This window comes from Echeneis naucrates, chromosome 2, assembly GCF_900963305.1.
Source record: "Echeneis naucrates chromosome 2, fEcheNa1.1, whole genome shotgun sequence".
Taxonomy (NCBI): Eukaryota; Metazoa; Chordata; class Actinopteri; order Carangiformes; family Echeneidae; genus Echeneis; species Echeneis naucrates.
Genome location: NC_042512.1, coordinates 4,095,638 through 4,235,998, shown reverse-complemented (window position 1 = coordinate 4,235,998; position 140,361 = coordinate 4,095,638). Strand labels below are relative to the sequence as shown.

The 140,361-nt window shown below is 41.8% G+C and overlaps 2 protein-coding genes, 1 long non-coding RNA gene and 45 other non-coding genes across 48 annotated transcripts; 22 read left to right on the top strand and 26 right to left on the bottom strand.

Moving 5' to 3' along the window:
* Positions 1-1,817: 1,817 nt before the first annotated feature.
* Positions 1,818-8,664, top strand: LOC115053067 (NACHT, LRR and PYD domains-containing protein 1b allele 5-like). The gene is made up of 9 exons (XM_029517634.1): positions 1,818-1,873; positions 3,443-3,483; positions 4,239-4,315; positions 4,807-4,862; positions 5,003-5,217; positions 5,725-5,996; positions 6,249-6,365; positions 6,564-6,705; positions 6,903-8,664. The coding sequence occupies exons 3-9, from the start codon at positions 4,283-4,285 to the stop codon at positions 7,217-7,219; spliced, it is 1,152 nt and encodes a 383-aa protein (XP_029373494.1). The 5' UTR covers positions 1,818-1,873; positions 3,443-3,483; positions 4,239-4,282; the 3' UTR covers positions 7,220-8,664.
* A 795-nt stretch (positions 8,665-9,459) lies between these two features.
* Positions 9,460-9,531, top strand: trnap-ugg (transfer RNA proline (anticodon UGG)). Its single transcript has one exon. It is a non-coding gene; the product is annotated as a tRNA-Pro (tRNA).
* A 792-nt stretch (positions 9,532-10,323) lies between these two features.
* Positions 10,324-10,405, bottom strand: trnal-aag (transfer RNA leucine (anticodon AAG)). Its single transcript has one exon. It is a non-coding gene; the product is annotated as a tRNA-Leu (tRNA).
* Positions 10,406-12,532: 2,127 nt separating this feature from the next.
* trnay-gua (transfer RNA tyrosine (anticodon GUA)) lies at positions 12,533-12,620 on the bottom strand. The gene is given in 2 exon segments: positions 12,533-12,568; positions 12,584-12,620. It is a non-coding gene; the product is annotated as a tRNA-Tyr (tRNA).
* A 3,214-nt stretch (positions 12,621-15,834) lies between these two features.
* Positions 15,835-15,907, bottom strand: trnam-cau (transfer RNA methionine (anticodon CAU)). Its single transcript has one exon. It is a non-coding gene; the product is annotated as a tRNA-Met (tRNA).
* A 23,901-nt stretch (positions 15,908-39,808) lies between these two features.
* On the top strand, positions 39,809-39,879 carry trnag-gcc (transfer RNA glycine (anticodon GCC)). Its single transcript has one exon. It is a non-coding gene; the product is annotated as a tRNA-Gly (tRNA).
* Positions 39,880-47,779: 7,900 nt separating this feature from the next.
* LOC115053007 (NLR family CARD domain-containing protein 3-like) lies at positions 47,780-55,275 on the bottom strand. The gene is made up of 7 exons (XM_029517553.1): positions 55,224-55,275; positions 53,274-55,077; positions 53,010-53,183; positions 52,025-52,198; positions 48,843-49,016; positions 48,719-48,765; positions 47,780-48,349 (listed from the first exon to the last, which is right to left on the bottom strand). Exons 1-7 carry the CDS (start codon positions 55,255-55,257, stop codon positions 47,814-47,816), a joined length of 2,943 nt encoding a protein of 980 aa, XP_029373413.1. The 5' UTR covers positions 55,258-55,275; the 3' UTR covers positions 47,780-47,813.
* A 1,209-nt stretch (positions 55,276-56,484) lies between these two features.
* On the bottom strand, positions 56,485-57,699 carry LOC115053181 (uncharacterized). The gene is made up of 3 exons (XR_003841425.1): positions 57,638-57,699; positions 57,178-57,345; positions 56,485-56,529 (listed from the first exon to the last, which is right to left on the bottom strand). It is a non-coding gene; the product is annotated as an uncharacterized LOC115053181 (long non-coding RNA).
* A 3,613-nt stretch (positions 57,700-61,312) lies between these two features.
* Positions 61,313-61,503, top strand: LOC115057856 (U2 spliceosomal RNA). The gene has a single exon (XR_003841970.1). It is a non-coding gene; the product is annotated as a U2 spliceosomal RNA (small nuclear RNA).
* Positions 61,504-64,063: 2,560 nt separating this feature from the next.
* On the top strand, positions 64,064-64,145 carry trnal-uag (transfer RNA leucine (anticodon UAG)). The gene has a single exon. It is a non-coding gene; the product is annotated as a tRNA-Leu (tRNA).
* A 1,082-nt stretch (positions 64,146-65,227) lies between these two features.
* trnas-gcu (transfer RNA serine (anticodon GCU)) lies at positions 65,228-65,309 on the top strand. The gene has a single exon. It is a non-coding gene; the product is annotated as a tRNA-Ser (tRNA).
* A 195-nt stretch (positions 65,310-65,504) lies between these two features.
* On the bottom strand, positions 65,505-65,578 carry trnat-ugu (transfer RNA threonine (anticodon UGU)). The gene has a single exon. It is a non-coding gene; the product is annotated as a tRNA-Thr (tRNA).
* Positions 65,579-65,758: 180 nt separating this feature from the next.
* On the top strand, positions 65,759-65,830 carry trnae-cuc (transfer RNA glutamic acid (anticodon CUC)). Its single transcript has one exon. It is a non-coding gene; the product is annotated as a tRNA-Glu (tRNA).
* Positions 65,831-68,159: 2,329 nt separating this feature from the next.
* trnap-ugg (transfer RNA proline (anticodon UGG)) lies at positions 68,160-68,231 on the top strand. The gene has a single exon. It is a non-coding gene; the product is annotated as a tRNA-Pro (tRNA).
* A 792-nt stretch (positions 68,232-69,023) lies between these two features.
* On the top strand, positions 69,024-69,104 carry trnas-cga (transfer RNA serine (anticodon CGA)). Its single transcript has one exon. It is a non-coding gene; the product is annotated as a tRNA-Ser (tRNA).
* Positions 69,105-69,675: 571 nt separating this feature from the next.
* trnak-cuu (transfer RNA lysine (anticodon CUU)) lies at positions 69,676-69,748 on the bottom strand. The gene has a single exon. It is a non-coding gene; the product is annotated as a tRNA-Lys (tRNA).
* Positions 69,749-75,822: 6,074 nt separating this feature from the next.
* Positions 75,823-75,894, bottom strand: trnap-cgg (transfer RNA proline (anticodon CGG)). Its single transcript has one exon. It is a non-coding gene; the product is annotated as a tRNA-Pro (tRNA).
* A 728-nt stretch (positions 75,895-76,622) lies between these two features.
* Positions 76,623-76,695, top strand: trnaf-gaa (transfer RNA phenylalanine (anticodon GAA)). Its single transcript has one exon. It is a non-coding gene; the product is annotated as a tRNA-Phe (tRNA).
* A 296-nt stretch (positions 76,696-76,991) lies between these two features.
* trnae-uuc (transfer RNA glutamic acid (anticodon UUC)) lies at positions 76,992-77,063 on the top strand. Its single transcript has one exon. It is a non-coding gene; the product is annotated as a tRNA-Glu (tRNA).
* Positions 77,064-78,540: 1,477 nt separating this feature from the next.
* Positions 78,541-78,622, top strand: trnas-uga (transfer RNA serine (anticodon UGA)). The gene has a single exon. It is a non-coding gene; the product is annotated as a tRNA-Ser (tRNA).
* A 611-nt stretch (positions 78,623-79,233) lies between these two features.
* Positions 79,234-79,315, bottom strand: trnas-aga (transfer RNA serine (anticodon AGA)). Its single transcript has one exon. It is a non-coding gene; the product is annotated as a tRNA-Ser (tRNA).
* Positions 79,316-79,593: 278 nt separating this feature from the next.
* Positions 79,594-79,675, bottom strand: trnal-aag (transfer RNA leucine (anticodon AAG)). Its single transcript has one exon. It is a non-coding gene; the product is annotated as a tRNA-Leu (tRNA).
* Positions 79,676-81,671: 1,996 nt separating this feature from the next.
* On the bottom strand, positions 81,672-81,754 carry trnal-cag (transfer RNA leucine (anticodon CAG)). The gene has a single exon. It is a non-coding gene; the product is annotated as a tRNA-Leu (tRNA).
* Positions 81,755-81,993: 239 nt separating this feature from the next.
* trnaa-agc (transfer RNA alanine (anticodon AGC)) lies at positions 81,994-82,066 on the top strand. The gene has a single exon. It is a non-coding gene; the product is annotated as a tRNA-Ala (tRNA).
* An 832-nt stretch (positions 82,067-82,898) lies between these two features.
* trnaa-cgc (transfer RNA alanine (anticodon CGC)) lies at positions 82,899-82,970 on the bottom strand. The gene has a single exon. It is a non-coding gene; the product is annotated as a tRNA-Ala (tRNA).
* Positions 82,971-83,365: 395 nt separating this feature from the next.
* On the top strand, positions 83,366-83,437 carry trnaq-cug (transfer RNA glutamine (anticodon CUG)). The gene has a single exon. It is a non-coding gene; the product is annotated as a tRNA-Gln (tRNA).
* Positions 83,438-84,114: 677 nt separating this feature from the next.
* On the bottom strand, positions 84,115-84,225 carry trnal-caa (transfer RNA leucine (anticodon CAA)). The gene is made up of 2 exons: positions 84,188-84,225; positions 84,115-84,160 (listed from the first exon to the last, which is right to left on the bottom strand). It is a non-coding gene; the product is annotated as a tRNA-Leu (tRNA).
* Positions 84,226-84,534: 309 nt separating this feature from the next.
* Positions 84,535-84,606, top strand: trnaa-ugc (transfer RNA alanine (anticodon UGC)). Its single transcript has one exon. It is a non-coding gene; the product is annotated as a tRNA-Ala (tRNA).
* Positions 84,607-85,860: 1,254 nt separating this feature from the next.
* Positions 85,861-85,942, bottom strand: trnas-aga (transfer RNA serine (anticodon AGA)). Its single transcript has one exon. It is a non-coding gene; the product is annotated as a tRNA-Ser (tRNA).
* Positions 85,943-86,745: 803 nt separating this feature from the next.
* On the bottom strand, positions 86,746-86,828 carry trnal-cag (transfer RNA leucine (anticodon CAG)). The gene has a single exon. It is a non-coding gene; the product is annotated as a tRNA-Leu (tRNA).
* A 139-nt stretch (positions 86,829-86,967) lies between these two features.
* trnas-gcu (transfer RNA serine (anticodon GCU)) lies at positions 86,968-87,049 on the top strand. Its single transcript has one exon. It is a non-coding gene; the product is annotated as a tRNA-Ser (tRNA).
* A 202-nt stretch (positions 87,050-87,251) lies between these two features.
* On the top strand, positions 87,252-87,339 carry trnay-gua (transfer RNA tyrosine (anticodon GUA)). The gene is given in 2 exon segments: positions 87,252-87,288; positions 87,304-87,339. It is a non-coding gene; the product is annotated as a tRNA-Tyr (tRNA).
* A 2,033-nt stretch (positions 87,340-89,372) lies between these two features.
* trnam-cau (transfer RNA methionine (anticodon CAU)) lies at positions 89,373-89,444 on the bottom strand. The gene has a single exon. It is a non-coding gene; the product is annotated as a tRNA-Met (tRNA).
* Positions 89,445-90,997: 1,553 nt separating this feature from the next.
* Positions 90,998-91,069, top strand: trnaw-cca (transfer RNA tryptophan (anticodon CCA)). The gene has a single exon. It is a non-coding gene; the product is annotated as a tRNA-Trp (tRNA).
* Positions 91,070-92,078: 1,009 nt separating this feature from the next.
* trnae-cuc (transfer RNA glutamic acid (anticodon CUC)) lies at positions 92,079-92,150 on the bottom strand. The gene has a single exon. It is a non-coding gene; the product is annotated as a tRNA-Glu (tRNA).
* Positions 92,151-92,643: 493 nt separating this feature from the next.
* On the bottom strand, positions 92,644-92,725 carry trnas-aga (transfer RNA serine (anticodon AGA)). Its single transcript has one exon. It is a non-coding gene; the product is annotated as a tRNA-Ser (tRNA).
* A 1,170-nt stretch (positions 92,726-93,895) lies between these two features.
* Positions 93,896-93,967, bottom strand: trnac-gca (transfer RNA cysteine (anticodon GCA)). The gene has a single exon. It is a non-coding gene; the product is annotated as a tRNA-Cys (tRNA).
* Positions 93,968-94,582: 615 nt separating this feature from the next.
* On the bottom strand, positions 94,583-94,654 carry trnaq-cug (transfer RNA glutamine (anticodon CUG)). The gene has a single exon. It is a non-coding gene; the product is annotated as a tRNA-Gln (tRNA).
* A 4,253-nt stretch (positions 94,655-98,907) lies between these two features.
* Positions 98,908-98,979, top strand: trnag-ucc (transfer RNA glycine (anticodon UCC)). The gene has a single exon. It is a non-coding gene; the product is annotated as a tRNA-Gly (tRNA).
* Positions 98,980-99,919: 940 nt separating this feature from the next.
* On the bottom strand, positions 99,920-99,991 carry trnaa-ugc (transfer RNA alanine (anticodon UGC)). The gene has a single exon. It is a non-coding gene; the product is annotated as a tRNA-Ala (tRNA).
* Positions 99,992-101,249: 1,258 nt separating this feature from the next.
* trnag-ucc (transfer RNA glycine (anticodon UCC)) lies at positions 101,250-101,321 on the top strand. Its single transcript has one exon. It is a non-coding gene; the product is annotated as a tRNA-Gly (tRNA).
* Positions 101,322-102,457: 1,136 nt separating this feature from the next.
* On the bottom strand, positions 102,458-102,529 carry trnam-cau (transfer RNA methionine (anticodon CAU)). The gene has a single exon. It is a non-coding gene; the product is annotated as a tRNA-Met (tRNA).
* A 226-nt stretch (positions 102,530-102,755) lies between these two features.
* trnae-cuc (transfer RNA glutamic acid (anticodon CUC)) lies at positions 102,756-102,827 on the bottom strand. The gene has a single exon. It is a non-coding gene; the product is annotated as a tRNA-Glu (tRNA).
* A 125-nt stretch (positions 102,828-102,952) lies between these two features.
* trnae-cuc (transfer RNA glutamic acid (anticodon CUC)) lies at positions 102,953-103,024 on the top strand. Its single transcript has one exon. It is a non-coding gene; the product is annotated as a tRNA-Glu (tRNA).
* Positions 103,025-103,437: 413 nt separating this feature from the next.
* Positions 103,438-103,525, bottom strand: trnay-gua (transfer RNA tyrosine (anticodon GUA)). The gene is given in 2 exon segments: positions 103,438-103,473; positions 103,489-103,525. It is a non-coding gene; the product is annotated as a tRNA-Tyr (tRNA).
* A 1,178-nt stretch (positions 103,526-104,703) lies between these two features.
* trnam-cau (transfer RNA methionine (anticodon CAU)) lies at positions 104,704-104,775 on the bottom strand. Its single transcript has one exon. It is a non-coding gene; the product is annotated as a tRNA-Met (tRNA).
* Positions 104,776-104,781: 6 nt separating this feature from the next.
* trnar-ccu (transfer RNA arginine (anticodon CCU)) lies at positions 104,782-104,854 on the bottom strand. Its single transcript has one exon. It is a non-coding gene; the product is annotated as a tRNA-Arg (tRNA).
* Positions 104,855-108,467: 3,613 nt separating this feature from the next.
* Positions 108,468-108,541, top strand: trnat-agu (transfer RNA threonine (anticodon AGU)). Its single transcript has one exon. It is a non-coding gene; the product is annotated as a tRNA-Thr (tRNA).
* Positions 108,542-140,361: the final 31,820 nt, after the last annotated feature.

Genomic DNA, 140,361 nt, shown 5'->3' with positions numbered 1-140,361 from the left:
TGGTGATGTTGGTTGAACTGCAACGTCAGATCAGTCTCAAAATTCAACGCACAGATTTCATAACTGCACATTCAGCAATTTGTATGCTCCATAAATTTATCTTATAAGTGTGCCTCAAAATCACATTTGTGAAGTCTGAAATACGACTACGACACTGTAAAATATGAGTACGAAAGCCCCCACGAGAGTTCATTCATTATGAGATTGTTCTGACTCCATACAAAACAGTGCAAGGGAAATGCCCCCACCCAAAATTCCATCCCTGACCAGAAGACCATCTCTGCGTTATACAAGAGATCATACTCTTTGGTTCAGCTGTTTGAATTTCATTCTCTAAACTTCTGCTTTCTAAACCTTCAGCTCTGAACAGATGATGAAACATTGAACACTTTCAAGCAGGAAATTTGTCTCCTAAAGTCACATCTTTTATTTGTTATTCAGGTTGTGGGGCTGCAGTCTGTCAGAGATCAGCTGTTCTTCTCTGGTCTCAGCTCTGAAGTCCAACCCCTCCAATCTCAGAGAACTGGACCTGAGTCACAACGACCTGCAGGATTCAGGACTGAAGGATCTGTGTGGTTTTCTGAAGAGTCCTCACTGTAGACTGGAGACTCTGAGGTCAGACTCATGTTTTATTTCTGCTCTCAGATTAATATGATGTTACAGTTGTGGTGACTCTGACCTGCAGACAGGTTTATATTTTTGAGAGAAAATCCTCTTCAGGTTCAAGAACTTTGTCTTCTAAAGTCACATCTTTTATTCTTTATTCAGGTTGGAGAGCTGCAGGTTGTCAGAGATCAGCTGTTCTTCTCTGGTCTCAGCTCTGAAGTCCAACCCCTCCCATCTCAGAGAACTGGACCTGAGTCACAACAATGACCTGCAGGATTCAGGACTGAAGGATCTGTGTGGTTTTCTGAAGAGTCCTCACTGTAGACTGGAGACTCTGAGGTCAGACTCATGTTTTATTTCTGCTCTCAGATTAATATGATGTTACAGTTGTGGTGACTCTGACCTGCAGACATCAGGCTGATATTATACTGATCCTCACTGAGGATCTTCATGCTGACGTCTGTTTTCTTCTTCTCTGGTTTAGTCCAGTAACTGTGGTAGAGAAATGTTGAACTACAGATTTAAAACTTGGGAAAAATAAGAAAAATCCTTCAGTGTTTCGACAGGAAACATTGTCCCACACTGACATGAACAAATATATATTCAGTGTTTTCTTATTCCAAAACAAATATAAAGTCATGTGACTCAAGCAGACTGACTGACATTCAGACCAAACTGTTAAACGTGGTCACTGCTGAATGAAGTGAAAATGTTCATGTGTTGACTTTTCTCCCGAGTCAAGTCTGGCATGTTTGTTGTCTTTGAAAACTTGAGGATATTTAGAAGAATCTCAAATCAACATTATTTTGTACAGATGGAGCCACATGTGGAGCTGGTAGAGTTTAAGAGGTGAAGTCACTGCGTCTTGATGGACAGCAGCATGTTGTCATTATTATTAATTAGAGCTGTATGTCCCTGCCTGTATTTGAGTGTATTTGACTGTTGTGAAGCTGCTTCATGTTGGTTCAGCTGTTTCGATCATTTGCTGAAAATCTACTTTCTAAGTCTTCACCTTTGAACAAGAGATGAAACATTGAACGCTTTGAAGCAGGTACTTCGTCTCCTAAAGTCACATCTTTTATTCTTTACTCAGGTTGAAGAGCTGCAGGTTGTCAAAGATCAGCTGTTCTTCTCTGGTCTCAGCTCTGAAGTCCAACTCCTCCCATCTCAGAGAACTGGACCTGAGTCTGAACAACATGAAAGATTCAGACCTGAAGGATCTTTCTGATCTTGTGAAGAGTCCAGACTTCAGACTGGAGACTCTGAGGTCAGTACAGTTGGACACAGTTCATGTTCCTTTCAGTAATATTGTTTAAATCCAGTATCAGAGCAAAGGCTCAGTGTTTCCTGTGAACCTTCAAACTCCTGAGTGAAGCTGTTAGAGGAGAACAGAAACAGATTTCACAATTAGACAGAAAGACAGAGAGAAAACAGTCAGCCAATCAGATCAGTCAGAGGACTGTTGTGATCATGTGACCATCAAATGAAGCAGATTCCATCTGAAGAACTCAGAGATGTTCAGATTCTGGTCCTCGTCCATCAAACTGTCAGATCTGAGCTGAGACTGTTTGTTCTCTGATCAGGTTCATCTGTCACAGCTCTGAGATCAGTCTGACTGAAAGCTGCACATCACTGATCTTCTTTCATCACACTGTCACCATGTGGTCTTTCTGCAGACCAGAATCCTGTCTGTCTGTCTGTCTGTCTGTCTGCCTGTCTGTCTGTCCATCCGTCCGTCTGTCTGTCTGAGTCTCTCAGTTTAAATGGACCTTCAGTAAATCATCAGTAAAGTGATGAACCTTCATGACTCAGCTCTTTATCTCCACTGTGGATTCAGGGAGAGAGAGAGGATATTCAACAAAGGTGTAGGCAGGAACATATGATGCTGTATGAAGTTCATAGAAATATGGGAGCAGCAGGCGTTGCAGGAACGTGAGGTAGCGATGATTCACCACCTGCAGGATGAGGACAGGGTCCTCATCAAACTGATGAAGTATGTCGGCACATGCGAAGGGTATGGAGAGGGGGGTAGAGAGACAGAGAGAGAGAAAGTTGCTCAGTCCTTCCCCCAGTAGTCGAGGCCTATAGCAGCATAGCTAAACAGTAGATGGACTTTGTTTTTAACTATAAGCTCTGTCATACAGGAAAGTTTTAAGCCCGGTCTTGAAAATTGAAGAAGAGTCCATCCCCCGGACCACCATTCCACACTCCACATTTTGTTGTCCGGGCTGGGGAATGAAACAAGCCCCAACACACTGAGCCACTGCTGCCAAACAACAGGTGTTCCTGCCCCATTTCGAACCAAGGAAGTTTAGTGTGTGAGGCAAGAATGATAACCCCGACACTACAGAACCTTTAAACCCAGCCTGCTGCAGAGCTGCTTTCCATGATGATTCCTGCTCAGCATGGATTGGTTCTCAATTATTGGTTACCAGAATGTTAATAATAATTAGTAATATTAAAGTGAACCACAGGGCGCCTATCTATTCTAAGAAAAAAGACAACATTACTTAACCTCCTAAGACAATAACTCTTGCATGGAATGCATTTTTAATTTCTCTTTCGGGTGTGTTGTTGGTCGTATGACTCTAACGTATTATAAAATGTATTCTACTTTTCTGCCAGCACTAAGTGGAAGTATAATGGCCTCATATGTGGAAGCCAGGAGGTTAATAATATTCAGACTAATCAGATTAATTTATATAGGATTAGTTGATATTTATCTGCTGAGACTGATGTTGGATCATCACTGTGTGTTTTTAATAAACTAACTCTGACAGAACCTCAGTATGTTCCACTCACTGTCTCACTGTAGTGGTTGTTTTTGTCTCTGCAGGTTCAACGGAAGAGTGATTAAAGCTTCTACAGAGAAAACCTGTGAGTATAGAACCTCTGAGTCCTGTTCACCAAACTGACTGTGCTCTCTTCATCAAGATCTTTATTCATTACGTTTCAACAACAGACTTTTGGGGAACCTGGATCCTTAAAGTTTGAACATGTTTGGGCCACATGGCCACCTGGGCCTGATCACATGATCATATTTAAGTTAAATACTGTGAGCTTGTTTGTACTTCTTTCAATATTTTAATAATATTATACTACATGTTGCTTGATCATTTTATACATTAAAGTTTCAGGCTAATTTCAGGTAAAAGTTACAGAACCATATTCATCAGATTTATTTTAATGTGTGGAGGTTTTTAATTTCATGTAAGATATAACAGATGAACATGGTTCCTTTCAGTAAACATGGTGATTATTGTATGCAGGATATTTCTGGATCATTTAGTTCTATGGAGTTATCTTATCTGTTAAACCACACAGAGCTAATCCCAGATTGATTTTAATTTCACTTTCTACAGCACAGCAGCTTTTTGTCAGTCAGTCTATAAATACAACAGGTGACTTTCACTGAATAGACAGCTACAGACTGAGCCCACTCAGCAGATTTTTGGACCCGCCCCCTCAGATTGGTACACAGCCAATAGAAAACCAGGATCATCTGAGAGAAAAGGGATGACAGGAGGTTTTGAGCTGCTGCTGCAGGACTCTACAGTTTCCTCCGTCATCAGATCTGAGGATGTGAGCAAAAACTGATTTCTGCCATCTGCTGTGTCTTCTCCTCCCATCAGGTGACTCTGATGTCAAACAGAGTCCAATAACAGCTGAGACAAAGATGGATATGTCAGAGGACACAAAGCTGGACAAGGTGAGAGGTCAAACATTTTTTCCTGATGCTTCAGACTGATTTGGAGCTTCGGCACACGGCAGGAAATGGAGAACAAATATTAAACCAATATTTCCTTCAACTGGCAATGATTTAATCTCTTTGGGCAGAGAAAGAGAAAAGGACAAAAACTGAAACTATTGTTTAAATTTTTCATTTTGAGTGGTAGATGAGGAGTTTCTGAGTTAGATCAAAATAAGACTGAAGATGGAGACACGTAAAGTTTCAGTCCAGTTTGTTCCCTTAATCCGTCATCTGGAGCTCTTTAAAATCTGGACAAACACCTTTTTTTACGTCACGATCAATCAGCTGATTGATCAGCAGTCTGGCTTTCAGATGAACAGTTAGATTTCTGTCTGATCAGTTCTACCGTCTGATTTCCAACATGGCTGCTGCTTCTGTGCTTCAGTTCAGATTGACCTGTGTGTTGGTTATTTCCAGTCAAACTGATGACGTTTCTTTCTGGACCACAGTCTCCACAGATCTTCACACCTGAACTGAAAACTGAATCTACCAAAGTGTCATACAGGTAATTCAGCTGATGCCATCTCTGCAGTGTTGGTGGTCTCATGGATGGTTCCTCCTCTTCCCCTTCATGCTCAGTGTGCTCCTCTTAGACAGTTATATGGTGTTTGTGTGTCGGCTCATTCTACCTTCTGTGTCCTGCAGGTTCAGATGTCCTGGTCCAGGTATGTTCCAGTGTTCTTTAACTGGACTGGTGTTTGTTGTTGATCAGGAGGCGGAGCTCCTCTACAGCACTGTCCAGTGGGATGAAAGCCTCCTCCAATCAGCTGGCAAGATGGCTGCTGGGCCGCTGTTCAATATCCACTGTCCTGAGGACGCTGTCTGTGAGCTCCACCTCCCACACTGTGAGGCAGAAGATGGTGAGATAAAGATTAGTGCTTTTTAGAGTGATGATTAAAAGCCAACAGTCCTGTTATCTGTTCTAACAGCCCTGCTGTGATGACACACTTCCCATTCAGACTTTGTTTTATTAGTTAGTTAGTTTTATTTTGGACTTTAATCTCAGCCTCACAATGTTACAGTCACAGTCCACTGACAGTAACAGACCTTATTAAGGCAATCAGAAGAATTTAATAAATAATAAAGCAATGAAAGGTTTTTTTTTTTTTTTTTTAAATAAGATGCTGGAAAATAAACAGTTTTCTAACATGTAGATCAAAGGAGGAGATATTTCTATAGCAAGCTGATGTTTTCCGATTTGTGATATCAATCAGATGGTTCATCAAGACTAGTTTGGACGTTGGGTAACAAAGTCTGAACATCACAGAGACAAACACTGACAGCTGACTGAATTTCCTGACATTCCTGTCCTGGATATAGAATAAGACCATCACTATCATTTTACAGACTGTGTCTCTGTTTCCCAGCTCTGCCCTCTGAAGGTCTGCTGTCTGTCGTCCACATCACTGATGATGGAATGAGCTTCCTCAAACCTCTGGAGATCACACACAGTCATGTGATTGTCAAAGTCTCTCATCTCTCTGCCTTTGGCCTCGTCTGGTTGGGAGAGATGCTACAGAGGTTATTGAACAACAAGAAACCTATTTGTGGCCAACTTCTGCTGTTCCTCCGACCTCCGGCCAGAGACATTCAAATACTGGATGTGTTTCTCATGCCAAGCAACCTCCCTTTGTCTGAGGTAAAGCTTTGTGTCATTCACTTTAATAATCAAACTTCAAACATTCTAATGCTCAACATCTGAACTGTGAACCTTTAAATGTCTTCTGTTAACTTCTGCCTGCTAGTTCTGCAGCTGTCGTAAACAGCAGCTTAATGAGTCAAATTTGATCAAACTGTACAGAATGTAGCTTTAGATCAGGATCTTTGTGTGTGTTTTTCAAAATGAACTTTAGTCTTTCGGCACTAACATTACAATGTCCTGTTGCTGAAGGTTGCTGCGCAACAAGATGATGCTGTTTACATCAAGATCTCTTCTGATTGTAAACTGATAGTTGACCAAAGGTACAGTGTCCTCTCTGATCTGGAGGACTTTAAAATACAGCCTGAGGTGAGTCAAACCTCCATACGCTTAATAATAAATAATTCATGTTTTGCTCTCATTTTTATTAAGTATCTGTTGTGTTGATGTAAGCATGCTAACTAGTTAGCTTCATCTAGTCACTTGCTATGGAATCACTCCTGTAGAACAACTAGTGGATTTAGTAGATAAACATTTTGTTCCTCTGTTTTGTCTTCTCTTTTGCAGTTTGCTGAGTTTTACTTAAATTATGGGCCAAATTTCTTTCCAACATTTGAGGTCTTCCTGACTCCAAACACACAGACACTGACTTTGATGGTCAAACATGAAGAAGGAACAGAAGTGTGGAAACGCAGCATTCCTCTGCCAAGTAAAGGTTTCATCTTCCTCTATATAAAATATATGAAGAAGTGACCCAAATATTGCTGTTGCAAAGATCCCAACAATCCTGTCTGTGTTAAAATAAAAAATTACACTGAAATCATCTGAAATCTGACATATCAGTGCTTTAAAGTGCTGGTTGTTATTGGTGATTATTAAACAGTCTTTCATCTGGTTACCCGTTAGGTCCAAAAAGGGAAACTGGTCAAAGCAGCCTCCCAGCTGACGACAACCTCCAAGCAGAAGAGAGGCTGTGTGCTGTTCGGGCAGAATTCATTCAGAGAGTGTCTGACACTGTTCTCAACCAGCTTCTGGATAAACTGCTTCAGCGTGGTGTTATCGGTGATGCAGAAATGGAGTCAGCCAGAACAAAATCCAGAGCGGAAAAAGCCAAAGACGTGATCGACTCAGTGAGAAGAAAGGGAAGAGAAGCCAGCTCATTTCTGATTGATGCCCTCTGTCACCTGGATGAATGGCTTTCCAGAGAGCTCTCATTAAGATGAAGACCACAAAAATGCACCAATCTGTTCACTAAGACCTCAGAACTCTTTCAGATCCTTCTAAAATCAGGTGTGCTCCAGAGGCTCTTTGTCTGCAGTGACAGTTCCACACAGCTGCTGCTCATCAACCAATGAAACAGGCAGACAGTTTGTTCCTTTCTTTTGATTGGTGGGCTCAGACAGTTGGTTCCTTTCTTCTGATTGGTGGACTCAGACAGTTGGTTCCTTTCTTCTGATTGGTGGTATTTTAACAGCTGAAGTAGCTCACTTACACTGAAGATCTAGAGGCCCCTAGTTCAATCCTGGATTTTGGTAGCTGTGCAGGGTCTTTTTTTAATTATGGACATTTTCCGCTCAAGTTCACTGTTGTTATTGAGCAGAAGCAGGAGTCGTTTGTTTTGGAGTGGAGTAATAGTGGCTGATCAGCGAGGAGAACGATGGTATTCACCATCTGATCCTGAGGCTGCCAACAACCAGGACGCTGAAGAGACAGAGGCTAAGAACCAGGATGTGGATGAGAATGAGACGCAAGTGGAAGAAGTGAGGCCTGAAACAGCAGGTGGGCTCTGAGCTGCATCCAGCCATACAGACGAAGAAGAAGAATTCACAGTGGAGGAGGTTCATTGACTTTTTACATTCCACACCAAAAAAAGGAATATCTGGAGATTCATCAGCCAGCTGCAGGAAATGACTGAGCTAACACTACAATGTTTAATTTCACTGACTGTACACAGAAACCACAGAGCCAGTCACAGGCTCAGTATCTCGTTTCTAGGTTGCAGTCTTTCACAAGGCATGGGTAAGAATTATCGAAGAATTAAATACATTCAACACAATCTCACAGTGACACTTTGAGGTTTGTGCTGTAGGAAGGCTGCTTCCTGTTTTGAAGGGACTTCTATTGTGGAGGTGTGGTAGAAGGCTCCAGACCCAAGGTGAACTCCTTCCTCTGGGGACTGCATCACTCCAAAAAGACAACTGCTTTCTAATCCTACTCCTGGGATTTAGGCCAGATATAAAATGTGGCATATTATACATCCAAGAAAATATCACAAGACTTGAGATTCCTTCATATCAGTCTGCAGTTGATAGATATCCTGGAACTTTGAGTTAGCAATTGTTTCATGTTGACAAAGGTGTACAAAGTGTAAAAGTTGCAGAAGACAGCATGACTGGGCCTAAATAAATCTATCTTACTGAATACGTTGGCAGGTATGCCTTTGTTTTGGTGAATGCTACAGGACTGGCTGATCATGTTTGACCATTGGCTAGTGAGGCACGCAATCAATCAAGACTGTGTGTCAGGATGACTGAGTGGTTTTGGCTCCAGACTCAAGGTTAAATCCATCTCACATAAAAAATTCAAAGTCCTCTTTTGACAAGGTCTTGTATGAAATTTAGTTTCTCAGCGACACAGTCTTGCAACTTGCATTTGATAACTGAACTCTTCAGGGAAATAAACATAATAGTTTGTGACTTCTGGGCATTCCTGGTGTTTCTGTAAGTCCATCCAGCTCAATCAATAGAGCACGAAGCTCTTAATCACAGGGTTGTGGGTTTGAGCCCCACGTTGGGCGATACATTTTTTTTTTTTTTGACCCAAAGGTCTCCCAGCAGAACACTGCCTCTGCCCGCTGGCCTTCTTCCCACAGTGGATCCTGGTGCCATGTGTTCCAGGTCATGGATATTGCTTCCATGACCTGGAAGTGGAACTAAAGGTGTGTCCCTATCACCGGCCTTGATAATGATAACTGAGCACCAGTGAGTGCTCTCCTCCTCTTAGAGTCCCAATGGATTTCTAGTCCATCGCCTTAACCACTCGGCCACAACGAAAAAAAGGGAAAAAAAAGCATTTCTCAATATTCGCTGCAGTTGCCGGGAATCAAAACCAGGTCAACAGCTTGGAAGGCAGCTATGCTGACTGTAATACCACCATTACATGAAGTTTTGTGTAATTGAGTTGTGTAATGAGTTTTGTGTAATTTTTAACCACCACATCCACCTTCTCTCAAAGTGGATGTGCTGGTTAAAAATTACTGAGAATTCCACCAGCAGTCTGTCTAATAACCACCAGGGGCGGCTTCACTGGTTGGAAAATGAAGTCTGTATTGAAGTCTATGGGGTTTCATACAGACAGAGAGGAAGAAATCAAGTTTTGAGAGGTTGCATGTTTCCAGTATGGGGCTTGAACCCACGAACTTGCCGTTAACTGAATATAACTGGCCAGTTACGTTAGCCAGACAAGCTCGTTGGTCTAGGGGTATGATTCTCGCTTTGGGTGCGAGAGGTCCCGGGTTCAAATCCCGGATGAGCTCTTAGTGTTATGTTGCTAATTTCATTGCCTGACCATCATGACTCTTACCAAAGTTTGTCTTCTGTTAAAAAAGAGCAATCACCATCTGCTCAACACAGCAACCAACACTAAACTGCTGTTTCTCCAGTCCAGAGACTGCAAGCAAAAGCTGTAATACAGGAAGTGATGGCAGTACCAGGATTGCCTTTGGAGCTTCATTAATAGTGTGCACTCTATGGTGGAGTTCATGGAAACAGATACACTGTTTGGTTCTGAGCTGATCATTAATAATCAACCAATGAATGATCAATAATCTTCTCAGCTGTTCTGAAGTGTGGCAGACTTTGTGTTTACATCTGAATCACATGTGATTTTGGAAAATCTTCAAAGCAGCTTCAAAGGAAGAGTTTCATTCTGTGAGTACTGTGACATCATCAGGTGACATCATCAGGTGATGTATCAAAGGCAGCAGCTCTTCAGACTCACATCACAATAAGTTTTGTGTCTTATTTGGCTCCATTTGGTGGAAGCTGTGAATCGCAGGATTCAGGGGGAATACATCCATACATACATCTTCACTGAAATAATGACACCTGTGAGACTTGTTCTTATAATTAATGTTAAGACCCAGAAAGCAACATATTTGATTGGGGATGAGTCGGAACTCATCCACCTTCAGACTGGACATCTTCTGACTGTAGAACTGGAGCTTTTTATACATCTCACTGCAGCACAATAAAGTCCTCTGTGAGTATTGTGTGTCGATGAAAAATGCCCGAATTAGCTGATTAGTTTTTATTGACAAGAAACAAACTGGCAGTGGTGGGATTCGAACCCACGCCTCCGAAGAGACTGGAGCCTTAATCCAGCGCCTTGGACCGCTCGGCCACACTACCCTGTGAACAAAAGTTATAGAAGCCATTTTCCGTGACTGGAACTTTTCCTGTTGCAGCCTGCTATTCCTGCTAGAATTATCCTAAATATCTGCCTTTAAGGACATCGTGAATGATTTCTAAATATCTTTGAAACCTGTTGATGGTGAACTCAGAGGTCGTTAAAAGAGCCTTTTCACAAAGCTTAGCTTGCATGCCAGTACAGGGGAATCAGCCCAAATGGTAGAGTGCTCGCTTAGCATGTGAGAGACTTTACTTTGTTGGAGATACAGCAACAAGTGAACTGTGTTTTAGCTGTTGCAGGAGCTCAGAAGCTATCTGGTTAGCTAAAGCTGCTAAAGCTGCCACACCATGCAGGGAAAACTAACATTTTGTAGATCAGTATCATACCATGGTTGGCTGTGCAGCGTTTGGATGCTCCAATCAGTCCGAGAAGGGTTACAGCATGTATGGATTCCCCAAGAACCATGAGGGCTGGAAAAGGTGGTGTATGTGTTTGTGTGCGTGTGTGTATACAAATAGAAATGCAAATAAAGATAAGTATATGCACCATAAAGGGCCTCTGATATAATACAGAGATTGACAATTAAAACAAAGTCGTGATTTAATCATTTTACTCCTGGAGATACTTTCACAGCTACCAAAGTCGTGTAAACAAACTAGCAGCTGCCAAGATAAAAATATATATAATCACACTGTGCACGTGCAAATAAAGATCAGTATATGCATTATAATCACGGCTGGGGAATAATTTGATTAAAATAACCTCTGTCATCTCCAGGTCCAGCTGCAGGTGGTTCGGACCACACCAGACGACCGGTCTGTCCACCTCCTGTCTGTAGGCAGACTCATCACCGTGCTGGATGAGGCCGATGAAAAAAAACTGATCTCCTTCGAGCCGGATTTGAACCAGTGACCGTCTGTCACTGTAACTTTTGTTCACAGGGAGATGAAAAATGGCTGAATTAGCGGGTTGGCTTTCATCGACAAGAAACAAACTGGCAGATACAAAGGTATCTGGCAGGACCATGACTGTCTTTTGAGCTTCATTAACAGAGTGCACTCTACTGTGGAGGTCATGACAAAAAAGTGGGAGGAGTCACTTAACTGCACAGTCTTCTTGTCTCTCATTGGAACAGACTGAAGTTTTGTGGAGGTGAAACCAAACCAGATACCATCCACAAGACATTTTCAGTGCCCAGTTTTATTTTCACTGCAGTTACTCATGTTAACCACTCTGAGACAGTTTTAACAGCTGAAGAGTTTAAAATAAAAATTTTATTGTTCATTTAAGAGCAGTTAAAACAGACCAGGAACACTAAAGTAAGGGGCAACATCTGTGGCGCAGTCGGTCAGTGCAGTGAAAATTAGTTCCAGTTTTGTTGTTGCTTCTGTCTGCAGAACTCAAAGGTATCTGGCAGGACCACATTTGTCTTTGGAGCTTCATTGACAGTGTGCACTCTGTGGTGGAGAGATCAAAGACTCCTCCCATTTTTTCCCATGAACTCCACAGTAGAATGCACACTGTGAATGAAGCTCCAAAGACAAACGTGGTGTGCTCTGCTCGGGTTCAAATCCTGGACAAGCCCTTAGTGTTACTTTGCCAACATCAGTGCCTGGCCATTGTGACTCTTACCAAAGTTTGTCTCCTGTGAAAAGCGGTCAATCACCAAATTTCCATCTGCTCAACACAGCAAAAACCACTTTGTTGTGAGTGAGTCTGAAGAGCTGCTGCTTTTGATATATCGCCAGTCAGCAAATAGTATTTGGCAAGGATCATGTAGATCATCAAGATCACAGGTTGGTAACATCACCTGTGAGCAGAAAATCCAAAAAATCCCGACCCGAACACCAGAGGAAGGTTAGTTTTTTCTCCACATTATTCACAGAAATGGTCAAAAGCCTTTGATGCTCGTTGAACTTCAGTGGTAGAATTCCTGCGTGCTGCACATGTTTGATTCTCAGCTGATGGTAATGATCCTCTTAACAACATCCAAATGTTAGAAACTCAGTGCTGCCTGCAACATAAAACACAGCTGCTCTACATGAAAAGTGATGCAACTGTGGTCACCTCCTGTCTGTAGTCAGACTCATCACTGTGCTGGATGAGGCCGATGAAAAAAAACAGCCTCCTTCGAGCCGGATTTGAACCAGCGACCTAAGGATTCCAGCTGTAAGCCTCTACAGTCCTCCGCTCTACCAACTGAGCTGTCGAAGACTACGTTTGTGTTTTGAGCTTCATTAACAGTGTGCACTCTATGGTGGAGGTCATGACTAAAAAGTGGGAGGAGTCTTTGATCTCTTTGATGTCATTAGAACCTTTGTGACATCACAGAATCAGCATCTCCTTTGATGGTTACTGATGGAACAGGAAAAGGTCAGATCCTGATATAATCTTTAATCTTCTTTAATCTTCTTTTGTAATCTTTTATAATCTATAATCACAAGTATGCCTTTCTTTGTTTGTGTACCAACAGCCTGAGCTCTGGTTCTGACTTTGTTTTGATGAACCTCATTATTTACACACAGCACATTCAGGACATTAATGTGACAGTTTATTATATGCTAAAGAAACCTTGTTCAGACTCATGATGGTCAGCCACGTATGTTGGGGGTATTTTCAGATCCAAAATACATCCCTGTACATCAGAGTGGTGCTGTGGTTTAGTTGGTCAAAGCGCCTGTCTAGTAAACAGGAGATCCTGGGTTCAGTGTCTCATTGATAAAGTTTAAGGTTGTTGAGTTAAATTCATATAAGTTTCATTAAAAGGACACAGCACTCTCTCTGACCAGTCACTTAACTGCACTGTCTTCATGTCTCCCAGCAGCTCCTTGTTGTCAGATGTTGTAGAAAAAAAGTACTTCTGGGTTTTCATCAGCTGTAGGTTACAATGATCAATATTATAGATATGACAGAGTTCTCAATGTTTTCCTGTTAATCAGTGCTGATGAAAATCTCATGTAGTGTGTATAAATAGCAGAGGATGGTTTCGATCCATCCTCCTCTGAGTTATGGGCCCAGCACGCTTCCGCTGCACCACTCTGCTCAGTACGTTCAGTTTGCAGTGTCCTCTGGAGTTTTGTGTAATTTTTAACCACCACATCCACTTTCTCTCTCTTCCACCTGCAGTCTATCTAATAACCACCAGGGGGCGGCTCCACTGGTTGGAAAATGAAGTCAGAGTGTGTTGAAGTCTATGGGGTTTCATACAGACAGAGAGGAGAGAGAGAAGAAATCAAGTTTCGAGAGGTTGCATGTGGCCAGTATGGGGCTTGAACCCACAAACTTGGCGTAAACCGAATATAACTATAACATAACTATAATATAAATATAACAGTAACCAGGGTCATGGACAGGCCAACCACTGTCCATGACTTGTTCTTAGAATGTGTTAAACAATGTGTGTTAGTGTTGTTGTGGGTGTGTATCTACTGTAACAGACCGACTGTAGCTGAATAGATAGAACGGTTTCATCCTCCTCCTAGTCTGTAGACCAGTTCTATAAATGTTATCTCATAATTCTGGACCTTCCAGGACACACACTGTGTAACAGGAGCTCAGTGGACAGGTGAGTACGGATACATGCTGTCTTTAAACAAAGCCAACTGTAACACTGTCATATTTTAATGTTGTGCAGATTACAGAGATTATCCAACATCCTCTGTAGCTCCCCGACCGGGAAACTTGGTTTCATGTTATTTTTCATTTGATGTCTAAAATATTTCCTTCAGTCCTGAGTTGCTGGCAGGAAGCTAAATATGGAGAGGAAGGCCCCCAAGAAGTGGAGCAGAGCATTGGTGGAGGAAGAGCAGGGAGCAGTTTTTCAACTTCTGTTTAGTTTGATTGATAGTTTTTTTCACTGACTTATGTCAAGTTAAATGAAACACTCTTGTCCCTAGAGTTTAAAGAAGTATTAGTCCATTGGTTAAAAACTCCAGTGTGCCGTTTGTGAGTCAGGTATGTTCTGTTCATTTATGTTTAAGCTTCAGTCTCCTTATGCTTAGTTGACCTTTCTTAAATAGGGCCTATATTTGTCAGTTTTTTAGAGTTATATTTCCTAACGATGTAAATTGTTCTTTTTGTGACATTGTTTCTTTTAATTAAAAGAAAAAAAAATCTTCTTTCAGACCTCTGTCCTTTTCTGTTTGATCCCCAACAGTGCTCATGAGTTTAAAATATAGAAAACCTAAAGTTGGATTTGATGCCACAACAGCAGGACAAAGTGTGTCATTAATCTTCTGGATTCTACAGACTGAGTTCATGTTCTGATAGATTTATTTTACAGCTGTAGTAACAATAAATCTCCAGCAGGTGGAAGTATTGCTGCGCAGATGTCATGTCCACTGTGGGACACACAATACTCACAGAGGACTTTATTGTGCTGCAGTGAGATGTATAAAAAGCTCCAGTTCTACAGTCAGAAGATGTCCAGTCTGAAGGTGGATGAGTTCTGACTGCAGAAGAAAGTTTCAGAGCGTCTTCCAATGGCTGATTATTGATCTGTGATCAGGTTATGAGCTATAAACACTGATCATCTTCAGGTTGGTACAACAATCAATCAAATATGCTGCTTTCTGGGTCTTAACATTAATAATAAGAACAAGTGTTGACAAAAAATGCTGTCTGTGACATTCACATTAGAATTCCAAACAATATGTAAACTCCATGTCTGAATGGAGGTGGATGTGTGAACGTGTGTTAAAATCAGAGAGAATTTACACTCATTCAACTCAAATCCAGGAACATCCCAAACATGACTATTATTCCTGTCTGAGAGTTTCCTCCACTGACAGCAAACATACTGTATATCCATACTGATCACTGTGATCAGGTTTGAATCATCTCTGTCAGTCCTGCTGGATACACACACATCCCACTGAACACATTTTACCTCACTATCATATGAAGAAATATCACAAACCAGATGAACTTCTCAATGTGATGATCAGAGAGCCTTTAGATTTCATCATCATATGATAGAAACATCCAAACAGCTCCATCTGCTGGTTCTGCCCTGTTTTATGAATGTGTCCCAAACTGCACACACGGTCCGTGTATTTTAGGATGCTCTCTGACTTCCTCTGTGTGGACCACTACGCAAAGCAATTCCTATGTAAAAATCACTGTTTTGTGAAGTCTCAGTACAAAAGTAGAAAATAGTCTCCTGCTGATTCACGGTCACACAGCTGATAGGCGGACGAGCCGACTTCCGGTCCTCTGAGGTGGAGAGAAATGAACTGATCTGTAGATACTGAGGAGATAGAACTTCACAACTCTGACAGAGAAGCTGGTGTTGTGTCTTTAAACTGGAAAAGTGAGATAACACCTGCTATGTGATTCTTTATACTTGTCTATGTCATAGAAGTCATGTAAACCAGAGAGTGTTGAAGGAACTGAGGTTCTACTAACTCCTCATTATTAACTAAAGCTGTGCCCCGTGTGAGGCTCGAACTCACGACCTTCAGATTATGAGACTGACGCGCTGCCTACTGCGCCAACGAGGCCTGAACGACCAAACGAGCCCAGACCTGTCAGGAGCACCCCGCACAACACGGGCTGAACCAGCCACACACCGGGCAGGCCGGTACATGATGCACAGCACAGAAGTGCAAAGCTCTGGAATAAATCCTATTTTAGCCACTCTCCCTTTTTTCAGAGGCTGTTTGAATCAACACATGATGATTAACACACATCCATGTTAAAAATGACAATCTTTTCTCTTTTTGATTCCCCATTCTTCATTGACACATCTCTCTGTACAGCTACAATTACAGTTTCAATCAGACTGTATTAGCTGTTAATTGATTTGCTGGCTGTTTGCTGCACTGTTAAAAAGGAGACTTGACTATTTTTTTACAAAGTGAAAACATAACCCCCCCCCCGAAAACATTTTGTATTTTGAAGTATTCCTTTCTCGAAGGGTGACCTGACTTTGAGATTAATGCTTTAAAATGCAGACACTGGATGTTTAAAAGGAAACTTTTTTTTTTACAAATGAACAGCAAGCTTGTACTTGGGTGATTTGCGTTTGATAGATTAACATCTGACTGTATCCTCATCTAACTTCCTCTACAGAAGTTCCATTAAAAAGACACAACGATCTCTCTGACCAATCAGTTAACTGCACAGTCTCCATGTTTTGTGGAAGAGGTGAAACCAAACCAGATACTATCCAACAAAACCAGCTGAGTACAGTGCTGTGGGCTTGAGCCGGTAACAGACAGTGAAACGCTAAATGATTTCACAACCAATGCAGATAAAGGTCTGCAAATGCAAATCTCACACAGAGCAATGTAGAACACTGTTTATGATCTGAATCTTTGCTTTCTTCTGTTCACACAGTACCTTGGAATATGAAAGACCATATTTTATATATGAATATATATATTATATATTAATGTTTAACATTCGTTTTTACTGTGTGCTGCAAAAATTTATCAAATAATGGAAAAATAAAAAACCATTATCAATATAATTATCCTTAACAAGCAAGTGGAAAGTTCAGAATCATTATGATACAGTCTGACTGATAAAGCTCAATTAACTTCAATATGTTCATTTCACCGTTTTATACATTTTCATGATTTTTTTTTACAATGTGAAAACATAAAAAAAGTTTGTATTTTGAAGTATTCCTTTCTTCATTTCTTTATCAAGAATGATCTGACTTTGAGTTTAATGCTTTAGAATGGGGGCACTGAATGTTTAAAAGGCAATTTTTTTTTTTTACAAATGAGCTACGAGCTTGTACTTGCGTGATTTGTGTTTGATAAATTTGCGTCTGACTGGATCATCTAACTTCCTCTACTGAAGTCCCATTAAAAGGACACAGCAGTCTCTCTGCACAGTCTTCATGTCTCCCTTTGGAGCAGCCTGAAGTTTTGTGGAAGAGGTAAACCAACAAAAACAGCAGAGTACAGCTGTGGACTGAAACAGGCTGAATGATAAAGGTTGTGTATGTCAGCTGCTTCCTTGTTGCTAAAGTCACGTGTCCCCCGGCCCCTCCCCCCTGTGTTCTGTCCCAGTGGGCGTGTCCTCTCTCCTAATGAGGCACACCTGTCCTGCATTTCCCGCCAATCAGCCCACATAGATTCCCTCCTCGGACTTTTCTTCAGTGCCGAAGTATCCTGTCTGTTCTTGTTGTTCCTGCTGCTCTCGTTCACTGTTTTTGTTCATGTTTTATTTCTTATTATTATCGTGTCTTTTCTCTGCCTCCGTTCAGGTTCTCCGGTGTCTCTCAGTCAGCCTCTCTCTTGGTTCCCTGTTTGTTTAGTCTCGCCTTTTGTTATCTCTCTCTCTTGTTACTTTGTTAGTTTTTCAGAAAGTCGAGCTCAGTCTGTGTTTCCTCTTTTTGTTGGACTTTTGTATCCCTACCGGACTATTTCTGTCGGACTCGGTTTTACCGGATCTGTTTCTCCATCTCCACCTCGCTGACTAACAGCAGCAGTACAACAACAAACCAAAAACAGGTTGGAGCGGTTTTAATGTTTTATACTTTGGACTCTGAAGTTATGAGGGTGTAACTTTTCCTCAGCTCAAACAGACACCAGGACTGATGAGGGAGAACAAGCAGCTTCTTCTCTTCACATGAAGCTGGAAAGTGTCAGAAAGTCTCCCTGAAGTGAGTTCAGCAGGTGAGAATCTGTAAATGTGTGAACAGGATCACTGTGATCACATTGTGGTGTTTCACTGTTTGACTGGACAGGAGAACTTTTCTGGATGCTGATTGGCTGCTTTCAGATGTGTACAAATATTATTAATAGTTTGAACGATATTTTTAAGAACGGTTGTATTAATGGCATTAATAGAATCAACAGAGCGCTGATCCTCCAGTGTGAGTTGACAAAGGGTTTTTTTTTTTTTTTGGTCCGTATTTGTCCTCATAGTTTAACACCACAGGGTGTGTTACTTTTTGACAGTTTAGTGACAGAACTGGTCTGACAGCTCAGATAATAATTGAGGTGTTGTCTATGTCCTTAGATCAACATCATTCATGATCACTGATAATACCACGTCTTCCCTGAAGCTGTCTGAGAGATGAGAATCAGATCTGTCTGTACATATCTTTTGACCATGATTACTGATCATACTGTATTAAGTCTGAAAAGTTAAACCAATGTCAAACTGTGATGCTGGGGGGCAACAGTATATAATACAATTTATCTATCTTATTTGATAATTAATATTTTATTTTTGTAATGTATGTTTAACTACTTACCAATATCAGTCTTGTACAAGCAGGGGGAATATTTCACCTGATAGCCAAGCTGGGTCAAAGCTCAGTGGTGAGCAGACTTTTGCTGCTTGGACCCGGAGCAGGAGTTAAATAAATAAAATAGTCGAATTACTGTACTTGCATAGGAAATATTGTACTCTTCAGGAAGTAATGTGAAGATGACCCCTGATTATTATTTTTAATACCCTTATCTGTCTCTATTTTATCTGCACTGAGAGAACAGTTTCTTCACTTTTTTTCTTATTCTAATATAAAGTAAGTCACTGAGTAAAGTCAAGAATTCAAAGCACCAGATTTTTTATTTATTTATATATATATAAAAAAATATTTTTTTCTTTTTTTAGATTATTTATTATTATTATTTTATTAGATTAGATTTTTAAATGGTCATTCCAAATTAATCTAAAATGAAACAAAATTTTTATCAACTTAACTTTCATGGTGAAGGTTAACTTTATTTTCTTGTGGTCCAACTGGTGTGCTGGTGTTTCTGTTGCACAATGACGGAACAAACAAACAAAATGTCAGAACTGGTCTGATACCTTGGATGAGCCGAGCTGAGTGAACTGAACTCACTGTTAATGCTACACTGAGTATTTCCAGATACAGTGAAGCCATTGAAGGTTTAAAGCAGCACTCCTAGTTTTTAATGTTTGGAATCATTTGATGCAAAACAGAAACCTTTCAATTGTCAGAAGTTCTTTAATCAATCAAGTAACATGAATTAAATTGCCGCATCCCTCACCCCATCCCACAGACAGATACCACCATCTAGTGGACAGACAGAAGAAGCACCATCAGATCTGAGATACATTTCTCTGAAACTTGCAGATCACTGACAGATCAGACTGATTTGTGTATGAAGTTGTGGAGGCACAGTATTTAATTTGTCAAAGGAAACAAATGTTTAAGATGCATCCTGAACATCAGATGAGAGAACCACATCCTCTGGTCTGGGGTTTCCTGACAGGTCAGACTGCTTTATTTGTAACTGATGGTTTGTAATAATTTGGTCCTCAAATGTATTTCATGAAAATTTTTCGCCTTGAAATGTTACAAGACAAATATTTATCCGATTCAATTTAAAGTTTTACATATAATGCAAATATAAAGCATTGAATGTTGGGATGAGCATTAATCTTGAGTGTCCTTTCTCAATTTTCTGTCTGTGTTGTTTTCAGTCAGGTAAAGGCTGAATTGACATATTAGATGATGATGATGATTGTGTCCTGTGAGTTCAATCCTTTTGTAATTAAGCTTTTTGTTGTGTTTGTGTGAAGGTGGAGGCTCAGCTATGAATCAGTGTGAGGACAGAGAGGAGGGAGCCCCTCCCTCTAAAACCACTCTGTGTGGGGAACATGAGAGTCAGACCAAAGCTCAGAGGTGAGATGAGGATCTCTAACTGTCCATCTGTCAGAGCTCAGCACTCAGATCACTGCTCCATCATTATTCACTCTCACTGTCAATTACATTTTTTACTCCTGAACTTTTTCTGCTGCTTTTTTATTTGTCCTTGTTTTTAGAATTAGAATTAGAATTAGAATTAGAATTAGAATTAGAATTAGAATCCTTTATTGTCACTGTTCACATTGTCACCAACATTAACTGTGAAAATATGCTTAGCAGCTCCACATGGCAGCGAGAAAGAAAAACAAGAAAAACACAAAAGCGCGATATCTCAATAAAAACAATATAAAATATAAAATATAAAATATAAAATAAGTATTTCCAAGGTATGATAAATACGGGAATGGTTATGATAAATATGGGAATGGGTATGATAAATACGGGAAACAGTGTATACTGTAGTGCAAAAGAGTTTACATTATGGCAATGTCATTATTTACAGCAGGTAGGTGTCTTTGGGGGGGAAGGGATATTGCACTTGGTAGTGAGTGTGGCCATTGTCAGTCTTTGGGTGGGGGTGGGGGTGGGGTGATGGCTTTGACGGCCTGGGGGAAGAAGCTGTTAATGAGTCTTGTAGTTCTGGCTTTGAGAGAGCGGTATCTCTTTCCATGGGGGAGGGGGCAGAATAGGGGATAACCGGGGTGTAAGGGATCTGTGCTGATGTTTCTGGCCTTCTTTTTCAGTCGGCCAGCGTAAGTGTCTCTGAGGGGGGGAAGTGTGGTCCCAATAATTGTCTCCGCCGTCCTCGCCACCCGCTGCAGGTCCTTCCTGTCCTTGGCTGTGCAGCTGGTGGACCACACTGTACAGCAGTAGGTCAGGATGGACTCGATGGATGCCCTGTAAAAGTTAACCAGCAGGGGGCGGGGGAGGTGAGCCTGCTTTAGCTTCCTGAGGAAGTAAAGACGCTGGTGGGCTTTCCTCGCCTGGTACGAAGTGTGGACGGCCCAGGTGAGGTCGGCCGATATATGTACTCCAAGGAACTTGAAGCTCTCCACCCTCTCAACCTCCTCTCCTTTAATGGAGAGGGTGGGGGGCACCGTCTTTTTGGATTTCCTGAAATCCAAAATGATTTCCTTGGTTTTGGCTGTGTTGAGGACCAGGTTGTTATTGGAACACCAGTCCGTCAAGTGTTTGACCTCCTCCCTGTAGGCTGACTCATTGTTATTCTTAATCAGTCCTACAATGGTGGTGTCGTCCGCGAACTTAACAATGGTGTTTGTGGGGTGGATGGGGGAGCAGTCGTGGGTGAAGAGTGAGAATAGGAGAGGGCTGAGGACACACCCCTGTGGTGTTCCAGTGTTCAGGATGAGCGTGGAAGAGGTGCGATCTCCCATCCTGACACGTTGGGGTCTGTTTCTGAGGAAGTCCAATAACCATGCACACAGTGAACTGCCGATGTTTTTACAGGGAGCTCAACCAACATTTGAAGATATTGTGAGTAATAATGATAATCATACCTTTTTGGGTTTTTTTTTTTTTTCCCCCTCTCTCTCTTCTGGCTTTTCCCTGTTTGGGGTCACCACAGCATGTCAGCTCTGTCACTTGCGTGATGAATTTGACCACAATTTTTACACCTGATGTCTTTCCTGCCCCAACCCTCCCCATTTATCTGGGGTTTGAACATGGGGTCTCTGCATGAAAAGCATGCAGCTCTACAACTGAACTAGATCCCCAGGCTGATAATGATGATTAATAATAATTTGTCTTTCCCTTTTCAAATTGGGCCACAAAACGCTTCATGTGAGTTAATGAAAAGTTAATGATAAAGTTAATTTAAAATCACCCTACAATAAAATGTTCTGGATCATTTAGGCTATAAAAATGAAAATCAAATTCCTTCAAAACTGATCTTTTTCTGCTCAGTTTATTGGTTGTTGATTATTTTAATGCCAACTTGGTTTCCACTAGTAACCAGAAGTCAAGACCAGATTCTCCTGAACTGAGCTATGTGTCCATGAAGAGGGATTGGTCTATGGGTCATCCTACGAACTTTAAGGGAGGACAACAGTCTGCTGTATCCAGAAGTGTGTCCATGAAGAGTGATCAGTCTATGATTCAACCTATTGCATTTAAGGGAGGACAACAGTCTGCTGTATCCAGCTGTGTGTCCATGAAGAGTGATCAGTCTATGATTCAACCTATTGCATTTAAGGGAGGACAACAGTCTGCTGTATCCAGAAGTGTGTCCATGAAGAGTGATCAGTCTATGATTCAACCTATTGCATTTAAGGGAGGACAACAGTCTGCTGTATCCAGAAGTGTGTCCATGAAGAGTGATCAGTCTATGATTCAACCTATTGCATTTAAGGGAGGACAACAGTCTGCTGTATCCAGAAGTGTGTCCATGAAGAGTGATCAGTCTATGATTCAACCTATTGCATTTAAGGGAGGACAACAGTCTGCTGTATCCAGCTGTGTGTCCATGAAGAGTGATCAGTCTATGATTCAACCTATTGCATTTAAGGGAGGACAACAGTCTGCTGTATCAAGCTGTGTGTCCATGAAGAGTGATCGGTCTATGATTCAACCTATTGCATTTAAGGGAGGACAACAGTCTGCTGTATCCAGAAGTGTGTCCATGAAGAGTGATCGGTCTATGACTCAACCTATTGCATTTAAGGGAGGACAACAGTCTGCTGTATCAAGCTGTGTGTCCATGAAGAGTGATCAGTCTATGATTCAACCTATTGCATTTAAGGGAGGACAACAGTCTGCTGTATCCAGAAGTGTGTCCATGAAGAGTGATCAGTCTATGATTCAACCTATTGCATTTAAGGGAAGACAACAGTCTGCTGTATCCAGAAGTGTGTCCATGAAGAGTGATCAGTCTGTGGATGACTTTATCAAAGAAAAAAGGTAAAAGCTGATCATTTGTTGTTGTTTGACTCATTAAAGGTATCAAAGCTTGTCTATCAGTTTCTCTGGTGTTCATAGAAAACTCCTGGAACAAACTGTGTGTTTGTGTCTTTTCTCCTCAGAGTTCAGTCTGACAAACATCATCACACAGACCTGGACTCCATATTTATGGTGTGTAAATGTTCATCCAGTGACTACAACAGACACCAACAAAGACTTGAGTTTGAAGCTGCACAGTAGAGCTTTACTCTGTGACAGACAGGAGTTGAATTGGGATTGAACAGGTTTGGGGTGGGAGAGAGTGGGAGAGGACTGGGAGTTGTAGTTCACCACAGAGCAATAATCCATCAGCCTCAACAGATATGTTCTGTATGAATATGGTCTGTTGGAGACTTTTACAAAACATTTTTACTCCTTCTTCATCTACAGTGAATCTTAAAGAAAAGTTTATTTAGTTGTTTTCCAGATAATTTGAGCTGTGACTTAATAACAAAGACCAAAGTTAATCAGATTCAGTCCTGGACCTCCATGGACTCTGTCTCTACAGGGTTTAAAGATGGAATAATTCATCAGTGAACTAGTTCAGGTGGTCTGATCCATCTTCAGCCACAGTCACAGTTAATACCCTGAATTTTCACTTCCTAAGTTGATGTGTTGAAGGGCTGTATCAGTTTGGTCTTCATGTGATGATCAGGATCTCTGTGTTGTCAGAATCTAAAGTCAAACTTAGTAAGTTACACCAGTGAAGTTAGTTTAGTGAAGTCAGCAGGTCTGAATCTTTCTGTGTAGCTCTGGAAAGAGACGTGGCAGCAGATGATACAGCAGCAGCTAAAGTTGAACTCTGCTGACTGATGATCTGATGCTTTGATCCATCAGTTTATACTGAGAGTGAACTTTACACAGGATGTTATTGTGTTCCAGCTGCTGGAGGAGAACATCGTCTGTTTTGTGAAGAACGAGCTGAAGAAAATCAAAAGGAGTCTAAGTCCAGATTACCCACAATTCATGAAGAATGAGGATGATGAGGTGGATGAAGAGCAGAGGAGGAGCAGAAAGGTATTTCTGAAGATCACAGTGAACTTCCTGAGGAGGATGAAGCAGGAGGAGCTGGCTGACTGTCTGCAGAGCAGTAAGAGGATTTAATATGATGGATCAATTACATATTTACTAAAGTCTGAGGAGACGGAGAAAAATATGATCATATTCTCATTACTTAAAAAAATTAAACATCAATCTTGTAATTTATTCTTTGTATTTTTTTATTTTGCCCCTTCAGAGTTTATTGCGCCAATTTGTCGACATAAACCCAAATATGCTCTGAAAAAGAAGCACCAGTGTGTGTTTGAGGGGATCTCTAAAGCAGGAAACCCAACCCTTCTGAATCAGATCTACACAGAGCTCTACATCACAGAGGGAGGAACTGGAGAGGTCAATGAGGAACATGAGGTCAGACAGATTGAAACAGCATCCAGGAAACAGGACAGAGCAGAAACAAGCATCAGACAAGAAGACATCTTTAAACCTCCACCTGGAAGAGACCAACCAATCAGAACAGTGATGACAAAGGGAGTGGCTGGCATTGGGAAAACCGTCTTAACACAGAAGTTCACTCTGGACTGGGCTGAAGACAAAGCCAACCAGGACATAGAGTTCACATTCCCCTTCACCTTCAGAGAGCTGAATGTGCTGAAAGAGAAGAAGTTCAGCTTGGTGGAACTTGTTCATCTCTTCTTCACTGAAACCAAAGAAGCAGGAATGTGCAGCTTTGATCACTTCCAGGTCGTGTTCATCTTTGACGGTCTGGATGAGTGTCGACTTCCTCTGGACTTCCACAACACTGAGGTCCTGACTGATCCTACAGAGTCCAGCTCAGTGGGTGTGCTGCTGACAAACCTCATCAGGGGGAAACTGCTTCCCTCTGCTCGCCTCTGGATAACCACACGACCTGCAGCAGCCAATCAGATCCCTCCTCAGTGTGTTGACATGGTGACAGAGGTCAGAGGGTTCAACGACCCCCAGAAGGAGGAGTACTTCAGGAAGAGGTTCAGACATGAGGAGCAGGCCAGCAGGATCATCTCCCACATCAAGACCTCACGAAGCCTCCACATCATGTGCCACATCCCAGTCTTCTGCTGGATCACTGCTACAGTTCTGGAGGAGGTGTTGAAGACCAGAGAGGGAGGAGAGCTGCCCAAGACCCTGACTGAGATGTACATCCACTTCCTGGTGGTTCAGTCCAAACTGAAGAAGGTCAAGTACGATGGAGGAGCTGAGTCAGATCCACTCTGGAGTCCAGAGACCAGGAAGATGATTAAGTCTCTGGGAAAAGTGGCTTTTGAGCAGCTGCAGAAAGGAAACCTGATCTTCTATGAATCAGACCTGACAGAGTGTGGCATCGATATCAGAGCAGCATCAGTTTACTCAGGAGTGTTGACACAGATCTTCAAAGAGGAGACAGGGCTGTACCAGGACAAGGTCTTCTGCTTCGTCCATCTGAGTGTTCAGGAGTTTCTGGCTGCTCTTCATGTCCATCTGACCTTCATCAACTCTGGAGTCAATCTGATGTCAGGAGAACAAAAAGCCTCCTTGTGGTCAAAACTGTTAAAAACGACCCCTGAACCTTTAATTCTCTACCAGAGTGCTGTGGTTAAGGCCTTACAGAGTCCACATGGACACCTGGACTTGTTCCTCCGGTTCCTTCTGGGTCTTTCACTGCAGACCAACCAAACTCTCCTACGAGGCCTGGTGACACAGACAGGAAGTAGCTCAGAGACCAATCAGGAAACAGTCCAGTACATCAAGACAAAGATCAGTGCGAATCTGTCTCCAGAGAAAAGTATCAACCTGTTTCACTGTCTGAATGAACTGAATGATGGTTCTCTGGTGGAGGAGATCCAACAGTCCCTGAGATCAGGACGTCTCTCCACAGATAAACTGTCTCCTGCTCAATGGTCAGCTCTGGTCTTCATCTTACTGTCATCAGAAAAAGATCTGGACGTGTTTGACCTGAAGAAATACTCTGCTTCAGAGGAGGCTCTTCTGAGGCTGCTGCCAGTGGTCAAAGCCTCCAACAAAGTTCTGTATGTGCAAATAAATCCATCCAGATCACCAAAATCTTTTTATTTGCTCAAACCAAGAACACATTTTTGAAATCATTTTCTCTTGTTTTTCTGATTCTTCTTCAGACTGAGCGGCTGTAACCTCTCAGATAGAAGCTGTGAAGCTCTGTCCTCAGTCCTCAGCTCCCAGTCCTCTAGTCTGAGAGATCTGGACCTGAGTAACAACAACCTGCAGGATTCAGGAGTGAAGCTGCTCTCTGCTGGACTGAAGAGTCCACACTGTCAGCTGAAAGGACTCAGGTTAGTTTATAACTGTATTAATATTTAACGTGATATTCCTGTAATACCGAGTGCACTTTTTTTTTTTTTTTTTTTTTTTTCATTTTATGTTAATTCCTCCTCAGATTGAGCAGCTGTAACCTCTCAGACAGAAGCTGTGAAGCTCTGTCCTCAGTCCTCAGCTCCCAGTCCTCTAGTCTGAGAGATCTGGACCTGAGTAACAACAACCTGCAGGATTCAGGAGTGAAGCTGCTGTCGGAACTGGAGAGTCCACACTTTGAGCTGGAAACTCTCAGGTCAAAAATTACTACTACTTATATATTTTTACGATTTTTGTTTAAATCAGGTAAAATTAACTGAACATGTCTGCAGCTTCATGCTGCATAATGAATCACTGATTTGATTGACCACCTGGAGAACACAAAAAGTGAAACAAATCAAACACACAAACATGTTGCTCAGTCATGCTGGGTCATCCTGGTGACTTCTATGTTCACTGAGGATCATTTACTTTTAGGGCAGAGGACACAACTTTTCTGCTGCTTTCGACATCTGTCACAGTTGTGATGATGGAGTTCTCATTCAGGAAAATATTTAAGGGGCTCAAAGACACCAGAGGTTGAGTGGAAAGCTGATATGATGCTCTGTGGATGAATGAACCTGGTTGAACATTGAAGCGTTTGTGTGACTGTGTCTTTATTTTAATCGGTGCTTTTGTGGTTAGGCTGTTGTGTTGCTCTAGTGTTTGTTTGTTTTTTTACCTCTGTGTTTTAATCATAATCAAGTATGGTTTGAAATAAGACCTGGCCACAAAAAAAAAACTAAGTGTTGCAGCTAAAACAGCTAAACAAAGAAAACAAAACAGTACTGATGAAAAAAAACACCAACAGTTCTTTAACACAAAGGAAAACACAGCACAGCCCAGCATGATCTAAAGTTGGGAGCAGGAAGTACGAGATCACAAAATTCTTTTGAATCACCCCAGTACAGGAAAACTTCCCTTTTAAAGAGGAGAACCAGCCAACAAGGGCAAACAACAATATAAAAGACCAAAGGTCATAACAGTGTTCTTATTAAGACAGTAGGTTCTTCATTTTGGCTTCCTCCAAACATCCAGAGACCGTTTATCTCTCTGCTTTAGGAACAGTTTGTTTATAATATCTGTCATATCACAAGATAGTTTATGAATGAATATATAACATAAATCACTCATATAGAATATTAATTTCAGCCCACTGGCCCAGGGATGGTGAATGAAATATCTTTTTAGTAATTCGGTGATCAGGCAGCTTCACAGATCTGTTCCAGAGCTGAAACATTTGTCTCTTATGTCTGATACTCGAGGGCTCCCAGTGAGTGAAAGTATGAACTCCCAGATGAGCACAGTGTTCAGACTTGTTCAGGGCTCTACCTGCAGACTGAGCTAAAACACTGACAGCTGGGTTAAATGTCATGTATTGGTCCAACGTCAGGCCAAGACAATTCATCTTCACATTATGTTAATGATGAGTTGTTTGTAGAATGTTTGACTGGTTTTAGAGTGGACTTACCTGCCAGAGCTCAGATTGTTATACAGGAGTTCATATGTGGCAGAATCAGAGATAGAAATAAAGTTTGGCTGACTCTGCTGTTTGGTTATTTCTGATGTGTTCAAATCACAATGTTGACAGTTTGAGTCAGTTCAGGTTCTTTACAATGTTGTTTTATTTTCTTATGAAATCTTGTCACTGTTTGTATTTGACTGTTTTGAAGCTGCTTCCTGTTGGTTCAGCTGTTTGACTTTCATTTTCTAAACTTCTACTTTCTAAACCTTCAGCTCTGAACAAATGATGAAACATTGAACACTTTCAAGCAGGAACTTTGTCTCCTAATGTCACATCTTTTATTCTTTACTCAGGTTAAAGAACTGCAGTTTGTCAGAGATCAGCTGTTCTTCTCTGGTCTCAGCTCTGAAGTCCAACCCCTCCCATCTCAGAGAACTGGACCTGAGTGGGAATGACCTGAAGGATTCAGGACTGAAGGATCTGTGTGGTTTTCTGGAGAGTCCTCACTGCAGACTGGAGACTCTGAGGTCAGTTCAGTTATTGTTGTGGAACTTTTATTTTTAATCCAGAATTAAATCTGCATAGAACTTAAGTTCATTCATTTTGGATCAACATACTTTTAAATAGTTGTTTCATGTTTCCAGTATTCTTCTTTCTGACTGACTGATTCTCCAGGTTCAGTGTTATTATTATTGTTGTTGCGGTTGTTCTTGTCTTTATAGTCGTCATCGTTTTCACACCTTCAATTTACTTGTTTCATGTGTTAATAAGAAAAAGTCTGACGGGAACCAACCAGTTGGTTTCACGTTTGATCCCCAGACACAGACCAGGACCAAGGGAGACCTCAGTCCTGAATCAGGACTGGATATTTAAAGTCTGATCTAATTCAGTCTGTCCTGAGGTCAGCAGCAGCTCATCAACCTGTGGTGACATGAACAGGTGGATGAATGTTGTGCTGCTGTTTGGGTGATGTGTGTAGCGACAAGATGATGACCCACAATAACACAAAGATCATTGATGAGGATTTCTGATTGATTATCAATGATTTGATCATATTCTTTTAATTCCTTATTCAGGTTGGAGAGCTGCAGTTTGTCAGAGATCAGCTGTTCTTCTCTGGTCTCAGCTCTGAAGTCCAACCCCTCCCATCTCAGAGAACTGGACCTGAGTCAGAACAATGACCTGAAGGATTCAGGACTGAAGGATCTGTGTGGTTTTCTGAAGAGTCCAGATTGTAGACTGGAGACTCTGAGGTTGGTCAGAGCTTGTTGTAGATTTTTTTATCTTCAATCCAGAAATTATTTTCACATTGAAGGAGAATTTATTCAATTTTGATCAAAAAATTATTCTATGTTTCTAGTTTTTCAATTACTCTTATTATTATTATTATTATTATTATTATTGTTGTTGTTGTTGTTGTTGTTTTTGTTGATGATGATAAAAGTTGCCATTCTTTTCCAAAAGTTGAATTTGATTTGTTCTTTTTCAGGTTGAGATGCTGTTGGTTGTCAAAGATTAGCTGTTCTTCTCTGGCCTCAGCTCTGAAGTCCAACCCCTCCCATCTCAGAAAACTGGACCTGAGAGGAAACCTCCTGCAGGATCCAGATGTGAAGGAGCTGCGTGATCTTGTGGAGAGTCCAGACTGTAGACTGGAGACTCTGAGGTCAGTCCACTGTGGTAGATCTTTAATCCGCCGCTGAATCTAATTGCCTAATAACTAACTTTCCTTTGCTGCCACATATTTATGAAGCAGCCAACTGCTGTATTCCTACACAAGTATGTCCTGTATTCCACTGCAGCCGCAGGTCAGCTGAGGGAATCACTTTGTTTTAGAGTGAGGAGCTGCTGAACTTCAGCCTCCAGTGGCTGAAATGACAATTACACTAAAACACGATATTTTTTATTATATTCATTATTTTTATGTTTACTGCATATATTTTATCTTGACTGTATATGTTTCTATCCCTTTAAGTTGGTTGATATATGTGTGTAATGCTGCTGTTTCACAGCAATTTCCCAGACTGGGATAAATAAAAGCATATATCTATCAAACATCCAGACAGAATGTGGTGGCACTTTACTTTAAAGTCTTCTGAACATTTCTGACTGATTATCAATGATTTTATCTGCATATTTTATTCATTATCCAGATTTGCTCCCAACCCAAATCACCATGAAGAGCCAACACTGAGGTCCATTTGTGTACTGCTGTAAGATAACCAATAGCTCTATGATGCTGAGTATTACAAAGAGAATATTCACAGAATCCCCAGACAGCAGAAGCATCGTCTGACACACACACACACACACACACACACACACACACACACACACACACACACATTATAGAACAGAGTGAAAGTATGAACTCCCAGATGAGCACAGTGTTCAGACTTGTTCAGGGCTCTACCTGCAGACTGAGCTAAAACACTGACAGCTGGGTTAAATGTCATGTGTTGGTCCAACGTCAGGACATTTATAGTGATCAGTGTAGGACAGCATTACTGTCCCAAGATTAACAACATTCAACTTGGCCTAAAATGCTCCACTTGTGTTTTGTCTTGGTTCTCCATTAGTCTCCACTTCCAGCACCGTTTTGGAACAATGTTCAGCATAACGTGAATATATTTTTTCTTTCTTAGCCAACAGAATAGAATCATCCACATGTAACATGGCTCTATTGGTTCAGTTTGGGAAATTTCAGCCATAATACCAATTTAGTTTGAATATCAAACAGATTGTCAGATCCAGCAGGATGATGCTGTGCCAGGCCATGTAAATGTGCCAGTGGTGGGATTTCATGGGGAACTTGTATTTTGATGCAAATGAGTCCAACAAATCCCCCCCATCTATATGTTACAGGTACCAGCAATGTAGGGCCTCTCAGCTTCAGTTATGGTTTTGGTGTGTTTGTCCCGGGGCTGAATCTTCTGCACAGTGAGAGAGAGAGAGAGAGAGAGAGAGAGAGAATGCAGACTGCAGTATACACAGCACAATGAGCAATGATTTGGATAGACAGCAAGCTTTTATGTGTTTGCTCCTCCCTTATTTTGAATGAACTACCAATGTCCTTTACGGGGAAAACCCTGCCCTCCACAGCACGTTCTACACACACACACATTCATAACCCCCATGTCATGTATCAACTTAAAAGTATCAATTCTGCACCTATAGGTGTGGGAATGTTAGGTCACACATGGGTCACACACAGGCAGACCAGTTTTACACAGCTGAAACAGCTTGGGGTCAAATTGACCCCAGAAGAATACCAATGTGTGCAATATGTGTTCAGCACATTGAATAATGTCTTCATGATAATTTTATGCTTAATCAATTTTTACCATCAAATTTGGAAAAGTCATGAAATACGAAGCAAAAAAAAAAAACAAAACAGTCAACTAATATTTTTTGAATGATAAAAATTGGATGTGGTCAAATTGACCTGAAGGATAATAGGAGGGTTAAGTATGATTTCCACATTCAACTGTTCATGTTTCTTCAAATATATAATTCATGATAAGTTTGGTTTTCTGTGTAGAACTTCTGCAGCTTGTTTGCAGACTGTTTCGACTGGTTTTAGAGTGGACTTACCTGCCGGAGCTCAGTTCTATGTGTTTCAGCTGTTGGACTTTGGATTTTCTAAACTTCTACTTTCTAAACCTTCAGCTCTGAACAGATGATGAAACATTGAACACTTTCAAGCAGGAACTTTTTCTCCTAAAGTCACATCTTTTATTCTTTACTCAGGTTGGAGAACTGCAGTTTGTCAGAGATCAGCTGTTCTTCTCTGGGCTCAGCTCTGAAGTCCAACCCCTCCCATCTCAGAGAACTGGACCTGAGTCAGAACTGGTACCTGGATGATTCAAAACTGAAGGATCTGTGTGGTTTTCTGGAGAGTCCTCACTGTAGACTGGAGACTCTGAGGTCAGACTGATGTTTTATTTCTGCTCTCAGATTAATATGATGTTACAGTTGTGGTGACTCTGACCTGCAGACAGGTTTATATTTGAGGGAAAATCCTCTTCAGGTTTGAACATTTAAACTGTTAAATGGTTTGAAAGTAACTTTGGAAAACATATTTTTAGGGTTACATTATATATTAATGACTCTTTGTGTGTTAATATGCAGATTTTAGTCTGTAGTTAATTTTATTTATTTATTTACGTGTTGAATTGAAAGCAACTGCACTTAGGTTTGTCTAAGAAGATGTTTGGCCTCTTATCTCAGGGGCTTCATCAGTTCATCAGTCCTCACTAGTCTGACAGACAGTTGGAGTTGGACCCAGGTATTTAACCTCTGTAGGAGGTGTTCACAAAGCTCCTTGTGACAACAGCCCATTAGAGGAGTTCCACTGATCATTGTTAGTCCACTACTGTAGACACATTTATGTGTCATTCTGTTGTGGAAATTCTCTGCTGGCTGGTGAAGAATGAAATAGACTTTTTCCAGCGACAAGTTTTTATTTTCTTTTCAAAGAAAAAGTCAATCATCACACGAGCAGGACAAATGAAGAAAGATTTCATAAATCACTCATACAGAATATTAATTTCAGCTCACTGGCCCAGGGATGGTGATGCAAAGTGTCAGAATGAAATATCTTTTTAGTAATTCTATGATCAGGCAGCTTCACAGATCTGTTCCAGAGCTGGAGCATTTGTCTCTTATGTCTGATACTCGAGGGCTCCCAACCCAAATCACCATGAAGAGCCAACACTGAGGTCCATTTGTGTACTGCTGTAAGATAACCAATAGCTCTATGATGCTGAGTATTACAAAGAGAATATTCACAGAATCCCCAGACAGCAGAAGCATCGTCTGACACACACACACCACACACACACACACACATTATAGAACAGAGTAAAATCATGAACTCCCAGATGAGCACAGTGTTCAGACTTGTTCAGGGCTCTACCTGCAGACTGAGCTAAAACACTGACAGCTGGGTTAAATGTCATGTGTTGGTCCAACATCAGGCCAAGACATTTATACTGATCAGTGTAGGGCAGCAGTACTGTCCCAAGATTAACAACATTCAAATTGGCCTAAAATTCACCACTTGTGTTTTTTCTTGGTTCTCCATTAGTCTCCACTTCCAGCACCGTTTTGGAACAATGTTCAGCATAATGTGAAATTTTTACTTCTTAGCCAAAAGAATGAAATCATCCACATGTAACATGGCTCTGTTGGTTCAGTTTGGGAAATTTCAGCCATAATACCAATTTAGTTTGAATATCAAACAGATTGTCAGATCCAGCAGGATGATGCTGTGCCAGACCATGTAAATGTGCCAGTGGTGGGATTTCATGGGGGAACTTGTATTTTGATGCAAATGAGTCCAACAAATCCCCCCCATCTATATGTTACAGGTACCAGCAATGTAAGGCCTCTCAGCTTCAGTTATGGTTTTGGTGTCTTTGTCCCGGGGCTGAATCTTCTGCACAGTGAGGAGAGAGAGAGCGACGATGAGAGAGATGAGGAGAGAGAGAGAATGCAGACTGCAGTATACACAGCACAATGAGCAATGATTTGGATAGACAGCAAGCTTTTATGTGTTGCTCCTCCCTTATTTTGAATGAACTACCAATGTCCATGACGGGGAAACCCTGCCCTCCACAGCACGTTTCTACACACACACACATTCAGACCCCCCATGTCATGTATCAACTTAAAAGTATCAATTCTGCACCTATAGGTGTGGGAATGTTAGGTCACACATGGGTCACACACAGGCACACCAGTTTACACAGCTAAAACAGCTTGGGGTTCAAATTGACCCCAGAAGAATACCAATGTGTGCAATATGTGTTCAGCACATTGAAAATGTCTTCATGATAATTTTATGCTTAATCAATTTTTACCATCAAATTTGGAAACAGTCATGAAATACGAAGCAAAAAAAAAACAGTCAACTAATATTTTTTGAATGATAAAAATTGGATGTGGTCAAATTGACCTGAAGGATAATAGGAGGGTTAAGTATGGATTTCCACATTCAACTGTTCATGTTTCTTCAAATATATAATTCATGCTAAGTTTGGTTTCTGTGTAGAACTTCTGCAGCGTGTTTGCAGACTGTTTGACTGGTTTTTAGGTGGACTTACCTGCCAGAGCTCAGTTCTATGTGTTCAGCTGTGGACTTTTCATTTTCTAAACTTCTACTTTCTAAACCTTCAGCTCTGAACAGATGATGAACCATTGAACACTTTCAAGCCGGAACTTTGTCTCCTAAAGTCACATCTTTATTCTTTACTCAGGTTGATTGAACTGCAGTTTGTCAGAGATGAGCTGTTCTTCTCTGGGTCTCAGCTCTGAAGTCCAACCCCTCCCATCTCAGAAACTGGACCTGAGTCAGAACGACCTGAAGGATTCAGGACTGAAGGATTCAGGACTGAAGGATCTGTGTTGTTTTCTGAAGAGTCCTCACTGTAGCCTGGGGACTCTGAGGTCAGACTCATGTTTTATTTTCTGCTCTCAGATTAATATGATGTTACAGTTGTGGTGACTCTGACCTGCAGACAGGTTTATATTTATGAGGGAAAATCCTCTTCAGGTTTTAACATTTTAAACTGTAAATAGTTTGAAAGTAACTTTGGAAAACATACTTTTAGGGTAACATTATTTATTACTGACTCTTTGTGTGTTAATATGCAGATTTTAGTTGTAGTTAATTTTTATTTATTTATTTGCGTGTCGAATTGAAAGCAACTGCACTTAGGTTTGTCTAGAAGATGTTTGGCCTCTTATCTCAGGGGCTTCATCAGTTCATCAGTCCTCACTAGTCTGACAGACAGTGGGTTGGACCCAGGTATTTAACCTCTGTAGGAGTGTTCACAAAGCTCCTTGTGACAACAGCCCATTAGAGGAGTTCCACTGATCATTGTAGTCCGCTACTGTAGACAAATTTGTGTGTCATTTCTGTGTGGAAATTCTCTGTTGCTGGTGAAAAATGAAATAGACTTTTTCCAGCCGACAAGTTTTTTATTTTCTTTGCAAAGAAAAAGTCAATCATCACACGAGCAGGACAAATGAAGAAAGAATTCATAAATCACTCATATAGAATATTAATTTCAGCTCACTGGCTCAGGGATGGTGATGCAAAGTGTCAGAATGAAATATCTTTTTAGTAATTCTGTGATCAGGCAGCTTCACAGATCTGTTCCACAGCTGGAGCATTTGTCTCTTATGTCTGATACTTGAGGGCTCCCAACCCAAATCACCATGAAGAGCCAACACTGAGGTCCATTTGTGTACTGCTGTAAGATAACCAATAGCTCTATGATGCTGAGTATTACAAAGAGAATATTCACAGAATACCCAGACAGCAGAAGCATCGTCTGACACACACACACAAACACACACACACACAAACACACACACACACACACACACACAACACACACACACACCACACCACACACATTATAGAACAGAGTAAAATCATGAACTCCCAGATGAGCACAGTGTTCAGACTGTCAGGGCTCTACCTGCAGACTGAGCTAAAACACTGACAGCTGGGTTAAATGTCATGTGTTGGTCAACATCAGGACATTTTATACTGATCAGTGCAGGACAGCAGTACTGTCCCAAGATTAACAACATTCAACTTGGCCTAAAATTCACCACTTGTGTTTTGTCTTGGTTCTCCATTAGTCTCCACTTCCAGCACCGTTTTGGAACAATGTTCAGCATAACGTGAACATTTTTTCTTTCTTAGCCAATAGAATGAAATCCATCCACATGTAACATGGCTCTATTGGTTCAGTTTGGGAAATTTCAGCCCATAATACCAATTTAGTCTGAATATCAAACAGATTGTCAGATCCAGCAGGATGATGCTGTGCCAGACCATGTAAATGTGCCAGTGGTGGGATTTCATGGGGAACTTGTATTTTGATGCAAATGAGTCCAACAAATCCCCCCCCATCTATATGTTACAGGTACCAGCAATGTAGGGCCTCTCAGCTTCAGTTATGGTTTTGGTGTGTTTGTCCCGGGGCTGAATCTTCTGCACAGTGTCTGGTCCAGCAAAGGAGAAAACAAGTGTGACTGCTCTGTTGTCGTACCATTTGACGGCACAGATGTTGTGGTTCCCCTCCACTCGCATATCAAAGCTTCCACACTTTTTCTTTCAAGCTCGTTTCGTCCTCAAGGTTGCAGTTGGGTAGGCATACCTGTCTGGATGTTCGCACAGTCCAGGAATCAAGGAGCTTAACCAGCAATTTATTTAAATATATCAAAGTATTGTCTTTTCAATGCAAATGCTAATCATCATTCCACTACATTCATACAATGTACTGGTACAATGTAATTCATGTAATTCATGTAATTCATACAATGTACAACTTGGCCCTGCCTTGTTTGTTTGTCATCAAAGCGTATGACACGGGACAAAACTTGGAATGTCTTCAGAGACATGGTGGCTGGAAATATTGCCTTTCCATTTCATGTATCAAATTAAAAGTATCAATTCTGCACCTATAAGTGTGGGAATGTTAGGTCACACATGGGTCACACAGGCAGACCAGTTTTACACAGCTGAAACAGCTTGGGGTCAAATTGACTCCAGAGGAATACCAATGTGTGCAATATGTGTTCAGCACATTGAATAATGTCTTAATAATAATTTTATGTTGAATCAATTTTACCCATCAAATTTGGAAAAGTCATGAAATATGAAGCCAAAAAAAAAAAGTCAACTAATATTATTTGAATGATAAACATTGAAAGTGGTCATATTGACCCCGAGGATAATAGGAAGGTTAGAACTAATGCTTTCATTTCCAAGGAACTTCCCACCTGGTCCATCATTAGAATAATAATTTTTACATGAACCACTGACCCCAAAGCAGTTACATGAATGTTACATGACCAACACACTGCAGCAGTGGAAATAAGGTGGCTCCAAACATACCTAATGTAAACATCACCACCTCAGGAAACATCCATTTTGCTGTGATTGTGTAGCAAAGCTTTAGTCCAATCAGCTGCCAGTGGTTTGGTTCCACACTAAGATAAGGATTGGCTCTAAGGGCTGGTCTGCTGGGGAGCAGTTTGCCCCGTTGCCCTCCTCTCTCTGCAGCAGGAAACATGTTTGCCCCGTCAGTCAGTTCAGGTTCTTTCAGTGTTGTTTCATTTTCTCATGAAATCTTGTCACTGTTTGTATTTGACTGTTGTGAAGCTGCTTCCTGTTGGTTCAGCTGTTTGAATTTCATTTTCTAAACTCTACTTTCTAAACTTTCAGTTCTGAAAAGAATGATGAAAATTTGAACACTCTCAAGCAGGAACTTTGTCTCCTAAGTCACATCTTTATTCTTTACTCAGGTTGATGAGCTGCAGTTTGTCAAAGATCAGCTGTTCTTCTCTGGTCTCAGCTCTGAAGTCCAACCCCTCCCATCTCAGAGAACTGGACCTGAGTCACAACAATGACCTGCAGGATTCAGGACTGAAGGATCTGCCTGATCTTGTGGAGAGTCCAAACCTTCAGACTGGAGACTCTGAGGTCAGTAGAGTTGGACTCAGTTCATGTTCCTTTCAGTACTATTGTTTCACTCTAACCCTCAGTGAAGCTGTGAGAGGAGAACAGAAACAGATTTCAGGATTAGACAGAAAGACAGAGAGGAAAACAGTCAGCCAATCAGATCAGTCAGAGGACTGTTGTGATCATGTGACCATCAAATGAAGCAGATTCCAGCTGAAGAACTCAGAGATGTTCAGATTCTGGTCCTCGTCCATCAAACTGTCAGATCTGAGCTGAGACTGTTTGTTCTCTGATCAGGTTCATCTGTCACAGCTCTGAGATCAGTCTGACTGAAAGCTGCACATCACTGATCTTCTTTCATCACACTGTCACCATGTGGTCTTTCTGCAGACCAGAATCCTGTCTGTCTGTCTGTCTGTCTGTCTGTCTGTCAGAGTCTCTCAGTTTAAATGGACCTTCAGTAAATCATCAGTAAAGTGATGAACCTTCATGACTCAGCTCTTTATCTCCACTGTGGACTCAGAGAAATGTGCTGAGTCAGCAGACTTGAGGTCTGTGAGTTTCCAGCTCAGTGTGTTCACTCCAACACGTTAACATGAGCTGAGAGGAAGCAGCTGCTGCAACTGGACTGAACAGGACTGAAGTCCCTGCAGGTCTTTATGCTGGATCTGCATCACTGACTGACAGCTGATGGACAGAGTCAGGAAACACTGATGGATCTGCTCTCTTCTTCTCTCCACAGGTGCCGGAAGTGGCAGCTGTGAAGACAAAGTTGTGTGTTGACGGAGGATCAGCTGCTTCCTGATGATCCAGATGTTGCAGCAGCAGCTTGTCCAGACTCTGGACCATGTTCCTGGGAGGTGGAGAGGAGAGCTTCATCCAGCAGAGACTGACAGAGGAATCAGAACTGGTCTGAGAACAGAGTCCAGTCCACCATGATCCCAGAGACTCCTCAAGTCCTCCTCTCCTCTCAGCCAGCTCCTCCAAACTCCACCTGGGGTTTAGGTTCAGCTTCTTCTGGACCCTTTGGGCTGCTTTGGGGACATTTCTAGAAGCATTTTCTTCGTTGGTATAAAACATTTTCTTGTGAAACACGTTACTGTCAGTGCTAAAATGCTAAAAGAGCAGAACTCAGAGGACACTGCAGCAGTTTACCTTGTGAAAGGACAATTTTTATTTTGTGTACTAAATGACCTTTGTAAGACAAACATAATGTCTTGTTTAATCTGAGTGTCTCTGTCTGAGTGGATGGCCCAGGTGGGGAATATTATCTTGTTTATTTTTATATTTTTATGCATAAGGCACTTTGTGCAACATTGTTATTCGTTTGAAAAGTGCTGTATAAATAAAGGTCAAATGATTGATTGATTGATTTAATACAGTCCAATGATTTTTCTGGCAGTCGTGCAGGAGACTCTCAGCTCAACTGAACTCAGACACTTCTGACTGTTGCCTTCCAACTTTAGTGCTCCGTGTCACAGACTGATCCATTTTCTGACGTTATAGTCCACACCAGGCTGCAGCCTCTCTTGTGACACTTTGTTCATCATTATTTTCACACTTTAGTTCCTGCTTCTTTCATTTAGGCTCCATGTAGGCTGTTCATGATGACTTTGTGTTTGGTGTGGCTGTTTCTTCTGAATGGGGATCTCTGTCTGAATGAAAGTTTCACAATCACTGCCTCAGACTGCATTCAGAAGGAATTGTTGAAGTCATAGAAGCTGAAGAGTTGATGATCAGAGGCTGACAGCTAAAGGAAGCTAGAATGCACACTGCTCTCTGACAGAGTCGGCCTCCCTCCACATTTAGGAGGCTTTTTCACTTCTTACAACAGCTGACAAATGGCTCATCTGGGATTTGAACCCCGGACCTGTCACACCTGAGCCAGAATCATCCTGATGTTCCTGGAATGGTTTGGTTAGTCAGAGTGTGTCTGTGTGTTCTTGTCTCTCTGAGTGGTTGGAAATGAAAATGGAGATCGGTAGAAGCAGATGACTCTGAGGATGAATGAATGTTTCACTGACAACATCAACAACTGTTTACTCACCCCACAACGAGGCTGTGTGACGTCACTGGAGATCAAAGACGGAAGGGTCAAAGAGTCAGACGGAACGGCGCATGCGCACAAAGAAGCTCACACTTGTCTCGCGAACGAATGTGAAGTGAAACACAAATCAGCTGTTATTAGACAAATAAGTGGCGTTAAATTGAACTAAAACCAAATCTTTTGGTTTGTTCCTCCTTCTACTTATTAAATGCTTTTTCCTGCTTTCACTAATTTTTGAGATCGCGCACCTCGTCCACTGTGTGTAATAATCATCTGTCAAACTTGTAAAAAAAATGTTGCCGCCTCACTCAGCGGAGGAACAAAGGAGGAGCTTGTGTTTGAACCTGTGTGAGAAAAACAGAAAAAAGAAGACTCTCCCTGATCGGGTTAGTTGCCACGTTATAAAATGCAGGAAGTTCTTCTGAACATGCCAGCAAGTGTTGAAGGCTGCTGATGCCTGGAGATTCGTGACGCCATGGTGAAACTCATTAAATAAGCATTGGTGGTTCAGTGGTAGAATTCTCGCCTGCCACGCGGGAGGCCCGGGTTCGATTCCCGGCCAATGCAGAGTAACTTCTTACTGAAATGTTAGAAACACTGTGACTTTGTGAAACAACCAGTGGAGCCCCCTGGTGGTCAGTAGAAGTGCAGCCCCTCTGAGCTGGTGGCAGACCAAGGCTTCAGTCTGCACACATCTTCCAATGTGATGGCACACACACTGTGTATTGTGGCAACACTCCGTCCCATCAGAGAGAATCTGCCTCTTTAACCCTCCTGTCGTTTTCACACCCCGCCCCTTACTTTAGTGTTCATGCTCTGTTTGATACGGTGGCCGGTAAGTGCAAAAACTAAATGACAAAGTGCCAAACACTTTTACAAAGCGTCAAACACATTTACATGTTGAGAAACAGTTTTACATTTTATTCAACCAAATTACACAAGAAAAACACGTTTACAACGGACCAAAACAAAATTACATTTTAGAAACAAATGTACAAGTTGCGAAAACAAATTTCCAAACGACAGAATCTTCCGGAAGGGGAACTGTACCAAATGGCCGGACAGTGATCCAGAAGAAGATTGACTGTGAGCTCAAAAGTTTGTATCGGTTTGTGTGGCGGGAAACTTTGCAGAGTGAACGTTTGTGGCAGCATGGAGTAAATTATGTTTTTGGCCGTTTTGTGGAAACAACTTGAGCTAATTTACGCGGTTGTGTTTTCCGTGCGGACGATCTGTAGAATGTTTTAACGTGATGAAGGGACCAGACGGAAGGAGCACGCGCACAGGAGACATCTAATAAACCAGCGGGTAAATGCTAAACAGCCTAAGTGTAGCATCGCGCTAACTAGCTGAAGCCGCTGTCAGAAATGCAGTGAATTAAGTGCACCGTTTCATTTAGCAGCCAATCGTGTCTTCAGGGAATAGCAAACGCGTTTAATTAGTATGCGTTGCTAGTTTTTATTTATTTATTGTTTTTTTGTTTTTACGCTTCAGTTACGCTAAATGCACAATTGTTGCTGATTGTTTTAGATGCTGCTAACTTTCTGTTTTGATACGGAACTCCGTTCATTCCCAGCAGAACAACCATGAACATCATATAAACAATCATGGAGGACAGAAAGTCAAAGTCAAAAGAACTGTGGGCCGAAAGGAAACAGGTCCAGGTACGTGTGTGGCTATATCTGTAAATATGGAAGTAAATATGTGTGTGTGTGTGAAATGAATGATATCTTTTTGTTATTTTAGCAGATAAACCATGGATTGATGGCGCCACATGGAGCTGATTTAAAAGCTCAGAGAGGAAAACACTCCCATTATATACAGATCCGGAGGTAGCAGCACCTGATCTACTGAAGCCATGATGTGAGTTTACACTCCATCATGATGACTGCTGCTCTGGGCCGTCCAGCCACATGTATGGCTCATCCACGAATAAGCAGCGTGTTGAATCCTGGTGGGCCATATTTAGAAGGGGAAGGTAAGTGGCCTTCATGAAGTCATTTTATTATGACTGACCTTTCATTTGATTTTTATCTTATGTTCTATCTCAGATGAACTCCTCTAAACATATATAATAACTGAGGCTGGGACTTTAAGCGTTTATTTCAATTCATTCATTTCAAAGCCTTTAATTAATTAGATTTTTTTAAAGGAGTCCCACTTTACTAATAATATATATTTACTTCTGATTCTGTCCATTTCTACAGGTCTCAGTTCTGGATGGAGTTGTTTTGCTGGATACTTCAACGGGAGCCATGAGCATCAGTGCCTTCTGAGATGTTGCTATGGTGATGTTGGCTAGTGTGTGAGACTGTGGAACAGTCACAGGATTCACACTTCCAGAACAGCGTCATGTCTAATGAACTGTACTGCTGACCACACAGGTAATATTGGTGATGGATTGATATTTCCATGATTGTTTATTATTATTTTATTGGTTAAATGTAAATAAATCATATAAATGCTATTTATTGTATCTAACACAGATTTGGCTCCACAGACTGGATTTGAGATGAACCAGCTGATTTGGATGCTGTTCCAGAGGCGAGCCTGTCAATAGCTCCATGTGGGGACTCAAACATGCAGGAGGACTTGACTTTGTTATGAGCACAAACAACTACGAAGCCAGAGAACTGGGAGTCTGCAACAGAACTGTACATGAAGCTGAAAGAAACTGCTCAGCTGTGAGTCAGTGACAAAGGGAATTTTCCCTTCCTGCATTATCAAGTGTGTGCTCATTGTCATCATGAGATGACTGTTGTGATTTGGTATTAGACAAACAGCACTGAATTTAATCAATTGTCATGACTGAAAAACATGCAAATTTTCTGTTTTAAAATAGTTTGGAAAAAACTCATAACCAATCTATCACAGATGCAATCAGAAGGAAATATTTGTAATTTTTTTTATTGTTTGTAAACATAACATTTGCATTCCCATTGTTTCATTTCTTCAGATGAACAGGTACCAGAATCATTTGGAAACATCACAAGGAAAAGTGAATGACAAACTAAGAAATCTGATTTGGAGTGGTGGAACACTGCAGTCTGTCTGAACACCAAGTGTCACAGCTTCATTTTTGCTGAGTTTGAAATCAATTGATAAAAATTATAGCAAAGTAATGAGTCCTATATTTTTGTAAGTATGGAATACAAAATTTCTTGAAATTGGTTTTGTCTAAACCTTAACAGTGAAAATCTTAACTGTGTGGAGAGAAAAAAAAAAAAGAAAAAAAAAAACCCACACCTTTTCAGAGTCTGGTCTGGTGATCTAGTTACCAATTACAAGTTACAGTTACAAGTTACAGTGTGTGAATCTAGGAGTGCTAATTTCAATGTGTTTGAACATGTATTGGGAACTGGGAATGGAGAGTCATCCAGGAACTCTGTTCTTGGCGATGGTTCCAATCCGGACGGGGGAGGTGAAGTCAGCCCAGCTGCAAACATCAAAACATCCTCCAGAGACACAGCAGCCTGACCTTCTGCAAAGAAAAACCTTCAGTTACATCTTGGCAATGCATTTTCTCAACAAAAAATAAAAAATAAAAATGTGATTTACAAACCTTCACAATCAAAGACACAGTCCGCCCAGTAGCCCAAAGTTTGACTTTCTTTAAGTCTCCTGTTACTTCCTGATGGACTGAGGTCAGGTTTGAAGAGTCTCAAGTTCCAGACCAGTAAGTGGCTTTTCAGAGTGGCACAGGACAGGGGCCAGCAAAGTAGGCTGTTGCTGCAGTGCAGTCAGAAACTGAAGAGCTGAAAGACCATCTTTGGATCTAAAAAGTCACCACAAACATTGTTTCACATTTAAATGACCTAAAGAAACTTCAATGTTTTCTAAAATGACTATCCACCCAAACATATAGAAATGAGTAAAAATGGTTGTGTGAACATAACTGATTTAAAGAACTCTGTGTCTTGCTTTGCACTTGGCAGGGTAATTGTTACTCTACAGACTGCAAGAATTACGCACACAAACACAAGACTGGAATGACATGAGCACCTTTTGATTGGCATAAGACAGAGGAAGGGAGACAGACATCACACAGCAATTATACTAAACTAAGGCACACATTCTGACACACTGACTCAGAGCTAAAAAATATACATTCTTAATAAACCACAGAGGGGGATGATGAGGCATTTCAAACTAAAATATCTTAAACACAAAAAATTAAATCACACATCATTACAAATATGATCTTACCTGTCAATTACAGTGAGATGCGGTCAATAAGTACCATCAGGGAGTCTGACACAATTTCTTTCTTTTCTTCAACAGTAGCAACACGTCTCAGACAGCCTGCTGTCTGTAACATTGTGTGCTGCGTCTCATGATGCATTCTCACAGAGCATCCACTGAAGAAACATTCTCGATCTGAGATGAAACAACACGTTTTTGAAAAATAGTTCAAGCAACAAAGCGTATGTCATGTGATATATAAAGTTAATGATCATTAACCATTAGTATTGTTTCCATCTAACCCTGTTCATACCATTGCATTGTACACCAAGAACTGATGTCCTTCTGGTCCATCAGAAATGGGCCGGTCTTTCAGATGTTTCATCAGTAGAGTTAAAAACTCTCGTCTCAGCCCACCTGTGTCAAATCCTTCTTCCTAAACAGCATCATCTGTGAATTTTACCAGCATGTCACAGATTTCAGAATATGTTGAACATCTTACAAATGCAAATATCTTTCCCATGTTATCAATAAATTAAGATTAAAATTAAGTGAATCACTTTCGTGTTTTTTTTTTACTTACCCGTAGCAAGTACTCCTGACTGGATTTGTTTCAGGTGGATCCAGATCCTCAGTGTCAGATATTACTGTCTGAAAAACAAATGAAAATGTCTGAAAAAACACACTGAAAGCAAAGAACATCAGGCTGCCATAATCTGCCTTAATACCTGTCCAGGCTGAGCTGTGGATGAATCTCTGAAACATGATAAAAATTGATAAACTGATGAACTTTATGATACAGAGTATAACAGAGCTTTGGAGTAACATTAGAGGTAGAGAGGAACCATCAGATTTATAAATAAGATGATTTTGTGATAAATGATATCACACGTATGGTATTTTCTACCACATGTTCATCACAATCACATCAACAACTTAAAGACAAATGACTTCTTTTGTAAAAACTAATACCTACCCTTTATCTTCAGGTTTGTGTTTGGGAGAACTGTGTTTTTTTGGTTCAAAAACCTGAGAAGAAAAGCACACAATTGTCAGCAACTTTAAACAGCTTCCATTATGTTCCCTCACCACATCCAGTATTATCAATGGTGAAAGGTTATCAGGGTGTCTGATTGGAATAGTAAATGCCAAATAATCAAGACTTGGTTCTTAGACTTAATGCTTGAAACCAAATGCATATCCTATCAATTAATAATAATAAAATTAAAGTACAAACTGTAAAAATGAACGTACCACAATTTCAGCTGCATTGAATTCAGCTGTGCTCCTCGATGTGATGACAATTTCAGAATCAGAGTCTGATGTATCAACCTCTGTAGTAAAAACAAACAACACATTATAATTATGCTACATCAGAGTAAATAAATGTGTAAAATATTGAATGAAGAGATCCACAAACCTCCTCTAAAGTGTGTTTCTAGGCAAATGAAAAAAGTGCCTTTCCTATTTCCTTTTATATTCTGCCAGTTTGAATGGGCTTTCTGACCCAGGCCATGGAGCACCTCTGAACAGTCTGGATACAAAAGAAGGTCTGCTCCTTCATCATCTTCTTGTTAAAGGTTCTCATTTCTTGGACAGCTTGCTTCAGTAGACAGGTGCTGCCTACCTCCGGATCTGTATATAATGGGAGTGTTTTCCCTCTCTGAGCTTTTAAATCAGCTCCATGTGGCGCATCAATCCATTTTATCTGCTAAAATAACAAAAAGATATCATTCATTTCACACACACACATATTGACTTCCATATTTTTACAGCTTACTCCACACACGTACCTGGACCTGTTTCTTTTTTCCTGCCAACAGTTCTTTTGACTTTGACTTTCTGTCCTCCATGAAAACGGTGCACTTAATTCACTGCATGTCCTGACAGCGGCTTAGCTAGTTAGCGCGATGCTACACTTAGCTTGTTTAGCATTTTTCCGGCTGTTATTAGATGTCTCCTGTGCGCGTGCTATTCCGTCTGGTCCGTTCATCAACGTTAAACATTCTACAGAATCGTCCGCACGGAAAACACAACCGCGTAAACTGGCTCAAGTTGTTTCCACAAAACGGCCAAAACATCTTTACTCCATGCTGCCATAAACTTTCATTCCGCAAAGTTTTCCCGCCACACAAACCGATACAAACTTTTTGAGCTCACAGTCAATCTTCTTCTGGATCACTTCCGGCATTTGGTACATTCCCCTTCCGGAAGATTTTGTCGTTTGGAAATTTGTTTCGGGATTTGTACAAGTGTTCTGCCACTTCTAAATTAGTCTTTTTTATATATATAAATTAATGTTGTCTGTGGTAAAAGTTTTTTCTGATGTAAATTTGTTTGATAAAAAGTAAAAATGTTTCTAACATGTAAACTTGTTTCACGCTTTGTAAAAGTGTTTTGCACTTACCGGCCACCGTAGTTTAGAGTTGGGTGCACGCGCTTAACTACTCCGAGTTGATCTAACTAACTCAGATCTGCTGTTCTGTCTTTACATGAGACAGACAGGAAGTTGGACTTTCTAAAGCAAAGAGAATCCGGTTGATTTTTCAACATTAAAATGCTGTCTGCGAACTTCTGTCACTGAGCTATTAAAGAAAATTATAGAAAAAAAAATGCACGTGTTCTCCCCGTCGGGGAATCGAACCCCCGGTCTTCCGCGTGACAGGCGGAGATACTGTCACACTATACTAACGAGGAGGGGACAGAGAAACATCACGTGATGTTACTAAAGGAGACTAAAGTTATTTCCTCCCAGTTTCTATCCAGAATCATCATCCGCACAGCTTCTGTCAGGAAATCTGTTTGTTGCTGACAACATCTGGATTACAGATGACACATCAGACTGATATTATCTGTGTCATGGTGTTCAGAGATTTCAGCAGCTCACATCCCAACACAGAGACTCTGAGCAGGCCCACCTGGTCTTAGACCCAGACCCAGACCCAGACCTAAATCCAAACCTCAGGAGACAGAGGTGAGTGAGTCAGTGAGGAAGAAGCTGCTCGTTCTCCTTCAAACAGTTTGATCTGGAGGCAAAAGTCCCTTCCTCTTTTCAGGAACAACTTCTACCATCTGTCCACTAGATGGAGATAACTGAGCATCAACTGAGAACTGAGTTCTTCATCATCTGGAACCAGACAGCATTGTTTTCTTCAGCTGGAGCTCTTTTGTTCAAATATACATTGAGATTCAGAGCCAAATGTTTTTCCTTTCCTGGATTTACTTCATCATTTCAGCACTCTGTGCGATTCAGCTGACAAATGCAAAATACAACCAACATTTTAAACGATGACGTGTTGAAACAAACTTTATTGATTCAGTTGGTCAGCAGAATATAACCTGATGAAATCAGCTGCCAGCATTAAACTGATGTTTCTACATGAATGCATCACTGATTCTAAAACCATAAACTGAACATGAATCCAGCACTCAGCGTTACCAGCAGCACACCTCTGTACTGTGGAGCTGTGTCTCTTTTCTACTTTATATAGATGACAGAAAAAACTCCAGATAAGAAGCAGCTGTACATGCAGTGACTAGTTCTCCTGCTCAGGTATCGTCCTCTCAGGGCATCATGTGTTGTCTTTGTGTGTCTTGTGTCCAATGCTTCACAGCTCACAGGCCAAAGTACGTGCTGGCTTCATGGCTCACATGTACCGATTCAGAGAGCTCAGCTTGCTGCAGAGCTGTTATAACGCTCCAAAGCAGGAGGGGGAAATGACTTTTCCTGTTTCAGTCACTGTGGGAGCAGCTTGGTCCAAAAGTGTTGGATTAAGGCTCTGAATGATCCTGGAGTGTTCTGGGTGGGAAAGTGCCATCTCAGGCTCCCTTTAAAAACCAGACAGGCTTGAACAGCAGCTGACTGCTGTGATGATTGAACTCTGAGTTCCTGATGATTCTCTTGGAGGAAACTGAACGTGTTCCTGTGGTCCATGTTTGTATCATTCAGACTGCAGCCCTGAAGTGATCAGATCCATGGAACTGAAATCAACTGACATCAACTGACAGTCCAACAGAGGCAGGAGGAAGAAAATGAAGGCCACCAGACAACAATTCCCTCTGAAGATCTTCAGCAGTTCAGAGCTCGTCATTGGTCAAGACATACACTGTTTTCTTCCCTTGTTACTCTTGAAGCAGAAGTTCTCGGAGAAACAACCAAAGCATGATGAAAAGTGTGCAGGCTGATTGAGTTTCAGGAACACATGAAGATTTAGACAGTAAATTCCAGATACGTCTCCAATCTGGAAGTGTGAGGACCTCCACAGCTGAGAAGTGAAGCCAACAGTGAAGTGTCTCAGTTTCTAGTTTCAAGGTCTCCTTCAGTGCAACTTCCTCAGAGAGACTGAAGAACCAGGTAAGATCAAGAACCCAGCATAGAGAGGTTCAGTGAATGTGGTGTTGAAGGTGTGGAGGTGGATCAGTGAGTCAGAGGAGACTCTATAGAAGGACAGAGAGCCAGCAGGACAGTCCACATACACTGCTACTCTGTGAAAGTCAGAGTCAGAGGAGGAGGAGAGGGGTGTTTCTCTGCTGTTGTGCCAGACAGAGTAACCATCATCAGAGCAGAACAGACTCCAGGACTGATTATTTCTTCCAAACAAACAGTCATCACTGCCTCCTTCCCTCCTGATTCCTCTGTAGCTCACTGAGATATAAACCACTCCACTCCTTTCGACCTCCCAGTAACAGCGACCAGTCAGACCATTTCTACACAGCAGCTGAGGAAAGATGTCAAATCTGTCTGGATGATCAGGATATGACTGATACTCTCTCACACATGTCACCTTCCTTTTGTTGTCAGACAGTTTGAGGTTTCTGTTGATTGTGTTTGTGTCCAGTTCCAGTTCACAGACATCTGATGGAGAGAACAAGAAATAACAGCTGCAGTTTATCATCTGTTCATTTATCAACAACTTTACTGAAAGTGAATCATTCAAACTTACATTTCATCACCTGTGAATAATGTTTGACTACATTTAAATGAAAAGCCAACAATCCAGTTAGAACATCAACAGTTACTGAACATGAGAGTCAAGATGTCAGCAATGTTCTGCTTTTTTTCTGCTGTGGAGTCAAAGATGACGGCTGATGGAGATCCACATCAATAAACACATGAAGTGTTGATCCTGAATGAAACTCATCTTTGGACTTCAGTCAGAAATGTAAAAATCTAGTGGAACATGAGCAGCTGAGTTTTCATGAATCAAAGTGAAAACACACTCACACTTCCTCAGACCAGGTCTCAGTCTCTGTGGTCCACCATGGTCCACCCTGGAGGAGGAAACAGAGTCAGGATCAACTTGATCCACCATCAAACATGAAGCAGAGTTCCTCAGAGCTGTCCAGACCTGAGAGTGTCCAGTCTCCAGTCTGGATCCTCCAGTCCAGCAGACAGAAGCTTCACTCCTGAGTCTCCTGGATGATTGTAGCTCAGGTCCAGTTCTCTCAGATGGGAGGGGTTGGAGCTGAGAGCTGAGGCCAGAGAAGAACAGCCTTCCTCTGAGACCAGACAACCTGACAGACTGAACACACACACCAAAAACATGTTATGTCAGAATGACAATGTCAGATGAAAGAACTATTGAATAAAATTAAGAAAACAGCTTCACTTTCTACACTAATAGAACAATATCATGCCATCTGCTCCACTTCAGTGGAACCTTACGTACAAAACAACACTTTCCTTTTCTATAAAGGATAAGGTTATGGTTTAGGAAAAAAAGTGTCTAATACTGGCAAATTTGACTACTGTGGTAGAAGAGCTCAACCAATTTTATCTGAGATTTGACTCTAAGGACTTTTCTGAAAATCGATTCAAATTCAGGGCTGCTGCAGTAAGCAGCCTGATTCAGATAGATGAAATCAGTGTGTGGAACATTTTTGAAAAGATGAATGCTCGGAAAAGTCATGGACCTGATGGCAACAGGTCAACTACTTAAATGTTGTGTCCCATTCTTAAATGAAATTAAAACATTTTTCAGGAGTCCTTGTTACTGAAAGTTTCCTCATAATGGAAAGAATCCATTATTATTTCAATGGCAAATGTACCAACACCAAAGATATTAAAAGATTATTATTATTGTTATTAAAGATTATTGTCTTGTGGCCCTCACCTCAGTCGTGATGAAGAGTTTTGAGCCCCTGGTTAAAAAATGCTTGCTTTCAATGACACAGACAATGAAATGACAATGAAAGGAAATCACATGCACGTCTATGCTTTGCTGACTTTTCATCAGCCTTTAACTATATGCGGTCTCATGTTCTTGCTCAGAGGCTTTCAGAAATTCCCAGCATTGATTTTGGAACCATATGTTGGTTAGTTGATTTTCTGACGAGGCTGCAGAGAACTGGTGTTAATGAAACCCTGTCTGAGGCCTTATTGCGTTTCACAGGTTCGCCTCAGGAGTGTGTATTGTCACCGCTTCTGTTCTTCCCTGACACCAATGATTGTAAGAGCATGTTTGAGTCAAGGCTTATCATAAAATTTGCAGATGTGATTGTTAGCCTTCTGCAGGAAGGCTACCATTTTTTGTTAAATGGTCTGATGACCTTTACCTGCAGCTTAATGTGTCTAAAATAAAAGACATGGTCCTTCACTTCCGCAAGAACCCTCCTGTCAAAGCCCAAACCTTTGTTAAAGGTACAGCAGTGGAGTCAGTGTAAGTACTAAGGTACCATCCTGAATGACAGACTGTCCTTTGAGATAAACTCAGATGTCATTTGTAACAAGGCTAAAGAAGGCTGTTTTATCTGATGAAACTGAGGTGATTTAATGTTGACAAAAAGCTTCTTAAAATATTTTATTCGTCTGTTACTGACACCATTTTAACTTTTGCTTTTATCTGCTTTTGCTTTTATCTGCTATTTAAAATCAGCATTTTAAATAGGAAAAACTGAAAAAAAAAAAAAAAAAAAAAAAAAAACATTGGCATCAGCCTCAATGATCTGGGAAAGGTGTATCAAGCTAGAGCCACTCAGAGGGCAAAGACCATTCTGGAGAACTCTCTTCATGGAGAGTTTCAGCTTCTCCCTTCTAAGAGAAGGTACACTTTCCCCAGTAGGGCTAAATAAAACATATCTTAATTCCTTTGTTCCATCTGCTATTTGATTTTTAAATAAGCTGTAGGTGAGCTTCAACAGCTACAAACCAAATTGCCCTTTGGGAACATGAAAGATTTCAAAATCAAATTAAAATCTAATTTTTCAAAAATCAAACAGCTGACTCCGATGACTGTGCAGACAGCTGAGTATAAAATATCACCATTTTCATGGGTGCAGTTACAATTAACCAGAAAATAACTCAGATAAATGAAGGGAAGTGATCAATCATATATAATCCGGTCTTTAGACACTGCAGCAGGAACAACAAGCACTCATGAGCTGCAGAGGTGACAAAAGTACTCATATTCTGTACTTAAGTAGAAGTACATATACATGTGGAAAAAAACACTGTTAAAAGAAGTACCGATTCAACTTCTTTACTCAAGTAAAAGTAAGAAAGTACAGGCTCTGAAATGTACTTTCAAAGTAAAAGTAAAAAGTAAATATGAATTTTTTCCATACATCCTTAAAAAGTCTAAGCCCCCCAAGCAAAAATAAAAATACTGTAAGCAGCATCCACAATCAACTGTTGCATTGCTATGCCATTGCTGGAGCTGTCAAAACTGTAACATATGTATGAAACCAATCAAATCACGCATTACGAAAAAGTTGCACATGCGTGTCCATGTGTGACCGACAGACAGTTAAAATTTGTAAGCCCCCCCCAAAGAAAAATCCAGCCCCCTCTAGCTCCCCCACCGTTACTGAATACAAGTTATCAGTTCTCTCTATCTGCCCTCTCCCACTCCCCCTTCTCCCTCTTTCCCTCTCTAGTCTGTCTGTGGAGATTTTTTTTTTTAAGTAATGAGCCTGTTTTTACAATGTAAGGAGAAGAAAATACATATTTTTGTGTAGAAATCTAGGGAGTAAAAGTAAAAAGTCGTCAGAGAGATAAATACTCAAGTAAAGTACAGATACCTGAAAAATCTACTTAAGTACAGTAACAAAGTATTTGGACTTCATTACTTGTCACCTCTGATGAGCTGCATGAATTAAAAAAGCTGCTACTTTTTAGAGAATCAACAGCAACAAAGAAACACTGAAAGAAAACACAAAGATAAACAGCAGAGCAACACAACAGCTGAACCACAAACACACTGATTAAAGTAAAGACACAGTTACACAAACACTGTATAGTGATGCATTGATTCTGCTCTGTGTTCAACCAGGTTCATTCATCCACAGAGCATCATATCAGCAGTCCACTCAACCTCTGGTGTCTTTGAGCCCCTTAAATATTTTCCTGAATGACAACTCCATCATCACAACTGTGACAGATGCCATAAGCTGCAGAAAGGTTGTGTTTTGTGTTGTATTTTACACTGATGACAATCTCCCAAATCTAAAGACATCTTTAGTTCATTTTACTTAATTTAATGAAAAATCATAAAAATATCTAAAAATTCTTGACAAAAACATGAATTCTGACCTGAGAGTTTCCAGCTCACAGTGTGGACTCTTCAAACCAACAGACAGCAGCTTCACTCCTGAATCCTGCAGGTTGTTGTTACTCAGGTCCAGATCTCTCAGACTAGAGGACTGGGAGCTGAGGACTGAGGACAGAGCTTCACAGCTTCTCTCTGAGAGGTTACAGAGGCTCAGTCTGAAGAGGATTACAGAAAGACTAACCACAATGCGATATGAACACTGCAGTGATATATATATATATACACACAGCCATTATTCAAAGTAAACAGCAGGTCATTGTATTATCAATGACCTGAAACAGTTGATCAGCAGGGTTGGCTACATTTCAGAGCTGAACTGACACCAGTACTGCTACCTGGTGTTTGGTACCTGTACTGAACGGTATTTCATTTAGGTACTTTACTGTGAATGTGTAACGCTTGAAGTATCAACTTAAACATTGAATTATTATCATAAAAACATGCAAATAGTTTTTGCTCTTATATTTTGAAAATTCTCAACAAAATTAAAAAACATAAGTAAATATAAACATAAAATTCATGTTTACCCTTTAAATATAATTATAGACCTTAAACTTTTGAACACTATAAAATAAACCTAAGACTGACAAAAAAAAACAAAAAACAAAAAAAAAACACTTAGAATAATATCAGAGGTGCTTGTTTTTAGTTTGAGGGTTCTTTTTCAGAAAGACGAGCATGTTGACCCATTCTGGTTACAGCTGTGCTCACTAAACACTTAGTTTGTTCCCAGCACATCAAACACCACAATCATGTGCCTTTAAAGATAGTTTATGCTTCACCAGGTGCTTCCGCAAATTTCAAGTATTTCCACCACTAGGTTTTATTTTGCTTGACAAATATTGCACTGGGCATCAGCATGTATTTACCAATGTGTCACCCTTCAAGTGAATTTGTAATTGGAATTAACAAAATGATTTGGTAGGTCAGCATCTTTTATAGTACTGAACCTTACTGAGCACAAACCTGAGTCCTCTAAGTCTACAGTCGGGACGCTTGAGTCCAGCAGACAGCAGCTTCACTCCTGAATCCTGCAGGTTGTTGTTACTCAGGTCCAGATCTCTCAGACTAGAGGACTGGGAGCTGAGGACTGAGGACAGAGCTTCACAGCTTCTGTCTGAGAGGTTACAGCCACTCAGTCTGAAGAGGAATCAGAAAGACAAGAGGAGAATATATGTTTTTGACAAAGAAAAAAATTTGGTTGATATAGATGGATTTATGTGCACATACAGAACTTTGTTGGAGGCTTTGACCACTGGCAGCAGCCTCAGAAGAGCCTCCTCTGAAGCAGAGTATTTCTTCAGGTCAAACACGTCCAGATCTTTTTCTGATGACAGTAAGATGAAGACCAGAGCTGACCATTGAGCAGGAGACAGTTTATCTGTGGAGAGACGTCCTGATCTCAGGGACTGTTGGATCTCCTCCACCAGAGAACCATCATTCAGTTCATTCAGACAGTGAAACAGGTTGATACTTTTCTCTGGAGACAGATTCTCACTGATCTTTGTCTTGATGTACTGGACTGTTTTCTTATTGGTCTCTGAGCTACTTCCTGTCTGTGTCACCAGGCCTCGTAGGAGAGTTTGGTTGGTCTGCAGTGAAAGACCCAGAAGGAACCGGAGGAACAAGTCCAGGTGTCCATGTGGACTCTGTAAGGCCTCATCCACAGCACTCTGGTAGAGACGTGTTCTTTTAGATCCAGTCCTTATTAGTTTAGACCTCCAAGTTGTTGTTTGTTTTTCTGACATCAGATTGACTCCAGACTTGGTGAAGTTCAGATGGACATGAAGAGCAGCCAGAAACTCCTGAACACTCAGATGGACGAAGCAGAAGACCTTGTCCTGGTACAGCCCTGTCTCCTCTTTGAAGATCTGTGTGAACACTCCTGAGTAAACTGATGCTGCTCTGATATCGATGCCACACTCTGTCAGGTCTGATTCATAGAAGATCAGGTTTCCTCTCTGCAGCTGCTCAAAAGCCACTTTTCCCAGAGACTCAATCATCTTCCTGGTCTCTGGACTCCAGTGTGGATCTGACTCAGCTCCTCCATCGTACTTGACCTTCTTCACTTTGGACTGAACCACCAGGAAGTGGATGTACATCTCAGTCAGGGTCTTGGGCAGCTCTCCTCCCTCTCTGGTCTTCAACACCTCCTCCAGAACTGTAGCAGTGATCCAGCAGAAGACTGGGATGTGGCACATGATGTGGAGGCTTCGTGAGGTCTTGATGTGGGAGATGATCCTGCTGGCCTGCTCCTCATGTCTGAACCTCTTCCTGAAGTACTCCTCCTTCTGGGGGTCACTGAACCCTCTGACCTCTGTCACCATGTCAACACACCGAGGAGGGATCTGATTGGCTGCTGCAGGTCGTGTGGTTATCCAGAGGCGAGCAGAGGGAAGCAGTTTCCCCCTGATGAGGTTTGTCAGCAGCACGTCCACTGAGGTGGACTCTGTAGGATCAGTCAGGACCTCAGTGTTGTGGAAGTCCAGAGGAAGTCGACACTCATCCAGACCGTCAAAGATGAACACAACCTGGAACTGATCAAAGCTGCAGATTCCTGCTTCTTTGGTTTCAGTGAAGAAGAGATGAACAAGTTCCACCAAGCTGAACTTCTTCTGTTTCAGCACATTCAGCTCTCTGAAGGTGAAGGGGAATGTGAACTCTATGTCCTGGTTGGCTTTGTCTTCAGCCCAGTCCAGAGTGAACTTGTGTGTTAAGACGGTTTTCCCAATGCCAGCCACTCCCTTTGTCATCACTGTTCTGATTGGTTGGTCTCTTCCAGGTGGGGGTTTAAAGATGTCTTCTCGTCTGATGGTTGTTTCTGCTCTGTCCTGTTTCCTGGATGCTGTTTCAATCTGTCTGACCTCATGTTCCTCATTGACCTCTCCAGTCCCTCCCTCTGTGATGTAGAGCTCTGTGTAGATCTGATTCAGAAGGGTTGGGTTTCCTGCTTTAGAGATCCCCTCAAACACACACTGGAACTTCTTCTGAAGGCCAGATTTCAGTTTACGCTGACAAACTCGAGCATGACTTTCTAAATAAACAAACAAACAAAAAAAAAAAGGTTAAAAACTTTAACAACAAGGTATTTATGTACTTCTGAGGAATAAGAAAGATCATGTCTCTCTCTGTCTCCTGACAGAAAATGGCTAATTCATCCATCAAGTTAAATCCTCTTACTGCTCAGACAGTTAGCCAGCTCCTCCTGCTTCATCCTCCTCAGGAAGTTCACTGTGATCTTCAGAAATGCCTCTCTGCTCCTCCTCTGCTCTTCATCCACCTCATCATCCTCATTCTTCATGAATTGTGGGTAATCTGGACTCAGACTCCTTTTGATTTTCTTCAACTCGTTCTTCACATAACAGACGATGTTCTCCTCCAGCAGCTGGAACACAATAACATCCTGTGTAAAGTTCACTCTCAGTATAAACTGATGGATCAAAGCATCAGATCATCAGTCAGCAGAGTTCAACTTTAGCTGCTGCTGTATCATCTGCTGCCACGTCTCTTTCCAGAGCTACACAGAAAGATTCAGACCTGCTGACTTCACTAAACTAACTTCACTGGTGTAACTTACTAAGTTTGACTTTAGATTCTGACAACACAGAGATCCTGATCATCACATGAAGACCAAACTGATACAGCCCTTCAACACATCAACTTAGGAAGTGAAAATTCAGGGTATTAACTGTGACTGTGGCTGAAGATGGATCAGACCACCTGAACTAGTTCACTGATGAATTATTCCATCTTTAAACCCTGTAGAGACAGAGTCCATGGAGGTCCAGGACTGAATCTGATAACTTTGGTCTTTGTTATTAAGTCACAGCTCAAATTATCTGGAAAACAACTAAATAAACTTTTCTTTAAGATTCACTGTAGTTGAACAAGAAGGAGCAGAAATGTTTTGTAAAAGTCTCCAACAGACCATATTCATACAGAACATATCTGTTGAGGCTGATGGATTATTGCTCTGTGGTGAACTACAACTCCCAGTCCTCTCCCACTCTCTCCCACCCCAAACCTGTTCAATCCCAATTCAACTCCTGTCTGTCACAGAGTAAAGCTCTACTGGTCTAAAGAGTGCAGCTTCAAACTCAAGTCTTTGTTGGTGTCTGTTGTAGTCACTGGATGAACATTTACACACCATAAATATGGAGTCCAGGTCTGTGTGATGATGTTTGTCAGACTTAAATCTGAGGAGAAAAGACACAAACATACAGTTTGTTCCAGAAGTTTTCTATGAACAGCAGAGAAACTGATAGACAAGCTTTGATACCTTTAATGAGTCAAACAACAACAAATGATCAGCTTTTACCTTTTTTCTTTGCTAAAGTCATCCATAGACCGATTACGCTTCATGGAGACACAGCTGGATCCAGCAGATTGTTGTCCTCCCTTAAACATAATAGGATGATTCATAGACCGATCACTCCTCATGGACACACAGCTCAGTTCAGGAGAATCCGGTCTTGACTTCTGGTTGCTAGAAAAAACAGAGTTGACATTAAAAGAATTAACCAAAAAAAGTGGGCAGAAAATTATAACTTGAAAATAAATCAGCAAAGTCCAGCTTTCATTTGTATAGCCACAAATCAGCCAGAATATTTTATTGTGCAATGTTTTTATTGTTGTTGTTCATTTTAATAACATTTACATGTCACTTTGACTGTTTGGATATTTTTCATTTGACTAAAATGAAGTATTTTGCATAGAGTATTACTGACATGTGCAAGTCAAATAATAATAATAATGATAATAATAATAATAATAAAAAGAAAAAGAAATATATCTCTACATGCAGGCAGCACAGCAGCATCATGGTTAGTGCTGTTACTCCACAACAGCCATGTCTGTAGGTCTGAGTGTGAGTGTGGCAGATTGTTTGTCTCTGTCTGTCTGTGTGTGTTGGCTCTGTGATGGACTGGTGAATATGAATGAACGAATCTCCACATCCTGGTTGAAGCAGTAAAAAATGTAAGTGACAGTGAGAGTGAATAATGATGGAGCAGTGATCTGAGTGCTGAGCTCTGACAGATGGACAGTTAGAGATCCTCATCTCACCTCTGAGCTTTGGTCTGACTCTCATGTTCCCCACACAGAGTGGGTTTAGATGTGAATGATCAGATTTTACCTTTTTTCTTTGATAAAGTCATCCATAGACCGATCACTCTTCATGGACACACAGCTGGATACAGCAGACTGTTGTCCTCCCTTAAAGTAAATAGGACGATTCATCGACCCAACACTCTTCATGGACACACAGCTCAGTTCAGGAGAATCTGGTCTTGACTTCTGGTTGCTGGACAAAACCAAAATTTTAATTAAAATAAATAACAAACAAGACACAGAGCACAACATTATCTGTTTAAATTAAAATAATAAAGTCTAGCTTTCAAGTCACCAAGAATATTTTATTGTGTGATTTATTTTTCATCTTAATTTATATATTTTCTATCTTGGCAAAAAACAAAAACAGCAGCAGAAAAGGTTCAGGAGTAAAAACTCTAAGTGACAGTGAGAGTGAATAATGATGCAGCAGTGATCTGAGTGCTGAGCTCTGACAGATGGACAGTTAGAGATCCTCATCTCACCTCTGAGCTTTGGTCTGACTCTCATGTTCCCCACACAGAGTGGTTTTAGAGGGAGGGGCTCCCTCCTCTCTGTCCTCACACTGATTCATAGCTGAGCCTCCACCTTCACACAAACACAACAAAAAGATTAATTAACACAGGATTTACATCAGAGGACACAATCATCATCATTACTGTCATTAACTTCAGCCTTTAACTCCCAACAACAAACTGTTTGACTTTTCTCTCTCTGTGTTGATTTCAGTCAGATTGTGTTATAAACAGAGAACATTCCTGATTCATGTTAATCCCGATCTTCAATGTTATACATTGGCATTAACACTTTATTTCAAGCAAACTCAGATCACCATTTACTTTTTACAGTGCAAGTTGAAGAATTATGGATCTTTGACACAGTTATGATCACCATAACTTGGCACATTTCGGGGTCTACAATTTTAATGAAATACATTTTTGAGGGCCAAATCTTTCCTTCAGAAGCCAAGTAAAAAAATAAAAACAACACAAAAACAAAAAGAACAATTACAACTAAACCAGTCTGACTTGTCAGGAATTGCCAGACCAGAGGAGGTGGTTCTCTCATCTGATGAATATGATAAATCTTAAACATTTGTTTCTTTGACACATCATTTAAATAGTGTGTCTCCACAACTTCACATAGAAATCAGTCTGATCTGTCAGTAATCAGGAAGTTTCAGAGAAATGTATCTCAGATCTGATGGTGCTTCTTCTGTCTGTCCACTAGATGGTGGTATCTGACTGTGGGATGTGTTGATGGAATTGTGATTTAATTCATGTAACCTTATTGATCGAAAAACTCATAAAAACAAGGAGTGCCGCTATTTGGTTTTGTTATTAATAAGCAACAGAGCTGAGACAATGTTTTCAGGAGATACAGACCTTGAATTTTACATATATTCAATCAGTGTTCTTATGGATTAAAATGATAAACAATAAAAATTATTTTCCAAAAAAATATTGTTGGCTCATCTTAGCTCTGGAACAAAATGGAAAGATTTGACATTAATGTTACTGAAACAGTTTTCTTCTTCATTACAGGAAACAAACAAGATGTGATGAAGTTCTACTATCCGTCTACTAGATGGTGATAAACAATGTGGGAACATTTTACATTAAATCAGTCACAGCGTGGAGAAATCAAACAGTTTGTGCTGAACAAACTGGTCATATTAAAGTGCTGCCTTTGTTTCTTATTGTTTCTAAATGTATTGGAAGACAAATGAACCGAGGAAACTGAAGCCAAACCGAGTTCAGAGGCCTCTTAGCCAGTTGACCAGTTCTGAGGAACCTCCATCAACATTGCTCACAACATTAGTGTGCGATGCTGCTGGAGGAGGAGAGGGGACCCTGCTGCTCTCTACACTTGATGATCTATCCCAATCACACAGAATAATAATCTGACTGATGTAGATCATGCAGGTTTCTGTTTATTTGGATAAAGATCCTTATCATTTTATATTTATTAACGTGTACAGTGACATTTACTCAGGACAGCTGTCTTTGTGAGACAGGTAGAAACTCAGGGTTTCTTAAAGAAAACCAGCGAGCAGGTGATGTTCACAGAGTCTGTTACCATGGTGATTGTCTCAGAGTTTAAATACCCCTGTTTCAGGAACCGATAACTCAGTTTCCCCTTATCTCAGGGTTAACACACTCAGTTATCACAAACCCGCTGTCAGCCAATCAAAGAGAGTGTATCTACCGAACAGCCAATCAAAAAAATTGTACTGCTGTATCCGGGTGAGATTTTGATATTCCGCACATATGCTACAGAAGAAGACAGACACTCTGAGAAATGGGAGCCACTGACCCCCGTGCTGACGGCCTCAAAAAAAAAAAAAAAAGACATAAACACACCTGCACTAAAATGCTGAATTCTATAAATATCTTTATTTGTATGAATTTATGCGTCATTTGTCAGAGCTCAATTTCACTCTGAACTCACTTCAAAACTTGAGAGCCCTGACTGTTAATACGGTCTGTTCTCAGCTCAGCTGGAGTTTTTCTCTGTTCGTCAAAGTGAACTCTGACCTCCATGTCTCAGTGTCTCAGTGTTACAGAAGTCCACTGTGAGTCTTCGTCCCTCCACAGTCCACAGGGACAAACTGACAGTGAAATAATAATAATGTTAACACTCACCGGCCTCAGCCTTCAGTTTCCCTGCTTCTGCTCCGACAGCTTCAAAATGGAGGCTGAACTCTGAACACTTTTACTTTCAGCTGCTGCGGTTACTGGAAGTCACACGACCCTCTGTGTGTGTGTGTGTGTGTGTGTGTGTGTGTGTGTGTGGGTGTGGTCACCAGGGGCACGTGTGGATTCCGCCTTGTTTGATGTGCTGCACTAAAGGTGATAAGTATTGGTGGTCTTATCCATCGCCTCCCTCAGTGACCTCAGCTCCGCCCCGCCCCTTTTTTTTTAGTTTTTTATTTTGCATTTATTGTAATTTACTTACTTTTTTAAAATTTACTTTTGGCAGTGTTAATATTTTGATAACGTTTTAAAGAAATTTAATAAATATATTTTAACTGCCATCCTGGTTTTTGTCGTGCTTTAAGCCTTTTTCCATTTTAAGCCTGCTATTTTAAATAAAAATTATCATTATTTGTTGAGAACACGTCTCTGCACTTTTTTATTCAACAAGGAACCTGTTTGTGCCTTCTTTTGTTAATCTCGGGTTTTTGGCGTTGGCGTTGTCTCAACCAGTACTTACATCTACACCACTCCGCTACAGTATGTTAGCATTAATCGGACATAACGGACTTTATGTGAAGATAAAATAATGGCAGTAATTCTGGGTTAAAATGACTTTGTTTGCTATTTTAAATATGTGGGTGTTCAGGCATTTGTGTGCACATGGTGTATGATGTTTAATCCCTATTTGTTAGTTTTACAGGAAGCTTCATCTGGGAGTGACAAACAGCTTGAATGAAGAACATTTCCCTCATTTGGGGAAATCTGCCCATCAAACACTGCACGTTCAGGGAGGGCAGAATAAATAGAAGTGAATAACTTCTGAGCTTTTTAGACTTATTCTTTATACGGGGACTCGTGTGACTTGGTGAAATGCTGTCTGTAGTCTGTCAGGTCGTTTTAAAGAATTACTGTCAGCTTCAACTGTTTTATATTCAGATAACGTTGATGTTTTCTGATGAAAACAGCTGACAACAGGGAACAGCGGCGGAAAATCATGACACCAAAAAAATGTGAGAAGTATTTGTGGTTTTTTTCTGTGGATGACAAAGTTACTCTTTCATTTTATTATTCTCTCTTTCTGTCGAAAAAAGCCGAGTCCAGTCGAGGAGAGCCGAATCTTCAGAGAATCCGTGCAGACAGGGGGGTTATTTTGATGGACACACCATGAGGCCAATCACATGAGAGGACAAACTGATGTTTTCACAATAATATTCCGCTGGTAAAATGACATAGATATGTTATAGTTTTACAGGTGACCAAGAAGAGACGTTTTCTTTGCTCTACAACGTAACTTTGTGAAAATAACATGTCTGTGGTTGTTTTCTGATCCCTCCTTCGTTTCTTCATGTCTTCTGTTTGTGTCTCTCTCTCGGAGTGATGTTGTTACTGAAGCCGACTCTGACCCCTCACTGAGCGGGTCGGTGCGGAGAAACACTCCGTTACCTCCGACAGCTGAGCGGTATCGCTTCTCGGCCTTTTGGCTAAGATCAAGTGTAGTATCTGTTCTTATCAGTTTAATATCTGATACGTCCCCTACCCGGGGACCATATATTAAATAGCTTTTTGGAACAGGGAGATGGAATAGGGGCTTGCTCCGTCCACTCCACGCATCGACCTGGTATTGCAGTATCTCCAGGAACGGTGCACTCCCTCTGTGTGTTCAATACAAGTCCTGTTCAGCTCAACATCACCTTAAACACATGATGTTGTCTTCATGTGTGTAACGCTGAGTGTACAGAGTGTTCATGTTCAGTTTATGGTTTTACAATCAGTGATGCATTCATGTGGAAACATCAGTTTAATGTTGCTGATTTCATCAGGTTATATTCTGCTGACCAGACTGAATCAATAAAGTTTAGTTTCAACACGTCATCGTTTAAATGTTGGTTGTATTTTGCATTTGTCAGCTGAATCCACAGAGTCACTGAAATGATGAAGTACATCCAGGAAAGGAAAAACATTTGGCTCTGAATCTCAATGTAGATTTGAACAAAGAGCTCCAGCTGAAGAAAACAATGCTGTCTGTTTCCAGATGATGAAGAACTCAGTTCTCAGTTGATGCTCAGTTATCTCCATCTAGTGGACAGATGGTAGAAGTTGATTCCTGAAAAGAGGAAGTGACTTTTCCTCAGATCAAACTGTTGAAGGAGAACGAGCAGCTTCTTCCTCACTGACTCACTCAACCTCTGTCTCCTGGGTTTGGATTTAGGTCTGGGTCTGGGTCTAAGACCAGGTGGGCCTGCTCAGAGTCTCTGTGTTGGATGTGAGCTGCTGAAATCTCTGAACACCATGACACAGATAATATCAGTCTGATGTGTCATCTGTAATCCAGATGTTGTCAGCAACAAACAGATGTTCCTGACAGAAGCTGTGCTGATTCACTTCAAGCAGCACATGAGCCTCTTTCTCAGGAGCACACACAGAAAAAATCAGATTTTCTATTCCAACAATATACGTGATGTCCTTGTGTATGAATTAATGTTTCACTAATGCAGATCTTTCAGAACAACATCAACAACAATAACTCCACAACGAGACTTTGTGACGTCACTGGAGATCAAAGGCATTTCCTGTCTTTCATTGATCTCCAACATGACACAGATGCATACGTCACACTATCTCACGTTCGCTTCCAACGGTTGAGCGCATGCGCAGAGAGACGCACAAAAATGTCCCTGGACTGATGATTGTAACTTTGTGTTATTTTTGTATCTGATAAGTTAAGGACCATAAACTTTCTATAAAAGTGAATGTGCTGGTTAAAAAGAACTGAGACTTCCACCTGCAGTCTATCTAATGACCACTGGTTGGAAAATGAAGTCAGAGTGTCTCCCCACATACTGATCAACACACCCACCAGCAGACACATCAATCAGCAGCCATGATCACTGTGATCATGCCAACGGACCAGTTTCTCTGCAGTCTGTCTCTGAAAACACATCTGTGTCCGTCACTTATTGATACAAATACATACTAAGGCAATAGCCTACCCACTCGTGATGTTACCAACCTGTGATGTTGATGATACCCTACAGTATGCAGATCTACATGATCCTTGCAACAAACATTGTTTGCTGTTCATCATGTCATTTCCTCTGATGACACCTGAACCAAATTCTTGCTGAGACAAAACAGGTCACTAAATAAGTGACAGTCTGTTATACTCCAGTCTGTATTATATTACAGACTACAAACTGCTGTCACCTCAGGACACCATCAGCAGACCCTCAGCTGCATCCTTGTGGTTCCATGGTGTGACGCATTTGGAATTTTTTTCACCTCTAGTGGCCTCCACCAGAGGATGAAAGAAGGAAAGACATATCTGAGGCCTCTGTTGAGGGATGATGAGTTTACTTTGATTCATTTAAAGTGTGGATAATGTTCGGTCATAAATCCAGCCATGTGAGTTCCCATAACCAGTTTCATTAAAAAAGGACTGTGAGTTTGCACCTTCACATGCAATGGTGGTATAGTGGAGGGCATAGCTGCCTTCCAAGCAGTTGACCCGGGTTCGATTCCCAGCCATTGCAGCGTACCTTTTGCCAGAGTCTTTTCTCTACATTATTCACAGTCATGGAACTTTGTCTGCATCCATCCAAAGGGAAGCAACATGAAGCCAGAGTGTTCAGGCGACCACAATTACTCAACCACAAAAGCTCAAAAGTTTGCCAAAAAATTTGCTGAAAAATTAGCCCATCAACGTGAGTACGCAAAGATTTCCTGATTAGATCGCACAGAGGCTCAAAATTTGCGTGACTTCACATGTGTCTTTCATGAGACATTTTCCAGCTAAAGGTCATGTCTCGTAATGTAAAGGAACATTCAGTGTCAGTGTCATTTCCTGTCTTTCACTGATCTCCAACATGACACAGATGCATAAGTCATACTATCTCACGTTCGCTTCAAATGGATGAGCGCATGCACAGAAAGACACACAGAAGTGTCCCTGGACTGATCATTGTAACTTTGTGTTATTGTTGTGTCTGATAAGTTAAGGACCATAAACTTTCTATAAAAGTGGATGTGCTGGTTAAAAAGTACTGAGACTTCCACCTGCAGTCTATCTAATGACCACCAGGGGGCTCCACTGGTTGGAAGTGTAAGCAGTTAAAGCTCTTTAGTATAGTGGACAGTATCTCCGCCTGTCACGCAAAGGACCAGGGTTCGATTCAGAAACGTGGCATTATTGCAGGCAAGCTAGGACTGACATGTGGTAGTGTGGCCGAGCGGTCCAAGGCGCTGGATTTAGGCTCCAGTCTCTTCAGAGGCGTGGGTTCGAATCCCATCACTGCCAAACTTTGCACTCTACAGTATAATCTTGAAGTGTTTATTTAAATCTAAAGCTCTTATGAATACAGTGTTCCACCCGTGGCTACCATCACTTTGAGTTACTGAAGTGGGGACCTACATCTGAGCTAAAGATACAAATATAATAATCTAAATATGCTTGTATTAGTGGTGCGACTGCTCTTGTTCTTTCTGTAGCTAAAAGTTGAAACCCAGCAAAACATATCAAATGATAAAAATAAAGATTTGAAGAAGGAATGAAAATCAAAGTGATGAACTGTGGATGGCAGCCTGCTGTTGGTCTGACTGAACAACGATGCAGAAACAACAGACAAAGTCAAATGAATCAGAATTAAGAATTAAGAATTAAGGGTTCAATTCAATATAAAATGTCTTTTTAATCATCTGACATCACAGACCTTCTGACATCATAGATCATCTGACATCACAGACCGTCTGACATGGCAAAAGCAGTGCAAAAGTTCACTGCAAATGCACTGCAAATTGCAGTGAAAAAAAAATATCACTGCAAATGCTATGCAAATGCAAATGCACTGCAAACTCAACTGAGAGCGAAGCACTGCTGGGGTTTGAATGCAGGATGTTCTGTTTATAAGACAGACACTTTAAGCAGCGAAGCATCAGTGCCGCCAGTTTCTCTGCAGCTTTTTTCTAAAACCACGTCTGTGTCAGTCAACGCTTGTGCTCCTCACAATTGTGTGTCACTTCCACAAAGGTTGAAAGCTGTGCTTCCTCACAACAAGAAGGTGCCCTGTCCTTTGAGTAGAAAACTATCCAGGCTGGAAAATGCTGAGTCACAGGAGCGTTGCTGTCCGTGGTTGTTGTGGCCAAGTGGTTAAGGTGATGGATTAGAAATCCTTTGGGGTTTCCCTGCGCAGGTTCAAATCAGATAGTTTCTCTTTTCATCTGCTGCAGCAGCTCAGAGCCTCTGTGGTTAGGTTAAGGTCCAAAGAAGATGTAGATCAGTGGTAGATGTTCATCAAAAAAAAAGGCCACTCAAAGCAGAAACACTGCTCAGGCTAAAGACCAGACCATCTTCAGACCACATGTTCAGGTAAACATTAACAGGACGAGGTGGCCGAGTGGTTAAGGCGATGGACTGCTAATCCATTGTGCTCTGCACGCGTGGGTTGGAATCCCATCCTCGTCGGTACATATTTGCCCATCAAAGTGAGTCCACAATACACAAAGACTGCCTGATTAGATCGCACAGAGGCTCAAAATTTGCATTTCTTCACACGTGTAGCATGGACAAATACAGGTTGTTTCCATTTTCCAAGGATGGCAGAGCAACATTTCTACATGTTGATGTCTGTTATATCTATAACATCTAACATTAGGCGCAAGGCACTGCTGGGATTTGAACCCAGGATCTCCTGTTTACAAGACAGGCGCTTTGACCAGCTAAGCCACAGCACCACTCTGAAGTTCATGTATATGCAGAGTTATGATTCTTAACAATTTTTGTCACCTGTGAAAAGTGGTCACCAAATTTCCTTCTGCTGAACACAAAATTAAAATGCATTTAAAATGTTCTGAGGCGGAGAACTTTTCAGTCTTCAAAAATCTCACACACTACAACATTTACTGTCCACACACTCCCTGCTGGTCTAGTGGCTAGGATTCGGCGCTCTCATTGCCGAGGCCCGGGTTCGATTCCCGGTCAGGGAAAATATTTTTAACAGATATTGATAACGGTATTGGGGAAAATTTTCATATCGGTGCATCAGTAGTTTGAAGGTTTGAAGTCTTCTGTGTGACAGGCAGAGATACTGTCCACTATATTAACGAGGAGCAGGAAAGAGAAACATCATGTGGTCTGTGACTTCACTTCCTCTGTGGAAAAACAAACTGTGAATGAAGTTCTCTAATGTCTTGTGAATGATAATCCAATAGTCCTCCTGGAATTCTAAAATTGTCTGTGATGTGAAGAAATGAAATGGATCATCAGAAAAACACTTCTTGCTGCACCACAGAGTATGTGAGGGTTTACCAAAAGGTGCAAACAGATGATCTGACCCTGACGTGAGTTGAACACGCAACCTTCTGATCTGGAGTCAGACGCGCTACCATTGATGACCCCAAATGTTTCCCCTGCCGTCAAATTCCGATGTGATGGGAGTTCTATGTTCATCTTCAGTCACAACAAGAAACCAGAACATCCTTAAAAAGTCGTTAAGAGTCTTAAAGCAGGTGAGGCATGCTTCATACCCCTAGACCAACGAGCCATGTGGGCTGTGGAGTTCATGACAAAAAAGAGGGAGGAGTCTTTCATCCCTTTGATGTCATTAGAACCTTTGTGACATCACAGAATCAGCATCTCCTTTGATGGTTACTGATGGAACGTTTGTGGCATTTTTTTTTTTTTTTTCATTATTTACACACAGCACAGTTAATGTGACAGTTTATTATATGCTAAAGAAACTTTGGTAAGAGTCATGATGGTCAGCCACGTACATTGGGGGTATTTTCAGATCCAAAATACATCCCTGTACATCAGAGTGGTGCTGCTACGGAGTGTTGCATCAGTGGCCACCATCACTTCAAGTAACCCAAATGGGAAAGATCCATATTGACAGCATTGTTGCGCTTTGCTACATCTGAACTGAAGATACAAATAAAATAATCTAAATTGGCTTTTATTTTGAAATGCTTGTATGGTGCGACTGCTCTTGTTCTTTCTGCAGCTTAAAGCATCAAGGAGTTGAAACGCAGCATAAAGATAAAAATAAACAGTCTGTATTTTTTGGGAATTTTTAGTTCTGTCTCTGCATCAACACCATGAACCACAAAATTATCATTGCAATCTCTGGACAAGAGAAACAGTAATTTTGTGGTTGTTGCTGATCCACTGATTTCCTTGTGATAATCTCTGCAGGTTAGATTTATGAAAGTTGCCATGTTTTTGATTTTGATGATGTTCCTTTTGGCAACGGTCTGTTCCCCTGAGGTTCGTCTGTGCTGTGCAGGGTGCCCCCGACGTGCGCTGACGTGCGTGCCTGCTGCACCAACGAGGCCTGGAACCCAGAGAAAGTAAAAGCGTGAGATGGAGGAGAGCTGTCAGTGTTTCAGTATAAACATACATCATACAGCCCTGACCACTGTTGTATCCAGGCAGTGCTGACTGATTCTGACAATAGGACATTAAACTGTCCTAATGGTCAAGGCGTCTGACTTCGGATCAGAAGACTGAGGGTTTGAGTCCCTTCGTGGTTGGGCAGTTATGTATTACAGGTTATACCATATTTAATGGTTCTGGTGAAATCAAAGTAGAGGAAAGGGGCAGTGCAACTGCCGTAACATCAACATGTAGTGGCAGTAATCAGCTTAAAAAAACAAAGTACATCCCTGGGTGGGCTCGAACCACCATCCTTTCTGTTAACAGCCGAACGCGCTGACCGATTGCGCCACAGAGACACATTGACTTCGCCATGTTCCAGTCTGCAGTTCCAGCTAGAATTATCCTAAATGTTGATTGAGCCAACGACTGTCTGCTGTTCTGGAACCGGATACTCAGAGTTCAAATCCTGGACAAGCCCAGCTGTTGCCTTGCAGTCATCAGGGGAGCTAACCCTTATGATATGGAGATGTGTGAGGTTGGCTGGTTGTGTTATTTGCAGTATCTTGTAAAGTGAAGCAACAGTAACTTTGTGGCTCATGCTGTGCTGCGGAGAGGGGAAATTAGTGATTGACTGCTTTTCACAGGAGACAAACTTTGTTAGTGAGAGGTAGTGGGATCGATGCCCACATTCTCCACAAGACTTCAAGTTGCACCAATGACCACCATCACTTTGAGTTACCGATGTGGGATAGATCCTCAGGACAGTTTTGTGCTTTGCTTTACTGTGTTGTTTCTCTACAAGCCTTTGATGGAAGTTCAGTCCACAAAATGGTTGTATCAAATCTTCATCAAGTTAGAGCGTGGTGCTAATAACACCACAGTCATGGATTTGTGACGAATGTGGGCATCGATCCAGCTACCTCTCACATGCGTGTCAAGGGCTCGTTGGTCTAGGGGTATGATTCTCGCTTTGGGTGCGAGAGGTCCCGGGTTCAAATCCCGGACGAGCCCTTCACATAATGTGTCCAAAAATCTGCACCCCTGTTCAACTATTGTAAGTATAGCATTAGGCAGAATGTTAGGTATCTACAATTAAGGAAGGAAAGTCTGACATAAATACACAAAGAAAAAAAGCAAGCTTGTAGGTTCACAAGATTATATCAGGGTCTGACCTTTTGGTTCTTTGTACTACTTTTGTGGTGCTGACATACCATGATGTTCTATCTGTCACCATCTTTACTGGTCCATGATTATGATGCATATAATGATCTTCATTTGCACGTGCACAGCGTGATTATATATATTTTTATCTTGGCAGGTGACCAATTGTCTGCTAGTTCACGATGTCTTTAAAGGCAGATATTTAGGATAATTCTAGCAGGTTTACAACATCAGTTGAGTGTGATGACTGAGCTCTTAGTGAAACACATCACGGGTTCTAGGTCTTCCACGTGAATGCCTTTTATAGCAGGCATTGCTTCTTAATGCTGAAATGAGAGATAAAAAGCGATGTTGGAAGTTTCAAGGTGCTAACATTTACAAACAGTTTGTACTAACAGTTAGTTGAGGAATCAGTTGAATGAGGACAGATGTGACTTAAAGCACAACAAAGATCTTTCCCAGAAGGCCCTCAGACAAAGAAGCTGGGTAACAGCACAGACTGTCAGGAGTGGTATTTGAACCCTCAATTCCAGAGGAGACTGTCACCTGAACACAGCACCTTCAAAAGTCCACAGCACTCTGCTCAGCTTTTTTAGTTTTTTGTGTTTTATTTTGTGTATTTCTACTTTTCTTGCGGCTCATGTAGTTGTGGTCGAGTGGTTAAGGCGATGGACTCGAAATCCATTGGGGTTCCCCACGCAGGTTCAAATCCTGTCAACAACGTTTAGTTGTTTTCAAGGAGCAAGTTGTTGTGTCACTATCCCACCTTTAGTGGAATAGTGACTACATATAACAGTAACTCCACTCCCCCCAAAACAGTGATCCCTGAGCAGAGAGGAGGCTTCATGAAACAGTTTCTCTTTTCACCTGCTGCACTGTTTACATCTGAATCACATGTGATTTTGGAAATTCTTCAAAGCAGAGTTTCATTCTGGCAGTATTGTGACATCATCAGATGATGTATCAAAGGCAGCAGCTCTTCAGACTCACATCACAATAAGCTTTGTGTCTTATTTGGTTCCATTTGGTGGAAGCTGTGAATCGCAGGATTCAGGGGGAATACATCCATACATACATCTTCACTGAAATAATGACACCTGTGAGAAAGCTCAAAGCTGTGTCCAAAGGTTTGGAGGAGTGAATGGCAGAAAGATGTCTTTGAAGCCATTTGGACACACAACCAGTCAGCGTGCAGCATTCAACCTCAGAATATTTCATGTGGTTGTGGTGTGGTTGAAAGACGAGGCAGAATATTGGAAATGTAACTTTGGGTCTAAAAAAAAAAACTGCTTGTCGCCCAACGTGGGGCTCGAACCCACGACCCTGAGATTAAGAGTCTCATGCTCTACCGACTGAGCTAGCCGGGCTGCTAGAAATGCAAAACATCCTCCTTGAAACGTCCTGGACACACAAACAATCAGCATGTAGCATCCAACCTCACAAACTCTCAAGTCCAGCTTCTTTGTCTCTTGGTGTATAGTGATGGGATGGTTCTATATTCCCACAGAACCTCCCTGGGAACCCGGACACACACCTTCTCCAAATCAAATCTTCCATGTGTCGACTAAAGTTCCACTGGATAAGACAAAGCACTTCCCTGGGTGGGCTTGAACCATCATCCTTTCAGTGAACAGCTGCTTCAGTGAACACGCTGACCGATTAACCCAAAGAGACATGTTGTTGCAGCGTGCAACCACCCCAGATGGGACTTGAACCCACAAGTCACTATATGGTTCAAGTCCTATCTGGTGTAGCGTGGTTATGGGTCTGGGTCTGGGTCTAAGACCAGGTGGGCCTGCTCAGAGTCTCTGTGTTGGATGTGAGCTGCTGAAATCTCTGAACACCATGACACAGATAATATCAGTCTGATGTGTCATCTGTAATCCAGATGTTGTCAGCAACAAACAGATGTTCCTGACAGAAGCTGCTCTGATTCACTTCAAGCAGCACATGAGCCTCTTTCTCAGGAGCACACACAGAAAAAATAAGATTTTCTATTCCAACAATATATGTGATGTCCTCGTGTATGAATGAATGTTTCACTGATGCAGATTTTTTCAGAACAACATCAACAACTAATAACTCCACAACGAGACTGTGTGACGTAACTGGAGATCAAAGGCATTTCCTCTCTTTCATTGATCTCCAACATGACACAGATGCATACTTCACACTATCTCACATTCGCATTAATCTTCAGCGTTGATTATGAAGCACAGGAAGTCTTTATCTTGTGCAACACCCTGATCTCTCAACTATCCACTCAGCTTGGAGCAATTTATCCTGTGTAGTCATCCTACCTAATTACCAAAGTGAACACAAGTGTAATGTGTATACTGCAGCTGAGGTTGATGGTAAAGTGGTTTGTTTTAATGTAGGAGCAAAAGTTGAACAATATGGAGACTTGACGGTTGTCATTGGAAGCTTGTTCACATTGTGAAGCTTTTAAATGCAGTTTATTTTACTGAGGACAAAGAAAAAGACCGATTCACTTGTAGAGCTGCTGGTAAAACAGGGACAGTCTGAGATTGCTCGGACATCCTGACTGCACAAAAGAGAGAAATTTCAGGATTCCTGATCCAACAAATATTTGGCTCCTGGCCCAGTTTGGTTCTTTCTTCTGTCTGCAGAACTCAAAGGTATCTGGCAGGACCATGATTGTCTTTGGAGCTTCATTAACAGAGTGCACTGTACTGTGGAGGTCATGAGAAAAAAGTGGGAGGAGTCTTTGATCTCTTTGATGTCATTAGAACCTTTGTGACAGACCTTTGTGTTTTCTTCCTCTACGATACAGACACAAACTGGCAGTACTGATGCTGAGCTGCTTAAAGTGTCTGTCTTGTAAACAGGACATTCTGCATTCAAACCCCAGCAGAGCTTCGCTCTCAGTCAGAGTTGACCTCACCCGAAGTACCCCATAACTCTTGCCAAATGACTTTTTATGACCTGCTTGTTTTGACCTAAATTTCCAACATTCTGCCTCCTCTTTCAACCACACCATGAAATATTTTGAGGTTGAATGCTGCACGCTGACTGCGTGTGTGTCCAAATGGCTTCAAAGACATCTTTTTGCCATTAACTCTGCCAAACATTTGGACACAGCTTTGAGCTTTCTCACAGGTGACACAGGTGTGCTGTATTCAGGCTCCAGTCTCTTGGCATGGGTTCAAATCCCACCACTGCCAGGTCATCTCTCTCTCTGCCATTATTTAATATATATTATATTTATAATATAATAATATACATTATATTATAATATATATATGACATTTACAATATATGCATAGAAATACCAGAACCAAAGACAAAGAATTCATCAGTGTCTCTGATTGGAGTGAATCAATAGATTCTGTAATTGAAGTCATCTAACGTCTAAGAAGACATCAATTCCATGACTTGTTGTGTTTGGTAGGAAACACAGCACCAAGAAATAACACTATTAAATTCAAAACTCAAGTAAACGTTGAGGTTGCGTAATTAATTGCGACTTTCACTTTGTGGTGGCAGTTATGGCTCCCACCAAACCCTCTGTTGCCTTTGTCAGTCAGCACTGCCTCAACAAGTAGCAGTTAGTGAATTCAACAGCCAAGTCAGTGCTCAGGTAAGCTCCCACTACCTCTCACATGCTAAGCGAGCGCGCTACCATTTGAGCTAATTCCCCTGTACTGGCATGCTAGACCCTTTAAAAAGGCTCCTTTAACAACCTCTGAGTTCACCATCAACAGGTTTCAAAGATATTTACAAATCATTCACGATGGCCTTAAAGGCAGATATTTAGGATAATTCTAGCTGGAATAGCAGGCTGCAACAGGAAAAGTTCTGCATTTCTCTGTGGCGCAATCAGTCAGCGTGTTCGGCTGTAGCTCAGTGGTAGACGTTCACCAAAACAAAAGGCCACTCAAGGCAGAACCACTGCTCAGTCTCAAGACCAGACCGTGCTCAGACCACATCTTCAGCAAACATGACGAGGTGACAAACATGTGGGAGACCTAGAATCCATGATGTGTTACACCAATAGACTGTAACTGCACGCTAGTGGTCAATTAGAATAATGAACGTAGATAGAAGATAGTATCATACATAATTAAAAAAACAAAACTCTGTCTTCTGCTCTATAAGACATTACTGGGACAAGATTCCATCGCCTTTGAAATGATTCAGTTGCCTTTGAAGTGACTGTGATGTCATTGGCTCCCCATAATTCCATGTAAATACCAGCTGGCAGACAGAGTCACATCACAGTACATGCACAGGAGGACTACAGTGAAACACACTGACAAACACAAACATCATGCCAAAGAGGATGAAGATCGCACATGGAGGCCAAAATAACGGCATCAGTAGTTTGAAGGTTTGAAGTCTTCTGTGTGACAGGCAGAGATACTGTCCACTATATTAACGAGGAGCAGGAAAGAGTAACATCATGTGGTGTGTGACTTCACTTCCTCTGTGGAAAAACAAACAGAGAATGAAGTTCTCTAATGTTTTGGCCTCTTTTTTTAACTCACGTCAAAACTTCACAATGAAGTTATGGTCTAGTACATAATTTGATTAAAATAACAAGTGTCCTGAAAACCACTGAATTTGACCTTGGCGTTATTAGCATGTATTAGTATCAATAAGCTTCTCAGCTGTTCTGAATGGTGACAGTGGGGCAGCCTTTGTGTTTACATCTGAGCTCTTCAGACTCACACATCACTTCAAACAGTTGAGGAAGTGACACACAACTGTAGCAACCTGGCTAGTTCAGTCGGTAGAGCATGAGAGTCTAAATCTCAAGGTTGTGGGTTTGAGCCCCATGTTGGGTGATTAAATAGCTTTATAGACCCAAAGTTACCCAGCAGAACTCTGCCTCTGCCAGCTGGCCTCCTTCCACGGTGGATCCTGGTGCCATGTGTTCACCAGGCAGGTGATACACACCAAACGGTCTGCAGCTCATACACAGCTAACTGCAATGGTTAGAGTGTGGTGCTGACAATGCCAAGGTCATGGGTTCAATCCCCATACTAACCACATGCAGCATCTCAGAATGTGATACCTTTTACTCTGTCTGTATGAAACCCCATAGACTTCAACACACTTTGACTTGATTTTCCAACCAGTGTAGCCGGTAGACTGCAGGTGGAAGTCTCAGTACTTTTTAAAATATGCACAATAAAAATAAAACAAAATAATTAAAAGCAATTTAACACAAGAAAAGTCAGACCGAACCTGAACGCTCCATCTGGACTCAGGTTCTGATTGGACCTCAGCTGATGTTAATCAGTGTAATCAGAGCAGAGAGCAGCTCCGGTATAAAACCAGACCAGCTGCCTGCAGACAACAGACCAGACCTTCAGTCTGCTGAGGATCATTGGAGCTGCTGGACTCCAACATGGTGCTGGGACTGTCTCTGAGGTTGGGACTTTGTTCACCTTTCAGTTCATACTGATGTTCTGAAGCTGAAGTAACTTTGTCTGTTTCAGGTTTTCTTGGCTGTGTCTGCTGTTCAGCAGTGCTTCTGCTTTTCCTGCAACAAAAGCAGGTAAAGACTGAGTTTCACTTTATTGGTCCAGGTCTTCAGTTTCAGGATAGCCCAACTGGTCTTGGTGCTTCATGAGTTGATGCTCCTGATCCTCCTCTTCTCTGTCCAGACTACAAGTACCCCTACACTGGTTCCTGGAGCTCCAGCGGTGGTGCTGGATCACCAAACCTTCCTTCTGGAGGTTCACGTCCTCCCCTGATGCCGCAGGTTGGCGCACCAGTCCAACAGCCCAGCGCTCCATCCAGACCTCTGATGCCTCAGGGTGGAAGCTACATCAGCCCGGTCCACCCTGGACAGAACACTCCAGGATCTCCTGGGCAGCCTCAGCCTGGTTCTGGACTTGGTGGTGATGTGGGTTCCCTCTCTGGTCCTCTATTCCAACCATCTGGTTTTGTGGTTGGTTCTGGATCACCTTCTTGGGACGTTCAGCCTGCAGGTGAAGCCCGTGTCCAGTTCCCTGACCCCAGCACCTGGCTGCCTTCTCGTTCATTCCCAGACTTCGGCGTCTGGGGCTCCGGCGGTGCAGCAAAGACGGGCTCCAGTGAGACGTCCCCTCTGCTGCCGCCAACCTTCATCATCCAGCAGAGGAGCGGCTACCTGCGAGCACGAGAGGGCCAGACCCACATGAACTACTCCCCAGAGTACCCTCTGCCCCTCTCTGAGGAACCAGAAGAGCCAACCCAGCTTCCGCCAAAGACTGGGTCCAAAGGAGGTCTACAGAGCTCCAAGCAAGAATCCAGGACCCCTTAAATAAAGAACCTGATCCAGTCTGTTCAATTAAAAATAACAGAATATTTGCTTGTTGACTCTTTTGGTTTTGTTTCTCAGCTGGTTCCTCAGACGTTGACTTAAACCTCCATGTGACTCTTCTGTGGTGCACTTCCTGATGGTGATGCTTCAGCTCAAAGGAAAATGGGTTCAAACCTAAAAGGAACTGGACTCACTTTACATGTGAATAATGCTGGTCTGCTAGAACTGACCAGAACTGCTAGAACTTGAACAGGTTCCTTTGAATGTGCTCCAAGTGACTGTAAATGTCTTACTAAATGACAAAAGTGGTTTGCCAGGTCATTAATGTCGCACATCTTTCTCCCCTCATGTATCGTTGGACATTCTGCACTTAAGATGTTCTATCTTTGGTCAAGTTTCCTGCTCTGTGTCACAGGACATCCTGCATTCAAACCCCACCAGTGCTTCACTCAGTGGAGCTCCTGCACATCAATTAAACAAACTGAGGAAAAACATCAATTCCTGTATTAAAACCTTTACCTGCAGCATCTGGAGAACAGAAACTGTGTTTTAGTGGTTGGTGCTGTGTTTAGCAGCAAGACATGTGGTGATTGACCTCTTTTTACAGAAGACAGACCTCAGTAAGAACCCTGGCAGTCAGGGACTTGTGATTGTGACCTCTCGCACTCTAAGCAAGAATCATCGTAGACCAACGAGCCATTAGCAGCAAGACTTTAATGGCATTCAAAATGTTACACACCGCGTTTATGAGATGCTTTGAGTTCAACATGTTCATTCAACATGTTTCCCAGGTTGCACTTCAGGTTGCAGTCTCCCCAGGAGGCGTGGGTTCAAATCCCACTTCTGACAGAAGCTGCTTTTCTTTCCTCTGATGCCAAAAACCAGGGGCCTTTACATCTTCAGTCTAACGCTCTCCCATGTTAGCACAGCGGAATTAGCTCAGGCTGCTGGCTTAGTATGTATTAGTATCAATAAGTCTTGTAAACAGGACATGTTGCATCCAAACCCCAGCAGTGCTTTGCTCTCAGTGGAGTTCCTGCATTACAGCTTTTGCTTGCAGTTTCTGGACAAGACAAAGTGGTTGTTGCTGTGTTGAGCAGATGGAAATGTGGTGACCGCTTTTCACAGGAGACAAACTTTGGGAAGATATTGGCAATATAACACTGCGAGCTCGTCCGGGATTTGAACCCGGGACCTCTCACACCCGAAGCGAGAATCATACCCCTAGACCAACGAGCCATTAGTAGCAATGACTTAAAGGTCCTGGATCTGAGGGAGCCACAGGGAGCACACAGGCTTTAGTGTTTTAAGTCCTAAATCCTTTATTATGAAACAGTCAAATTCCCATTTTATGTGCCTTTTCAACATTGCATAGTGCATGAATGAGTGCAACATTGAATTGTTTAATTAAATCTAAAACTGATGTTAGACTGAAGATCTAAAGGTCCCTGGTTTGATCCCGGGTTTCAGCATCAGAGGTGGACCTTGTTTTGACCTACTTTTCCAATATTCTGCCTCGTCTTTCAACCACACCACAACCACATGAAATATTGTGAGGTTGAATGCTGCACGCTGACTGGTTGTGTGTCCAAATGGCTTCAAAGACATCTTTCTGCCATTCACTCCTCCAAACCTTTGGCCACAGCTTTGAGCTTTCTCACAGGTGACACAGGTGTCATTATTTCAGTGAAGATGTATGTGATATGGTGACCAAGGAACTGTATTCAGGCTCCAGTCTCTTTATGCAGGTCATCTCTCTCTCTGCCATTTACTAATATATATATATTATATTAGTATATTTGTACCAACCAGCACCAACCACTAAAATACTGTTCCTCTTGTCCAGATTCTGCAGGTAAAAGCTGATTCAAAGAAAAGAGGGATTGGCATTCCTCATCTTTTTTGTCCAAATTCCAACCAGGACCAGAACAGAGAAACAGAAAGAATTCATCAGTGTCAGCCACCCAGCCGAAATAGCTCAGTTGGGAGAGCGTTAGACTGAAGATCTAAAGGTCCCTGGTTCAATCCCGGGTTTCGGCATCAAAGGTGGTACCTGAGTGAGATTCAAACGCAGGTTTTTTTGTCACCTACATTTCCAATATTCTCCCTCCTCTTTCAACCACACCATGAAATATTGTGAGGGTGGATGTGTCACACTGACTGGTTGTGTGTCCAAAAGGCTGTCAAAGACGCCATTATTCTCTCGTGGAAGATCGCAAAATTTTTCAGATGATGTGGTCCTTTTGGCACTATCAGCCTGAGATCTACAGGGTTCATTGGATCGTCCACAAAAATGGCTGCATGAACATTAGAATGCTGAGATGCATGGTTGCATCTCCCATATGGTCTAGCGGTCAGGATTCCTGGTTTTCACCCAGGCGGCTCGGGTTCGACTCCCGGTATGGGAAATTCCTTTACAACAATGGACCTACCACAAGCAGGCCCCATGTTGGGCAATAACTATTTTCTTGGAAGCCCAACAATGAGTTGGAGAAATCTTCAGTTCACAGTTGAAACATTTATTAAGGTCACAGGTAAAGTAAGGCAGCGCTGGGCTTGAAGTGACAGAGCTCCCCCAGGATCTCTGCCAGAAAGAGCCCTGATATCTGGAAAAGTTTCACATTTATCTTCTTGAGCTGGGTCTGCCCCGAACAGAGGTTGGACTTTCACACAACCAAATGTAACTGTCAGTCAGATGTACAAAGATGTCATTTACAAACAGTTTCTACTAGCAGTTAGTTGAGGAATCAGCTGAATGAGGACAGATGTGACTTAAAGCACAACAAAGATCTTTCCCAGAAGGCCCTCAGACAAAGAAGCTGGGTAACAGCACAGACTGTCAGGAGTGGTATTTCAACCCTCAATTCCAGAGGAGACTGTCACCTGATCACAGCACCTTCTACAGCTGCTATCAAAAGGTTTGTTGGGGAAATCCATTCACGGTTTTAATGTAGGACTATTCATCTACCTGTGTCTACCTGAGCTTCATTAACAGTGTGCACTCGATGGTAATTGAGGGATCAGAGTGTTGGAGAGCAGAACTCTTTCCTGTGCTTCAGATACACTGTTTGGTTCTGAGCTGATCATTAATAATCAATCAATGAATGATCAATAATCTTCTCAGCTGCTCTGAATGGTGACAGTGAGGCAGCCTTTGTGTTTACATCTGAATCACATGTGATGTTGGAAATTCTTCAAAGCAGCTTCAAAGGAAGACTTTGATTCTGTGAGTACTGTGACATCATCCACAAAAAAAGAAAGAATTTTTGCGCTGTAAGAAAATACCACCTTTCTTCAAATAGCTCAACCAGCTGAGGCTTGAACTCACAACCTCAGCAAGTTACTGTCATATAAGAACAGCACACTGGCTGATTGTGCCACACTTCTCCTAACACACGTCACAGGAGCACATCCAGCAGTAGAAGGTTCAGGTTTGAACCAGTTCGAGGGATCTACTTTCCTGTAGCTTACTTCCTATCCAGCAGGACTGACAGCTTCATGTGGGATTCTCACAGAGATGATTCAAACCTGATCACAGTGATCAGTATGGATATACAGTATGTTTGCCCAGGTGGGTTTTGGGCCCAGCACTCTTCCACTGCTCCACTGCTGCTTCACACTCAGCTGTGAACCGATCCAATGAGTGCTGTCGTTCTCAGGCTGATGGTGCTGAAAGGAGCACATCATCTGCAAAATCCTCCAGATACTGACCTGGAACCCCTCCTCAGACTATTTCTCTGAATTTTTTGGGGGGTTGGGGGGCCAGCTTCATGCCGGTGTGTGATGAGCCTGTCGTTAGCACACACCCTCTGGTCCCCCTTCTTGAAGGGCTGTTAATGATTACTTTTGTTACTTTATTTATTTAAGAAACCTATGCAGCTAATGGTTGTTGTGGCCGAGTGGTTAAGGCGATGGACTTGAAATCCATTGGGGTTTCCCTGCGTAGGTTCGAATCCTGCCAACAACGGCTAGTCATTTTTGACCAAGTTTCCCAGTGAGAGAGCTCCAGAGCAGGTTAGAGAATATCTGTAATATGCATGGCATTAAAATATGGGACAGCTGAGTCACTGACTGGTGCTCAGTTTTCATTATCAAGGTCGGTGATAGGGACACACCTTTAGTTCCACTTCCAGGCCATGGACGCAAGAACGAGAATAGCAACACTGCAACAGTGTTTCTGCAAACAAGGCAAGAGAGGAAGCCTGACAAAAAATTTCAGATAATGTAAATTAATATAGACGATATAATGTATCATTATATTTACATAACTTTAATTCCCTCCCTGACATTGTCTCACAATGAAGAATACATGGAAATCACTTAGATTAGGGCAGGGGTCGGCAACCTGTGGCTCCAGAGGAAAAGCTTATTTTGGAAAAAAATAAAAATAACAGTTAATGGTCAATTAATTTATTTTGTCTTATTTATTTAGTATAGTTATTTTGGAACCTTATTTCTTTGGAGATTCAGATGCTCTTGTGACTTTAAAATAAATTTTGTTTTAAAAGCTAATAGCTTGCTCAGAAGCACAACTGGAGCGACATTGAAAGGCTTCCCAAACCGGAAAAAACAACCAACCGTTGTTGGCAGGATTTGAACATGCGCGGGGAAACCCCAATGGATTTCTAGTCCATCGCCTTAACCACTCGGCCACAACAACCACGCACAGCAAAGCTCCCAGCACAGCTTCCAACTCTTTTTCCTTGAGGGAATTATACTGGAGATGACAAACCTGGAGGGGAAGCGTGTGTTTGGGGACATCTGGAGAGAATTGGACCTGGTAGACCTCCAAACCTACCTGGGTCTGAAAAGGCTGACTGTGATGTTTCTCATTTCAGCCCAGCTGGTGTTGGTATCGTCTGTCACTGTAACTTTTGTTCACAGGGAGATGAAAAGTGCCTGACTTAGTGGATTGGTTTTCATTGATAAGAAACAAACTGGCAGTGGTGGGATTCGAACCCACGCCTCCGAAGAGACTGGAGCCTTAATCCAGCGCCTTGGACCGCTCGGCCACACTACCACTGTATGACTGTCTAAATTCATGCTGGATGTTCACCACCCACTTCTCCAAAGTCCAACAGTGAAGGTTTCAAATCCAGTTCAGTCCAAATAGTTCCAGTTTTGTTGTTGCTTCTGTCTGCAGAACTCAAAGGTATCTGGCAGGACCATGATTGTCTTTTGAGCTTCATTAACAGAGTGAACTCTACTGTGGAGGTCATGAGAAAAAATGGGAGGAGCCTTTGATCTCTGTGATGTCATTAGAACCTTTGTGACATCACAGAATCAGCATCTCCTTTGATGGTTACTGATGGAACAGGAAAAGGTCAGATCCTGATATAATCTTGTGAATCCACAAGTATGCCTTTCTTTGTTTGTGTACCAACAGCCTGAGCTCTGGTTCTGACTTTGTTTTGATGAACCTCATTATTTACACACAGCACATTCAGGACATTAATGTGACAGTTTATTATATGCTAAAGAAACCTTGTTCAGACTCATGATGGTCAGCCACGTATGTTGAGGGTATTTTCAGATCCAAAATACAGGATACAAGGACACAGCACTCTCTCTGACCAGTCACTTAACTGCACAGTCTTCATGTCTCCCAGCAGTTCCTTGTTGCTAAAGTCAGATGTTGTAGAAAAAAAAGATGGGATGGGATGAGGCCATTGATAATGCTGCCTGTCCTCACTAGCTCCTCCTCTGTGGTGACCCCCAAACAGGACACAACCTCAGTATCATGACAAGTCATGCTGCTGAACAATTAATGTTACAAGAATTAATTTCAGCGTCACTTTAATAGATTGGATTCATACATTTATGTGACACACAGTCAGGTCATGTCCTCTTTCTGTAGATCAAAGTGTTCAGGAGTTCAAACACAGCAAAACATACTGAATGATAAAAATGAAGATTTGAAGAAGGAATTAAAATAGAAGTGATGAACTGTGGATGGCAACCGAACCAATGAGTGCTGTCGTTCTCAGGCTGATGGTGCCGAAAGGAGCACATCATCTGTAAAATCCTCCAGATACTGACCTGGAACCCCTCCTCACCACGGCTTCCCAAAATCCTGTCCATGAACATCACTAACAGAATTGGACAGAAAGCACAGCCCTGCTGGACGCCAACACCCGGAGCTTACTGTCAGATCGACAAAGCCCCTCAGGGAATCGAAATCCCAGTCTTCCACCTGACAGACAAAAATCCTGTCCACAAGGGGTTAGAGTCATCCCTGGGTGGGCTCGAACCACCATCCTTTCGGTTAACAGCCGAACGCGCTGACCGATTACACCACAGAGACATGTTGATCAGCTCCTGTTACACATTACTGGAGAAAGTGATGAATGACATTCTCCATGTTTTCCTGTTAATCAGTGCTGCTTAAAATCTCCTGACATCTTTCAGCTAGATGATGAGACATTCAGTGTGTTAGGATAGCAGAGGATGGTTTAGATCCATTGACCTCTGGGTTATGGGCCCAGCACGCTTCAGTGAACTGGATTTATTTCCTTTCCTGGATTTACTTCATCATTTCACTGACTGTGGATTCAGCTGACAAATGCAAAATACAACTAACATTTAAACATTTAAACTCCTCCCACTTCTTCTCATGACCTCCACCATAGAGTGCTGCCTGCTGCAGTAACGATGATTGGAAACAGTGACGGATGAATTGAACCCAGGCCTCCTATTTGGCAGGTGTGAGTTCTACCACCAAACCACCCAAGCTGACGGAGGGTCAATTCTGCCCACATATCCATCGTATTTGCACTGGAGATGGTTTTGTGGCATCAACAATGTCTCCCTTGATACTGGAACCTCAACCCAGCACCTTTCTCTGTTTGCATGTGTTGTTGTTTCCATTGTTTCCATTTTCGAAGGACGGAGTAGCAATATTTCGACATGTCAAAGGAATTTTGGTCTTTTAAAAGTTTGGGCGGTCAAAAGTCGACCAAAACAACTTTGTCCCCAAACACACCTTACTGCAGTAGAGGGGAAAAGAAGGTGGTTTCTGTCAGAAGTGGGATTTGAACCCACGCCTCAAGGAGAGACTGCGACCTGAACGCAGCGCCTTAGACCGCTCGGCCATTCTGACGACAAAAGCTGCACCAATAGCCAAAAAATTTGCTGAAAAATTAGCCCATCAAGAGACAGAGACATGCGGAACTTTTCCTGTTGCAGCCTGCTATTCCAGCTAGAATTATCCTAAATATCTGCCTTTAAGGCCATCGTGAATGATTTCTAAATATCTGTGAAACCTGTTGATGGTCAACGCAGAGGTTGTTAAAGGGGCCTTTTCCCAAAGCTTAGCTTACATGCTACCATGCCCATACAGGGGAATTAGCTCAAATGGTAGAGCGCTCGCTTAGCATGTGAGAGGTAGTGGGATCGATGCCCACATTCTCCACAAGACTTTAGCTCTTTGGAGATACGGCAACAAGTGAACTAAACACAGCAGGTCCCTGGGTGGGCTTTGGAGCCTTTTGGTTAACAGAAGCAGGACTTTTGTTGTGTATGGAGCTTTGACTGTTTCCTTTAGCTTTCAGTTGATCATTAGCTGTGGATGGACCTGGTATCTGCTATCTGGATCTTTGCTTGGTTTCACCTCTTCAACCAAAGTTGAAGCTGGACCAGAAGGAGACATGAAGACTATCCAGATCATTGATAGGTTGGGGGAGAAAGTTAAGTTTTCACTATTATGATATAAGACTTCTGCAGACAGGATACTGAGATCGGATTTTCAGAACAAAGTAGCACAGGTAGCTTAACCAGGAAGAAGGATATCCAGTACAGTAAGTTGGGGAGTCTGGGGTTCATAACCCAAAGATAAAGTTAAATTAATCATATCCAGAATGAAGAGCTCAATTAAGAATAATGTTTCTTTTAAACATCTGACATTACTGTTGATACTGTTGATAAATTTGGTGACAACTGCACTTTGGGTCCATTTGGAGAACATGGGGGGCTGTGTGACCTCATCACCAGAAATTAAAATGTCTAACATCGATAAAACTGCAGCAGCACAAATAAAAAATTTTACAGCACAAAGAAACGGTACCATTTTGCGTCCATTCAGAGTGGATGAGGGGCTGTGTGAACACTGGATGACGTGAAAAATAAGCTTTAGATCAGCAGCCAGTCTTTCACACATACGTATGTGTGTTGTCAGTAATCTGTTTGAGTGAGTAAGCAGGACACTATGGAGCAGTTCAGGATTTCCTACACTTCATTATAAATGCTGGAGATGCTGGGGATTGAACCCGGGGCCTCATACATGCGAAGCATGCGCTCTCCCACTGAGCTACATCCCCATTTTCCAACCAGTGGAGCCCTGGTGGTTATTGGATAGACTGCAGGTGGAAGTGAGACAAAGTGGATGTGGTGGTTAAAAATTCTGGATCACTGAATAGAATCACTTTGTATCAGTGCTTCTCTTTGGGGTTGTCCTGGATGGAATTAAAAAAAAAACAGTTTTCTCCAGATCAGCTGAATGAGTCATCAATATTTCCCAAACTGAAGCACCAACTTGTATTCTGAGAGCAGTAAGTGCTATTAGTTGGGGTAATGTTGGTGATTTCAAAAGCCAATCACAAGCAGATGAGGTTCCTTCAATTTTTGGGTCCTGCTGGATGTTTCTGCTGGATGTTCGTTTTAAGTTATGACTTAAACCACTTCTCTTCCACCTCTCCTGCTGTGAGGTGTTTTTGGTTCCATGGTGTAATGGTTAGCACTCTGGACTCTGAATCCAGCGATCCGAGTTCAAATCTCGGTGGAACCTGAATCTTACCAGTGAAACATTGAAATTCCCTTGACATATAGGCAGCCTATTTGTCCACTCTACACGTGTGAGGAAATTTTGAGCCTGTGTGCGATCTAATCAGGCAGTCAGTCTCTTCAGACACACAACTGTGAGGAGCACAAGCATTGACCGACACAGACGTGGTTTCAGAGACAGACTGAAAGTGATAAATGACATTCATTCATTCATTCATGACATAACAGAAATCTTTCCCATTTGGGTTACTTGAAGTGATGGTGGCCACTCATGCAGCACTCCGTTTATAACAGTTTTACATTTAATTAAATACTTCAAGATTGACTCACTCGGCCACACTACCACAGCTTCACTGCAAAAATGACACACATATGACATTATGGGGTTCTGACTTTGTTTTGATGAACCTCATTATTTACACACAGCACTTTCAGGACGATGGTGATTGACCCCGTGACATAAATAAGTTATCATGCACCCGCGGGGTGTACCAGGTAGGAGGTTCACTATCCAAAGTCTGTAGTATTTGAAGATGACATCATTACAGTAGTAGCAATGCCATGCTGAAGCTGCACTAGCTGAAGAGGGAAGATCTTCAGTGTTCCACCGTATTCACACTAGAGATGATTTTGCACTATCATCTTTGGAAGAGTTTGGTTCACATATTTTACAAAAGACTTTGTCAGGAGTGGGATTTGAACCCACGTCTCCATTCAGAGACCAGAATGCCCTTTAGTGCAGGAAGAAGCTAACCTTGAGTCTGGCGCCTTAGACCACTCGGCCATCCTGACATATGGACCTAGCCTCAGGATGGCCTCAGTGTAGTCATCCTACCAAATTACTAACTGAACACAAACATATACGTGATGTCACCCAGCCCACCATGTTCTCTGAATGGACCTGAAGTGTTTGTCTCTGTGCTAGATGAAGACTGAGACTGAGACATGAGACTGCAACACTGTGCAGGGGAAGTCACAAAAGGTTTATGGAAATACTAAAAGCACCAAACTTTTCATTTTCACATTATTAGACTTCTGGATCGCTGTCCCCTCTTCTTCCTATAGTCTGGGAAAAAACTGCTAAAGCTCCCACATCATGCAGGGGATGTAGCTCAGTGGGAGAGCGCATGCTTTGCATGTATGAGGCCCAGGGTTCAATCCCCGGCATCTCCACAACTTCTCTTGTTTAAAACTTAGACAATTTTTACGATGAGAGCAGAGGAGGATCTTACGAGTATCTCAACAGAGCCGGGCTTTGTTTGGGTGAGCTGGCTCGACAGTCGAAAGCTCCAACCAGAGATAACGAGTATCACGACGTTATCAACTTGGTTTGTCGACCCAGGCTTTTTACAGGGACCTTTAGATTTTCAGTCCAACATTCTCCCAACTGAGCCATTTCGGGTGTTACTGTTTGTTTCACAGAACGTGTCAGGAGGGACAAGTCACAGGCTCCAGTGGCGCAATCGGTTAGCGCGCGGTACTTATAAGCCACATTTCCATCTGCTCAACACAGCAACAACCACTTTGTCTTGTCCAGAAACTGCAAGCAAAAGCTGGAATACAGGAAGTGATGAGCAGGAACTCCACTGAGAGTGAAGCACTGCTGGGGTTTGAATGCAACATGTCCTGTTTAGAAGACTGATTGATACTAATACATACTAAGCCAGCAGCCTGAGCTAATTCCGCTGTGCTAACATGGGAGAGTGTTAGACTGAAGCTGTAAAGGCCCCTGGTTTTTGGCATCAGAGGAAAGAAAAGCAGCTTCTGTCAGAAGTGGGATTTGAACCCACACCTCCTGGGGAGACTGTGACCTGAACGCAGCGCAATGACTGCCTGATTAGATCGCATAGAAGCTGTAGAGTGGACAAACAGGAATTTTAGTGTTTCACTGGTAAGATTCAGAGTGCTAACCATTACACCATGGAACCCTGCAGGCATATGCTCATGATACAAACAAACAAATTTCGAGATCATTCAAGAAGGACTTGAAGAAGCCTAGTCAAGGGTTAGACTCCTGTTTATATTCCTGCATTCTCAAATGGACACAATGATATTTACCATTTCTTCATCTTCAGCCTGAGTATCAACTGCAGCTTCAGAAGAGGAAGTAGAAGGCAGAGGGCTGTGCCTAGCTGTGTGGCGCAATGGTAGTGCGTCTGACTCCAGATCAGAAGGTTGCGTGTTCAATTCACCTCAGGGTCAGATAATCTGTTCTCATTATTGCTTCCAAGATCTGCAAGTGGAACTAAAGGTGTGCCCCTATGCCTGCCCTGATAATGGTAACTGATTATCAGTGAGTGCTCTCATCCTTTTAGATGAGTCCGAACAACAGCACTCAGCTGTGTCATATTTTAAGGCTGTGCAGATTACAGAGATTCTCAAATATGCTTGGGAACATGTGAAACTTGGTCCATGAAAACAACTAACCGTTGTTGGCAGGATTTGAACCTGCGCGGGGAAACCCCAATGGATTTCTAGTCCATCGCCTTAACCACTCAGCCACAACAACCACGCACAGCAAAGCTCCCAGCACAGCTTCCAACTCTTTTTCCCAGAGTCCATCGAGGGAATTATACTGTAGACGACAAACCTGGGGGGGAAGCGTGTGTTTGGGGGCATCTGGAGAGAATTGGACCTGATAGACCTCCAAACCTACCTGGGTCTGAAAAGGCTGACTGTGATGTTTCTCATTTCAGCCCAGCTGGTGTTGGTATGGTATCAAATCCTGCCAACAACGGTTAGTTGTTTTCATGGACCAAGTTTCACATGTTCCCAAGCATCTCTGTACAGCCTTAAAATATGACACAGCTGAGTGCTGTTGTTCGGACTCTAAAAGGATGAGAGCACTCACTGCTGAGCTGCACCCCCTTCCTCAGTGTGTGTTCCTTGAGGGCTTGTTGGTCTCGGGGTATTATTTAGAATGAACGGCTCAATTAAATTAAAAACTCTCTTTAAAGAGGCTAGTTGGTACTGTGTGGTGGTGGTGGTGCTGCTACGGAGTGTTGCATCAGTGGCCACCATCACTTCAAGTAACCCAAATGGGAAAGATCCTTATTGACAGAATTGTTGCGCTTTGCTACATCTGAACTAAAGATACAAATAAAATAATCTAAATTGGCTTTTATTTTGAAATGTTTGTATGGTGCAACTGCTCTTGTTCTTTCGTATGAATGCATGCAAATTGTCGTGGCAATATTTCAACATGTCAAAGGAATTTTGGTCTTTTAAAAGTTTGGGCGGTCAAAAGTAGACCAAAACAACTTTGTCCACAAACACACCTTGCTGCAGTTGAGGTGAAAGGAAAGCATTTTTTGTCAGAAGTGGGATTTGAACCCACACCTCCAGGGGAGACAGCGACCTGAACGCAGCGCCTTAGACCGCTCGGCCATTCTGACAACTGAAGCTAGCAAATGAGCCGAAAAATTAGTTGAAAAATTAGCCCATCAAGAGACAGAGACATGTGGAACTTTTCCTGTTGCAGCCTGCTATTCCAGCTAGAATTAATAAATATCTGCCTTTGAGGCCATCAAACATGACGAGGTGGCCGAGTGGTTAAGGCGATGGACTGCTAATCCATTGTGCTCTGCACGCATGGGTTGGAATCCCATTCTCGTCGGTGGTTGCTTTAGTCTGTCTAAGTTGCAGCCTGCTATTCCACTTAAAATTACCTATCCAGTCAGAATTATCCTCAACGTCAGCTGGTTAGAGCGTGGATGTGATAAAGCGTACTGTGAGAAATGACATTCTCCATGTTTTCCCTAACCCAAATCTGTAAACATTAGTCAAAGGAGACAGGAAGAGGAGCAGTTGAACGGCTCACTTCGATAGCTCAGTTGGCAGAGCGGAGGACTGTAGAGGCTTACAGCTGAAATCCTTAGGTCGCTGGTTCAACTCCGGCTCGAAGGAGGTCTTTATTTTCATCGGCCTCATCCAGCACAGTGATGAGTCTGCCTCCAGACAGGAGGTGACCACAGTTGCATCACTGTTCATGTAGAGCAGCTGTGTTTTATACTGCAAGCAGCACTGAGTTTCTAATATTCAGGAATTGAAATCCCAGTCTTCCACAAGACAGGCAGAGATCTTATCCACAAAGGGGTTTAAACAAAGAACATCCCTGGATGGGCTTGAACCACCATCCTTTCAGATAACAGCCGAACACGCTGACCGATTGCACCACAGAGACATGTTGAGACATGTTGAGAAAATAAAAGTGATGAACTGTGGATGGCAGCCTGCTGTCGGTCTGACTGAACAACGATGCAGAAACAACAGACAAAGCCAAATGAATCAGAATTAAGAATGAAGAATTAACGGTTCAATTTAGTATAAAATGTCTTTTTAATCATCTGACATCACAGATCGTCTGACATGGCAAAAGCAGTGCAAAAGTTCACTGCAAATGCACAGCAAATTGCAGTGAAAAAAAAAATATCACTGCAAATGCACACAGGCCGGTTAGCTCAGCTAGTTAGAGCGTGGTGCTAATAACTCTTGTCCAGAAACTGCAAGTAAAAGCTGTAATACAGGAAGTGATGAGCAGGAACTCCACTGAGAGTGAAGCACTGCTGGGGTTTGAATGCAGGATGTCCTGTTTATAAGACAGACACTTTAAGCAGCGAAGCATCAGTGCTGCCAGTTTCTCTGCAGTTTTTCTCTAAAACCACGTCTGTGTCAGTCAACGCTTGTGCTCCTCACAATTGTGTGTCACTTCCACAAAGGTTGAAAGCTGTGCTTCCACACAACAAGAAGGTGCCCTGTCCTTTGAGGAGAAAACTATCCAGGCTGCAAAATGCTGAGTCACAGGAGGGTTGACTCAGGTTGGACTAGAAATCCATTGGGGTTTCCCCGCGCAGGTTCGAATCCTGCCAACAACGTTTGCTTCCTTTTATGGCCCAAGTTTCCCATTTGGGGAGAGACACAGCTGAGTGCTGTTGTTCGGACTCTAAGAGGATCAGAGCACTCACTGGTGCTCAGTTATCATTATCAAGGCCGGTGAGAGGGACACACCTTTAGTTCCACTTCCAGGTCATGGAAGCAATAATGAGAAGTCATTTCTACTGTGTGCTGTGCTGAAATAGCTCATTTGGGAGAGCGTTAGATTGAAGGTTTAAAGGTCCCTGTTTCAATCCTGGGTTTCAGCAGCTGTTGTGGGTCCTTTTAAAGACAATCCCTGAGCTTTGTTTTTTAATTATGGAGTTAAAGTCACTTAGTGTAACACATCACAGATTCTTTGTCTCCTACATGAACGCCTTTTATACCAGGCATTGTTTCTTAAGTTAAAGCCGAAATGAGAGATAAAAAGATATTTAGTAAATTTCAAATTGTTTATTCCCTTCACCTGTAATACACCTCTGACCAACCACAAAGTTAAGACGACTTGTCCTTTAGGCCACGTGGTCTCTGAGTGTGGCTGATTTTAATGTCCTGTTGTCAGTTTATCATCTGTTCCATTGTCTCTACCAGCACTTGACTGGATCCATCTTGATCACTGAGCTACATCCCCTGCATGGTGTGGCAGCTTTAGCTTCTGAGATCATGCGACAGGTAAAACTTTTGAGTGCATAAATAACAAAAAAAAGTGTTTTTGTCTTGTATGATAAATGCAATGTGCATTTGTGCTTCTTATTTTTGGAGTTTGCTTCTCACTCTGGGTGCCATAAATTTTTCTCCCCTCATACATTGTTGGACTTTCTCCGTCATTTCCCACTTTGGACAAGGGTCAGTGTTTAAGTCCCACCTGCCCCAACAAAATGCTGATGAAATACATAATACTTAATACATATAAGTCAGGAGCAGAACAGTACACATAACTGGGGAAAGCGAGAAATGACATTCTCCATGTTTTCCTGTTAATCAGTGCTGCTGAAAAACTGCTGACATTTTCCAGTTTAAGTTATCACTCCTGGTGGGACAGTAAAGGAATCTTTAGTGTGTATAAATAGCAGAGGATGGTTTCGATCCATCGACCTCTGGGTTATGGGCCCAGCACGCTTCCGCTGCGCCACTCTGCTCATAGCTGGCTGCGCTTCAGTCTCATCTGGATCCATGGGTTGAAAATCCTCTGTGCTGTGCTGTGACCCAGCTGATGTTGGTTGGTTAGATGTAAAGATGGTAAAGATTTATGTTGCATTGGCCAGGAATTGAACCCAGGGCTCACACCTGGGAGGTGAGCAGTTTACAGATGAACCACCAATGACTGACCACCATCAAAGTGACACACGACTATGAGAGTTTGTGAGGTTGGATGGTGCACGCTGACTGGTTGTGTGTCCAGGATGCTTCAAGGGCATCTTTCTGGTACTCTCTCCTCCGAACCTTTGGACGCAGCTTTGAGGAGACACAAAATGTGAGACGTGGCATTAGTGCAGTGAAGCTAGCAGCTGTATGTGGTCACTGCTCTCCATGAAAAGCAGCAGTCAGCTCTGCCTGGATACAACAGTGGTCAGGGCTGCATGATGTATGTTTATACTGAAACACTGACAGGTCTCCTCCATCTCCCTCTTTTACTGACTCTGGGTTCCAGGCCGCAGTGTCTTCTGTCAGAAGTACAGGACACAATACAGGAAGTGATGATTTCATCAGCTTGTTTCAGTGATGAGCAGGAACTCCACTGAGAGTGAAGCTCTGCTGGGGTTTGAATGCAGGATGTTCTGTTCAGTACTGCCAGTTTCTCTGCAGTCTGTCTCTCAGTGAACTTTTGTGCTCCTCAGAATTGTGTCCCACTTCCTCAAAGGTTTGAAGTGACGTGTGAGTCTGAAGAGGTGCTGCCTTTGATCCATCACCTGATGATGTCACCTGATGATGTCACAATACTAAAAACTGAGCTGACTCCTGTGTACTGTAGCTCAGTGGTAGAGCGCATGCTTTGCATGTATGAGGCCCCAGGTTCAATCCCCGGCATCTCTAGGATTTATAGTGAAGTGTGTCTCTGAATGAATGAGTCTCTCTCAGTTGATCCCCATGTGTGTTAAAATAGTTGAGTCTTCTGTAAGCAAGAAGAGGGCTTGTTGTCATTATGACCTTCAAGATTTTATGATGATCAAATATGAAGAATAGCAGGGACAAGAGAGAGAGAGAGAGAGACAGTCTCAGTACTTTTTAACCTACTCATCCACTTTCATAGAAAGTTTATGGTCCTTAACTTATCAGACACAACAATAACACAAAGTTACAATGATCAGTCCAGGGACATTTCTGTCTTTGTGCGCTTGTGCTCATCCATTTGAAGCAAACATGAAAGAGTGACATATGCATCTGTGTTGCGTTGGAGATCAATGAAAGACAGGAAATGCCTTTGATCTCCAGTGACGTCACACAGTCTCGTTGTGGAGTTATGAGTTGTTGATGTTGTTCTGTAAAAATCTGCATCAGTGAAACATTCATTCATACGCGAGAACATCACATATATTGTTGGAATAGAAAATCTTATTTTTTCTGTGTGTGCTCTGAGAAAGAGGCTCCTACTTCCTGTCCTTCCTGTGCTTCATTATCAATACTGAAGATGGGGATTGAACCTGGGGCCTCACACAGACTGGTTGTGAGTTAAACTGTTAATCCTCGGTGTGACTCTGTGGCGCAATGGTAGCGCGTCTGACTCCACATCAGAAGGTTGCGTGTTCGACTCACGTCAGGGTCAGATTATCTGTTTGCACTTTTGGTAAACCCTCACATACTCTGTGGTGCAACAGGAAGTGTTTTTCTGATGATCCATTTCATTTCTTCACATCACAGACAAATTCAGAATTTCAGGAGGACTATTGGACTATCTTAGCATCTCTGACTGCACATCTGAAGGCACAAGATGACGACTTCAAATCCCTGTAAGATCAAAGCTGCTGCTCTCCAAGTTGACGAGCTGCCTTTGTGGCTGCAGGCTGTCATGTAGCTCAGCTGCAAACCGATCCAACGAACACTGTAGATCTCAGGCTGATGGTGCCAAACGGACCACATCATCTTAAAAACCCTTCGACCTTCCACGTCTCCACGACAATACCATTTGACAACTTTGACGACCTTTGAGTTCACCATCAACAGAAACACAGCAACACAAAAAGGTCAACATGTCTCTGTGGTGCAATCGGTCAGCGTGTTCGGCTGTTATCTGAAAGGATGGTGGTTCAAGCCCACACAGGGATGTTCTTTGTCTAAACCCCGATGTGGACAGGATCTCCGCCTGTCTTGTGGCAGACTGGGATTTCAATTCCTGAAGGGGGAATGTGTCTTGTGCTGTGTGTGTAAATAATGAGGTTCATCAATACAAAACACCACACGAGTCAGAACCAGAGCTCAGGCTGTTGGTACACAAACAAAGAAAGGCATACTTGTGGATTCACAAGATTATATCAGGATCTGACCTTTTCCTGTTCCATCAGTAACCATCAAAGGAGATGCTGATTCTGTGATGTCACAAAGGTTCTAATGACATCACAGAGATCAAAGACTCCTCCCACTTTTTTTTCATAACCTCCACCATAGAGTGCTGCCTGCTGCAATAATGCTGCCTTTAATAGAAGTTTAGGAACATTTGAGGAAAGAATACATTTTGAAATGTCTGTTTATTGTTTATCACTTGTGAGGATCCCCAGGTGCATGATAGCATTTTTATGTTATGGGGTCAATCACCTACATTTTTCAATAAAAAGGCTTTCCCTGACCGGGAATCGAACCCAGGCCGCGGCAGTGAGAGTGCCGAATCCTAGCCACTAGACCATCAGAGAGAATCTGGACACCAATACAACCATTTTTATGGACTTAACTTCCATCAAAGGTGAGCATTTCAAATTAGAGTGGGTTTTTAACCTGATGCAGCTGTAGCTGAACAGAATAGTTTAGTTTTTACTTTTGATGAACCTCAAATAAGTTACTTATTTTGGCCTTCTCTTGTTGCCGTATCTTCAAAGAGCTAAAGTCTTGTGGAGAAAAACTGAAAAGTCTGACAATGTTTTTGAAAGCAGATGCAGTAAATCCAGATGACCTTTGAATTAACCTCTCTTTAAAGAGAGTTTTTTATTTAATTGAGCCGTTCATTCTAAATAATACCCCGAGACCAACAAGCCCTCAAGGAACACACACTGAGGAAGGGGGTGCAGCTCAGCAGTGAGTGCTCTCATCCTTTCAGAGTCCGAACAACAGCACTCAGCTGTGTCATATTTTAAGGCTGTACAGAGATGCTTGGGAACATGTGAAACTTGGTCCGTGAAAACAACTAACCGTTGTTGGCAGGATTTGAACCTGCGCGGGGAAACCCCAATGGATTTCTAGTCCATCGCCTTAACCACTCGGCCACAACAACCGCGCACAGCAATCTGTGGGTCTCTAATCTGAGGGTCCTGGGTTCAAGTCCCTGTTCAGGTGATGCAGCTTCTTCCCTTTAGTGGTTCACATTATAGACTCCACAGCAGTGATAGGTGAAGCTGATCTATGAAATAATGAAACCATGAGTCTTTCATGTTCGAGGCCCATTTGTGCAGGAAAGATCTTGAGTCTGGCACCTCAGACCACTGAGCCATCCTGACACATGTGTCAGAAAAGTTAATGCTCGCTTTAAGCACAGCTTCCAACTCTTTTTGAGGGAATTATACTGGAGATGACAAACCTGGAGGGGAAACGTGTGTTTGGGGACATCTGGAGAGAATTGGACCTGGTAGACCTCCAAACCTACCTGGGAGGTAATCCAGACAAACCAGGTTCAGTCCAAATAGTTCCAGCTTTGTTGTCGCTTCTGTCAGCAGAACTCAAAGGTATCTGGCAGGACCATGATTGTCTTTTGAGCTTCTTTAACAGAGTGCACTCTACTGTGGAGGTCATGACAAAAAAGTGGGAGGAGTCTTTGATCTCTTTGATGTCATTAGAACCTTTGTGACATCACAGAATCAGCATCTCCTTTGACGGTTACTTTGATATTGCATTTCCTCATATGTATAGAGTGGACAAAACCAGGTTGTTTCCATTTTCCAAGGACGGTGAACCTGACTGACGAACTCCCATCACATTGGAAATTGACGCCAGGGGAAACATTTGGGGGCGTCAGATTTTTACAGAACAGCATCAACAACTAACATGCATACGTCACACTCTCACATTCACTTCAAATGGATGTGTACCTGGCTGCAGTATCTGGACAAGAGAAAAGAAAATAAGTATGCTCCGTCGAGCCGGATTTGAACCAGCGACCTAAGGATTTCAACCATCAGCCTCTACAGTCCTCCGCTCTACCAACTGTGGTTCATGCTGTGTTGAGGAGAGCAGTTGGTGATTTTTGTGTTGAGGGGCCCTTGCTGGCAGTCTGTTCCCCTGAGGTTAGTCTGTGTTGTGCAGGGTGCGTAATTCAGGCATTTTTGTCTCCCTGTGAACAAAAGTTCAAGAAGGCAGTGAAAGATGACACCAACACCAGGTGGGCTGAACTGAGAAACATCACAGTCAAACAGAGTTTGTGTTTGCATATGAAAACATGTAGTTTGGCAGGGGGCACCCAGATTTGAACTGGGGACCTCTTGATCTGCAGTAAAATGCTCTACCACTGAGCTACACCCCCCATAAACACACACAGCCCATCACTGCAGATCAGCAGGTCTGACTGAAAACATACTGTAAAGTATGAACCACAGCACTGCTGGGGTTTGAATGCTTAGGGTGCGAGGTTCAAATCCTGGATGAGTCCTTATGTTATTTCGCCAATATCAGTTGCTGACCATCATGACTCTTACCAAAGTTTGTGTCCTGTGCAAAGCGGTCAATCACCAAATTTCCATCTGCGCAACAACCACTAAATTACTGTTTCTCTTGTCCAGAGATTGCAAGTAAAAGCTGTAATACAGGAAGTGATGGCTTTCATCGGTTTGTTGAAGTGATGAGCCAGAACTCCACTGAGAGCAAAGCACTGCTGGGGTTTGAATGCAGGATGTCCTGTTTACAAGACAGACACTTGAGGCAGCTCAGCATCAGTACTGCCAGTTTTTCTGCAGTCTGTCTCTGAAACTACGTCTGTGTCGGTCAACACTTGTGCTCCTCACAGTTGTGTGTCAGAAGAGACTGACTGCCTGATTAGATCGCACACAGGCTCAAAACTTGCACTTCCTCACACGTGAAGAGTGGACAAACCAGGATGTCTACATGTCAAGGGAATTTCAGTGTTTCACTGGTAAGATTCAGGTTCCACCGAGATTTGAACTCAGATCGCTGGATTCAGAGTCCAGAGTTCTAACCATTACACCATGGAACCCTGCAGGTGTGCGCTCAGATAGATGTGAAAGGAATTTTAGTCTTTGAAAAGTGTGGGCGGTCAAAAGTCGACCAAAATACCTTTGTCCCCAGACACACCTCACAGCAGTAGAGGCGAAAGAAAAGTGGTTTCTGTCAGAAGTGGGATTCGAACCCACGCCTCCAGGGGAGACTGCGAGCTGAGTGCCAGCTGCAGAAGGATTGTCCAGGAAAGTGTTGGAGGAATGTTGGAAGCAACAATCATGTTCACAAAGTCCAAAATTCGTCAGCCAATCGGTGTCGGTGTGGCCCCAGCCTCAGCATGCTGGAGAAACAGGACACAGCCACAGCGACAGTAGGAAGGAGGAATGCCCTCTGCCAACAGTGGCAAACAGCCGCCTGAGTGAAAAACAGGATCATCATCAAAATGTATTCTTTCATCAAATGTTCCTAAACTTCTTTTAAAGGCAGCATTATTGCAGCAGGCAGCACTCTATGGTGGAGGTCATGAGAAAAAGTGGGAGGAGGGATAATCTTGTGAATCCACAAGTATGCCTTTCTTTGTTTGTGTACCAACAGCCTGAGCTCTGGTTCTGACTTTGTTTTGATGAACCTCATTATTTACACACAGCACATTCAGGACATTAATGTGACAGTTTATTTTATGCTAAAGAAAATCCTTTGTTATTTGTCTCAGTGGACTTGGCTCATCATAGTTTGCTGACTAACTGGTATTGGAGTTGTGTAGAAAAAACAGAAAGATCTGACAACAGCTTTGAAAGCAGATACAGTCCATCCAGATAAACTTTGAATTAACCTTAAACAGGTTCCAAGGATATTTAGAGAATGTTCAAGAAGGACCAACATGGACAGGCAGGATTCGAACCCACTACAAAGATCTGACATTCAAAAACACCCACACATAAAGTAACCATTAAAGCCCTGCATGGAGTCATCATGAGCAAACACCAGCTGCTGTTTTCACCCAGGTGGCTGCTACATGGGTTAACCTTGTGACTGTGTCAGCAAAAACGTTTTTCTGTTAGGAACTCCTGAATGACTTCAAGGACTTTGTAGCTGGCCAGTACGGGGATTGAACCCATGACCTTGGCGTTATTAGCATGTATTAGTATCAAGAAGCTTCTCAGCTGTTCTGAATGGTGACAGTGTGGCAGCCTTTGTGTTTACATCTGAATCACATGTGATTTTGGAAATTCTTCAAAGCAGCTTCAAAGGAAAAGTTTCATTCTGTGAGTATCATGACGTCATCAGGTGATGCGTCAAAGGCAGCAGCTCTTCAGACTCACACATCACTTCAAACAGTTGAGGAAGTGACACACAACTGTAGCAACCTGGCTAGTTCAGTCGGTAGAGCATGAGAGTCTAAATCTCAGGGTCGTGGGTTTGAGCCCCATGTTGGGTGATTAAATAGCTTTATAGACCTGAAGATACCCAGCAGAACTCTGCCTCTGCCAGCTGGCCTTCTTCCACAGTGGATCCTGGTGCCATGTGTTCACCAGGCAGGTGATACACACTGAATGGACACACACACACACACTCATATACAGCTAACTGCAATGGTTAGAGTGTGGTGTTGGTAACGCCAAGGTCATGGGTTCAATCCCCATACTGACCACATGCAGCATCTCAGGATGTGATACCTTTTACTCTGTCTGTATGAAACCCCATAGACTTCAATACACTTTGACTTGATTTTCCAACCAGTGAAGCCGGTAGACTGCAGGTGGAAGTCTCAGTACTTTTTAAAATATGCACAATAAAAATAAAACAAAATAATTAAAAGCAATTTAACACAAGAAAAGTCAGACCGAACCTGAACGCTCCATCTGGACTCAGGTTCTGATTGGACCTCAGCTGATGTTAATCAGTGCAATCAGAGCAGAGAGCAGCTCCGGTATAAAACCAGACCAGCTGCCTGCAGACAACAGACCAGACCTTCAGTCTGCTGAGGATCTTTGGAGCTGATGGACTCCAACATGGTGCTGGGACTGTCTCTGAGGTTGGGACTTGGTTCACCTTTCAGTTCATACTGATGTTCTGAAGCTGAAGTAACTTTGTCTGTTTCAGGTTTTCTTGGATGTGTCTGCTGTTCAGCAGTGCTTCTGCTTTTCCTGCAACGAAAGCAGGTAAAGACTGAGTTTCACTTTATTGGTCCAGGTCTTCAGTTTCAGGATAGCCAAACTGGTCTTGGTGCTCCATGAGTTGATGCTCCTCCTGATCCTGCTCTTCTCTGTCCAGATTACAAGTACCCCTACACTGGTTCCTGGAGCTCCAGCGGTGGTGCTGGATCACCAAACCTTCCTTCTGGAGGTTCACATCCTCCCCTGATGCCGCAGCTTGGAGCACCAGTCCAACAGCCCAGCGCTCCATCCAGACCTCTGATGCCTCAGGGTGGAAGCTACGTCAGCCCGGTCCACCATGGACAGAACACTCCAGGATCTCCTGGGCAGCCTCAGCCTGGTTCTGGACTTGGTGGTGATGTGGGTTCCCTCTCTGGTCCTCTATTCCAACCATCTGGTTTTGTGGTTGGTCCTGGATCACCTTCTTGGGACGTTCAGCCTGCAGGTGAAGCCCGCGTCCAGTTCCCTGACCCCAGCACCTGGTCTCGTTCATTCCCAGACTTTGGCGTCTGGGGCTCCGGCGGTGCAGCAAAGACGGGCTCCAGTGAGACGTCCCCTCTGCTGCCGCCAACCTTCATCATCCAGCAGAGGAACGGCTACCTGCGAGCACGAGAGGGCCAGACCCACATGAAATACTCCCCAGAGTACCCTCTGCCCCTCTCTGGGGAACCAGAAGAGCCAACCCAGCTTCCCCCAAAGGAGGTCTACAGAGCTCCAAGCAAGAATCAAGGACCCCTTAAATAAAGAACCTGATCCAGTCTGTTCAATTAAAAATAACAGAATATTTGCTTGTTGGCTCTTTTCGTTTTGTTTCTTAGCTGGTTCCTCAGATGTTGACTTAAACCTCCATGTGACTCTTCTGTGGTGCACTTCCTGATGGTGATGCTTCAGCTCAAAGGAAAATGAGTTCAAACCTAAAAGGAACTGGACTCACTTTACATGTGAATAATGCTGGTCTGCTAGAACTGACCAGAACTGCTAGAACTTGAACAGGTTTCTTTGAATGTGCTCCAAGTGATTGTAAATGTCTCACTGAATGACGAAAGTGGTTTGCCAGGTCATTAATGCCGCACATCTTTCTCCCCTCAGGTATCGTTGGCCCTTCTGCACTTAAGATGTTCTATCTTTGGTCAACTTTCCTGGTCCGTGTCACAGGACATCCTGCATTCAAACCCCACCAGTGCTTCGCTCTCAGTGGAGTTCCTGCTCATCACTTAAACAAACTGAGGAAAAACATCAATTCCTGTATTAAAACCTTTACCTGCAGCAGCTGGAGAAGAGAAACTGTATTTTAGTGGTTGGTGCTGTGTTTAGCAGAAAGACATGTGGTGATTGACCTCTTTTTACAGAAGACAGACCTCAGTAAGAACCAGGGCAGTCAGGGACTTGTGATTGTGACCTCTCGCACCCTAAGCAAGATTCATCCTAGACCAATGAGCCATTAGTGGCATTCAAAATGTTACACACCGCGTTTATGAGATGCTTTGAGTTCAACATGTTTCCCACCACATTTATCATTCACTAAGACAGTAATGTTTACGGTGGCGTCATAAACATATTAGAACATTTTTAACAAACATGTTTGTTTGTCCAACTGTTTGTCTGGATCATTTTGTTTGTTTATTTTTTTTGTCTGTGTCTGTCTGTGTTGCAATGGACAACAGATACACCCTTGACCCCCAGAATCCTCTCTGCAAAGAGGGGGCGCATGGCTGTTGCAATGAAGTTTGACCACATTCTCACTGAAGCCAGGGTGAGTAATTATATCATACTTTACCTGAGTATACATGTGGGTGACAGGGAAAATGGCTTTGAATACAGGTCATTGATTAAACTTATCATGCACCTTAGGTCTCAGTCGGGACCCTCACAGATGCATCTTCTGGCACCGGATGTGCAATCAAAAGTCAGAGCTAAACTATTCTTTCCTCTGACAGCGTTCTAATTCAGCATGTGAGCCTTTGATGGAAATTCAGTCCATAAAAATGGTTGTGCAGCCTGAGTTCAATTCCCAGTCAGTTCTTTACTGACCCCATGACATAAATATGTTATCATGCACCTGCAGGGTGTTCCAGGTAGGAGGTTCAATAAACTCTGAGTCATACAAAAGGGCTGTGATTTTGGCAATTTCCATGCAATGGTGGTATAGTGGTGAGCATAGCTGCCTTCCAAGCAGTTGACCCGGGTTCGATTCCCGGCCATTGCAGCTTAAATGTGTGTCTACAATTTAACTTTGTGTTTTACGTTTGTTTTCCCTCCTGAGATCCCAAAATCCTGTAGATCTCAGGCCGATGGTGCCAAAGTCCTCCAGCTACAGACCTGTAACCCGTCCTCACCACAGCTGTACATCTGTTACACCCTGGAGTTGTCTCAGGGAAAGGGAAGCAACATAAAGCCAGAGTGTTCAAGCAACCACAGCCAATACAAAAACCAAGACAGAGGCTAGCTCAGTCGGTAGAGCATGAGACTCTTAATCTCAGGGTCGTGGGTTCGAGCCCCACGTTGGGCGATAAGCAGCTTTTTTTTTAGACCGAAAGTTACATTTCCAATATTCTGCCTCGTCTTTCAACCACAACCACATGAAATATTGTGAGGTTGAATGCTGCACGCTGACTGGTTGTGTGTCCAAATGGCTTCAAAGACATCTTTCTGCCATTCACTCCTCCAAACCTTTGGACACAACTTTGAGCTGTCTCACAGGTGTCATTATTTCAGTGAAGATGTATGGATGGATGTATTCCCCCTGAATCCTGCGATTCACAGCTTCCACCAAATGGAGCCAAATAAGACACAAAACTAATTGTGATGTGAGTCTGAAGAGCTGCTGCCTTTGATACGTCACCTGATGATGTCACCTGATGATGTCACAATACTGCCAGAATGAAAGTCTTCCTTTGAAGCTGCTTCGAAGAATTTCCAAAATCACATGTGATTCATATGTAAACACAAAGGCTGCCCCACTGTCACCATTCAGAACAGCTGAGAAGATTATTGATCATTCATTGATTATTAATGATGAGCTCAGAACAAAACAGTGTATGTGAAGCAAAGAGTTCTGCTCTCCAAAAATCTGATGTGTACCTCAATTACCACTCCACTGGAGCCTGTGACATGTCTCTCCTGACAATGTGCTTCATTATCAACAATGGAGATGCTGGGGATTGAACCCGGGGCCTCATACATGCAAAGCATGCGCTCTACCACTGAGCTACATCCCCTGTGTGGTGTGCTAGCTTTAGCAGTTTTAGCAGCTTTAGCTGTACTGTACAGCTTTAGCTGTACTGTACCTATGATACTTACATTGAGGTAACTCATCTGTACATGTGAGCCATGAAGGCCAGCACGTACTTTGGCCTGTGAGCTGTGAAGCATCGGACACAAAGACACACAAAGACAACACATGACACCCTGAGACACGATACCTGAGCAGGAGAACTAGTCACTGCATGTACAGCTGCTTCTTATCTGGAGTTTTTTTCTGTCATCTATAATAAAGTACAAAAGAGACACAGCTCAGACACAGATTCTGTGATGTCACAAAGGTTCTAATGACATCAGAGAGATCAAAGACTCCTCCCACTTTTTCTCATGACCTCCACCATAGAGTGCTGCCTGCTGCAATAAAGCATTATTGCCTTTAATAGAAGTTTAGGAACATTTAATTAAAGAATATATATATATATATGAATGGAATGGAATGGATGGAAATTTGGTGACCGACAGCTTTTCACAGAAGGCAAACTTTGGTAAGAGTCATAACAGCGTGTGACATGTTCCAGCCGACACTGGTCATTGATTGGCTAATGAACACTCCCCACATACTGATCAACACACCCACCAGCAGAAAAATCAATCAGCAGCCATGATCACTGTGATCATGCCAACGGACCAGTTTCTCTGCAGTCTGTCTCTGAAAACACATCTGTGTCGGTCACTTGTTGATACAAATACACACTAAGGCAATAGCCTACCCACTCGTGATGTTACCAACCTGTGATAGTGATGATACCCTACAGTATGCAGATCTACATGATCCTTGCAACAAACATTGTTTGCTGTTCATCATGTCATTCCCTCTGATGACACCTGAACCAAATTCTTGCTGAGACAAAACAGGTAACTAAATAAGTGACAGTCTGTTATACTCCAGTCTGTATTATATTACAGACTACAAACTGCTGTCACCTCAGGACACCATCAGCAGACCCTCAGCTGCATCCTTGTGGTTCCATGGTGTGACGCTTAGCAAGGAAGAAATATTGTCTCTTTTGGAATTGGCATTTGGAATTTTTTTTACCTCTAGTGGCCTCCACCAGAGGACGAAAGAAGGAAAGACATATCTGAGGCCTCTGTTGAGGGATGATGAGTTTACTTTGATTCATTTAAAGTGTGGATAATGTTCGGTCATAAATCCAGCCATGTGAGTTCCCATAACCAGTTTCATTAAAAAAGGACTGTGATTTTGCACCTTCACATGCAATGGTGGTATAGTGGTGAGCATAGCTGCCTTCCAAGCAGTTGACCCGGGTTCGATTCCCGGCCGTTGCAGTTTACCTTTTGCCAGAGGAAGGTCAGTCTTTTCTCTACATTATTCACAGTCATGGAACTTTGTCTGCATCCATCCAAAGGGAAGCAACATGAAGCCAGAGTGTTCAGGCAACCACAATTACTCAACCACAAAAGCTCAAAAATTTGCCAAAAAATTTGCTGAAAAATAAGCCCATCAACGTGAGTACGCAAAGATTTCCTGATTAGATCGCACAGAGGCTCAAAATTTGCATGACTTCCCATGTGTCTTTCATGAGACATTTTCCAGCTAAAGGTCATGTCTCATAATGTAAAGGAACATTCAGTGTGTGTGTACTGTTATTGTGTATGGAGCTCTGACTGTTGCCAAACGTGCAGGTGACCTAAATTCAGCAGGACAGGCAGCATTATCAATGGCCACTGCCTCATCATAGTCCTTGTAGTAGAAGAGTAGCTGCTGCCTCAGTGACAGCTAACAGGGATCCTAACAAGTGGTAAACAATAAACAGACATTTCCAATTGTCATCAAAATGAATTCTTTCATGAAATGTTCCTAAACTTCTATTAAAGGCAGAATTATTGCAGCAGGCAGCACTCTATGGTGGCGTTCATGAGAAAAAGTGGGAGGAGTCTTTGATCTCTGTGATGTCATTAGTACCTTTGTGACATCACAGAATCAGCATCTCCTTTGATGGTTACTGATGGAACAGGAAAAGGTCAGATCCTGATATAATCTTGTGAATCCACAAGTATGCCTTTCTTTGTTTGTGTACCAACAGCCTGAGCTCTGGTTCTGACTTTGTTTTGATGAACCTCATTATTTACACACAGCACATTCAGGACATTAATGTGACAGTTTATTATATGCTAAAGAAACTTTGGTAAGAGTCACGATGGTCAGCCACGTATGTTGGGGGTATTTTCAGATCCAAAATACATCCCTGTACATCAGAGTGGTGCTGTGGCTTAGTTGGTCAAAGTGCCTTGTTGCTCAGGTCAGATGTTGTAGAAACAAACTACTTTTGGGTTTTCATCAGCTGTAGGTTACAACAATCAATATTATAGATATGACAGACAAAATTCTCCATGTCTTCCTGTTAATCAGTGCTGCTGAAAAAGTGGGACATCCAGTATGTATATGTAGCAGTATGCATAAATAGCAGAGGATGGTTTCGATCCATCGACCTCTGGGTTATGGGCCCAGCACGCTTCCGCTGCGCCACTCTGCTCAGGGTGTTCAGATTTCCTCTGGAGATTAGTGTAATTTTTAACCGCCACATCCACTTTCTGTCAAAGTGGATGTGATCATCTGGGAAAGATTTTGTGTTTGTCGAAGCACACTTCAGTAATTATAGAAAAGGCTGCTTTAACAACATCAACAGGTTTCAAAGCTTTTTCGAGAGAGTTCAAAATAATTCAATTTTTCAATCACCTGTATTTTTCAGTAAAAACACTTTCCCTGACCGGGAATCGAACCCGGGCCGCGGCGGTGAGAGCGCCGAATCGTAGCCACTAGACCACCAGGGAAAGATGCTGCCTTGATGGGGCCTCGTATAGTTCTAAACATAATCTCCACGGTGTTGGAAATTACTGAAATTACTGCTCCATATTATCCTGCTTAGTCACTCAGTCAACATTTAGTGGCCACACACTCCCTGATGGTCTAGTGGCTAGGATTCGGCGCTCTCACCGCCGCGGCCCGGGTTCGATTCCCGGTCAGGGAAAATGCTTTTAACAGATATTGATAAAAAACAACATATCATAAAAAATTTCATATCGGTGCATCAGTAGTTTGAAGGTTTGAAGTCTTCTGTGTGACAGGCAGAGATACTGTCCACTACATTAACGAGGAGCAGGAAAGAGAAACATCATGTGGTGTGTGACTTCACTTCCTCTGTGGAAAAACAGAGAAGAAGTTCTCTCATGTTTTGGCCTCTTTTTTTAACTCACGTCAAAACTTCACAATGAAGTTACGGTCTAGTACATAATTTGATTAAAATAACAAGTGTCCTGAAAACCACAGTCTTCAGATTTAGCTCCAGGTGGTTCTGACCACACCAGACGACCGGTCTGTCCACCTGCTGTCTGTAGGCAGACTCATCACTGTGCTGGATGAGGCCGATGAAAAAAACTGATCTCCTTCAAGCCAGATTTGAACCAGCGACCTAAGGATTTCAATGATGAACCACTACAGTCCTCCGCTCTACCAACTGAGCTATCGAAGGGACAAACCTCTCTGAATCGGTGCTGTGACTTATGTACTGTCCAACCTACAGACACAGTTAGATGAAGAGTCCTACATTAACACAATACAAAAATCCCAGCAGTGCTTCAGTGTTGTATAGATAATAGCTGAAACCTTCCCTGCCTGGATAGGAAGTTTCTAGAAGTGTGAGTGAAGACCAAGTGAAGCTGCTGCTGGCTATCAGGAGGTATTTAGAAGTAAAATGTCCCCTTAAAACAGCAATTTGTAAAAATTTTGCATGGTGATCCACACAGAGGAAGGCAGAGAGCATCCTAAAATACTCTGACCGTCCACTTCATACCATCCTAGTGGATCAGAGATCAATAATCAGCCATTGGTGGTTTTTCTGCTGCTCTTATTTCATTTCTTGTGGTTGTCCTGCAGAGTTGGCTGTCTGACTGTTCTCTGTGTTATTGATGCAGTTAAAAAGCTTTGTGAGCTCTTGTTGTGTTTTGTGGCTTCTTTTGTCACATTAGCTCCCTTTGTGTCTGACAGAGATCCTGAACCTTCCCACTGCTGGATGTACTCCTGTGATGTGCGTTGGCCAATTCATTTCAAATGTTTCTAAATCTGTCAGAAGGTCATTTCCCATCTGTGTTCTTTGATCTTATGGTTAGCACTGTGGACTTTGAATCCAGTCATCTGAGTTCAAATCTCAGTGGAACCTCTGCCATCAGATTCAGTGTGATAGTGATTCAGAATAACACCCAAAATAGAAGCTCACCTTCCAACTCAGAGCAGAGAGAAGGATTCATCAGACAGTTTCTCTTTTCACCTGCTGCAGCAGCTCAGAGCCTCTGTGGTGAGGTAAAGGTCCAAACAGGAGTTAGATCAGTGGTAGACGTTCATCAAAACAAAAGGCCACTCAAAGCAGAACCGCTGCTCAGTCTAACATTCAGACAACAAATTGACAACAAACATGACGAGGTGGCCGACGACTCTCTCCTTCATTGCTGATAGATACATTAATGTGAGCAGTTAACTATCCGTCTATTCACACACAGTCCAGGTCGCTGCATGCTGAGGTGGCAGAGTGTTTAAGGTGATGGACTGCTAATCTACTGTATCCTGTGTGTGGGTTCACATCTCTCGTCTTCTGTGTTCAGCTGTACACATTCACATTGGATCGTGAACAGCTAGCTGTTGCTAAAAGGCTGTTAGCAGAGGATGGTTTCGATCCATCGACCTCTGGGTTATGGGCCCAGCACGCTTCCGCTGCGCCACTCTGCTGTAAACCACCCCAGATGGGACTCAAACCCACAATCCCTGGCTTAGGAGGCCAGTGCCTTATCCATTAGGCCACTGGGACACATTGATGTTTCTGGTGAAACCAATGTAGAGGAAAAGGACAGCAAAACTGTGCTAACATCAACATGTCGTGTGAGAATGCCGTGTGACATTTTCAGTTTACAGCTGTGCTGTGCAATGTGCTACAGTGCTACAGGTCATTTAATGGTTTTCACATTTGCCTAACACGTGTAAGGAAGGGTTAGTTCTACTACCATCCCCCAGATCTGGAAGCACAGTATCAATAAAGACCAAAGAAACTAATCAGCTCCCTGTTTGTGTCTTTAGAAAATCAATGACACGTGTAGGCTGCAACATGTGGGTGCTCTGCAATTTGATGGACTGTCATGACTCTTCATGACTCTTCATGACTCAAAGTTTGTACCATTAGCATGACACAGCACCAACAAACAGCATTTACTGCTTTATGTCCATACGTCCGTGTTTCAATTCAGGAAATGTTGATGACAACGCTTTTTTTTATATTCCAACCAAGACTTAGTCTCTAGATATCTGCATTTGTGTTGGGAGTCATGGCTCCCACCAAACCTGCTGCTGTCTTTGTCAGTCAGCACTGCCCCAACAAGTAGCACTTCCTGAATTCAACAGTCAAGTCAGTGCTCAAGTTAAGGTAACATTTGTGACTTTCAAACTAATTCAGATGTTGTTAACCCCCACGCCCCAAAAACTGATAAAACTTGTGATTGACTTCTGAAATCACCAACACTACCCCAACAAATAGCACTTACTGCTCTCAGAACACAAGTCTGTGCTTCAGTTGGGGAAATGTTGAGGACAAATTCACTCATTCAGCTGATCTGAAGAAATCTATAAAAACTGCTTTTAATACCATCCAGGACAACCACATAGAAAAGCATTTGTACAAAAGGAAGTCGTCTGTGTAATTGAAATGATCAGTATTGTATTCTAAGAAGACCTTAACTTAACCCTCACCCCACATCACTGGTAATTCCTGCTGTCCTGGTGATTGAAGAATGGATGGCATTCCTCATGTTTTTAACCAATTTCCATCCAGGACAACCCCAAAGAGAAGCACTTATGCACAAAACTTCATCAGTGTCTCTGATTGGAGTGATCCGAGTTAGATCTGAAGAAAACATGGCTCCAACACTTATTGTTGTTTTTGCCATTTAACAATGAAAGGGGAAAAAGAGAGCAAATAGAAACATTCATGCAGAAATTCACATTAAGCTTTAATTCTTACCTAACTCTGGTGATTAGTGATTAGGGAAGAAATCTGTTCAAAATGGGAATCTTCATCATTTTGTTGAAACTCTAACCAGGACAACCCCAAAGAGAAGCACTTGTGCACAAATAATTCATCAGTGTTTCTGATTGAGGTGATCTGAGTTAGATTCTAAGAATCTAATGGGAAATGGGTAAAGGAAGGAAAACTTCTGAAATCACCAGCATTACCCCAACTAATAGCACTTACTGCTCTCAGAACACAAGTCTGTGCTTCAGTTGGGGAAATGCTGATGACAAATTTGACTTGAATTTAACTGATCAAAATGAATCAATTTAGCAATGTTTTGTCGAATTTCAAACCAGGACAACCCCAAAGAGAAGCACTTATGCACAAGAATTCATCAGTGTCTCTGATTGGAGTGATCCAAGTTAGATCTGAAGAAAACATGGCTCCAAGAATGAATGCTGTTTTTGTAAATTAACACTGAAAGGGGAAAAAGAGAGCAAAGAGAACAGAAGTCACATTAACCTCTCATTTTTACCTCACATGATCTCCTCCAAAGAGTCTTTGCAGCCACTTCCCAGTTGTGTTGCAGTTCCAATGGACTCCCTTTCAGGCTTTTACCTGAATTTATCTTATACCTGAATGAAACCACTCCCACAGCTCCCTGTCTGCTTAGTTTGGGCGGTTTCAATGGTCTTGGTAATGGTTTGTAATGAACACATTTAGTCCATCAGGAACAGACAACGATCCTTTCCTGAAATTCATGAGGTCCGTTAGCATATGGTGAGAGGACTGTTAACTGCAGTGATTGGTGTTGCTGCAGCTGATCTGAACAATTCTTTTCAAAATGGCCATCTTTGTTGTTGTTTTTATTTCAACCAAAACTTCTTTTCTACCAAATGGTTGGTGCTGCCCCAACAAGCAGCACTTCCTGAATTCAAAACTCAAGTCAACACTCAGGTTGGATAATAAATTGAGACTTTCTGAAAACCTTCTCGAAACTTTTTTCAAGCAGTCTGTTGAATAAATGTGTTGTCCTCCTTCAGCAGGAAGTTTCTGTGGTCTTGGTAACAGTTTGAAGAACAGAATGATCAGACAACGATCCTCTTAAATTCATGAGGACTGTTAGCATATGGTGAGAGGACTGTTAACTGCAGTGATTAAGGATCAGGGTTGTGTTGTTGCAGCTGATCCCAAGAAATCTATTTAAAATAGCAGATCATCATAATTTTTGACTGATTTAAATTTTTTAAATTAACTGTTAGTAGAAACTGTGGCACCTTTGGCACCTTGACATTTCCTACATAGCTTTTTATCCCTCATTTCAGCATTAAGAAGCAATGCATGGTATAAAAGGTATTCATGTGGGAGACCTAGAATCCATCATGTGTTAAACTGAGAACTCAGTCGTCACACTCAACTGATGTTGTATGCAGGATCCAGAGGAATGGAGGCAACTGGCAGTGGTGGGATTCAAACCCACGCCTCCTAAAAGGGTGGAGCCTTAATCCGGCACCTTGGACACTTCAGAATGGTAATGACACCAATGTCACATTATGAGAAACCTTGATGCTGTGTCCAAAGGTTTGGAGGACAGAATGGTAGAAAGATGTCTTTGAAGCCTTTTGGACACACAACCAGTCAGCGTGCCAGTTGAAATATCAGCATGTTAGACAAAACAAGTACTTCCTGTGCTTGTTTAGCAATGCTGGGGATTGCACCAAAGGACTCATACATGGAAAGCACACATTCTACCACTGAGCTACATTCCCTGCATGGTGTGGCAGCTTTAGCAGTTTTAGCAGCTTTAGCTAAACAGATAGCTTCTGAGCTCCTGCGATAGCGAAAACAGCGATCTGTCTGATGAAACCTTTCGGATGAGATGAGCCCGTTGATAATGCTGCCTGTACTGCTGAATTTAGGTCACCTGCACTTTTGGCAACAGTCAGAGCTCCATACACAATAACAGTACTGATTACTGACTGTCAATACATTATGACCTTAAAGATTTTATGATCAAATATGAAGAATAACAGGGAGAGAGAGAGGGATGACCTGCAGTATCAGGTCAGGTACCCTGGCTGGTTCAACAAGCTCAGTTGGTAGAGCATCTGACTTTTAATCTGAGGGTCCAGGGTTCAAGTCCCTGTTCAGGTGATGAAGCTTCTTCCCTTTAGTGGTTCACATCATAGACTCCACAGCAGTGATAGGTGACACCATGAAGACGTTATGCACAATGAAACCATGAGTCTTCCACAAGCCGGATCGAGCAGGATATTGACAAGTGAAGCATGCGCAGTAGTAATTTTGTGGCTCATGCTGGGTTTGGGAGAAGGAAATTTGTTGATTGACTGCTTTTCACAGGAGACAAAATTTGGTAAGTCAGCTACTTATGTTGAAATATTTTAAGCATTTTAAGAGTGGTGCTGTGGCTTAGTTGGTCAAAGCGCCTGTCTAGTAAACAGGAGATCCTGGGTTCAAATCCCAGCAGTACCTCTTTATTGAAGTTTAAGGTTGTTGACATAAACTCATGTAACATCTTCTGCATTCTTAATGTGATTCGTTCTGTGCTTTATACTTCCAATATTCAAACATCAGTAATGTGGAGTTCATGTTCAGATTTGTTTTTACAGCTGTAGTAACACTGAATCTCCAGCAGGTGGAAGTATTGCTGCGCAGATGTCATGTACACTGTGGGACACAATGTGGGACACACAATAGATGGAGATGGAGATGACAGACCTGGAGGGGAGTGGACATCTGGAGAGAATTGGACCTGGTAGACCTCCAAACCTACCTGGGTCTGAAAAGAGACAACAAAACAAGCCTGAGATGCTGCAAATGTGATGTCTATGTTTGTAAGGCCCACTCTGACCAGAGTGTCAAATGCCACTCGTGCATGAATTCACATACACACAAACACACACACACACACACACACACACACAACTTCATGTTGAGGAGTTTGGTCTCTGGTTTTCTATTTCTTTTTTTATTATTATTATTAGACAATTTTAACAGCTAAAGAGTGTTAAACAAAAATTTGGTGGTGATTGATGGTTTTTTTGTTAATTTAAGAGCAGTTAAAACTGAGCAGGAACACTAAAGTAAGGGGCGGGGGGTGAAAACGACAGGAGGGTTAAAGAGCAGATTCTCTCTGAGGGGACGGATGTTGCCACAATACACAGTGTGTGTGCCATCACATGTGGAAGATGTGTGCAGACTGAAGCCTTGGTCTGCCACCAGCTCAGAGGGGCTGCACTTCTACTGACCACCAGGGGGCTCCACTGGTTGTTTCACAAAGTCACAGTGTGTTGGAGTCTATCAGGGTTTTCAGTCATCCCGTTATAATATGTCTAAGGCAACCAGACTTGGTTCTACATTTCTGAAGACATTTGACCTCTCATCCAGGAGGCGTCATTAGACAGATTGGTGTTTTACCTGTCGCAGTATGTGTGGTCAGCCAAAGCCAACACATCGAGCAGGGGATGTAGTTCAGTGGTAGAGGCCATGCTTAGCATGAATGAGCAGCAAAGACCAGCTGCTGTTTTCACACAGGTGGCTGCTACATGGTGTACATATTGTGTAGTCACTTTGATGTGCTAATTTTTCAGCTAGTTTTTTTAGAGTCAGGATGGCCGAGCGGTCTAAGGTGCTGTGTTCACATTGCAGTCTCTCCTGGAGGTGTAGTTTCAAATCCCTCTTCTGACAGAAGCTGCTTTTCTTTTCTCTACTGTTGTAAAGTGTGTTTGGGGACAAAGTTGTTTTGGTCGACTTTGATGGGCAAATTTTTCAGCAAATTTCAGGCAGTAGTTGACCACACAACCATTATAATTTTAAGACTAAGCCACACAGAAAATATATATTACATAACAACTAATTACACATGGATGAATGAAATTGTATTTTTTTTATTTAACAATAAGTGAAAACACGAAGAATGAAGTGTGCATGTGGAGACATCCTCTTCCTCTGTGTCCTGGAAACTAAAAAGCAGATCTTTGAGACCTGTTGATGGTGAACTCAGAGGTTGTTCAAGGGGCCTTTTCACAAAGCTTAGCTACAATGTGTTAAATACAACATGCTAGCATGCTAGCCCAGGGGAATTAGCTCGAATTGTAGAGCGCTCGCGTAACATGTGAGAGGTAGTGGGATCGACACACATTCTCTACAAGTCCTTAGCTCTTTGTTGGAGATACAGCAACAAGTGAACTAAACACAGCAGGTCCCTGGGTGGGCTTTGGAGCCTTTTGGTTAACAGATGCAGGACTGTCATGGTGAATGGACTTGTGACTGTTACCTGAACATATCCTGAACTGAACCAGCTGCTGTTCTGCTGTTGTTTTAACTTTGACATGTTTTTTATTTATTTATTTTTTGTATGGATTCATATATTTTATTTTATTTTGCCATTTATTCTCATTTTATATGAATATTACTGTACAAAGTTGGTCTTAAATGATCAATAAGCTTCTCAGCTGTTCTGAATGGTGACAGTGGGTCAGCCTTTGTGTTTACATCTGAATCACGTGATTTTGGAAATTTTTCAAAGCAGCTTCTAGGACGAGTTTAATTCTGTGAGTATTGTGACATCATCAGGTGATGTATCAAAGGCAGCAGCTCTTCAGACTCACACATCACTTCAAACCTTTGAGGAAGTGACACACAACTGTGTGGAGCACATGTGTTGACCGAGACAGACTGCAGAGAAACTGGCAGTACTGATGCTGAGCTGCTTAAAGTGTCTGTCTTGTAAACAGGACATCCTGCATTCACTCTGCTCATCATGTCTCTGTGACACAATCGCTCAGCACGTTCGGCTGTTAACTGAAAGTATGGTGGTTCTAGCCCACCCAGGGAGGCACTTTGACTGATTCACTGATATGATAGTGATCTACAGCACTCATTGGATCGGTTCACAGCTGAGTATGAAGCAGCAGGGACGAGGATCAGCACCTCTAAATCTGAGGCCATGGTTCTCAGGAGGAAACTATATCAGGAAAATTAAAGGAAAAAGGGAAAAGGAAAGTATCTCAGGTCTTGTTCATGAGTGATGGAACTCTGTTGCTTATGTAGTGGTGTGATGTTGTTGCGCTATATGATGAACATGGCAGTGAAGTGTTCACCCACACAGACGTGGTTTCAGAGACAGACTGCAGAGAAACTGTCAGTACTGATGCTTATCTGCTTAAAGTGTCTAGCTTGGAAACAGGACATCCTGCATTCACCCAGCAGTGCTTCACTCTGCTCATCATGTCTCTGTGGCACAATCGCTCAGTGCATTCTTCTGTTAACAGAAAGTATGGTGGTTTCTGCTGCAGGTGGGGAATGAGTCCTTGTCCCAAGTGAAGGAGTTCAAGTATCTCAGGTCTTGTTCATGAGTGATGGAACTCTGTTGCTTAGCCACGAAGGCCAGCAGGTGCTTTGGCCTGTCTGTGTGTTGGATGTGAGCTGCTGAAATCTCTGAACACCATGACACAGATAATATCAGTCTGATGTGTCATCTGTAATCCAGATGTTGTCAGCAACAAACAGATGTTCCTGACAGAAGCTGTGCTGATTCACTTCAACCAGCACATGAGCCTCTTTCTCAGGAGCACACACAGAAAAAAATAATATTTTCTGTTCCAACATTATACGTGATGTCCTCGTGTATGAATGAATGTTTCACTGATGCAGATTTTTACAGAACAACATCAACAACTAATAACTCCACAACGAGACTGTGTGACGTCACTGGAGATCAAAGGCATTTCCTGTCTTTCATTGATCTCCCGCGCGACACAGATGCAGACACACTCTTTCACGTTCGCTTCAAATGGATGAGCGCATGCGCACAAAGACAGAAATGTCCCTGGGCTAGCGTGACCAATTCAGAATGGGTAAAATTCGGGACATGTCAGAAAAACAGCAGAACAGTGACCGCTCACTCACACACTGTGTACATAATTTAATGCAAACTTTCATAAACCATGGTCTGAACTAGTTCATTTTAAAATTTGTAAACTGAACTATTAGCTAGTTAATGTAGAAAGGGAACTTTTCCAACACTGTCTGACTGCACTGCAACGTCTCATCACTCCTTCTCGCGGCTGCGACTTCCGCTCTTTTCATCATCGGAGGGAGCTGGCTGCAGGAGGACTCAACCATCAGATCAGTTTTTAATGTTTTATCAGGAAATAACTCCAGACTCTACTCTAGTGTCATTTTTGGGACAATCAGGGCAGGATTCGGGATTTAGGACAACTGCTTTAATTTCGAGACTGTCCCGATTTTTTTTGGGACGTCTGGTCACTTTAGCTGTTACATGTTTAAAAATGAAGGAGGGAAATTTAAATATGTCACAGTTACACTAACAACACAGGATGCAAGCACACAACAGAGAGAACACACACACCCACACACACAGGGCTATATACCTCCTGTAACCGCAGCAGCTGAATGTGAAAGTGTTCAGAGTTCAGCCTCCATTTTGAAGCTGTCGGAGCAGAAGCAGGGAAACTGAAGGCTGAGGCCGGTGAGTGTTAACATTATTATTATTTCACTGTCAGTTTGTCCCTGTGGACTGTGGAGGGACGAAGACTCACAGTGGACTTCTGTAACACTGAGACACTGAGACATGGAGGTCAGAGTTCACTTTGACGAACAGAGAAAAACTCCAGCTGAGCTGAGAACAGACCGTAATGTCTGATAGTATCAAAGGATGAAGGATCTACCTGATACAGAAAGTTCAGAGCTGCTAAGTGTTTTGATCAACAACTTTTGAAAACCTATTACTTAGGAATTATTATTTACAAATTTTATTTGAAAACTGACAGTTTGATGCTCATATCTGAGACCATGATGATCATTTTCAACCAGCGACCTTGTCAGATATATAGAGAAGAGTAACTAACTGAGATGGGCTGTTGAAGAGTTGAAGAACATGGCAAAAAAAGTGATAGAATATATTTTTTTCTAATAAGAATGAATATAATTCTATCTTGAGTAAATGTCACTGTACACTTTAATAATTATAATGATGATAAGGATCTTTATACAAATAAACAGAAACATGCATGATCTACATCAGTCAGATTATTATTCTGTGTGATTGGGATAGATCATCAGTGTAGAGAGCAGCAGGGTCCCCTCTCCTCCTCCAGCAGCATCGCACACGAATGTTGTGAGCAGTAATGAATTTATAGGCAGCAGCTCTCAATCAGACTGCTTCTTTTTTATTTCCCCAACAATCTGTCTCTCAGGACTAACAGTGTTCTCTTCTAAAGTTACTTTCTGCCATTCACCTTGTTTCATTTAGGTCAGAACTTGGGCTTTCAAAAAATGAGTGTTTTCTTTTGTCAGTTTGATCAATCATTGTTTCCTCTTCAGTAAAATTGAGCTTCTTCTAATTTGCGTACTTATTCTATAATAAAATTTTTCCGAAAGGAAAATGCTAAACTTAATGCAAACCAGGCAGTTGAGGGTGTGTTGGTTTCACCATCTAGTGGACAGATAATAGAATTTCATCACATCCTGTTTGTTTCTCAGAAAATTAGTTGAGTAATGAGTAACGAGCAGCTACATATTTTCTGAACACACAAAGCTGGAATGTGTGTAAATCAACCTGAAGTGAGTTCAGCAGGTGAGAATCTGTATATTTCTGATCAGCAGGATCACTGTGATCACATTGTACTTGTTGATTTAGATTTTTATGTTACTTTTGGCAGCAGTTTGATTATAATCTGAGTTTATTGATGGAGGTTCCTCAGAACTGGTCAGCTCTCTAAGAGGCCTCTGAACTCAGTTTGACTTCAGTTTCCTCGGTTCATTTGTCTTCCAATACATTTAGAAACAATAAGAAACAAAGGCAGCACTTTAATATGACCAGTTTGTTCAGCACAAACAGTTTGATTTCTCCACACTGTGACTGATTTAGTGTGAAATGTTCCCACATTGTTTATCACCATCTAGTGGACAGATAGTAGAACTTCATCACATCATGTTTGTTTCCTGAGGAAGATATTTTTTATTGTTTATCACTTTAATCCATGAGAAGACTGATTGAAAACATGCAATATTCAAGGTCTGTGTCTCCTGAAAAAATTGATTCAGTTCTGTTGCTTTTTAATAACAAAACTAAAAGACATGGAAGTTGAGAGTTTTTCAAACTGGAGACAGTAGAGAAGAAGGTGATGATGAAAAGAGATGTTGGTTTAAAGTTGAAGCAAACAAAAAAAAAACACACAAAAGACAAAAAACTAAGAAACACTTGCGACTGCACATTTATGTTTTGTCTTGTTTTTGCATCATTTTCCTCTTTATTATATGATATTGTCCTCTTTGACAGTTACAAACCTTTGTGAATAGCAGAAATTAGAATTCAATATTGAAATGATGGAAAAATCTGGAAAAATCCAGATTTCTGATGGCTCCATCTGTTGGTTAAACTCAGAATTATATTGTTGTTGTTGGCTCTGAATGATTTGTTCACTGCTGACTGTTGATTGTACATTTTGAGTATCTTTCAGACACAGTGAAGCCATTGAAGGTTTAAAGCAGCACTCCTTGTTTTAATTGTTGTGAATCATTTGAGGCAAAACGGAAATCTATAAATTGTCAAGTTGTTTGCCCAATAACGTGACATGAATTAAATCACAGCAACACATCCTACAGTCAGTCATCTAGTGGACAGAGAGAAGAAGCACCATCAGACCTGAGATACATTTCTCTGAAACTTGCCGATCACTGACAGATCAGACTGGTTTAGTTGTAACTGTTATTTTTTATATATATAAATATATATATATATATATATATATATATATATATATATATATATATATATATTATATATTTATATATATATATATATATATATATATATATATATATATATATATATATTATATATTTATATATATATATAAATATATATATATATATATATATATATATATATATAATTAATCATTATATAATCATTATATATACATCATTAAAATTGTAGACCTCGAAATGTGCCAAGCTATGGTGATCATAACTGTGTCAAGGTTCAATAATTAAGTAAATGGTGATCTGAGTTTGTTTGAAATTTAGTGTTAATGCCAATGTATAACATTGAAGATTGGTATTAACATGAATCAGGAATGTTCTCTGTTTATAACACAATCTGACTGAAATCAACACAGAGAGAGAAAAGTCAAACAGTTTGTTGTTGTGAGTAAAAGTCTTAAGTTAATGACGTATTAGTGACAGTAATGCTGATTGTGTCCTGTGATATAAATCCTGTTGTAATGAAGCTTTTTGTTGTGTTTGTGTGAAGGTGGAGGCTCAGCTATGAATCAGTGTGAGGACAGAGAGGAGGGAGCCCCTCCCTCTAAAACCACTCTGTGTGGGGAACATGAGAGTCAGACCAAAGCTCAGAGGTGAGATGAGGATCTCTAACTGTCCATCTGTCAGAGCTCAGCACTCAGATCACTGCTCCATCATTATTCACTCTCACTGACACTTAGAGTTTTTACTCCTGAACCTTCACTGCTGCTGGTTTTGTTTTTTGCCAATATAGAAAATACATAAATTAAGATGAAAAATAAATCACACAATAAAATATTCTTGGTGACTTGTGGTAATACAAATGAAAGCTGGACTATATTATTTTAATTTAAACAGATCATGTTATGCTGTGTCTTGTTTGTTATTTATTTTAATTAAAATTTTGGTTTTGTCTAGCAACCAGAAGTCAAGACCAGATTCACCTGAACTGAGCTGTGTGTCCATGAAGAGTGATTGGTCTATGGATCATCCTATTCTCTTTAAGGATGGACAACAGTCTGCTGTATCCAGAAGTGTGCCCATGAAGAGTGATCAGTCTATGGATGACTTTATCAAAGAAAAAAGGTAAAATCTGATCATTCACATCTAAACCCACTCTGTGTGGGGAACATGAGAGTCAGACCAAAGCTCAGAGGTGAGATGAGGATCTCTAACTGTCCATCTGTCAGAGCTCAGCACTCAGATCACTTTTACTGTTGCTGTTTAGTTTGTCCTTGTCTCCATTGGAACTCAACCAGGATGTGGAGATTCGTTCAGTCATATTCACCAGTCCATCACAGGGCCAACACACAGAGACAGACAGAGACAAACAATCTGTCACACTCAGACATACAGACATGGCTGTTGTGAGGTAACAGCACTAACCATAATGCTGCTGTGCCGCCTGCATGTAGAGAGATATTTCTTCTTCTTCTTCGTCTTCTTCTTATTATCATTATTGTTGACTTGCACATGTCAGTAACACTCGATGCAAAATACTTCACTTTCGTGAAAGCTGGACTTGGCTGATTTATTTTAAACTGATAATTTTCTGCCCATTTATTTGGTTAATACTTTTAATGTCAACTCTGTTTCTTCTAGCAACCAGAAGTCAAGACTGGATTCTCCTGAACTGATCTGTGTGTCCATGAAGAGTGATCAGTCTCTGGATCGTCCAATTCACTTTAAGGGAGGACAACAGTCTGCTGTATCCAGCTGCGTCTCCATGAAGAGTGATCGGTCTATGAATCGTCCTATTAACTTTAAGGATGGACAACAGTCTGCTGTATCCAGCTGCGTCTCCATGAAGAGTGATCAGTCTGTGGATGACTTTATCAAAGAAAAAAGGTAAAAGCTGATCATTTGTTGTTGTTTGACTCATTAAAGGTATCAAAGCTTGTCTATCAGTTTCTCTGCTGTTCATAGAAAACTCCTGGAACAAACTGTGTGTTTGTGTCTTTTCTCCTCAGAGTTCAGTCTGACAAACATCATCACACAGACCTGGACTCCATATTTATGGTGTGTAAATGTTCATCCAGTGACTACAACAGACACCAACAAAGACTTGAGTTTGAAGCTGCACTCTTTAGACCAGTAGAGCTTTACTCTGTGACAGACAGGAGTTGAATTGGGATTGAACAGGTTTGGGGTGGGAGAGAGTGGGAGAGGACTGGGAGTTGTAGTTCACCACAGAGCAATAATCCATCAGCCTCAACAGATATGTTCTGTATGAATATGGTCTGTTGGAGACTTTTACAAAACATTTCTGCTCCTTCTTCTTCATCTACAGTGAATCTGAAAGTAAGGTTCAATATTTAGTTTTTTTTCTAGATAATTTCAGCTGCGACTTAATAACAAAGACCAAAGTTAATCAGATTCAGTCCTGGACCTCCATGGACTCTGTCTCTACAGGGTTTAAAGATGGAATAATTCATCAGTGAACTAGTTCAGGTGGTCTGATCCATCTTCAGCCACAGTCACAGTTAATACCCTGAATTTTCACTTCCTAAGTTGATGTGTTGAAGGGCTGTATCAGTTTGGTCTTCATGTGATGATCAGGATCTCTGTGTTGTCAGAATCTAAAGTCTTAGTAACTTAGTAAGTTACACAGGTGAAGTTAGTTTAGTGAAGTCAGCAGGTCTGAATCTTTCTGTGTAGCTCTGGAAAGAGACGTGGCAGCAGATGATACAGCAGCAGCTAAAGTTGAACTCTGCTGACTGATGATCTGATGCTTTGATCCATCAGTTTATACTGAGAGTGAACTTTACACAGGATGTTATTGTGTTCCAGCTGCTGGAGGAGAACATCGTCTGTTTTGTGAAGAACGAGCTGAAGAAAATCAAAAGGAGTCTGAGTCCAAATTACCCACAATTCATCAAGAATGAGGATGATGAGGTGGATGAAGAGCAGAGGAGGAGCAGAGAGGCATTTCTGAAGATCACAGTGAACTTCCTGAGGAGGATGAAGCAGGAGGAGCTGGCTGACTGTCTGCAGAGCAGTAAGAGGATTTAACATGAAGGATCAATTAGACATTTACTAAAGTCTGAGGAGATGGAGAGAGAAATATGATGATATTCTTATTCCTTAAGAGAAGTAAACATCAATCTTGAAGTTTGAATTTTTTTAATTTAATTTGTTTTTGTTCATTCAGAAAGTCATGTTCAAGTTTGTCAACGTAAACTGAAATCTGGCCTGAAGAAGAAGTTCCAGTGTGTGTTTGAGGGGATCTCTAAAGCAGGAAAGCCAACCCTTCTGAATCAGATCTACACAGAGCTCTACATCACAGAGGGAGGGACTGGAGAGGTCAATGAGGAACATGAGGTCAGACAGATTGAAACAGCATCCAGGAAACAGGACAGAGCAGAAACAAGCATCAGACAAGAAGACATCTTTAAACCCCCACCTGGAAGAGACCAACCAATCAGAACAGTGATGACAAAGGGAGTGGCTGGCATTGGGAAAACCGTCTTAACACAGAAGTTCACTCTGGACTGGGCTGAAGACAAAGCCAACCAGGACATAGAGTTCACATTCCCCTTCACCTTCAGAGAGCTGAATGTGCTGAAAGAGAAGAAGTTCAGCTTGGTGGAACTTCTTCATCTCTTCTTCACTGAAACCAAAGAAGCAGGAATCTGCAGCTTTGATCAGTTCCAGGTTGTGTTCATGTTTGATGGTCTGGATGAGTGTCGACTTCCTCTGGACTTCCACAACACTGAGGTCCTGACTGATCCTACAGAGTCCACCTCAGTGGACGTGCTGCTGACAAACCTCATCAGGGGGAAACTGCTTCCCTCTGCTCGCCTCTGGATAACCACACGACCTGCAGCAGCCAATCAGATCCCTCCTCAGTGTGTTGACATGGTGACAGAGGTGAGAGGGTTCAATGACCCCCAGAAGGAGGAGTACTTCAGGAAGCGGTTCAGACAAAAGAAGCAGGCCAGCAGGATCATCTCCCACATCAAGACCTCACGAAGCCTCCACATTATGTGCCACATCCCAGTCTTCTGCTGGATCACTGCTACAGTTCTGGAGGAGGTGTTGAAGACCAGAGAGGGAGGAGAGCTGCCCAAGACCCTGACTGAGATGTACATCCACTTCCTGGTGGTTCAGTCCAAAGTGAAGAATGTCAAGTACGATGAAGTAGCTTATTCAGATCCACACTGGAGTAAAAAGAACAGAAATATGATTAAGTCTCTTGGAAAATTGGCTTTTGAGCAGCTGCAGAAAGGAAACCTGATCTTCTATGAATCAGACCTGACAGAGTGTGGCATCGATATCAGAGCAGCATCAGTTTACTCAGGAGTGTTGACACAGATCTTCAAAGAGGAGACAGGGCTGTACCAGGACAAGGTCTTCTGCTTCGTCCATCTGAGTGTTCAGGAGTTTCTGGCTGCTCTTCATGTCCATCTGACCTTCATCAACTCTGGAGTCAATCTGATGGCAGAAAAACAAACAAGAACTCGAAGGTTTAAATTCATAGGGACTGGATCTAAACCAACATGTCTCTACCAGAGTGCTGTGGATGAGGCCTTACAGAGTCCAAATGGACACCTGGACTTGTTCCTCCGGTTCCTTCTGGGTCTTTCACTGCAGACCAACCAAACTCTCCTACGAGGCCTGGTGACACAGACAGGAAGTAGCTCAGAGACCAATCAGAAAACAGTCCAGTACATCAAGACAAAGATCAGTAAGAATCTGTCTCCAGAGAAAAGTATCAACCTGTTTCACTGTCTGAATGAACTGAATGATGGTTCTCTGGTGGAGGAGATCCAACAGTCCCTGAGATCAGGACGTCTCTCCACAGATAAACTGTCTCCTGCTCAATGGTCAGCTCTGGTCTTCATCTTACTGTCATCAGAAAAAGATCTGGACGTGTTTGACCTGAAGAAATACTCTGCTTCAGAGGAGGCTCTTCTGAGGCTGCTGCCAGTGGTCAAAGCCTCCAACAAAGCTCTGTATGTGCAAATAAATCCAACAAGATCAACTAAATCTTTTTATTTGCTCAAACCAAGAACACATTTTTGAAATCATTTTCTCTTGTTTTGCTGCTTCTTCTTCAGACTGAGTGGCTGTAATCTCTCAGACAGAAGCTGTGAAGCTCTGTCCTCAGTCCTCAGCTCCCAGTCCTCTAGTCTGAGAGATCTGGACCTGAGTAACAACAACCTGCAGGATTCAGGAGTGAAGCTGCTGTCTGCTGGACTGAAGAGTCCACACTGTCAGTTGAAAGTACTCAGGTTAGTTCATAACTGTATTAATATTTAACGTGATATTCCTGTAATACCGAGTGCACTTTTTTTTTCATTTTATGTTAATTCCTCCTCAGATTGAGCAGCTGTAACCTCTCAGACAGAAACTGTGAAGCTCTGTCCTCAGTCCTCAGCTCCCAGTCCTCTAGTCTGAGAGATCTGGACCTGAGTAACAACAACCTGCAGGATTCAGGAGTGAAGCTGCTGTCTGCTGGACTGAAGAGTCCACACTGTCAGTTGAAAGTACTCAGGTTAGTTTATAACTGTATTAATATTTAACGTGATGTTCCTGTAATACCGAGTGCACTTTTTTTTCACTTTATGTTAATTCCTCTTCAGATTGAGCAGCTGTAACCTCTCAGACAGAAACTGTGAAGCTCTGTCCTCAGTCCTCAGCTCCCAGTCCTCTAGTCTGAGAGATCTGGACCTGAGTAACAACAACCTGCAGGATTCAGGAGTGAAGTTGCTGTCTGCTGGACTGAAGAGTCCACACTGTCAGCTGAAAGGACTCAGGTTAGTTTATAACTGTATTAATAGTTAACGTGATATTCCTGTAATACCGAGTGCACTTTTTTTTTTTCATTTTATGTTAATTCCTCCTCAGATTGAGCAGCTGTAACCTCTCAGAGAGAAGCTGTGAAGCTCTGTCCTCAGTCCTCAGCTCCCAGTCCTCTAGTCTGAGAGATCTGGACCTGAGTAACAACAACCTGCAGGATTCAGGAGTGAAGCTGCTGTCTGAACTGGAGAGTCCACACTGTGAGGTGGAAACTCTCAGGTCAAAAATTTACTACCACTTATATATTTTTACGATTTTTGTTTAAATCAGGTAAAATTAACTGAACATGTCTGCAGCTTCATGCTGCATAATGAATTACTGATTTGATTGACCACCTGGAGAACACAAAAAGTGAAACAAATCAAACACACAAACATGTTGCTCAGTCATTCTGGGTCATCCTGGTGACTTCTATGTTCACTGAGGATCATTTACTTTTAGGGCAGAGGACACAACCTTTCTGCTGCTTTCGACATCTGTTACAGTGGTGATGATGGAGTTCTCATTCAGGAAAATATTTAAGGGGCTCAAAGACACCAGAGGTTGAGTGGACTGCTGATATGATGCTCTGTGGATGAATGAACCTGGTTGAACATTGAAGCGTTTGTGTAACTGTGTCTTTATTTTAATCGGTGCTTTTGTGGTTAGGCTGTTGTGTTGCTCTAGTGTTTTTTTTTTTTTACCTCTGTGTTTTAATCATAATCAAGTATGGTTTGAAATAAGACCTGGCCCAAAAAAAAAAAAAAAACAAAGTGTTGCAGCTAAAACAGCTAAACAAAGAAAACAAAACAGTACTGATGAAAAAAAAAACAACAACAGTTCTTTAACACAAAGGAAAACACAGCACAGCCCAGCATGATCTAAAGTTGGGAGCAGGAAGTACGAGATCACAAAATTCTTTTGAATCACCCCAGTACAGGAAAACTTCCCTTTTAAGGAGGAGAACCAGCCAACAAGGGCAAACAACAATATATGCAAAAGACCAAAGGTCATAACAGTGTTCTTATTAAGACAGTAGGTTCTTCATTTTTGGTTCTCCAAACATCCAGAGACCATTTATCTATCTGCTTTAGGAACAGTTTGTTTATAATATCTGTAATATCACAAGATAGTTTATGAATGAATATATAAGATAAATCACTCATATAGAATATTAATTTCAGCTCACTGGCCCAGGGATGGTGATGAAATATCTTTTTAGTAATTCTATGATCAGGCAGCTTCACAGATCTGTTCCAGAACTAGAGCATTTGTCTCTTATGTCTGATACTCGAGGGCTCCCAGTGAGTGAAAGTATGAACTCCCAGATGAGCACAGTCTTCAGACTTGTTCAGGGCTCTACCTGCAGACTGAGCTAAAACACTGACAGCTGGGTTAAATGTCATGTGTTGGTCCAACATCAGGCCAAGACATTTCATCTTCCAAATATCTTAATGATGAGTTTGGTTTTCTGTCCAGAAATTCTGCAGCTTGTTTGTAGACTGTTTGACTGGTTTTAGAGTGGACTTACCTGCCAGAGCTCAGATTGTTATACAGGAGTTCATATGTGTCAGAATCAGAGATAGAAATAAAGTTTGGCTGACTCTGCTGTTTGGTTATTTCTGATGTGTTAAAATCACAATGTTGTTTTATTTTCTCTTTAAATCTTGTCACTGTTTGTATTTGACTGTTTTGAAGCTGCTTCCTGTTGGTTCAGCTGTCTGACTTTAATTTTCTAAACTTCTACTTTCTAAACGTTCAGCTCTGAACAGATGATGAAACATTGAACACTATCGAGAAGGAACTTTGTCTCCTAAAGTCACATCTTTTATTCTTTACTCAGGTTGATGAACTGCAGTTTGTCAGAGATCAGCTGTTCTTCTCTGGTCTCAGCTCTGAAGTCCAACCCCTCCCATCTCAGAGAACTGGACCTGAGTGGGAACGACCTGATGGATTCAGACCTGAAGGATCTGTGTGGTTTTCTGAAGATTCCTCACTGCAGACTGGAGACTCTGAGGTCAGTTCAGTTATTGTTGTGGAACTTTTATTTTTAATCCAGAATTAAATCTGCATAGAACTTAAGTTCATTCATTTTGGATCAACATACTTTTAAATAGTTGTTTCATGTTTCCAGTATTCTTCTTTCTGACTGACTGATTCTCCAGGTTCAGTTTTATCATTATTGTTGTTGCAGTTGTTCTTGTCTTTATAGTCGTCATCGTTTTCACACCTTCAATATACTTGTTTCATGTGTTAATAAGGAAAAGTCTGACAGGAACCAACCAGTTGGTTTCACATGTTTGATCCCCAGACACAGACCAGGACCAAGGGAGACTTCAGTCCTGGATCAGGACTGGATATTTAAAGTCTGATCTAGTTCAGTCTGTCCTGAGGTCAGCAACAGCTCATCAACCTGTGGTGACATGAACAGGTGGATGAATGTTGTGCTGCTGTTTGGGTGATGTGTGTAGCGACAAGATGATGACCCACAATAACACAAAGATCATTGATGAGGACATTTCTGATTGATTATCAATGATTTGATCATATTTTTTTAATTCCTTATTCAGGTTGGAGAGCTGCAGTTTGTCAGAGATCAGCTGTTCTTCTCTGGTCTCAGCTCTGAAGTCCAACCCCTCCCATCTCAGAGAACTGGACCTGAGTCACAACAACCTGAAGGTTTTAGGACTGAAGGATCTGTGTGGTTTTCTGGAGATTCCTCACTGCAGACTGGAGACTCTGAGGTCGGTTCAGTTATTGTTGTGGAACTTTTATTTTTAATCCAGAATTATATCTGCATAGAACTTAAGTTCATTCATTTTGGATCAACATACTTTTAAATAGTTGTTTCATGTTTCCAGTATTCTTCTTTCTGACTGACTGATTCTCCAGGTTCAGTTTTATCATTATTGTTGTTGCGGTTGTTCTTGTCTTTATAGTCGTCGTTGTTTTCACACTTTCAATTTACTTGTTTCATGTGTTAATAAGAAAAAGTCTGACAGGAACCAACCAGTTGGTTTCACATGTTTGATCCCCAGACACAGACCAGGACCAAGGGAGACCTCAGTCCTGAATCAGGACTGGATATTTAAAGTCTGATCTAATTCAGTCTGTCCTGAGGTCAGCAGCAGCTCATCAACCTGTGGTGACATGAACAGGTGGATGAATGTTGTGCTGCTGTTTGGGTGATGTGTGTAGCGACAAGATGATGACCCACAATAACACAAAGATCATTGATGAGGACATTTCTGATTGATTATCAATGATTTGATCATATTTTTTTAATTCCTTATTCAGGTTGGAGAGCTGCAGTTTGTCAGAGATCAGCTGTTCTTCTCTGGTCTCAGCTCTGAAGTCCAACCCCTCCCATCTCAGAGAGCTGGCCCTGAGTCACAACAATGACCTGCAGGATTCAGGACTGAAGGATCTGTGTGGTTTTCTGAAGAGTCCAGATTGTAGACTGGAGACTCTGAGGTTGGTCAGAGCTTGTTGTAGATTTTTTATCTTCAATCCAGAAATGATTTTCACATTGAAGGAGAATTTATTCAATTTTGATCAAAAAATTATTCTATGTTTCTAGTTTTTCAATTACTCTTATTATTATTATTATTATTATTATTATTGTTGTTGTTGTTGTTGTTGTTGTTGTTGATGATGATAAAAGTTGCCATTCTTTTCCAAAAGCTGAATTTGATTTGTTCTTTTTCAGGTTGAGATGCTGTTGGTTGTCAGAGATCAGCTGTTCTTCTCTGGCCTCAGCTCTGAAGTCCAACCCCTCCCATCTCAGAGAACTGGACCTGAGAGGAAACCTCCTGCAGGATCCAGATGTGAAGGAGCTGCGTGATCTTGTGGAGAGTCCAGACTGCAGACTGGAGACTCTGAGGTCAGTCCACTGTGGTAGATCTTTAATCCACCGCTGAATCTAATTGCCTAATAACTAACTTTCCTTTGCTGCCACATATTTATGAAGCAGCCAACTGCTGTATTCCTACACACAAGTATGTCCTGTATTCCACTGCAGCCGCAGGTCAGCTGAGGGAATCACTTTGTTTTGGAGTGAGGAGCTGCTGAACTTCAGCCTCCAGTGGCTGAAATGACAATTACACTAAAACACTTCGATATTTTTTATTATATTCATTATTTTTATGTTTACTGCATATATTTTATCTTGACTGTATATGTTTCTATCCCTCTAAGTTGGTTGATATATGTGTGTAATGCTGCTGTTTCACAGCAATTTCCCAGACTGGGATAAATAAAAGTATATATCTATCAAACATCCAGACAGAATGTGGTGGCACTTTACTTTAAAGTCTTCTGAACATTTCTGACTGATTATCAATGATTTTATCTGCATCTTTTATTCCTTATTCAGATTTGACAACTCCAGTTTGTCAGAGATCAGCTGTTCTTCTCTGGTCTCAGCTCTGAAGTCCAACCCCTCCCATCTCAGAGAACTGGACCTGAATCAGAACGACCTGCAGGATTCAGGACTGAAGGATCTGTGTGGTTTTCTGAAGAGTCCTCACTGTAGACTGGAGACTCTGAGGTCAGACTCATGTTTTATTTCTGCTCTCAGATTAATATGATGTGACAGTTGTGGTGACTCTGACCTGCAGACAGGTTTATATTTGAGGGAAAATCCTCTTCAGGTTTTTAACATTTAAACTGTTAAATGGTTCGAAATTAACTTTGGAAAACAGATTTCTATTAATTTGAAAATTACATTTTAATTGCAACCAGTTTATCAATCAATTTTGCATTTCTGAAAGGGGACATCATATATTAATGAATATATGTATGTTAATATGCAGATTGTAGTTTGTGGTTTTTTCATTTATTTATTTATTTGCGTGTTGAATTGAAAGAAACTGCACTTAGGTTTGTCTAAGAAGATGTTTGGCCTCTTATCTCAGGGGCTTCATCAGTTCAACCCATCGGTCTGACTAGTCCTCACTAGTCTGACAGACAGTGGAGTTGGACCCAGGTATTTAATCTCTGTAGGAGTGTTCACAAAGCTCCTTGTGACAACAGCCCATTAGAGGAGTTCCACTGACCATTGTTAGTCCACTGCTGTAGACACATTTGTGTGTCTTTTCTGTTGTGGAAATTCTCTGCTGCTGGTGAAGAATGAAATAGAGACTTTTTCCGGCCGACAAATTTTTCTTTTCTTTGCAAAGAAAAGGTCAATCATCACACGAGTAGGACAAATGAAGAAAGATTTCATAAATCACTTGAATAAAATATTAATTTCAGCTCACTGGCCCAGGGATGGTGAATGAAATATCTTTTTAGTAATTCTATGATCAGGCAGTTTCACAGATCTGTTCCACAGCTGGAGCATTTGTCTCTTATGTCTGATACTCGAGGGCTCCCAACCCAAATCACCATGAAGAGCCAACACTGAGGTCCATTTGTGTACTGCTGTAAGATAACCAATAGCTCTATGATGCTGAGTATTACAAAGACAATATTCACAGAATCCCCAGACAGCAGAAGCATCATCTGACACACACACACACACACACACACACACACATTATAGAACAGAGTGAAAGTATGAACTCCCAGATGAGCACAGTGTTCAGACTTGTTCAGGGCTCTACCTGCAGACTGAGCTAAAACACTGACAGCTGGGTTAAATGTCATGTGTTGGTCCAACATCAGGCCAAGACATTTATACTGATCAGTGTAGGACAGCATTACTGTCCCAACATTAACAACATTCAACTTGGCCTAAAATTCACCACTTGTGTTTTGTCTTGGTTCTCCATTAGTCTCCACTTCCAGCACCGTTTTGGAACAATTTTCAGCATAATGTGAAATTTTTTTCTTTCTTAGCCAGCAGAATGAAATCATCCACATGTAACATGGCTCTATTGGTTCAGTTTGGGAAATTTCAGTCATAATACCATTTTAGTTTGAATATCAAACAGATTATCAGATCCAGCAGGATGATGCTGTGCCAGACCATGTAAATGTGCCAGTGGTGGGATTTCATGGGGAACTTGTATTTTGATGCAAATGAGTCCAACAAATCCCCCCCCATCTATATGTTACAGGTACCAGCAATGTAAGGCATCTCAGCTTCAGTTATGGTTTTGGTGTGTTTGTCCCGGGGCTGAATCTTCTGCACAGTGTCTCTCAGAGAGAGAGAGAGAATGCAGACTGCAGTATACACAGCACAATGAGGAATGATTTGGATAGACAGCAAGCTTTTATGTGTTTGCTCCTCCCTTATTTTGAATGAACTACCAATGTCCTTGACGGGGAAAACCCTGCCCTCCACAGCACGTTCTACACACACACACATTCATACCCCCCATGTCATGTATCAACTTAAAAGTATCAATTCTGCACCTATAGGTGTGGGAATGTTAGGTCACACATGGGTCACACACAGGCAGACCAGTTTTACACAGCTGAAACAGCTTGGGGTCAAATTGACCCCAGAAGAATACCAATGTGTGCAATATGTGTTCAGCACATTGAAAAATGTCTTCATGATAATTTTATGCTTAATCAATTTTTACCATCAAATTTGGAAAAGTCATGAAATACGAAGCAAAAAAAAAAAACAGTCAACTAATATTTTTTGAATGATAAAAATTGGATGTGGTCAAATTGACCTGAAGGATAATAGGAGGGTTAAGTATGATTTCCACATTCAGCTGTTCATGTTTCTCCAAATATATAATTCATGATAAGTTTGGTTTTCTGTGTAGAACCTTTGCAGCTTGTTTGCAGACTGTTTCAACTGGTTTTAGAGTGGACTTACCTGCCAGAGCTCAGTTCTATGTGTTTCAGCTGTTGGACTTTCATTTTCTAAACTTCTACTTTCAACCTTCAGCTCTGAACAGATGATGAAACATTGAACGCTTTCAAGCAGGAACTTTGTCTCCTAAAGTCACATCTTTTATTCTTTACTCAGGTTGGAGAACTGCAGTTTGTCAGAGATCAGCTGTTCTTCTCTGGGCTCAGCTCTGAAGTCCAACCCCTCCCATCTCAGAGAACTGGACCTGAGTCAGAACTGGTACCTGGCTGATTCAAAACTGAAGGATCTGTGTGGTTTTCTGGAGAGTCCTCACTGCAGACTGGAGACTCTGAGGTCAGACTCATGTTTTATTTCTGCTCTCAGATTAATATGATGTTACAGTTGTGGTGACTCTGACCTGCAGACAGGTTTATATTTATGAGGGAAAATCCTCCTCAGGTTTGAACATTTAAACTGTTAAATGGTTTGAAAGTAACTTTGGAAAACATATTTTTAGGGTAACATTATATATTAATGACTCTTTGTGTGTTAATATGCAGATTTTAGTTTGTAGTTAATTTTATTTATTTATTTACGTGTTGAATTGAAAGCAACTGCACTTACGTTTGTCTAAGAAGATGTTTGGCCTCTTATCTCAGGGGCTTCATCAGTTCATCAGTCCTCACTAGTCTAACAGACAGTGGAGTTGGACCCAGGTATTTAACCTCTGTAGGAGTGTTCACAAAGCTCCTTGTGACAACAGCCCATTAGAGGAGTTCCACTGACCATTGTTAGTCCACTACTGTAGACACATTTATGTGTCATTTCTGTTGTGGAAATTCTCTGTTGCTGGTGAAGAATGAAATAGACTTTTTCCAGCCGACAAGTTTTTATTTTCTTTGCAAAGAAAAAGTCAATCATCACACGAGCAGGACAAATGAAGAAAGATTTCATAAATCACTCATACAGAATATTAATTTCAGCTCACTGGCCCAGGGATGGTGATGCAAAGTGTCAGAATGAAATATCTTTTTAGTAATTCTATGATCAGGCAGTTTCACAGATCTGTTCCACAGCTGGAGCATTTGTCTCTTATGTCTGATACTCGAGGGCTCCCAACCCAAATCACCATGAAGAGCCAACACTGAGGTCCATTTGTGTACTGCTGTAAGATAACCAATAGCTCTATGATGCTGAGTATTACAAAGAGAATATTCACAGAATCCCCAGACAGCAGAAGCATCATCTGACACACACACACACACACACACACACACACACACACACACACACACACACACACACACACACACACACACACATTATAGAACAGAGTGAAAGTATGAACTCCCAGATGAGCACAGTGTTCAGACTTGTTCAGGGCTCTACCTGCAGACTGAGCTAAAACACTGACAGCTGGGTTAAATGTCATGTGTTGGTCCAACATCAGGCCAAGACATTTATACTGATCAGTGTAGGACAGCATTACTGTCCCAAGATTAACAACATTCAACTTGGCCTAAAATTCACCACTTGTGTTTTGTCTTGGTTCTCCATTAGTCTCCACTTCCAGCACCGTTTTGGAACAATGTTCAGCATAATGTGAAATTTTTTTCTTTCTTAGCCAGCAGAATGAAATCATCCACATGTAACATGGCTCTATTGGTTCAGTTTAGGAAATTTCAGTCATAATACCATTTTAGTTTGAATATCAAACAGATTGTCAGATCCAGCAGGATGATGCTGTGCCAGACCATGTAAATGTGCCAGTGGTGGGATTTCATGGGGAACTTGTATTTTGATGCAAATGAGTCCAACAAATCCCCCCCATCTATATGTTACAGGTACCAGCAATGTAAGGCCTCTCAGCTTCAGTTATGGTTTTGGTGTGTTTGTCCCGGGGCTGAATCTTCTGCACAGTGAGAGAGAGAGAGAGAGAGAGAGAGAGAGAGAGAGAGAGAATGCAGAGTGCAGTATACACAGCACAATGAGGAATGATTTGGATAGACAGCAAGCTTTTATGTGTTTGCTCCTCCCTTATGTTGAATGAACTACCAATGTCCTTGACAGGGAAAACCCTGCCCTCCACAGCACGTTCTACACACACACACATTCATACCCCCCATGTCATGTATCAACTTAAAAGTATCAATTCTGCACCTATAGGTGTGGGAATGTTAGGTCACACATGGGTCACACACAGGCAGACCAGTTTTACACAGCTGAAACAGCTTGGGGCCAAATTGACCCCAGAAGAATACCAATGTGTGCAATATGTGTTCAGCACATTGAAAAATGTCTTCATGATAATTTTATGCTTAATCAATTTTTACCATCAAATTTGGAAAAGTCATGAAATACGAAGCAAAAAAAAAAAAAAAACAGTCAACTAATATTTTTTGAATGATAAAAATTGGATGTGGTCAAATTGACCTGAAGGATAATAGGAGGGTTAAGTATGATTTCCACATTCAACTGTTCATGTTTCTTCAAATATATAATTCATGATAAGTTTGGTTTTCTGTGTAGAACCTTTGCAGCTTGTTTGCAGACTGTTTCGACTGGTTTTAGAGTGGACTTACCTGCCGGAGCTCAGTTCTATGTGTTTCAGCTGTTGGACTTTCATTTTCTAAACTTCTACTTTCTAAACCTTCAGCTCTGAACAGATGATGAAACATTGAACACTTTCAAGCAGGAACTTTGTCTCCTAAAGTCACATCTTTTATTCTTTACTCAGGTTGAAGGACTGCAGTTTGTCAGAGATCAGTTGTTCTTCTCTGGGCTCAGCTCTGAAGTCCAACCCCTCCCATCTCAGAGAACTGGACCTGAGTCTGAACGACCTGAAGGATTCAGACCTGAAGGATTCAGGACTGAAGGATCTGTGTGGTTTTCTGAAGAGTCCTCACTGCAGACTGGAGACTCTGAGGTCAGACTCATGTTTTATTTCTGCTCTCAGATTAATGTGATGTCACAGTTGTGGTGACTCTGACCTGCAGACAGGTTTATATTTCTGAGGGAAAATCCTCTTCAGGTTTGAACATTTAAACTGTTAAATGGTTTGAAAGTAACTTTGGAAAACATATTTTTAGGGTAACATTATATATGAATGACTCTTTGTGTGTTAATATGCAGATTTTAGTCTGTAGTTAATTTTATTTATTTATTTACGTGTCGAATTGAAAGGAACTGCACTTAGGTTTGTCTAAGAAGATGTTTTGCCTCTTATCTCAGGGGCTTCATCAGTTCATCAGTCCTCACTAGTCTGACAGACAGTGGAGTTGGACCCAGGTATTTAACCTCTGTAGGAGTGTTCACAAAGCTCCTTGTGACAGCAGCCCATTAGAGGAGTTCCACTGACCATTGTTAGTCCGCTACTGTAGATACATTTGTGTGTCATTTCTGTTGTGGAAATTCTCTGCTGCTGGTTAAGAATGAAATAGAGACTTTTTCCAGCCGACAAGTTTTTATTTTCTTTGCAAAGAAAAAGTCAATCATCACACGAGCAGGACAAATGAAGAAAGATTTCATAAATCACTCATATAGAATATTTATTTCATCTCACTGGCCCAGGGATGGTGATGCAAAGTGTCAGAATGAAATATCTTTTTAGTAATTCTATGATCAGGCAGCTTCACAGATCTGTTCCACAGCTGGAGCATTTGTCTCTTATGTCTGATACTCGAGAGCTCCCAACCCAAATCACCATGAAGAGCCAACACTGAGGTCCATTTGTGTACTGCTGTAAGATAACCAATAGCTCTATGATGCTGAGTATTACAAAGAGAATATTCACAGAATCCCCAGACAGCAGAAGCATCATCTGACACACACACACACACACACACACACACACACACACACACACACACACACACACACACACACACACACACACACACATTATAGAACAGAGTGAAAGTATGAACTCCCAGATGAGCACAGTGTTCAGACTTGTTCAGGGCTCTACCTGCAGACTGAGCTAAAACACTGACAGCTGGGTTAAATGTCATGTGTTGGTCCAACATCAGGCCAAGACATTGATACTGATCAGTGTAGGACAGCATTACTGTCCCAAGATTAACAACATTCAACTTGGCCTAAAATTCACCACTTGTGTTTTGTCTTGGTTCTCCATTAGTCTCCACTTCCAGCACCGTTTTGGAACAATGTTCAGCATAATGTGAAATTTTTTTCTTTCTTAGCCAGCAGAATGAAATCATCCACATGTAACATGGCTCTATTGGTTCAGTTTAGGAAATTTCAGTCATAATACCATTTTAGTTTGAATATCAAACAGATTGTCAGATCCAGCAGGATGATGCTGTGCCAGACCATGTAAATGTGCCAGTGGTGGGATTTCATGGGGAACTTGTATTTTGATGCAAATGAGTCCAACAAATCCCCCCCATCTATATGTTACAGGTACCAGCAATGTAAGGCCTCTCAGCTTCAGTTATGGTTTTGGTGTGTTTGTCCCGGGGCTGAATCTTCTGCACAGTGTCTCTCAGAGAGAGAGAGAGATTGCAGACTGCAGTATACACAGCACAATGAGGAATGATTTGGATAGACAGCAAGCTTTTATGTGTTTGCTCCTCCCTTATTTTGAATGAACTACCAATGTCCTTGACGGGGAAAATCCTGCCCTCCACAGCACGTTCTACACACACACACATTCATACCCCCCATGTCATGTATCAACTTAAAAGTATCAATTCTGCACCTATAGGTGTGGGAATGTTGGGTCACACATGGGTCACACACAGGCAGACCAGTTTTACACAGCTGAAACAGCTTGGGGTCAAATTGACCCCAGAGGAATACCAATGTGTGCAATATGTGTTCAGCACATTGAAAAATGTCTTCATGATAATTTTATGCTTAATCAATTTTTACCATCAAATTTGGAAAAGTCATGAAATACGAAGCAAAAAAAAAAAAAACAGTCAACTAATATTTTTTGAATGATAAAAATTGAATGTGGTCAAATTGACCTGAAGGATAATAGGAGGGTTAAGTATGATTTCCACATTCAGCTGTTCATGTTTCTCCAAATATATAATTCATGATAAGTTTGGTTTTCTGTGTAGAACTTTTGCAGCTTGTTTGCAGACTGTTTCGACTGGTTTTAGAGTGGACTTACCTGCCAGAGCTCAGTTCTATGTGTTTCAGCTGTTGGACTTTCATTTTCTAAACTTCTACTTTCTAAACCTTCAGCTCTGAACAGATGATGAAACATTGAACGCTTTCAAGCAGGAACTTTGTCTCCTAAAGTCACATCTTTTATTCTTTACTCAGGTTGATGAACTGCAGATTGTCAGAGATCAGCTGTTCTTCTCTGGTCTCAGCTCTGAAGTCCAACCCCTCCCATCTCAGAGAACTGGACCTGAGTCAGAACTGGTACCTGAAGGATTCAGGACTGAAGGATCTGTGGGGTTTTCTGAAGAGTCCTCACTGCAGACTGGAGACTCTGAGGTCAGACTCATGTTTTATTTCTGCTCTCAGATTAATATGATGTTACAGTTGTGGTGACTCTGACCTGCAGACAGGTTTATATTTCTGAGGGAAAATCCTCTTCAGGTTTGAACATTTAAACTGTTAAATGGTTTGAAAGTAGCTTTGGAAAACATATTTTTAGGGTAACATTATATATTAATGACTCTTTGTGTGTTAATATGCAGATTTTAGTCTGTAGTTAATTTTATTTATTTATTTACGTGTTGAATTGAAAGGAACTGCACTTAGGTTTGTCTAAGAAGATGTTTTGCCTCTTATCTCAGGGGCTTCATCAGTTCATCAGTCCTCACTAGTCTGACAGACAGTGGAGTTGGACTCAGGTATTTAACCTCTGTAGGAGTGTTCACAAAGCTCCTTGTGACAGCAGCCCATTAGAGGAGTTCCACTGACCATTGTTAGTCCGCTACTGTAGATACATTTGTGTCATTTCTGTTGTGGAAATTCTCTGCTGCTGGTGAAGAATGAAATAGAATTTTTCCAGCCGACAAGTTTTTATTTTCTTTGCAAGGAAAAAGTCAATCATCACACGAGCAGGACAAATGAAGAAAGAATTCATAAATCACTCATATAGAATATTTATTTCAGCTCACTGGCCCAGGGATGGTGATGCAAAGTGTCAGAATGAAATATCTTTTTAGTAATTCTATGATCAGGCAGTTCACAGATCTGTTCCTCAGCTGGAGCATTTGTCTCTTATGTCTGATACTCGAGGGCTCCCAACCCAAATCACCATGAAGAGCCAACACTGAGGTCCATTTGTGTACTGCTGTAAGATAACCAATAGCTCTATGATGCTGAGTATTACAAAGAGAATATTCACAGAATCCCCAGACAGCAGAAGCATCATCTGACACACACACACACACACACACACACACACACACACACACACACACACACACACACACACACACACACACACACACACATTATAGAACAGAGTGAAAGTATGAACTCCCAGATGAGCACAGTGTTCAGACTTGTTCAGGGCTCTACCTGCAGACTGAGCTAAAACACTGACAGCTGGGTTAAATGTCATGTGTTGGTCCAACGTCAGGACATTTACACTGATCAGTGTAGGACAGCAGTACTGTCCCAAGATTAACAACATTCAACTTGGCCTAAAATTCACCACTTGTGTTTTGTCTTGGTTCTCCATTAGTCTCCACTTCCAGCACCGTTTTGGAACAATTTTCAGCATAATGTGAAAATTTTTTCTTTCTTAGCCAGCAGAATGAAATCATCCACATGTAACATGGCTCTATTGGTTCAGTTTGGGAAATTTCAGTCATAATACCATTTTAGTTTGAATATCAAACAGATTATCAGATCCAGCAGGATGATGCTGTGCCAGACCATGTAAATGTGCCAGTGGTGGGATTTCATGGGGAACTTGTATTTTGATGCAAATTAGTCCAACAAATCCCCCCCAACTATATGTTACAGGTACCAGCAATGTAAGGCCTCTCAGCTTCAGTTATGGTTTTGGTGTGTTTGTCCTGGGGCTGAATCTTCTGCACAGTGAGAGAGAGAGAGAGAGAGAGAGAGAGAGAGAGAGAGCGTGCAGACTGCAGTATACACAGCACAATGAGGAATGATTTGGATAGACAGCAAGCTTTTATGTGTTTGCTCCTCCCTTATGTTGAATGAACTAGCAATGTCCTTGACAGGGAAAACCCTGCCCTCCACAGCACGTTCTACACACACACACATTCATACCCCCCATGTCATGTATCAACTTAAAAGTATCAATTCTGCACCTATAGGTGTGGGAATGTTAGGTCACACATGGGTCACACACAGGCAGACCAGTTTTACACAGCTGAAACAGCTTGGGGTCAAATTGACCCCAGAGGAATACCAATGTGTGCAATATGAGTTCAGCACATTGAAAAATGTCTTCATGATAATTTTATGCTTAATCAATTTTTACCATCAAATTTGGAAAAGTCATGAAATACGAAGCAAAAAAAAAAAAACAGTCAACTAATATTTTTTGAATGATAAAAATTGAATGTGGTCAAATTGACCTGAAGGATAATAGGAGGGTTAAGTATGATTTCCACATTCAGCTGTTCATGTTTCCTCAAATATATAATTCATGATAAGTTTGGTTTTCTGTGTAGAACCTTTGCAGCTTGTTTGCAGACTGTTTCAACTGGTTTTAGAGTGGACTTACCTGCCAGAGCTCAGTTCTATGTGTTTCAGCTGTTGGACTTTCATTTTCTAAACTTCTACTTTCTAAACCTTCAGCTCTGAACAGATGATGAAACATTGAACACTTTCAAGCAGGAACTTTGTCTCCTAAAGTCACATCTTTTATTCTTTACTCAGGTTGGTGAGCTGCAGTTTGTCAGAGATCAGCTGTTCTTCTCTGGTCTCAGCTCTGAAGTCCAACCCCTCCCATCTCAGAAAACTGGACCTGTGTCACAACAACCTGAAGGATTCAGGACTGAAGGATCTGTGTGGTTTTCTGAAGAGTCCTCACTGCAGACTGGAGACTCTGAGGTCAGACTCATGTTTTATTTCTGCTCTCAGATTAATATGATGTTACAGTTGTGGTGACTCTGACCTGCAGACAGGTTTATATTTCTGAAGGAAAATCCTCTTCAGGTTTGAAAATTTAAACTGTTAAATGGTTTGAAAGTAACTTTGGAAAACATATTTTTAGGGTAACATTATATATTAATGACTCTTTGTGTGTTAATATGCAGATTTTAGTCTGTAGTTAATTTTATTTATTTATTTGCGTTTCGAATTGAAAGCAACTGCACTGAGGTTTGTCTAAGAAGATGTTTGGCCTCTTATCTCAGGGGCTTCATCAGTTCATCAGTCCTCACTAGTCTGACAGACAGTGGAGTTGGACCCAGGTATTTAACCTCTGTAGGAGTGTTCACAAAGCTCCTTGTGACAACAGCCCATTAGAGGAGTTCCACTGACCATTGTTAGTCCACTACTGTAGACACATTTGTGTGTCATTTCTGTTGTGGAAATTCTCTGCTGCTGGTGAAGAATGAAATAGAGACTTTTTCTGGCCGACAAGTTTTTATTTTCTTTGCAAAGAAAAAGTCAATAATCACACGAGCAGCACAAATGAAGAAAGATTTCATAAATCACTCATATAGAATATTTATTTCATCTCACTGGCCCAGGGATGGTGATGCAAAGTGTCAGAATGAAATATCTTTTTAGTAATTCTATGATCAGGCAGCTTCACAGATCTGTTCCGCAGCTGGAGCATTTGTCTCTTATGTCTGATACTCGAGGGCTCCCAACCCAAATCACCATGAAGAGCCAACACTGAGGTCCATTTGTGTACTGCTGTAAGATAACCAATAGCTCTATGATGCTGAGTATTACAAAGAGAATATTCACAGAATCCCCAGACAGCAGAAGCATCGTCTGACACACACACACACACACACACACACACACACACACACACACTATAGAACAGAGTGAAAGTATGAACTCCCAGATGAGCACAGTGTTCAGACTTGTTCAGGGCTCTACCTGCAGACTGAGCTAAAACACTGACAGCTGGGTTAAATGTCATGTGTTGGTCCAACGTCAGGACATTTATACTGATCAGTGTAGGACAACATTACTGTCCCAAGATTAACAACATTCAACTTGGCCTAAAATGCTCCACTTGTGTTTTGTCTTGGTTCTCCATTAGTCTCCACTTCCAGCACCGTTTTGGAACAATGTTCAGCATAATGTGAACATTTTTTCTTTCTTAGCCAACAGAATGACATCATCCACATGTAACATGGCTCTATTGGTTCAGTTTGGGACATTTCAGCCAAATACCAATTTAGTCTGAATATCAAACAGATTGTCAGATCCAGCAGGATGATGCTGTTCCAGACCATGTAAATGTGCCAGTGGTGAGAATTCATGGGGAACTTGTATTTTGATGCAAATGAGTCCAACAAATCCCCCCCATCTATATGTTACAGGTACCAGCAATGTAAGGCCTCTCAGCTTCAGTTATGGTTTTGGTGTCTTTGTCCCGGGGCTGAATCTTCTGCACAGTGTCTGGTCCAGCAAAGGAGAAAACACGTGTGACTGCTCTGTTGTTGTACCATTTGACGGCACAGATGTTGTGGTTCCCCTCCACTCGCATATCAAAGCTTCCTCTCCCCTTTTTCTTCAAGCTCGTTTCGTCCTCAAGGTTGCAGTTGGGTAGGCGTACCTGTCTGGATGTTCGCACAGTCCAGGAATCAAGGAGCTTAACCAGCAATTTATTTAAATATATCAAAGTATTGTCTTTTTAATGCAAATGCTAATCATCATTCCACTACATTCATACAATGTACTGGTACAATGTAATTCATGTAATTCATACAATGTACAACTCGGCCGTGCCTTGTTTGTTTGTCATCAAAGCGTATGACACGGGACAAAACTTGGAATGTCTTCAGAGACATGGTGGCTGGAAATATTGCCTTTCCAGTCTCAGCGTTCCAAAGGCTTGCTTGCTTCACCTTTTGATTTGTAAACTCCTGCCAAAATGAGCAGGCCAATGTAAGCTTCCAAGTCAACTACATCCAAGTCTTCCCAAGTGTCCCCATCTTCAATACGACTGACTGCATATCTGGTTGGGCCTGGAACCGTTTTGATAATATTAGCAGCACTAAGTCCATCCTGCTGTTGAAGTGGAGAAAGGGACCATATTTTCATTTTGGAGGGGATCGTGTCGCTGGTGGTTGAGTGACAACAGGAGGGTCAACACTCTCATTCCCATCAGATGACAATGGCTCCAAATCAGGGTCCTCCTCAACACAATCCTCTGTGTGACTTTCACTGTCAAAGAGCTGTTCCAACATCACTGACAGTAAACCTTTTCCCAGAGCCCATTTTCAAGGGAGGGAGGGAGAGAGGGGGAGAGAGAGAGAGAGAGAGAGAGAGAGAGAGAGAGCGTGCAGACTGCAGTATACACAGCACAATGAGGAATGATTTGGATAGACAGCAAGCTTTTATGTGTTTGCTCCTCCCTTATTTTGAATGAACTACCAATGTCTTTGACGGGGAAAACCCTGCCCTCCACAGCACGTTCTACACACACACACACATTCATACCCCCCATGTCATGTATCAACTTAAAAGTATCAATTCTGCACCTATAGGTGTGGGAATGTTAGGTCACACATGGGTCACACACAGGCAGACCAGTTTTACACAGCTGAAACAGCTTGGGGTCAAATTGACCCCAGAGGAATACCAATGTGTGCAATATGTGTTCAGCACATTGAAAAATGTCTTCATGATAATTTTATGCTTAATCAATTTTTACCATCAAATTTGGAAAAGTCATGAAATATGAAGCCAAAAAAAAAAAAGTCAACTAATATTATTTGAATGATAAAAATTGGATGTGGTCATATTGACCCCGAGGATAATAGGAGGGTTAAGTATGATTTCCACATTCAGCTGTTCATGTTTCTTCAAATATATCATTAATGATGAGTTAGATTTTCTGTGTAGAACTTCTGAAGCTTGTTTGTAGACTGTTTGACTGGTTTTAGAGTGGACTTACCTGCCAGAGCTCAGATTGTTATACAGGAGTTCATATGTGGCAGAATCAGAGATAGAAATAAAGTTTGGCTGACTCTGCTGTTTGGTTATTTCTGATGTGTTCAAATCACAATGTTGACAGTTTGAGTCAGTTCAGGTTTTTTACAGTGTTTCATTTTCTCATTAAATCTTGTCACTGTTTGTATTTGACTGTTGTGAAGCTGCTTCCTGTTGGTTCAGCTGTTTGACTTTCATTTTCTAAACTTCTACTTTCTAAACCTTCAGCTCTGAACAGATGATGAAACATTGAACACTTTCAAGCAGGAACTTTGTCTCCTAAAGTCACATCTTTTATTATTAACTCAGGTTGAAGGGCTGCAGTTTGTCAGAGATCAGCTGTTCTTCTCTGGTCTCAGCTCTGAAGTCCAACCCCTCCCATCTCAGAGAACTGGACCTGAGTAAGAACAAGCTGCAGGATTCAGGACTGAAGGATCTGTGTGGTTTTCTGAAGAGTCCTCACTGCAGACTGGAGACTCTGAGGTCAGACTGATGTTTTATTTCTGCTCTCAGATTAATATGATGTTACAGTTGTGGTGACTCTGACCTGCAGACAGGTTTATATTTATGAGGGAAAGTCCTCTTCAGGTTTTAGACATTTAACTGTTAAATGGTTGAAAATATCTTTTCAAAAAGTTTGTTTCAAAATGACATTGGAATGGAAAACATTAATCTAATGTTTTTGAAAGGGGACATTGTATATGAATTTTAAATATTAAAATCTTATTTCAATGTTTCTTAGAATCATCCAAAATCAAAGAAATCAACAGAAATATAAACCCTTTTGCCAACAAAAACACCTTTGGGGTGCTCATACACAGAACAACAAAACTGTAATGGGTTCGCTCTCTCACCCAAGAATGGCACAAGTCTAGACTGGAACAGCTGAGAACTTTATTGACTACGTGCAGCAGCCCAAACAGACGGCAGGCAGAGGCAGAGTCTAGAGACAGGCAGCAGGTCAGGTTACCGGGGCAGAGATGAGGAGTAGTGGTCTGGGGCCGAAGGCAGGTTAGGCCCCAGGAGGTCCGTCGGGAAAGCTGAGCGTAATGCAAAGACAATCTGGCAGAGAGGCAGAGTGGAGGAGCTGGTTAAGGGGAGTCTGGGAGGAACAGATGAGTCTGTTTATCCTGATTAAGAGAGGTAAGCAGGCAGGTAGAGTGGGTGGTGGAGGGGAGAACCAGGAGTGGACTATGACAAAAACAAAACATGGATCTGACTTTCTACTTCATCCAGTTTATATTGATTTCATCCACATGTAACATGGCTCTGTTGGTTCAGTTTGGGATATTTCAGTCATAATGCCAATTTAGTTTGAATATCAAACAGATTGTCAGAACTAATGCTTTCATTTTCCAAGGAACCTTCCCACCTGGTCCATTATTAGAATAATAATGTTTACATTAACCACTGACCCCAAAGCAGTTACATGAATGTACATGAGCAACACACTGCAGCAGTGGAAATAAGGTGGCTCCAAACATACCTAATGTAAACATCACCACCTCAGGAAAACATCCATTTTGCTGTGATTGTGTAGCAAAGCTTTAGTCCAATCAGCTGCAGTGGTTTGGTTCCACACTAAGATAAGGATTGGCTCTAAGGGCTGGTCTGCTGGGGGAGCAGTTGCCCCGTTGCCCTCCTCTCTCTGCTGCAGGAAACATGTTTGCTCCGTCAGTCAGTTCAAGTTCTTTCATGTGTTGTTTCATTTTCTCATGAAATCTTGTCACTGTTTGTATTTGACTGTTGTGAAGCTGCTTCCTGTTGGTTCAGCTGTTTGAATTTCATTTTCTAAACTTCTACTTTCTAAACCTTCAGCTCTGAACAGATGATGAAACATTGAACACTCTCAAGCAGGAACTTTGTCTCCTAAAGTCACATCTTTTATTCTTTACTC

Coding starts and splice junctions, on each gene's coding strand:
- LOC115053067 (XM_029517634.1), top strand. CDS start 4,283: ATGGATATGTCAGAGGACACAAAGCTGGACAAG. Junction 4,863..5,002: donor TCTACCAAAGTGTCATACAG/GTAATTCAGCTG, acceptor TGTGTCCTGCAG/GTTCAGATGTCCTGGTCCAG. Junction 5,997..6,248: donor GCAACCTCCCTTTGTCTGAG/GTAAAGCTTTGT, acceptor CTGTTGCTGAAG/GTTGCTGCGCAACAAGATGA.
- LOC115053007 (XM_029517553.1), bottom strand. CDS start 55,257: ATGAAGCAGGAGGAGCTGGCTAACTGTCTGAGCA. Junction 55,078..55,223: donor GCTGGCTAACTGTCTGAGCA/GTAAGAGGATTT, acceptor TTGTTTATTTAG/AAAGTCATGCTCGAGTTTGT. Junction 48,350..48,718: donor GAGACCTGGTCTGAGGAAGT/GTGAGTGTGTTT, acceptor TCTCTCCATCAG/ATGTCTGTGAACTGGAACTG.